Genomic DNA, 144,179 nt, shown 5'->3' with positions numbered 1-144,179 from the left:
TAAAGTATTTCTTAGATGTAGGTTTTACTAACCGGCTTGGTGGTTCAGTGGTCGTGCCTGCAGGACAGTCCTCTCACTGTTGCGATAGTCGCAGGTTTCTGCTGTGGAATATATGGAAATTTATTAAAATTTTGATTATTTATAAGTCAAAAGTGGAAAATTAGACAAGGAAAATTATCCCAGTAACTCCAGTAACATGGCTGAGTAAGATTTTATGTCTTTTAAGTTTATCACTCGTCAGGCGGTAGGTAATTTAGAGGGCCGTTAAGTAATAGATCCAGTCCAGATAAGCCCTAGTTGGTAAAAAGGAGACTCTAACATATAACAGAAAAACAAATTAAAAGCATTATGTAATATTTAATTATTATTAATATATTTATATAGAAAATAATATATTTTATTAATCAAAATATCTATATATATATCTTAAATATAAGGAATATTTTAAATGTTAATATTGTTGAAATGTTAATAAATAAGTATTGCTGCAAAATTCTATCAATATGATCAATTACATTTTGCATATTCCATGTTATTAACAATGGTAATTTAAAGTAGTAAAGTTATAATAACTTTTTAATACAAAACCAATTTATATTTGAAAAATATATAATATATGTATATTCGCAAATTGTTTAGAAATATTTTTAGTAAACATCTATATGGCATGATCTAATAGCCAATAAAAGATTCTTTGAAACATGTCTCGCTTATGGAAATTTGGCGAAATTATATTATAATGTTAGAGAAAAAGTAGTTTCGGTTTTTCCTAATAGATAACTTTAAAATAAAGAGATAGCATTGTGGCGACCGCCACGACCTTTTGGGCCACCACGAATTCACCAACAAGAAGTACAATGGTTGGCAACGCCGGTGGATTGGTACCATGCAGTTCCAGGCTATAAAAGACCATTACGACGACGTCTCGTTCTCTTTTCTTTTCTCCATCCCCTTGTAATAGTACCACTTTCGCAGCGCTACCGTACTTCCTCTACCTAACCTAATATTCTGTCAATTCTCCCGTCGACAACATGTATAATTTAATATTAAAATAAACAGTATTTCTTCAACCAATGTTTTCAGTTCTCGTGCAAATTCGTTCCAAAAATAGTAGTGAGTGTTCTGACAAATAATCGCAGCATTTCAGATATTAATAAGAAAAGAATTTCAAAAACACAGCCTTGACAGTGGTCGAAGTGACAGAATGGTCCTTCTACTGTTGCGATAGTCGAGGGTTGCAATCCTACTCAAGCATGGTCGTAAATTTATGTTTGGGCAAAAGGCAAGAGTGCAAAATCCGACAAGGAAGGGTTGAATTGTCTTCAGGGGTTATCTCTAAGTTGGCCTCACCTGTCGATAATCTTAAACACGAGAGAGATTGTCCGGAACCCACGCTAAATAATAGATCTAATCCAGATAAATCCTATTTGGTAAAAAGGGAAACTCTAAAATATATAAAAATTATACAAACAATTTAAGTAATAAAATTATCTATTTATAAGAGGTTAAGATATTAACGTTTATTTTTTAGATTTTATATATAAGGAATATTATAAATGTTAATAATTTTAAATCAATGTTTATACGTAACTAGTCCTAATAGATCTTAAGGGGATATTCTAGTTTAGAAATTTGAAAATATCGATTTAACAATATGTCTTTAAGAGGTTTTTTCAAAATTAAAATTATTTTCGACGAATCTAAAGTGCGGTTTGTACAAAAACTTAGACAGATTTTTTTCGTAACTACTTTTTTTGAGACACTTAATGGGATATCTCAAATTATACTATTAACCGAATTACTTAAAATTCTGTCAAAAATTTATTGTTTTTAATTTCTAGATTAGAATATTCCAGAAAGTTTCGGTAAAGACACGCGCACTCTAAATGTCGCATGGCTGAAATAACTATATCACCAAAAATAATTAAAATCTAAAAAATGTTAAGGCCATATTCTTAAAGAATAAAAAAAATAGATTTTTTAAAAATTCTAGACTAGTATTCTGCATTAATAGAAATAACAAGAAACTTGAAAGCCACAAATATCAGCTATGTTTTTTTAACAGAAATTTCAATGATTTAATAAACAATGTAATCAAACCAATATAGAGATTCCTTTACTGTGGAATTTATTTTCACAAGAACAGTTGAATACCCCGCTCCAGTAACGCTTTTTCTTCGATGCCCATAAATTAACACCATCTCCAATTAGGAATTAGTGCGTGAAATCCCAATTTTAATAAGCATTGAAAACTTCCCCGTTATTATTTTCCAGAAGATTTCTAAAGGACCTTCCGGTGTTCGGGCCCATTCTTCGGCGCTGGCGGTTAGAAAAAATTTATTGGGAAAGTTCGCCGAGTTACTGGCCCGTGTAGGGCTTGATAAAATGGCAACGCGGAAAGGGGTCGTTAAGTTGCATGTTACAATTGTTCTCGAGCAGAAGAAGAAGTAGTAGCAAAAATATAAAGATGAGGTGGTTTGCGGTGCGTAAAGTGCGCTTTGGCGGAAAGGGTGGATGAGGATCGGTGCTTTCGCTTGGTTTAATTTTGTACATTTTATTACAGTCCCTAATTGTGGATGTTTGAAATTTTATAATGAAAGGTTTTCGAGTTGATTTTTAATCAAACAATATTACAGAAATTATTATGTTGATATATTAAAACTGAATTTTATTCTAACAACATATTTCCCAAAAAACAGATGTTACTATAGATACCATGAAAAAATTAAGGATTAAAGAATTAATAAAAGAAGAAAGGAAGGGAACTAGTAATAGTCTGTTCTTCAGTAGTAATATAATTCTGTTTTATGTATGTTTTAGTCTGGCGTAAAGTTAATCTATTTTGTTCTTGTATGTTAATATACTCTATCTTCTATATTTTAATCGGCTTATCGAAAATTATGCGTCCCTTTTTAAGGAAAACGGGTGCACCTCAAGGCGTTTTTGGTACCCGATTAAAGCTTATACTGAGGAAGTATTTGTAAGTAAAAAATGTTCTAGGAAATAAATTTTAGTAAAACAAAATATGCGAAAACAACTAGGAATAACCGTCAGATCGATAGCACAAAACATATAAACAAATATTTTAGGTTATATTTTCATTTGACATGGCCGACAGGCTGCTAGCTCCAACTCTTGTTATTCAAGCTCCAAACATATTTTAAATGATTCGTCGTTTTTGTTGTACGTAAAGCAACCACGGACGCGTAATTTTTGTAATCAAAATCTGGCAGCGCTGCTCAGCAGAATACCGGCAGATCATTTGTAGGACAAAGCCCTAAACTTTATATTTAAAACGATATAAAAACGGAAAATGAATGTGTTGAAACATAAATAAACGAATTTATTTTTTGTTTAGCTGTGTTGATTGGTTGGTTATTCCCCTGTTTTTGGTACTGAGTTATGGTAAGTTATAACAAAAGACAATTAAGTACTAGGAATTTTTAAATTTTTTGTATAAAAAAACAAATTAATCTATCAGCAATCCATATCCGAAAATATCGTTCTAATTAACAATATTCGAGAATAACATTGTCTGTCCTCTTTGTTTAAAAGTTATTTAGATTTTCGCAAGCAGCTTTTGATTTAATTTGAAGTCTAGTGAACACAAAACAGCTAAGAAAAATTGTTCTTGCGTAATAACTGATAATAATTGATATGGTTCTGGAGACATAGCATTACATTGTACTAGAGATACTTCTAAAAGTAATTAAAATTTCTGTAAATTTTATTGGTATTAACTTCTAATTCATTTCGATTTTCATTAGTAAATGCATTTCCTAACAAAGCACTAGCCGAATGTTGGTAAAAATTATGTTAATTTGTTGGCACCGACAGTTAAATTGAATATTCCACAAAATTTTAAAAATTATAAAATAGCTTCGTAAAATTTCAATTCCTTATTTATTAATGAGCTATTATTTCCCACGTGTGACTTAGTACAAAGTCGAATACAGTAGATAAACGAAAGCCATAGATGACAAATTTTAAAGATGATTGACATAAAATACATAAAATAATAGCTTGAAATAATTACATTTGCTGACAGCTGTTATTTTAATTTATTTTAAAGATGACACTGCAATAAATAAGCAAAGTATTATGAAATTTTATATAAACATTTAGGAATCATAGGAAGGAATTATTGTGTATTTATTGTTCTTCGATATATATATTCGGTGAGAAATATGGATAAAAGATAAAGATTATATGAGCTCTTATATGAAGTATTCATTAATAATAATTAAGGTATATATTAAGATATTATGATATATAGATAACGAGTAATGTAATAAGATATGTCCTTTTATTCATTGAACCGTAAGTAACTTCTTGAAAAGTAAATAGTTCATTTGATGATGTGCATACATTCCTTTAATATACATATCTAAGTTGTAAACAGATACATTACGTAATTGTGTTCGTAATTATTTTAATATACGTGCTAAAGTCAAATATCAATTCAATCAATAATAATTTGTTGATTATTAATTTTGTTAATTTAAAGAAGGTTAGTGAGAGTTCTTAAAATAATGCATATATTTTAATATGTTTTAATGTAATAATATATATATATATATATATATATATATATATATATATATCTATATATATCTTCAATTACTATTATATATCAATTATATATCTGATCTTATGTTGAATAAATTCTTAAAACAAATTTTATGTGATTGATACGTGATCATTAGATACTCAATAATTCAGTGGTACAAAATGGAAAACAGTTATTATATGAGGAGAAATGTTAAACAATTGTTGATATGGATATATGAATGCAACTTTTTAAATTTATTATTATGTTATTACTAGTCGTTGCCTGCTGACTTAAATTTGTCCCTACAGTGACTTAACTAGGTACTTATCTAGGAAAACCCATTAACCCTTACTTAGTTTCTAATAAAACAAAACAAAGTTAGTGTTAGTAATATTTTTAATGATTTTAGTATTTAATACACTTCGCTATGCAATTACACAAAATTACACGGGTATGATTCTCTTAAGTGCCGAGTTCCCCAGTTCAGTGTTATACAAAAAGTGCAACAGTTTAACGTTAACATGGCAGTCGATTCTTTCCTGAGGTCTTGCTATGAATCCTTTAATTTCCTCTATTATTGTTAGAATCCGAAAGCCTCGGTATAAATAATTGTTCCTATAGTATTTGAGGGCATCCACAATACTTTTCAGGGCATTATGTTGAAGTATTTGTATTATGTTAATGTTAACTTACTATGTACGGACAAATTAGATTTTCTTCCAAATAACTAATATATTTTTGTGCATTTCAATTCCAGTTCTGTTTTTATTTCTTTTTTTAATATGATCTCTCCAACGAAGTTTGGCAGTTGTGTTATTTATATTCATAAGCATACGAATAGTTTGGTCTCAGTTGAATTTAATATGCACTGATACTCTGGTTAAATTTTATTCTCCATGTCTCGGTCTATTTATTTATATTTTTATTATATACACCTAATACACCACACACTATTGCACCTAATACATAGAAAATAAATTAGTTATCCTTTGAGTATTGTTATAGAAGAGATAATTATGGCACTGATTTCTGATACAAATATAATATAACTGTTTATTATATATTTTTGCTTCCTTAAGGATAACAGAACACTTTAATAATATCCCTATATATATATATATATATATATATATATATATATATTATATTAAATAAAAACTATGAAAACTTGTAACAATATTTCCATTATCAATAAGTGGACTAAATATATAGCTTTGGATATCTACAGTTAAATTTAGTTTAACACTCCTATAAAAGTAATTCCATGGATTTAGATCATTTGATAAATATGTGAGAAAATACTGGTGATTGTAACATATACATTATTGATTTTTACATTTAGCGGATCGGATTTCAGTTAAATCTTAATACCTTGTTTTGAAACAAAATTGTTGAACTCATCAATAAAACGGATACCAACATTCATTCGCGATGTTCCGTCCGATTGCACTCGACTAAGCCCATTATTGTTATGTTTATTAATACGACGGATTTGCATAGATTTTTTTATATCCCAGATCGGAAGTGGAGTTCACCCCCCAATTGCCCCGGGATAATACCGGGAACTGGGGTAGTGACGCCACGCGAAAGGAAATTAAGCATGCATGCGAGGGGGTCATTGGAGCGAACCTCACTTCACCTCTACTCCGCTGGTAAATGTGGCGTGATGCTTAAGAACCTTCGACCTGCTGGTATTTCATCAAAATCGACACGGTTCGATGAGTCCGCGAAACTTTTTTAATAAATGTCGACTTCCCCCAGAACCGCTAAACCATTTAGGATGCTATTAATACAATATCATAATTTGATTGGTATTTGCTTATGAAAAATATTACATTATTACAATTATATTCATACTGCTTCTGAAAATAATTATTATTAATCTGTTTTATCATTTTTCATAATTGAGAGAGTGGAAATTAATCTATACAAATAAAAATTAATCGTGGAAAAGTATATACGACCATTACTTCGGAAGGACGGCCTCGGTGGAAATTGTAAAATTATTTTTTGTCGTGTTCGTTATTGTCAGGACCAGGTTTGTACATAAAAAGTTAAACATTTACGGATTTTTTTTACATTTAAATCTAATAATATGAAGACAGTGGCACAGGCAGTTGGCATTGGCACACCTGTAACCATATTTGCAACATTAAATTAAATATTTTAAAATTAAATAATAACAAACTTCAGGTAACCTTTCATGATCTCCCACATCAAGTTTCCGAACAGGAAGGTTTGATGCTCGTATTTCAGGCCGACCGGACGATTATGGACCCAAATGTGGAAGATTGCTTCTTAACCAAGATGCAATTCTTAATTATAATTTTAATAGAAAGCCTTTAATTACAATCTCCATCGATCATTGAATTGTAGTACACAATATGTATATATAATCTATTCAAAATAGCAGTGAACTTATGTGATCTGAATTGATGAAGACCAAAACGTCGCAATGTTGCCGCATTACCTCTTAGTTTTAGTTCAGTTTAACTAGTGGTATCCCCTTGGAGGTCCAATCGACCTATTTAACCATTGTATTTCAAAATAATGTTTTTTACTTGCCTTAGAGAGCATATTTACCTTTTTACGTTTAGTTCTTGTTTCCTTCGATGGTTTGTTTACCTGTCAAGTCATCTTGATATCAGTGTATTTTTTATTTCTTTTGATACTACCTGGGTACACCATTCTTGATAAAATTGATCACTGAATTCTGCCTGATGCATTTACCATATCTACAAAACAGTTAGTATTCATCCTCTCCTCATATATTCTAATCTAGTGCTCATGTTTAGTTTTGAAATTACAATCATATATATGCACATACATCTTTCATACCCGACAATACTATTTTCTACAGTTATACTCAGTTATTACTTAGTTATTAATTAATTGTGTGCATACCTTTATTTGTTTCCACTCTCATCACTCTGTCTTGGGAATATACAGCATTGCATAGCACTATCACATATCCTGAAAGATTCTTTTAGTCACTGTCACTTTCAGAGTCACTGTCCAGGTCAATTACTGAACTGTTAATTTCCCATATGTCTAAAACATGTTCCCGATTCCACTGTTTATCAATTTTTTCCTCTGTATGTCTTATCGAGTTCATCTAAACCCAAGGTGTTATGGTCGACAATGCTTCCTTCCACATATCCAAAGATTTCTTGGAATATCCTCCGATCAGCATATCTATTATAATAATTCTTTGCTAGCCCCCATATCAGCTCGATTGGATTGTATATATAGTAATAGGGAGGAAGTCGTAATACTTTGTGACCATAGTGTTCAGTCGCCTGGTCTACTGTGTATCATTTTTCGGGATTATTTCTAAAAAAAATACATTGCAAAAAAACGCAACGTAGAAATATGAAGAAACATACGTAGAACAAAGGATCTCTCTCGATATAAAAGTAATACTTTTGTTTAAAATTTACATTTAATTTTCAGTGCGTTCAAAGTTTACATTTATTTTACTGTGGCTTTAAAATTAAGGATTTTGTTAATGTCTTATGCTTAAATTCCACAATTATATTTTATCCTGTGCTCAGCAGAGTGGGCTTCTATAAGCCAGTATAACTAACTGCAAACTATAGGAATGAAGGGCTACCTTTTATTCATTCCCTTCAATTATTCGATTCACCATTATTTTACGATTAGGTGGAGATGTTTCTTTTTCAAATTATTTAAGGTACAACTAGTATAGACTGTGTCCTAGCCTGTACATAAGTTTTTTCCAGGTTTTCAAGTATTTATACGCCAAATTGCTTTATACGAAATCATCAGTAAATAGTTATTGAAAATATGCAATATTTCCGATTTTATTACCATTTCTTTTTTAATGACTTAAAAATTTAGTTAATATCGTAGCCATTTTGAACATTGAATCCTGTTTAATTTCTTCATTTTCATTCCTTATATCTTCCCCTTTAAAAATCTTGTTACCTATTGCAATCGCTTGTCATGTCTTGCTAGATATCTTCACGTAATAATGTTGAAAATTGATTTAATATGGGAGCTCCTCCTGTAGGATATTATTTTCAAATATTGTTCTTATTTTTACGCCCCCAATATTCACAATAATCCTTAATTTTTTTAGTATCCGTTTAATTTTGTTAAATTGAAATCTATACAGTAAAAACTATTGTTAAAAAATATATTAATGCCCATTATTTTTAATTTTTATATAAATTATATATATTTTAAAGTCTCCTTTTACAAACTATGGGTTTACTTGGATTGGGCCTAAAGTTTAACCTGGACTCCGAACGACGGTCCTATTAAGCCTACCGACTGGCAAGTGACCAACTTTAGAAATCATTCCAGAAGACATCCGGTCTTACCCAGCCTGGTTACTGACGTGACTGGGATCATTTTCCTTGTAGGATTTTACACTCTTGCCTAGAAAATTCGCAAATTTTAAACAATCACAAACATAAATTTACGATCATGCCTCAGCAGGATTCGAACCCGTGGATATCGCAACAGTAGGAGGACCGTCCCATCGCTTTTACTACTGCACCACCAAGCCGGCTTATATCCAATACTGAAACAGGTTCTAATGCTAACCTAATATGAAGTATATTTTAATAATAAACTAACCTAATAATTATTGTTAAAGAAATGTCTGTTGGATGTCTTCTGGAAAATATATTTATGATTTATATGTATTCATTATTCAAACATAAAATAACACAAAATTCAAAAGAAATCAAATAAAAAATAATAACTTGACGCCAGATATTAAAATCCAATTACCTTTAAAATGAAACTAAACCATATAAATAATAATTTACAAAATAATATATAGTTAAATATTAAATCAGGATATTATATTGGCTACTACGGGTAGAAATGTTTCACGTTAATATTAATTGAAAAATATGAAACAAAAAATGAGGAACATAAAGAAATAAACAATGTAGGCTCGATAGGCAGAATGCCTTGGTACGTAATGGTTGGTAAAAATGAAAAGTTTTTAGTTTCATTCACCAAAGTTTTCCTTTGTCAGAAATATCGGCAATAACTCTTTATTAAAATAAAAAATATCCCGATGTCTATGAAAAAGAAAATGGAAATGATCCGCCTGGAATGGGGAATATAATGACGAAACTGTTATCGTAAACTTTGAAAAGATCGCCGCAATCGTTCATGCAAAATAATCTACGAAACAAAAGTCTCCCAGAGTCTTTTTTTCCTGTTTTCTCTCCGTTAAAACAAAAAGTGATTTAAGAAAAACTTCGAGAGAAACTTTTTATTGCCCTATCATTTCCCTTTTCGGTCTCGACATCGAGCATCTTGATAAATTTTGCGAGAATATGAAAAAAAAGAACGACTACCGATTTACATAATGCATAGTGCGAAATGAGGTATTATTTGGCGAGTTTGTATGTGATGCCTTCTCATTCCGCTTGAGATGGGTTTCCATTATGGAGAGGGAGGATTCCTTGATCCCTCCTACCAGATAATCTATGGTAGCGTATCTGTTGCATTTTCAGGTACATTGGATATGAAGCAAGATAAATTTTGATATATGCGGAATTAAATGAAATTCGGTATGTTTTTCTTATTTTTGAATCGGCAAGATAAATTTGTAGAGAGAAAATATATGCTGGGGAATATGTTGAGATAAAATATTTTAAAAATTTTATTCAAATATATTTTGAGATTTTTTAAAATTTATTACTATATTATAACACTTAGTGCATTTCACTGCAGAACTACGCAATATTACACAATTTGGTTCTTTTGAACCTGTATTCAGTTCACTCATAGGTGTTTTGGTGTTTACATGGGAGTGGAATTTTTCCTCATATCTTTTTACGAATCTACTAATTTCCTCTATGACAATTGGAATCCGAAGGTCTCAGTATAAGTACTTGTTCCTGTAGTATCCGAATCATCTACAATACTTTTCAGGACTTTAATATGAAGCACCTGTGTTATATTTATATTACTTCCCTCAAAATATCCCCATAACTGTATTCTGTAGGTCCATGTAGCTTATGGTATCTGCTTATACAGCAGCAACTTATGTACGGATAATTTAGATTTTCTTCCAAATAACTAATACGATGTTTTCTATCAATTATTTGATTTATTTTTTCCAAGGTACTTATCATTTTTTGTTTTATAGGATAATAGTAGTATACATTTTAATTGACATATGAATAGTTTGCTTGTAGATAAATTCAATATGTACTCTATATCTTTCTCTCTCCCCCTCTTTGGTTTCACTGATATGTATTATTACTTGTTGCAGTTTAAAAATGCTAAATTAAATGTTTTAAAAATTTTTTGTTCTGTTTAGTCGCATAACATACCATGGTCACATGGCCATCTGTCACCTTTGGCTGAATAATTAACAACAGGTTAAACGGACGACGCCATAATGGATATGTTCTTAATACCTCTTATTCATATCTTAAAAACTATTTACAGATGTTTGTTCTTAAAGAAATTTCAAACAATTATGGTAATATTGAACAAAATTCTGAATCAAGCCTGAACAAGCACTTGACGAATATAAGTTTTTTTTTAAAAATTGCGTGCTTTTAACAATTCCTTAGTTTACTGGATGGTTATCTAAAAATTATGGTGGATAAGAAATTAATTAGAAAAGTGATTAATTCAATTAAACTAAAGTTCAATTCGATATTGAGAGTTTAACCCTTTTAACGTGGCCTAATGAATAAAATATCAGGTGTGTAGTTATTTATTGATGTTTTAGTCTAGTGTATAGTTATTTTAGTTAATTGGAAGAAAAAGCGCCATTGGTCCAGACTACTGTAATATGTTAATTAATATTTGCAATATTTTGATTATAGTTTGAATGCTTAAACTAAAGAACCTAACTGGTTTGTCAATAGGTGTACTATCTATATTTAATATTTATTAGGAAGGTTAGGTTAAAAGTTAGGTTACCGATATGTTATTTTCATTAATATTTGTCGGATTTTACAGTGCTGTCTAGAAATATAAAATGCATCCATGCTCCCCGAGATTCGAACCCGCCACTATTGGATTAGTAGAAGGATTGTCTTGTCGCCTTAACTACTGCGTCTCCAATCCGACACTACTATTTTTGGTTTAATTAATTTTTGGTTCAATCTATAACCAGCGCTAGTAGAGAGTTTATATTTATCAACCAATCAAAATTTTGAATATTCTTCAATAAATTTCCCGACGGTTGACAGTCGGCCGCAGTCATTCTGGCCTGATAGCTCACAGATATGTTCAAACCATTGTCTTGAAAATTGTTTCTGAAATATGCAATGACTGTTGCATCTTGAACGAATAACTTCATTTCTAATAAGATATTGGAGAGAAACATGGATGCATTTGCTTTAAACATCGTATTTGAAAGACCTCAAGCTTAGAAATGCCAGACTGTTACAGTGTCCAAGTTTCTGAGCCATGCAGAAGGATTGGCGAGATAAGCATTCGAAAAAATTCATTTTAGTCTGGGTTATAATATTTTCTTCATCCGCATGCACCATCTTAAAGAAGTAAAAACTCCTTACAATACCTTTAAATACTTAAAGCCAACATACTAAAAAACTACAACTGCAACCCGTCATTTGTTGATAATTTGTTTTTTTTTAAATTCTTAAATCATATAGCTCTGCAGTGCACAAACTATGTCATAAAGAAATTAAAAAAGAAAAAATAAATTTTTAGAAAATCATTAATTTATGTGTTGAATGATCGAACGAATTAATTTTTTATCTCTGAGTATATTTCAATATGTATCAAACTCAAATTTATTGCACATTATTATATGAATATTTATGTAGGATATTTAAAACTAGCTTAAGATCTTATAATACATTGTTGCATGACAAAAGTGTGTAGAGCTATCTCTATTGATATAGTGAAATAATAATTACCGTATTCTCAACAAATTGTTAAATAATTGAACTAATTACACTTTGTGATAATGCAAGAAATAACAGTCTTTTGTGTGTCCAAAACGTCTACTATATAGTCTTGATTTCCGTTTCAGTTGGTTTTTAGTTGGATATATTAGTAAAAACATATTATAGTTTTGTATACAAGTATTTTAATTTTAGCTCGGCTAATTTTTTTCACATGCTCCTGAATTAAAACTCCTTTCCGACGTATAACCTCATTATAGCGCGAAAAACCGGAATTATTTCTGTAACCGTATTAAAGAAAAATTATAATTACTAAAAAAACATAACTGTCAAAAAAAAGTATTTAGTAGCGGAAATATGAATATAAAAAAGAAATACTATATAATAAGTTTTCCTTTGTATTTACGCACGTTTGCTCTCTAATGTAATTGTTAATACCACACGAAGACCAGAAAAAATTTAGTAAAATTTGACGCATGCATATCGCATTGGCAATTCCGAAGGGTTGGTAGTTATTCACGCGTCTCCAGCGTCGATTCAAATCGAATTTATATGTCCCGGCGTGGTCAAGCGGGAGCAACTCTTGGGAGAACGAGGAACCGAATCGATTTATTCAGTTCCCGTTTTAAATATTTGATTTCGGTCACCCTCCCTGCCACGTAGACAATGCTGGGGTGCGAAATTTACGTATATCGTTTTGTAATTACCTTTTCGTTGAAAGAGACTTAATTAACATTACACAAGCTATTAATTTTATGTATTTTTATGGTAAGATAAACGCTCAACTCTTTATGTGTCATGTGAGAATTCATACATTTAATCTATTATAGTATCTTTTTTGTGATCATTTGAAATGTGTTATATGAATTTAAATTTGCCTTTTGGCCAAAATAATTAATGCTTGATAATACTAAATATTTTTGAAAAAATCCCTGGACTCATTAGTAATTTTGAGACTAAAATGAGTATAATTTCAAACATTTTAATGCATATTCTTTATTTATTACTTTGTACATTAAATAATATGATAGTATTTACAATACGACTCAATACTCAAATTACTTAAAACAAGCTCTTCATATTGTATCAATGCTAAGTTATACCTTAATATAATATTTTCAGTATAAAAAGTACAAATGAATTAGTGTCCAACCACGAATTATCTAGTATATCCAGCGGATCCAAAAGACGTTGTCCTGTCCGGACATTGGCTTTTTGATTGGATGGAAAAATTAATTTCGAATAGATCAATTAAAAAAAAACAAATGCTATAAAATGATCACAATAACATCCAGTTAGTGATTTTGTTATGATATGTTCTTACAATCGAGAAATGTTTAAATTCTGGCACTCTAACCCAGCGCCACCTACCGGGCTCGTTTATGAATTTAAATCGTTCTCGAATCCGTATAAACACGCACAAACAAATTAATCAAAATATATCCAACTGATTATGAGTTCAGTGACACACCCAGACAGAAGAATTATATATATATATATATATAAATATATATATATATATATATATATATATATATATATAAATATATATATATATATATATATATATATATATATATATAAATATATATATATATATATATATATATATAAATATATATATATATATATATATATATATATATTTAAATAAGTTATTTAATTACGAAACATACCAAAACTGATTTGGTATGCTTCGTAATTAACTAACTAATTTAACTATCAACTAAACAACTGTCATATATATTTATAAATATATTATAAATATATATATATATATATATATATATATATATATATATATATATATAAATATATATATATATATATATATATATATATATATATAAATATATATATATATATATATATATATATATATAAATATATATATATATATATATATATATAAATATATATATATATATATATATATATATATATATATAAATATATATATATATATATATATATATATATATATATATATATATATATAAATATATATATATATATATATATATATATATATATATATATAAATATATATATATATATATATATATATATATATATATTTATATATATATATATATATATATATATATATATATATATATTTATAATATATTTATAAATATATATGACAGTTTTTTAGTTAATATTTAAATTAGTTATTTAATTACGAAACATACCAAAACTGATTTGGATATGGCCCTGTTGTTTCTCACACCTAAAATTTTTATATTCTCGACATATACATTTATAGAACATTATTATATGAACATGAATATATGATATATAAAAATAGCATGAGATCTTATAACACAACCCTGGTTGTTCGAAAATAAGGTGTGTTTAGGACTATCTCTATTGATATGTATTGTATGCGTTTTCAATTAGTTTTACTAATTTGAATTAGAGATAATGTAAGAAACAAATGTCTTTTGTGTAGCCATAACGTCTACTACTATATAGTCTTGATTTCAGACTCAATGGGTTTTTATTTGCACATAAGTTCAAAGCCGGTATGATTTTATCTTTTGTTGGTAATATAATAGAAACCGAAAATTAATAGAAATAAATGTAAGCTCCTTTAATGCTATTAGCTGTGGTTTGGTTCAGTCTATTATTTTATCACTAGCTGCTTGCAGTTTTTAGATTCTTTTTGCATATGGTTTTACAGATTCATAATTGTACAACATATGTGAATGTAGCCATCCTAAGTCTACCCCATTTAGGTATATATTGATATAGAGCAGATATAGTATAGAATCCAGGACACTAACTTGAGATAATCTTGTAATAATCTTCGGAATATCCGCCATTTTGCTTGATTCTGAACGACATGTTGATGTCAATATAGGATGCTAATATTTCTACGTACTATTTTGAAAACATTTAATTTAGTTTAGGTTGAGTTTTGCTCGGTCCTGCACGGTTTGAGAAAACTGCAGAAGGCCTTTGATTTTCTTCCAACGAATGTTTGATTTTGTCCATTATTCGATGGTTCTGATCGATTGGCAAGTGCTTTCCTTTTAATCCAAACTGGTAGTTTGGCATTATTATGTTTTCATCAAAAAGAGGGACAAAATGTTTAAAAGAGGCTTAATAATGTAAGATATAATATTATTCAGTTGCTGGCCAAGCTTTGATAACGAATATAAATATTATATATAGTTCAATAAGAAGAAATAATTGCTTCTTTAATTGACTTACACTATACTATAATTCATTTAAAATTAAACTTTTCTGAAAATCGATAAAGCTGTTTTTGGCAATTTGCCTATTTTGTTTCTATTGTTGTATAATGAATACATCTTAAATAATATTGCCTTTTTTGTAAAAACAACAAATATAAACTCGTTTGTTTCATAAAACTATATGTTTTAATAAATACAAATCTTATGTAAGAAAATCTCAAACAAAACAAGTTGAGAAACATAGACCATAATCTAAATGAACATTAGCATAATAATCTCCATTAAGCAATTCCGCAGGTTTATTAGGTAGAAACGGTAGAATCTTTAGATAATACAACTTTTACGTGAATTAAAGATACCTCGGGGAGGAAGCTTAAACAGAACGATGTACTCCCAGGGCAAATTTCGTGGAATTAACGACAACGACGTGAAATATCATGTGAGAAACTTCTGCAAATTGAAAATTTCGATGAAACAATGGAAAATAGTGTCTCGCCTGGGGAAATTATCTATTTGCTAATGAAGCCGTACAGCGGATAAATCAGAAAACGGTAATAAAAAGGTTTTAAGTTGTCAAGGAATGATGGGTAAATAATCGAGAAAAATGTTTTTTATGATTAATAATTTCATTAGATTTTTTGTTTTGTTTGCTTTTTGTTATAGTTTAAGTATATGAGAAATATGTTAAGACAAATTTTTGTTAAAATATTCAACAAAATTGCTTATTTTATTTGTATATTTTATATTTTGATTATGTAATAACACATTTTTTTATTAATTAAATCTTACATTCGATATGAATAGTACAATCTCATTTCACAAATTAATTTGTTACTACTGTTCTGTTGTACTTACCTTAATATACAAGCAAGGCGTGTACAGGATTAATACATCAGTATGTGTCTCCCAAATTAAAATAACTAATTATAACTCTAATAACTATTCTACTTAAGCTAAAGTTAAGAATACACTTATACACTAAACTAGTTCATGTAGTTTGGTTCACTTCAATCATCTAATTTCTTGCATGTTGTCCAGTGGCTGTATTGTTTAGCGACGTTACTGTGACTTAGAAACCTTGTTTCATGTTTTAGGGCGAAATCTTGGATCAGTTCGTCTATTCATTTGATTCCGAGATCATGGTGCAGCTCTTCGTTGGTTACGTAGCGATAAGCATTGGTAATTAATCGTAGAACTTTGTTTTGGGTGCGCTGGATTGCTAGTTGGTTTCATGTTTTGAAACACACACCATATTTGCACCCCATAACCCCAAACAGGCTTTATGATTGACCGAAAAAACAATCTCTTTGATTTTAGATCAAATTTTGTGTATTTTGTGTCTAGCGAGTACAGTTGCTTGATTTTGAATCTATTTTGATCTGCTTTTTGTCTCACATGATGTTTCTGGTTTAACCTACCATTGAAATATATTCCAAGGTATTAAGCTGATCCTGCCTGAGGAATCGAGCATCAGTCAAATGATATAATTAAGTTTTTGCCGCAACGCAATTAATATGGAGAAATGTGGAGCTATTGAGCTGTATTTTCCAGGCCCTAGTCCACTTGTAGATCTTGTTGACCGCTACTGATACATGTTCTATAGCTTTAGACAGATACATATTTTGCCATTTTAACTGTGTCGTCAGCAAATGTTCTAAGTATTATTTCTTTTGTTGTTGGGATATCTGCAGTATAGATCAACAACATTCATTTATTTTTTGTTTTTTAACGAATAATAACCGCAGCAAGATTCGGTGCTACTTGTCGGCAAATTAAACTCTTAGATTACAAGACTACTTCTGGGCCCTATATCTCAGTATTATAATTCCTTGGTTTATAAAACCTTACATTTTCTTAATAGAATAAAATATATTTCCTTTATGTTCCCGACAACGGGCATTTCAGATAATTATATAACTGTTATGTTAAAGCCCTAGTATCAGGAGCATCCAATTTCAGCAATTTTATTTTTTATCTATTTATTTATATTATTTATTTTATAATACTTTATTCCAATAGAGTATTCATAATTCCTAAAGAGAAAAGTTAGCGTACAAATTTCTCTAAAAAATATTTTTCTTCTATCTAATCTAGATAATATCTGTAAATGCTATGAGGAGATCGGTCGCAAATGCAAAAATTTTTACAAAAAAAGTTTACTATACTTCCAGCCTATTGACATTGAATACCTGGAATATTTTATTGTAATGGTGCCTGTGGTTAATAGCGCTAATAAATATCTGGAAATAGCTATCGAGGTCATAGAGGGCTTTATTGCTATAGTAATCAAAGATAGAAAGCAAATAGTTCCGTCTATATTGCTTCGAATAGTTTGATAAAGTTTTAATGACAAAATGAGTTCATGTTCTTGACGGAATATGTGATTTTGTCACATTATTTTCATCGGAACCGAATTACGACGAGAAATTTGATTTCGATCGCGTGTCACAGTAAAATAACATGCTACAGAGAAACGTACGGAACGATTTGAAACACCCCACTTCCAATTTGCACCGTACTCAACATAATGATACCTTTCACTTTTCGATATCCATATCGTTTTCAATCCTGACAAAAACACTATCCCATTATGTGTATTAAAGAAAAAAATTGTACATCTCACGAAGGCGACTGACATTTAATCCCTAAAATAAAACTTTATAATGGAATTGACGGCGGACCAACGATAGGGATCTATTGCAGATGGTTTTAATTATATGGTATTTAAAATGCCTATTAAAATGTACGTAAAATGTTTGTTTCTATACTTCGCACGTCAACATTGTCACAGATGGTATGAATGTTAATATCATATTTTTCAGCAATTATTTTCAATATAGTTAAATGAAAATTCATATTGCTTTTTAATCTCGTAAGATAACAATTGGTCGATTTCCTTCTCTTCAATACTTCAAAACATAAAGTATATAAAAATATTTAAAAAATAAAGGACAATTTAAAGCATGTTTGGTATTATTTTGGTAAAAATAATTCCACTAATATTCTATATTACAACACTCTTACAATTTACAATTACAATTACATTTACATATAATTGCAATAGTCTCGTCTTCGAATCATACTGGGTTTTGGTCATAAATTTATGTTCGTGTTTGTCAATAACCCGTTCAATATGTAATTTAAATTCATGACGTCAAAGCGTCGCAATATTGCCGCATCAACATTGAGATTTAATTCATTTTGGCCTTGATATATACCAAAAATTGAATGTAAATGAAATACTGAAACAAAAATTATGTTATCAAACATGATTATACTACAACTAATTCATACATTATCGAAGGACTTAAACTTCTAATTATGGGGTCACAATGGTTTGTAGGTTAGGGTAGTTATTATATTAACAGTGAACTCTTTTCCACACCACCTATGAGATAGATCTCTAATAGCACTTTTTAATGTAGTGGTATCCCCTGGAGCCCTAATATACCTGATTATCAATTGTATATCCAAGTTATATATTCTACTTTCGTTATAGAGTATATTTACCATTTAGGCATAGGTTTTGTTTCCTTCGTTACAGTGTTACTTTGTCAAGTCATTTTTATATCACTGTATTTCTCCTTATAATCTTCTGTTACTATCTGTGTACGTTTTGTGCACATGTAGTGTGTACTACATTCCTCAAACAGCTTCATATCACTAAGTTCTCTAGAGGTACTTTCCACACTAACAGTTTGCTCTGAAATGTTGGTACAAATGGCTTAGGCATTTTCGCAAGAGTAATAATAAGCAGTGATTCGAAATTTATCAAAACAAGCTGTTTCCGCAATATTTTCCGTTAATTTGTTAAGTTTTCCTGTAATTATTATCAGTAAAATTTTGAAGAATTTTGCACACATTTGACAATCGAACGACTTTTGTAGTCTGAATCGGTTACGTGGTCGAATGTATTAGACTATGTTAGAATAAAATGAGAAAGAAAATGGTGATTTGAAGATAATGACGCGAGTTCACTGCTATTTTGAATTGACTGTAATAGTGATTTTCTAAAAGGCTAGAGTGTAAACTTCGGCAATATGATTTCTAGTTGCGCCAGTAACAAGACTGGGTAAGACAGGACCTCTTTTGGGATTATCTAAGATCATCATTAAGGGTACTTAAGAACCTCTAGCTATAATTAATAAACATATAATTAAGAAACATAATGTTTCGGGAATTACTTGGTACAACATGGAAATGTCTGGTACAACCAGCGCAGTTTAGGCTGTGAGATCACCAAAAGCGGTGTGAAGTTGTTGTAAACTAACATAGTTTACATAAATTTGGACACAAGCCTGGAGTTCTTAGTGTACTACCACAAAAGCCCGATCAAAGTAGCTCAGTTGCTCGGCCATCGACTGTTGCGAGTTTTGTTGAACTTCGAAAACCGTTGTATGAAAATCTGGGTAAAAGCAGTGCTATTCAGAAGGTAATAAAAGGCAAACTGGCGTACCCAGATAGAGCCCATACTCACAAACAATTTTACTACAATTGTTCTCTGTCCAGACGGGATCCTCGTATATCCTAGTGGTCGCTATTATCTGAAGAATATTGCGCAACTGATTCTGGTTCTGGTTATTCAAAATACAAGACGATGCGGTGCATCTATGTTAAGTTGAAAGATGTGATTAATGAAATGTTTATAAATAGGAGATTGAGTTAATATAGTATATAATATAGTAATTAATACATATATATATATATATATATATATATATATATATATATATATAATATAATATAAAAATAATTTTAATATAACGTGGTAATTCGAACCTACAAAAAAATAAGCTGGTTGGTTTACGAATTCTCAATCAGTACAAAATTATTGAATTGGCCATACTATATAATATATAATATATAATATATAATAATACTATATAATATATAATAATACTATATAATATGTATGTATAAAGAAAATAATACCGTATAACGTTAATACTCCACAACGTGGTAGAACTCTATTAAATACGTGCCGTTTTGTGCTATCCCGGACTGCTTTTTAAATATGCCCCTGGATCCAGATAGTGCGCGAAACGCCAGAGCTAATAATTTATGTCGCCTAAGAATGTCTGCGATTTTATTTTGACTATTTCGAAAAGTTTTCGATTCGAAGAAGCTCGAAATAAAATACAATCCGTTTGCTGAACTAGAATTTATAACTATTTTACTCAGTCTGACGCCCCTTAAGATATATTTGGCGTTAGGTCGATAGCCTAATTAGAACCTTGATTGATTTTATATTAGGAAGATACGTATACGTTTGTATTTGTGCTCATGTTGGCATAACACTATTTTTTATTCGGGAAGAATTATTCAGACTATTCTAAGCAATCTTGATGTTTATTAATTAATATAAAATTAGGGGAAAATAATTCATTTTTCTCTTAAGAGATAGGTTTTAAGCCATTGCTATAGGGTGTCTTAAATTTATCGAGTCTATAGCCCATTCTAGATATATACGTAACGTCGTTCATTTACTATCACAATTTACTTCGTTTGTGGCGGTGAAGGTTAAACAGCTTTATAGTTATGAAGGAAAAAACGTCGTGTGTAAAACGCAGGGAAGCTATTGACAGTTTTGTAAAGCCCGTATTGACGGCAAGGAAGATGATGCTAAGTATTAGGTTGGTTTACAAATATGTTGTTTATAACTAGTTGCTCAAACCTGATATTTAAATAAAAAACAAACAAAAAATATGACAATAAAAAAATGACCAGATTTTAATAATTGAAAAATAGTTATTTATTATGATGACATCGCTAGATCAAGCGTTTATGTTATTAAGTGACTCATTCAGAACTGAAGGAGATTAGGATTAGAGTCGTTTGATCACATTTATTTCTCAGTGATCTCCTTTATAAAATACTATTTTAATTAATTTGTCTTATTCTAAAGCTTATTCTAAAGCTTATTCTAAAGTCTACATATGTCCAGTAATCAGATCGGATCGGTGGCACTTCACTGTAACTTCGCATATGTAGTTGATTAGCTGATTAGAGTACATTAGGATGCACTGACATTCTCTTGAAGTACTTCAAAGAAACACGTTGAATTAAACACGTTATTGGTTCTAGAGGAATATCGCGTTGTATCACTTCATTTGAAACATAGTACAGAACATCGACATTGCATGCAACACTTTATTTTAGAACCGTTGTTTGATGGATACATTAGACTTACTAGAGTTTCCCCATAGTTTGATTCCATATGACCAAATAAGCTTGATTATACATTTATACAATAATATCTTGTTACCTAATGATAACTTGGATTTGCGGTCGATAAGAAACTACATTTGGTAGAGTTTAAGTCCAATTATTTCTGTATCAGTAAAACTATCTTAATGGTATAAAACTGGCTTCAAAAGGCTTGTAAAACTTATATTCAATTGTTTATATAGTGAGGGAATTATGGGTTTTCCAGAAAACTGACAAAAAATCAAACTCTTAAAAAGCAACAAAATTGTATCGTACCTAATGTGCATTTAAACTTCTACTTGGACTTATATGACTACATATCAAATTAATTAATATAGCTATCATATATGCGGAACCTGAATACTCGTCATTACATAAAGTAATTACATTTGTTTTTCAAATAAGTGCGTTACTTATTTACTGTTGGATCCTGATAATTTCGGGGTCTTATAGTCTAATTGTTCTAAGCTTTATAGCTTATAATATGATAGAATGATGAAATGAAAATGATAGAATTTTTTCCAAACTATTCGTTTTTGTTTAGTCCTTTCTTGATATAAACAAAATATATTGTATGCCTGCTGTACTAATTGGGCATAGCTTATAGTACTTTCGGTTTTGTTTTTAATTCAACAGCCTGAAACAACCTTTCTTGCAATATTTAAATTTTGAAACCTCTTTCTCGTTTATTTATTTTATATTTTGTCAAGCCTAACCAACAATGTTTTCAATGGAGATTATCTTAATTAAGTGACAAATCGATATTACACATTATTTAGAGAATAATGGAAGTATATAGTAAAATATAAGTAAATGAGATATTTATTAGGAGCTGCAATTTGTTTCCACTAGCAAATATTTAATGTAATCTTCATTCAATCGTCTCGGATATTAACATTACTTTAACATCATAACTAAACGAAGAAAACATATCATAACACTTTATATTTTCAATGAGTTATTAGTTGGAAAACACGCAAAAAGGAAACGAATAAAGGTATTAGTCAAATTTCTAGATTAAATAAAACAGACTGACTATGATTACTATTGACTGGATGGAACACGTGTAGGAGATGTTAGTTTGGTTTTGTCCACCAATAGCCGCTATTTTTCCATCTAAAAATAAATATGTATCTTTTGAGGCTATTCACGAATCGAACCATTTTTAATATCTTCATTGAAGTGAAGACAGGTCATGACTCATATGTCGGGACAAGTAGTAATCAGAAGAAGCAAGGTCTGAATAATACAGATAGATATTTGCTCAATAAATTACGCAGTTATTTTATTAAGTATTACAATGGATAGCCCAAGTAAAAGTACAGCCCGCATAAGGAAAAATTGGAATAAAGAAACAATAATTGAAAATAAGGAACGCTTATTAGCTATATAGTTATAGAATAGGTGATTTGATAAATGTTTCAATCAAACTAGAATAAAAAAGGTACTGGCCCTGTTGGGAATTGAATCATCGACCTTCGCGTGTGAGCTCAACGTTCCAACCATTACACCTGATATAGTTATTGCTTGAAAAGCAAACTGTTTGACTTTTTTCCATTGAACTACTTTCGGTTTTTCGCCACATCAGTTCAGCAATAACATTATACACCAATATCTGATTATTTTAGATAAAAAATATGTGAAGCGTGCCTTTGAAATTTGAGGTTTTCCCTTGGTTTCGCTCACTTCCCCTCATCAGATCCTTATTTGGTTCCAATGGGACCTCCTAGGAAGTGCACTCTTTCGCACCACAAAAAAAAGAATTTTGAAAATCGGTCCATAATTGACAAAGAAATCGGCGAACATACATTAAAAACTATATACAGCCGAACATAAAACTGGAAGTCGGTTAATAAATCACTCTATAGAAAAATGAAAATCGTTTTTCACTATTTACCAAGGGTATATTTAAAAATGTTATTATATAGTATTAAATAGTTTAGAATATATCATATAATTCAAATAATTCAGGGAACATATTTTAGACCAAAAAAGCAAGTGGTTTTGAAGAATGTATTAAGGCCTCAATAAATGTTATAGTATGGCAGCTTTTCTTGTAGGTGTATAAGTCTTTAAATTTGTTGAATTTTTGAGATTATATCATTAATAAACTCTAGCAGTGCACAAATATCAGTAGAATTATCAGGTTTTCCGATTTATGGGTTCATCTTCTAGAGACTTTTTTTGCATTGATTGCATTACTTTTAAAATTAATAGATTTTTAATTAATTATATCTTAATTTATAACTATTGTTCAGTTGTACTTGCATCAAAATACAAGCAAGAACGAAATTGTGGGATAAAAACACATCAGTATTTATTTTCGTAACTAAAATTAAATGAGACTATTTTAGAAAGTTCATTTGGTTTGGTTCGCTTTAATCTGATTTTCTGCGACTGGTCCAATAGCTGTATTCCTTCTACGTTGCTAAAATTTAGTAGCCTTATTTCATTTTTAAGGAGAAATCTTCTCATCGTTGGATTATAAGTTGGTCTGATGCAACCCTATAATTGATCCCCCAATTCTCTGGTAACAATTTACTTATTTTCAATCTCCAATTACATACCCTTCCAAAAGCTTGTAAGACGCCTAAAAATATTGCAGGGCAGTATTCTTTTTCTACAAATGCCTTTAACCGCCGTTACTCTAGGTACTTTCCCGATTGTTGAGTGGTGATTTCGAAATCAAAACTAGAAATCTGGTATGTTTATGGCAAAATATTGGTTTCATATGTTTTAATCTTTTTCTCAAATAATTTGGATATCACGGGTTCCTGGAACGTTCTTTAGTTTCAGACGGTCACTAAAATATGTATGTCAACATGATAAATTGCTTCTTGTGGTAGTTCCTTCAATAATTTAAGTGATAATGTTTCATCAATTCCAGGAGATTTTTAGGATTGAGCCTCTTATCACTTTCCATGGCACCTTCCACTTGACAAAACAAGCTTTATAGTTATTATGGGCTGATAAGAAAGTGTTGTATCTATTGTGAACTTATTGCAGTTTTTTCATCGTTGTGACGAACTCTTTCATTTTGATCATTTTTATAGGCGGCACTCGAAAATCAAATGCTAATTTTAAATCGTCATCGTCAAACTACCTTTGCTGATATTTCAAGTCTTGCATAATAAAATCGCTTCTTTATATTTTTGCATCTAAACATTAATATGATGCAAAATATATATTTTATACACTTATATTTTCGGCAAATTTATTAGAGTAAGAAAATTCATCTTTTACTAGCATTTGCATTTTTGTCTTGTATGCGATATTTTCTATGATATCTTTTCAATTTTGGTATATTTTAATTACAGTATATATTAATACTTGTATGTTTTAAATGTATATTTTCAGTACCACACCATAATTTTCCGTTATGTTAAGAGGGTTTCATAATAATAAAGGTAAAGTTATAATCGAATCACACTAATATGTATTGAAGTATACTTATTTGGAAGAATTTTTACATATATTTGGAACAGATCTTGTTAACAATGGCCAAACATTTTGTTTTTATAAGGCCATCGCAGTTAAATAACAATTGACTCGGAAATCGGAAATAATCTACGCGATCCGATACAACGGCATCCCCGAGGGAATCCTCGATGACTTTCAACTTTCTATTAAAGGCAGAAAAACTCTAGGACCCGACCACAATAACATTAGTTCCAAATCACCTGATATGATTGTGCGGCTTTGACAGATTGGACGTGGGGGACCTGAGTGGAAATCGGTCATTAACGCTACCAAGAAAATGTTCCATTACTTTGGAGAGCGCTCGAAACTCGACAATCATCATTACAATCGTATTGTTCGCAAAGTCTTGCTGATTGGACTTGCCAGAATGTGGAACAATAGGATACGAGGACGGATTTGTCATGTCTAGCCTTCGTTTCAGACGGAAATGTAACAATTTGAATTTCAGCATTCTTGAGACTAGAGCTGTCTCTGTCTTATAAGCCCTTTCGGCATTAAAAGATTTTAAAACATTTATTATAGCGTAATTTTAGTTTCTAAAGCTTTTGCGTAACATTAGGCCTATAAATGAGCTTTAAAGGATTTTTTTATGAAAAATATTGTGATATGATATTTGGAATCCATCTAAAAATAAATATATATCTTTTGAGGCTATTCACGAATCGAACCATTTTTAATATCTTCATTGAAGTGAAGACAGGTCATGACTCATATGTCGGGACAAGTAGTAATCAGAAGAAGCAAGGTCTGGATAATACAGCAGGTGGATATAGCACCCTTTTTAAAATTTGCAACTTTGTTTTAACCGCTTCTAAAACCTTAAAAGGTTGAGCATTGTCCTGCTGAAGAATAACATTGTTGTGTCTCTGCTCGTATTCCGACCGTTTTCGGGAAGTGCTCAGCCAAAACGCATCTCCATTGATTATTTCATCGAGTAATACCTTCAAATCTTCGTCTTTTAATTGTTTATGCTGTTCAGAATCACCTTTCTCTTTGAAACTCGTCCGAATATTAATTATTCACATATTGAAATCGACGGAGCATGGTTGCCATAAGCTTGACACATTATTCAATACCCTTCAACCACTTTTTTCTTCAAACTAAAGTATAAAAGTAAAACTTAAGAAGACTATCTGTTGTAAATACAACAAATACTATAAGGGGATCACAATAAAATCCAATTAGTACATTTATTGTTATATGTTCTTATGATAGAAAATATTTTATGATGAAATGTTTTGCTTAAAAATCCTAGAACTCTAACGCAGCGCACTTACCGGACTCAGGACCGGAGAGGCTTAGTGCGGTTTTGACTTTTGAAATTTAAATTGAAAAATCAATTGATTCATTACTAATATTATTGCTACTATAATTTTTGGATTTAAAAATAGTCAATAAAATGTTCAGAAGTATCTTCTGTATATATATATATATATATATATATATATATATATATATATATATATATATATATATATATATATATATATATATATATATATATTTAGTCTGACAATCCTGATTTGAATCGAGAATTAATCCTGCAGTAATAAAATTATGTCTTAAGTAATGTGCAATGTTCATGAAATCGCATATTATCTATATCCATATTTTGCAGCAATAACTTGTCATGATAGTAGGCACCATTAATTGTTATTCCTTGACAAATCATGACAACTTCAATCAGAACTTAAACAGCGCCTCATTTTGGATACATTTTTCTCTCCGGTTTCACAACCCAATGTTATTGAGTCACTGTCTATATCCAGAATTGCGTAGTTGGAATGAGCTGTAGATAGCTTCTTGAAAAGTGTAATTATTGACTATGGTACCGAATTAAAGCTGCTGAGGTGTCAGAATAAATCTGTTTCGAACTACTTCAATGTTGTGCGCCTAACGGTATGTTGGACGACAATTACCGACGACGACATATTCTATTAACCCAAAGTTAGGTTAGTATCTTCACAGTTACGTTCTTCTTTCCTATGGTGATTTTTGAACTATTAAGGATTGCGCTTTAAAAATCTTAAATTAAATTGCAACACTCGTTTTAGATAAAAGTAGCAAAATAACTGATCAATCATAAATATTATCACTGAAATATAATAAAATAAATGTTCATATATACATATAAAATAAGAATGCATTTTGAAACAAATCGATTTATCAATCCTTGGTATTACAGATATGGAGAGCAATATTTAATGATAATACTAATAATGGATTCATGAAAGGCACACAGTCGATTATAGCTAGAATAATATCGACAGCGTGGAGTCGATTTGTTTGTTGGTATTGGAAAGACTAAGAAGTATCCAGAGACGGAAGAACATCTACTTTCCATTCAAAACCAAGTGATTATAACAGGGAACTACGAGGGGGGATCAAATGCAAACGGTAATTTTACTATTTATCTTAGCACGTAATTCCGATCTATATATTTCGATGCTCGAATGTTCTTTGAGGAGGAGGGAAACCGATGTGGTAGCAGCTGTACTCGGTTCATCATAAAATGTTTAACCAATGAAGTGAAATCATCCGAAATTTTCACTCGTTTGAAGGCACAGTTTGGGGGTGCTACACTGTCTCAGAGTCGAGGGTATACGTAGGTCAGATAATTCAGGGATACGTGTCAAAAAGAAAACCGTGATCGATTTCCACAAAAAAATCTCACAAATGACCACATTCGTGTTGTTTGACAGCTTATTGAAAGTGATCGCCGGTTAAGGACTTAAAAATTTTATCAAAATTAGGTATCAGCTATGGAAGTGTTCAATCCATCATTACTAATCAACTTGACTTTAGAAAAATTAGTGCTCGGTGGGTTCCTAGGTTGTTGACCTAAAATCAAAAACAGGTTAGGTTGGAAACCCTCCACCACCCTCCTTATAGAACTGACTTGTCACCTTGTGTTTATATTTTGTTTGTGCCTTTAAGAGAATCACTTAGAGGCAAATTATTTCAAACAATGAAGACGTAGAGGAGAATGAGCGTAATTGGTTGAAACTCGCCATCAAAATTTTTACGAGGAAGGAATACTCAAGCTTCAAAATCAGTGGCAAAAGTGTATAGAGAATGGAAGTGACTACATTAAAAAATTATTAAATGTTTAGTTTGTGTCTATTATTCATCAAGAAATTTGTTTTACAAAATTACCGTTTATATTTGATCCCCCCTCATATTTCGAATATATAGTATAGATGCTCTGGTTAATGATGAAAAATGCTGGTGGAAAAAAGATATAACTCCGCCTACCAAAAAAGTTCTCTACCGTCAACACGTACTAAAATATAACTTGGAGAACTACGAACTTAAAACATGTTGGGACCGTACTAAACAGTATATAGACCAACGAGTCAACCACAATAGACCAGAAATTATAGTGGCTGCTAAGGAAGAATAACCCTAATACTAATTGTTATTGCTATTCCAAATATCAGCAGCCTACTAAAATTTAGAAAAATATCAAAATAAGAAATAGTAAATAGTAGCAAATAAAGGATATCAGCATTATTCTAATCATTTTATAAACATGTTTAATTCCTAGAAATAATGTAGAAAAAATGTCTGTTGGTGGAAACTCCAAAACTCTGAGTAAAGATATTTGTCAGTATCGGAGTACCATTCCTTTTGATAACTGATACTGTCTTTTGGATAAATCTGTAATAATAATAAGATATGCAGTTAAAAATCTGGTTATTAATAAAGTAAAATGCGGGGATGAATGGGATACTGAAACTATACAACATATTTTACTAGTTAAAGTAATTCACTTAATGATAAAGTGGAATTGGAGAATTGGAAAAACTTCATGTTATTAATATACAAGAGCCTAAATTAGAAAAACAAACAGAGACTAAGCGCAGGCCTTTTTGCTGATAAATGAGTTAAATCTACACGATATGTATGGATATACAAAATCATGCAGAATGCGGTTTTATTACCGACTTTGAGAATTGTCCAAAAAATTTTAAAAGCTTCAAGAAATTTTCGAAAAAACCAGGAGTCGAAAATCTAGCTGATATTTGCAAATAACCTAGGAGATATAAGTCTTTTTATTTCTAAAACCTGGAATATATAAATGAAAGAGTGAATAAGCATAAAAGGTCAAATCTATTAAAATTAAAAAATATATGTGAAGCATACTATATAATAAAGTTATATATAATAAAGTTTAATCTATATATCAAGCTATATATCAAAATATATAATAATTTTAAAGTCTTATTTTATATATATAATAAATAGTGGTGTAATTTAAATAAAAAGAGATTACTGAATAACTCGATAATAACAATATTTGATGACAGTAAATTTATATAAAGAAAAATTACTTTTAATGGCAATTAAAAGTCCAGAAGTATTTCGATTCGTTTTTTAATTACCGTTTAATAGAGATTGATGAAAATTCCCTTGAAACGTCGGAATACTTTCCAGAAAACTCCTGGAAGCTTTCGCCTCTTCTCGTTAACTGGCGAATGAATGGTCGATAATTAAGATTTCTGAGTTTAACAAACGATTTGTAAGGATGGGCAGGAACAGGGATGGACTTTAACAGTTCTGATGTTTGGTAGACAGAATATAGCGTTTTCAAATAATAAAAACGATGTTTTTATTTAATAGATTAATTGAATTAGTAATAAAATGAAACTCAATCAAAAAAATATTATGCATAACCGTTCATAAGATTCATTTTCCCTTTTTTTATAAGTAATTTTATAGAGTGACCCATAAAATGTCAATTCTCTTACGTTATCTTTTTTGAGTTGCTCATCCTTTTTGTCAAATGGGATATATAAGATAAAATTATCATATTAAACTTCTCAGCAATGTTGAATCTGATAGTCAACTTTTGAAATATTATTCTTTTAATGTTTATATATCGACCTTTCGAAGATGGAAATATGTATTGTATCATTGTTATTTCTAGATTTCTTTATATTATATGAATTAGTAGTAGTTACTAAGCGTGTTGATTCTAATATACAATATTTATAATGTGGATTTTTTTAAATACGAAGCACTATATTATTATTAATGCCTAATATAAAAAATATTTCATTAACTACATATAACATTAGATATGCTTATATAATCTTAATTTACAATTAATTTATTACTACAGCTTGTACACTCTTCTAACACAAGCAAAACGAGTACGGTATTAATACACCAATATGTACTTCCTAAATTAAAATAAAACTAATCTACTAAAACTACTTAAGCTAAAGTTAAAAATATACTTATACAATAAAGAAGTTCGTGTGGTTTGATTCGCGTAATCTTCTGATTTCCTGCGTGTTGTCCAGTAGCTGTATTGCTTCTACGTCGCTGTGATTATTACCTTATTTCATGTTTTAAAGCGAAATGTTGGATCACTTATCTTGAATCACGTATCTATTTGATTTCGAGATCATCGTGCAGCTCTTCGTTAGTTACATAGGGGTAAGGTATGGTAATTAATTGTAAAACTTTGTTTTGGGTACGTTGGTTTACTAGCTGATTTGATGTTTTAGAGCAACCCCATATTCGCACCCGATAGGTCCAAATTGGCTTTATGATTGACTGAAAAACCAATCTCTTTGATTTTAAGTCAAGTTGATAGTATCTTCCGACTAACTAGTATAATTGCTTGACTTTGAGTCTTATCTGCTCTGCCTTTTGTCCAACGTGATGATTCTGTTTTATCTGATCATCGAGATATATTCCGAGGTATTTGGCTGATTCTGCTTGAGGAATCGCACATCCGTCAAGTGATATAATTAGGGTTTTTTCATTTCACCGCAACGCAAACTTAACATGGACAGCTTTGGAGCTATTAAGCTGTATTTTCCAGTCTCTAGTCCATTTGTAGATTTTATTGACATCTACTTGTACTTTTTCTACAGCCTTAGGCAGATATACATCTTTTACCATTACAACTGTGTCGTCGGCAAATGTTTCAAGTACTGTTTCTTTTGTTGTAGGGATATCAGCAGTATAGAACAGATATAGAAGTGTTCCAAGACACTATCCTGTGGAACTAGATTCGCATGAATTCGAAAAGATATGATTCCAAAAGTAGACAGTAATTCTGCGGTAGCAATTTGCTCATTTTGTATATTAATCCCAAATGCTACACCTGGTCAAAAACGTGTGAGAAGTCCAGGAATATTGCAGAACAGTTTTTCTTTTCTTCGAATGCCTTTTCAATAACCGTTTGTACTCTGTGTATTTGATTGATTGTCGGGTGGTGATTTCAACATCCAAACTGAAAATCTGGTACTTCTATAAAGGGTTTAGTATGTTTTAACAGCACTTTCTCAAATAATGTTATTATCGCAGGTAGCAGCGAAATAGGCCTCTAAGATCCAACTTGTCTCAACTATAAAAATAGTGTTAGCGATTCTTGGAGAATAACGTGTTTCATAATAACTGTCATATTAAAACTGTTCAATTTAAAGTTAATTCTAACATTCACTTTCTACAAATCATATTATTAAGTGCTGGCATTTATGTTCATTTTTCCCTTTAAAAAAGCATTTGGTGAAAAGTATTCGTTAAAAATATATTAATTAAAATATTTTCAATCATTTTCTATATCTCTTTCATCTTTCTGGTCGCATGGCGATACTATGATGAAAGAACTAGGTGGTTTTGGTACCGATTATTGACCGACACTGGTATTTTGATCTCTCTTGTCATAGATCTCTAAAAAGATACTAATCAGAAAATGTGTGCCCGGTGAGTATACCCGGTGCGCCAGAACTTCACAACTTTGATTTTGTTCAAATAACATCAGTAGGCATCTGCAATAACAGTGGCGATCAGTTTAGTCTGCTCTTAATCCACTGCAACTTGCTTATCCCCCTGACAGTAAGTTTTGATGATCATTAATATTCCGATTTTATGTCGAAGTTCTTTGTGTTTTCTTTTTTATATTGACAAGCTGTAAAATCATGATGTTTCATGATTTTTAATCAATTGGTGTGGTATATATTTTTCTTCCTTTTGGATCTTTCTCATCGCATGTAAACCTTTTTGATAGTTGCTAAATCAACTGTTAAACTGTCTGAAAATTGTCATTTCTAAGTCGTTGAAACTCAAAATTAGAATTAGGATAGGGACGGAGCAGCGTCACCAAAATTGTTTGATAGACTTCGGCAGCAGAGTTCTTAAAATCAAATAACAAAAGTAATAGCGAAAATATAATTTTGTTTCATAATTAGCATCCGTAGATTTTGAATAATACTAAATAAAAAAAATTATTTCCTATAATGTTCAGAAATGTTAAAATCGCCGAATTTAACATTTAGGTTAGGTTGTTTAACAGTTGTTTATATTGATACTTCGTATTTTCGCCAATAATCAAAATACATGTACCTACCTATTATATAAGAAATGTTAAGCTTGTTCACAGTTTGCTAGGTTCATAAAACTATAACATTAATAATAAAAGATTAACATATAACAACTACAGAGAAACTGCGCACATAAAACTTGTTTTTACATTTCTTGGAGCCATTTTCACCGATTGTTTGATTCAAGCGTGTGTGTACCTCTCATAATGGATGTTGTAGTTCCAGATTTTCAAGAACAAACTTCATTTTTAAGTGAATAATTATTTATTGAGTTTAACAAATCTAAACCACATTTATACTTCTTGAAGCAAAGTTATCTAACTTGCATTTTGCCTTATATGAAAGGAAAAGCAGCGGGTAGGTTTTTACACTGTTAATACTTTTATTATTAGTGCAGGACGAATTCGCCTAATAATAGATTGCAACTATGACAGAGATGATTCTCTCGTTATCTCGACAACTTTCTCTTATAAATTTAACAACATACTGGATGAAAATATCAAATACTTCCGTTAGTCTAAGTGTTGTATATGCAGGAGTTATTTTATATATTTGTTAAGAGAAAAACAATGGGGCCGCAAACCAGCATCTAGCTATTTGCATGACCACGTGACCAAATATTGGACTGCTGTAAAATACAAATTGTTAATTTAAATTAGATTTTTTTATCGAGTTTTTACCTAGACAGCGATTAAAATAGTAAATACATTTTTTTACTAAGTAATATAACAAGGTATGAATAATTTAATTTTCTTATTATATTTTTCTTGAAATTATTATTCGAAATTATATGTGAATTTCGGAATATCCTCGAAAAATTCCATGAGAATTGTTTAGATACCGACCTGTTTTACGATAATTAGGATGAATTAGTATGTGGTAAATGGCGGTGACGTTCCCAGATCACTTCACTAATAAAATAGGTGTTTCTGACGGCTTAGCGGCTGTCGAAGTGAGAATTTTTTTTTGTATCCAACAGTGACAAACTTTTAATTGCTCGCTGGGGAGGAAAATGTCTTGTTAGGGAATAATGGGATGCTAGCTGCTCCGGTTATAAGTTAGTAAGGGTCAAAGAAAATTATTTCCGCTAATGGACGCGTTGTGATTTTCTTTCGTATTGCTTAAATATAATTTAATCGAAAATTGTTAAATAAAACCAAAAAATATATTTATTAGTCAAAATAAGTTTTGTCAAATTTGGGTCATATTTGATACTTGTCGATAAATTTTATTGTATTTATTGAAAAATTAGCTCATTTGGACATTTCGTGATGATTAGTGTCTATGAATGTTAATTATGAATTCTTGTTAATTTTTAATATTATAGTTTTAAAATATACGTGGAGAAAAATTGCACATCAATCTATATGCAATTTACGAAATGTGAATGGCTTAATAATGAAATATTCTTATCTTAATTAGAGCTACTGCTACTCTAGAACATTTGGTACTTAATTTTAAAAATTATCAGAAAAGAATCGTTATTTTTTTGAAGAAATAATGTAAAATATCGATCAAGAAAAATATCAATAGCTATATCGACAAAAAATATAAATATTTTCTCTCGTGTTATCATTCTTGGGATATTTATTGATTTCTATTGTCTATGTGTTACCAAAATCAACCCGTTGTGAAGTAATTCTGGCATATTCTTGCCTTCATACGCTTATTCTTGTGTTGGTTTATCCGATATAGATATATTTACAGTTTTGATAGGAAATTCTGTATACTCTTCGGCCATTCAGCTTGACCTTGGTTTTTATCGTTGGGAGAATTGTACTAATCCTTTTTTTCTATGCAGAATGTTGACTCAGTTTCCTGTTCTAAGGATTGCTGATTTTGGCTATGGTACTTTTTATATATTACATGCAAGTTCTTTCTAATGGTTTTGCTTTTTTTTCTTGTTGTTTCATTTTGTGCTCTTTGTTTTATCTGTTTCTATGAGTAACAATTCCCTCAACGATTGCTTTTTCTACTCTTTTTATTGCTTTTTTGTTTCATTTGTGAATCCGATAGCCTGTCTGATCATATTATCGTATGGTACCTAACTGTGCTTTTGTTGTTTATGCAGAAAGACATCCAAGATTACGAGTACGTTTTCTCTATAAACTTCCATTGTGACAATATTATGAGAGTATCGCCTATTTATTTAAGGTTAATTATATGAAAAGTTTGTAGCTTGTTATATATATTAAATTATAGGACTTTTATAATCCGATTCGCTATAATAGGGAATACAGGTGGATCCATAAGTGCTCCTAGCGTTTGTTTGTCATAGTTATCTTTCAATTTGAGTACGTCGCAAGCTTCAGTCGATGTTTTGTTGGTTTGTGGTCTGCTCCGATATGTTTGAACTTCTTTTGTACGTTATTTATCGTCTCTTCTATAGGTACATTGGTGTGTGGTAGAACTACTACGCCCAAAAGCTGTTTTAGTAACCTAGTAGGCATATGCCCTAGTAACACAATGATATTATTTATGTGCTCAATGGCGTCGTTTGGATTTTCGAAGAAAGATGTTTGCGCATAGGGTTGTAGCTGTTGAGTTTATTTCCTGGGGAATTTCCTGGTATTAAAAATGGACACTTTTTTAACTTGCGTAACTCAGATGTTATATATCTTGGTCATTTAATAGGTTTCAACAATTGCCAAACATTCCTGACTCAGTAACTTAAATGAACATATTATGAACACAATGCAGTACTGGGCATTTTATGGTAGACTGGCAACTGCTTTCATGTAAATAATACTAAGCGTATGTATTTCTCAGTTTACTTGCTTTTAAGTGTTCAGGGATATATTTCAATGTATTATACGCGTAGATCTTCGACAGCTAAATATATATATATATATATATATATATATATATATATATATACTGTATGGCTTCCGTATAAATAAAAACAAAGCCTGCATTACGTTCCCTTGTGCCATTATATTAAAAGGAATTTTTACGAGAGCTTTTTGCGTTTTTATTAGAGTTCTATCGGCCCATAAACCGACAAGACAAATGACCAATTAAATCAAGATTGCGAAGACAGTAAAAGGAAAGCGGAAGTGACAGACATCGGGGGTTATAATGTATATTCGGGACGATATGACGCGTTGACATGTGATAGCCGAGATTTTAATTTATCTACGTCATAGACTGGTCATGGGTCGTTTCATATAATCTTGATTGCTCGCATTTTTTACGTGTTCCACGTCAGGCCGACCTCAGTTCTGCGTTTTACGATCGGAATTCCGTTTAGATTAGTTTTGTTTTTGGAAGTTTTATGACGTTCCTATCTTATCTTGTCAGATAAATTGAAACACAACTTCGACAAATCGATTCAATCCATGTAGGAATAAAATAATATGTTATTGTTTAATTTTTTATAGTTTTTATTCATAAAACATTTACGGTATATCTTTACAATATTTACAATACCTTTAGAATAACTTGTAGCATGTTGTTTTATTAATTTTCAGCATTTTACTTATTGTTGATATAAGCAGAGTATTAATTATTTTAATAGTCCTTTTCAAACTTGCTATATTTATCAATAAAAGATTCTTTGCTGACTTTTATGTTTATTACTTATTTATACTATAGCCACAGTTTTCTATATTCAATATTGATAATCAAACCTTCATTAACATAATATATCATTCGGCTACTTCATCAGGAAAATTATAACTCAATTAAATTTTAATTGATATTCGTGAATTATATTATTGATATTATATAATTATCATATTCTTTGAGTATCGCCTATGTGTTTCAAAACTGAGCAATATAAAATTGATATAATAAATTAAATAATTAACAGGAACCAGATTAATTATCAAGAAAAGATGACCGGTTGACGTTGGATTGGCAATCGTTTCGCAGTTACTCGAAGCGTTTCTTGGCGCAGTTAAGTGGAGTTCTGGTGCTCAGCGACTCCTAGCCATAAACTATTCCAAGCAAGAAATATTAATAAATTAAATTACCGCCTCTCTAAATTTCCCATAACTTCTGCGAAGGAACTAAAACAAATAATAATGTTTGCATTTGAAAAGTGGCAGAAATCATTATGATTCTCACAGCCGAAAAAAAGTCGCGGTCTACGATATTATCATCTCTAATCTCACAAATTCTTGAAAAACTCTACATCAATAAGCCTAATACTGTAATTGAAAATAGCAATATTATTCCTGAACATCAATTTGAAACAAAATAAACACAGATATAAATGCTAAAAGATATGCAGCCACCTGCATTCTTGGATATAACTCTATCTTTTCTTCTATATCCGCAAGTTCATTTTCTGAAATCCAGATAGACTTGCAGAAAACAGATAGAGAGTTATACACATAGACACTACGTTCAATACATTCAGGTATTCCAGGTAGTGTACTAACTTCAATATTGTGTCTCCTCTATTCTGCTGATCTATTGACTAGAAAAATCACTACTGTGGAAATATACGAATTAATATGCCCGATTATCTTAGCATCTCACGACGATCAAATTATAGCATCAAGGGGACTTCAAACGCACCTTAATAAAATTCAACTCTGTCTGAAAATTTGGTGTATTAAGCCAACAAAACTGTGGCTTTGGTCTTTTTTTTCAGAAAGGAAGTATTTGGATATATAAGAATGGAATTAGGGCAGCAATATTGTCTGTGCAGTCTTTCTAATAAGCCACCGCTTCTTTCTGTTAAGCCCTGAATATTTTATCACTCATATGCATCTCACAGATGGATATTTTACTGTGACACAAAATAACGAATAAGTAGAATACTCACGAACCTTAAGTAAAAATATTTTTATCAACAATGTTATTTACTCCAACACAAAAAAGGTTTAACTTCTATACATTTGTATCAAATTAACTAAATTAATTGTAACATTTGGCTAAATAAAATGCCCAAATTGTAATTTTGAGACTCATTTTAACAATATTATAGAAATCTTATAAGCAGGTGCAACTACAATGCTTCGTCAAGTACTTTATAATATCTGTATCTAGACATGTTTTAACATATCAAGTTTTTTTCCTATGATTTTCCTTTCGTAATCTAACCATAATGGGATTTGATTGATTCTTATTGAAGGCTTGAATTTAATTAATATTTCTCTTTGCATTTTGAAAATACATTGCAAGGAGTAAAAACAATGTGATTGTTCAGTAACGTCAGTTGGAAGCCCAAGTTCTTCTGTCTAGTTAGCATTCGAATCTTGTATAAACAAATATATAGAGTTCATGCACACTTATATGACTGAACTAGTCACACTATATTCAATAGAATTTTACATATTATTTGGTGACCCAAATAGGAACAAAATTATTAAAAACTTATATATACAATAAAAAATCAAATGGGGTCTAACATCAAATATTATCAACAGTGTTATTTACTTCCATATTACGTTAGTTACACTTTAGACATAATTAAAATACTTAAAATAGTAAATTCTTCTAATGTAGACCTGTACTTATATAAACCGTCCAGTGGGACCAAAACAACTACGTCACGCGCATATTCGGAGCGTTTTAACGCGCATTTAATAATTTCATTACTTTAAACACAATTTTTCTCTCAAATCGATATTTTTGCATAAAAAACTTTTATTTCGCGTAAAGTAAACATGTAGAATTATCATAAAGTGGTATTTCAAAAATAGTCTATAAATACTTAACTGAATTCACCTGTATATCCAAAGCGCAAAACCGATTAAGCCGAATTATCTAAATAAAAATAATATCTGGAACGAATGGCCGTTTTTCCACCGAGCGACCTAAACAAAAAACACGTCGCATTCGGAGCTTAAATATTTTCCTGAAAGTAATGGCTGCGAAGCTCCACTAGATTTATATAGAGATTGGGGACCGTTTTAAGTTTTAAAATGTGCCATAAAACGTTAAGACTGCGGATAAATTTTCCATAAACATAAAGTTATTCGCATATCTCTCGATTTCCCTCTGTGTGCTTTCGTAATTTTTATTGCGGCGACAGGGTTGTAGGAGTATTTTGTTGTATATGAACGAATTATAGCCGATATAACGCGCTGGATGTTACGTAAATATGGCAGTAAAAGAAAGCGACATATGCGGAATTATATATACTCTATATAAGTTTTAATGTATAGGAATGAAAATATCCTGTTTTCATGTTAAAAGTTTTTGTTACTTTCGAGATGGACAAGTGTCAAATAAAAATGTATAAATTAAAAATATATTGTATCATGTTTTAAAACATTTCTTTGTAAAGGATACATTTTCATATGATTCTAGCTTATCGTATAATAAAATAATGAACTGAGATGAAATTTAATGAGTTACTAGCGTAGTACTGAGTTGGTGTTGAGCATAATTTTCATAATAAAAATCAAATAGTTCACGTAATTGGTGCAGTGGTTAAGGCCGGTCCTCTTGTTGCGATAACCGTAAGTTCAAATCCTGCATGGATGAACATTTGTGAAACGATAATGTTATTATAAATAAACTGAAATTAAATAATTATACGGCAATAATTTTTTGTAGACCCTGTAGACAACATTTCAGATAAAACAAATATGAAATATTGATATATATTTATTGTATACATTTATATAAGCTGATTGTATTTAAAGTTTAAGGTAATTATTTAATATTTTTTAAAGACATTTTCAAGTTTTATAGGTATAGCCATTGCGGCTATAATTTATTATCAACATAAATATGTATTTTTGACGATAACGTGACTGATACGGCACCAGTTTATATAATTTTTCCCGGAACCATAAAGCTGTTTTATTTTGAATTAATTTTTCTTAACACAACTCACTCAACATATTTATCATAAAAGAAGATAAGTTGGATTGGCTATCATTCTGTAACTACTAGAAGCTTTCCTTCACATATTTTAGTGGACTGCGAGTAAAAGTAACTTAGTAAGTAAATTACCGATTGTAATATAGCCAAAGCTGAATGCTACCAAAAGCACACAAAGTTGGATTTAGGAAACATCCATGCTAGCAATAAAATGTTGTTATATAAGTTAAAAGTTTTAAAACTCTGCATGTTTCAGATATTTAATAATTCAAAACTAATATTGTGCCGATTATTTTGTTCTAAATTTCTAGATTCATTTTAAGGTTCTAAATTAAAGGTAGACATATTTAAAATTCTTCTTCTTCGTAAATTATTTAAATAATTAATATTCTTATGACAGGTAAATAAATATATTACGCTCCCTCTATTTCATATATTTTAAATAGAATTTTTATATAATTCAACTAAATAATTATAATTTAACATTCACTAACGTATTTGCTATAACGCTTAAGAAATAGAATTACCATAGAAATAGAAACATTAAATATACTCTAACTTTTTGAACGAATTAGCTGTACAATAGTTAAATATTTAAATTTACTTAAATAAAATAAATGCGTTTTTAGAATGGTATATTTTACATATTATTAAATTTCACGCAAACTTATACCTTATTATACCTTATCCTTATCAGGAGAGATATTCAACACTGTTGGAATTGTGGATGTAAAATATATTCTTCAAACTAAAATAAAATAAAGTAACGAAATTGGGTATACAATAGTGTAGGTTAGAGATACCTCTTAGAATTAACAACTTATATCCGATAAAAATGAGTATGACATAAACATCAGGGTAAAATTTATAGTCCTTTTCGTAAAATTATATATTATTACAAGGGAAAAAGTGAACGTCCAATATGTCCAATGAATAGTCCAGTAATTAAATGCTATGAAATATGACTAAATATTGTTATAATTACGGTGATAAGTGTGTCGGTGATTCATTAATCAGATTTCCTAACCTAACCTCCTGTCAGATTTCACTAACCATAAGTATATAATGTTTTGATTTGATACATATGTAATTTTATTCTACTGATATTAACCTTAAAATTACACAAGTTACATTCTGTCAACATAAAAGAGTCGATTTCTCTTCAAACTAGTATTTAATGATATCATGAAGTTGTTTAATCGCCACGGCTACTTTCAGTGTAAAATGTTAGATATTTAACGCTGTAAACAAATTCCATACAAGTCTATTGATTAATTAGTTCGAATCTCGGCAAACATTTCAAAGGTATCCTTAATCAACTCGTGTTTCTAACCCCAGACCTCTCGTACAAAAGAGAACAGACCAGTCGATAGCTTTACAACGTACGGAAACAAAATACATCAAAGGTTACCATAACGCTGATTACCAAAAAGCAACGTCGAATGCGTAGTGGACAATGGGCAGCTAATTTGTGCCGAGGGTACAGTCTAAGCTTAGCGGAGGTACTTAATTGTATAGCAGTCATTATTAGAATAGACCCAATGTCCCTATATGTGGAGATTTTTAAACTTGATATAATATAAAACGCGACCAGGTAAAAGGGAGATATAAAAGACGGGTTTCCATAGGGATACTGAATGTGGTTGGTTCGGCCTACAATCGAAAAGTTCGGTTCAAGTGATCTTTTCAACAGTTTCATTCAATTCTGATATTCGATAATGATTACAAAACTTATTAAGCGAAGATAACCTTAGTATAAAATATACACATGTATGCACTTATAACTAAATTAAAAATTGTATTAACTCTGCTTTATCAAAATGTTGCTTTTTGAAATTAAGTCTACGATTGTTATACTATAATGGAGGTAAATCAAAAGATTATTTTTTAAACATTTCTGGTAAAATTATTTTCTATATATTACTACAAAAACTAATTAGAGACAACGTATTAAATAAAAATGCGGTTTGCAACAAAATCTTATATTTCCACATTGAGGAAAATCAGTTTATGTCCGGAAATCTTAAAGGCTTAAAGGTAACTTCAACTTATAAATTGATGATAAAATCGTCAGTAAATTTATTTATCGTCGTTGATATAAAAAGTGAAAACACAAATTTAAATTTGGATCAGATCGATTCAAAGAAGTGTTGTGGTTGGCTACAAGTAAGCTTAAAATATTTTTTTATATAGTTCTCTTAGATCTTCAACAATCTGCCCGTGGGCAATAAGTATTATTATATAATTTCCGCTATATAATATAACTATCCTGACATGTAGAAGATCGCTTCAGTAAGTAATCTGTACAACTTATGGTCTAAATTTTATTCTAGATACTTTCCTAAGTTATTTTAAAGACTATTCAAACTTATTCTAGAGATTATTAAATCTCATTCTGTGTCTATTAATCAGTTCGTATGGTAGTTTGCGTTTGAGCCTATGGACTCCACTGTCATTTTACACGTTAAACTATGTTAGTGAATCCCAATGGCAAGTGCATTGGAATGCACTAATAGTCTTTCAGAGTACTTCGCACTAACACTTCGAATCACACTCGTTATGGGTTCTAAGGGGATATCGCGCTGAATCAATTTATTGGAGACGTAACATGGGGCATCGACGATGATTTGCAATACTTTATTCTGGAACCTCTTGAACCATTTAATATTTTGTTTGGTTAATAGTATTAGTAATACTAGTGATGGCCCGGTGGTCGAAATTAGACCACAATTTATTAAGTCAGTCAATGTTTCCCACATAACAGATTAAAAGGAACAATTTAAAAATATTTTGTTTAAAGCTTGTTTTCACAGTATCTACAATATAAGACCAGGAATGTATTTGAAATAGCACATTAATTAAAATAATAAATATCTGTATGAAATATTTAAACAACTATTTCAAAACCTAAGACTCACTAACCATTTTCAAATGGAATTTAATTAAATATAATTGCCAAGAGTCAATAATCAACAAAGTATTAATGGGTTTAAAGTACTACACCACCGAACATTATAACAAAATATCATAAGTAAGATTATTTTCAGAACTGTAACAACTTCAGAATCTCAAATACACTATATGTGATTTTTTAGTAATTTTTGTATAGGTGGAAATTATTACAAGTGAAGTGATAAAAATTACAAATCTAATTTATGGACATCAGTTGCTAATCAATGTTATAGATTGCTAAAACCAATTGAGATCATAAGAACGGAGGGTTCAAGTTATTGAATCGTGCATTGAAAGGAATATATAGTATATTCAAAACAGCATTGAATACACGTCATCCGACAATGACGTCAAAACGTCGCAATGTTGCAGCATCAATTCTGAGTTTAAGTTCATTTTGGCATTGATATACAACAAAATTCTAATATAAATAAAATACAAAATACAAAATTATAATATTAAAATAAAAATACTGTAATAAAATATTTTATTTTAACATTACAGTATATCTAATGCATATATTATCAAATGACTTAAAACTACAAATAATTTATAATTAATTTATATATTAAATTATTTAATTTATTGTTTTATTATATTTACCTTGATTTTTTCCCATACCACCTATGAGCAATAGTTCCAGGCGCATTTAGTTATATCTTCTGGAGGCGTAATTAACAATTATATATCCAAGTAATATGTTTTACTTTCATTAAAGACCTTTTACGCTTAGTTCTTATTTCCTTCGATACAGTGTTTCCTTGTAAAATTATTTTGATATCCCTGTATTTTTCTTTACTTTGTTGTACAAAACAGTTAGTATTCTGCCTCTCCTTACACAGTTTAACCAAATGCTTATGTATATGAGCATTTGGTTAAACTTTAGGGTGTGAACCATTACACACATATTTGAGCACATAAAACTATCACACTCTACAATAAAATTTCCCACAGTTATCATTGTTAGCATTTGTTCACAATTCCATCATTTGTCAATTTCTTCTTTAATGGGTCTGATCGAATTCATCGAAACCGAAAGTGCTATTAACCATTCCTGTTTGCAGCATGAAGAACAATATATCTACAGTGAATTATTAATAAAAGTTATGGATAATAAAACCTAATCAATATTTTCAACCTATTCCAGTAACTTTTGTTGTATTAACACTATTTTTATTATAATCTTGCTATGAATGACCATTGATTATATTCGTCTCCTGAAATATTCATGTGTCATTTAAATACACATATTTAAATAATAAATCTTCCTTTATTTTATTATATGGTTTTAAGGATGCTCTACATCCCTCAAAGGGTTGCATATCTCAGAAACTTTTATGGATACTTTTCAGATTAAGAGTTTCCTCTGAAATAATTCTATTAAATTAAATTTATGTTCAAAAAACTAGTCACTGTTTTTATACACGTTATATATTTGATCTCTGATAGAGCTAACATCAAGAGGATCTTGATTCGTCACTCCCTTAGAAAAAGGATGGTATCTTTTCGGTGAATCTAAAATTATATTTTTCATTTTCTGAGGTATTTTAGTGACTGTCCATACTTACCTCTTAAATAATTTTACTGGTAATTTTTACTCCGTTATCGCGTTCGTCTTCGAAGTATCTGATCAGAAACACAATCTGTTATGACTGGCTTCGGCATTTTGAATCAGAGTAATAATTAGCAGCGAATTAAAATTTTATCAAAACAATTAAATCGCTCAGATAACGTTTGCCGTTTTATAACCACAGAATAACTATTACTGCTTTTGTAACTTTAAAAGTAAATTGTTTGTATCTCGTGGTTTATAACCTGTAGTTACTGTAATTAATATTTTGAAGAATTGTTCAGACGTTTGACATTCGGACGATTTTGTCAGGCTGATTCGGTTAGGTGTTCGACCTTGCCAGACAGCACTCTATCTCTTGATGAAAAGGGAAGGAAAAATTGTCTAACTCTAATACGAATTTTCAATTTGTGACAGGCACATACTAATGACGTGAGTGTACTGTTGCGTTGAAGAGACTATAGAAGGGAAAGCTCTACCTTGTTGTATAAATGTATAAAATACATTGTTTCCTTGAGACGATGTGCCATTTCTTTGTGAAGGTAGCAAACAGTGTATATACAATGTGTATATACTATAATGGAGGTAAATGAAAAGATTATTTTTTAGACATTTCTGGTAAAGTTATTTTCTATATATTACTACAAAAACTAATTAGAGACAACGTATTAAATAAAAATGCGGTTTTCAACAAAATCTTATATTTCTACATTGAGGAAAATCAGTTCATGTCTGGAAATCTTAAAGGCTTAAAGGTAACTTCCACTTATAAATTGATGATAAAATCGTCAGTAAATTTATTTATGTTGTTGATATAAAAAGTAATCTCTCTAAAGTATCTCTTGTTGAATAGAATTAAATGGGAAGGAAAAATTGTCTAACTCTAAAACGAATTTTCAATTTGTGACAGGCACATACTAATGACGTGAGTGTACCGTTGCGTTGAAGAGACTATAGAAGGGAAAGCTCTACCTTGTTGTATAAATGTATAAAATACATTGTTTCCTTGAGACGATGTGCCATTTCTTTATGAAGGTAGCAAACAGTGTATATACAATGTGTATATACTATAATAGAGGTAAATGAAAAGATTATTTTTTAGACATTTCTGGTAAAGTTATTTTCTATATATTACTACAAAAACTAATTAGAGACAACGTATTAAATAAAAATGCGGTTTGCAACAAAATCTTATATTTCCACATTGAGGAAAATCAGTTTATGTCTGGAAATCTTAAAGGCTTAAAGGTAACTTCCACTTATAAATTGATGATAAAATCGTCAGTAAATTTATTTATGTTGTTGATATAAAAAGTAATCTCTCTAAAGTATCTCTTGTTGAATAGAATTAAATGGGAAGGAAAAATTGTCTAACTCTAAAACGAATTTTCAATTTGTAACAGGCACATACTAATGACGTGAGTGTACCGTTGCGTTGAAGAGACTATAGAAGGGAAAGCTCTACCTTGTTGTATAAATGTATAAAATACATTGTTTCCTTGAGACGATGTGCCATTTCTTTATGAAGGTAGCAAACAGTGTATATACAATGTGTATATACTATAATGGAGGTAAATGAAAAGATTATTTTTTAGACATTTCTGGTAAAGTTATTTTCTATATATTACTACAAAAACTAATTAGAGACAACGTATTAAATAAAAATGCGGTTTGCAACAAAATCTTATATTTCCACATTGAGGAAAATCAGTTTATGTCTGGAAATCTTAAAGGCTTAAAGGTAACTTCCACTTATAAATTGATGATAAAATCGTCAGTAAATTTATTTATGTTGTTGATATAAAAAGTAATCTCTCTAAAGTATCTCTTGTTGAATAGAATTAAATGGGAAGGAAAAATTGTCTAACTCTAAAACGAATTTTCAATTTGTAACAGGCACATACTAATGACGTGAGTGTACCGTTGCGTTGAAGAGACTATAGAAGGGAAAGCTCTACCTTGTTGTATAAATGTATAAAATACATTGTTTCCTTGAGACGATGTGCCATTTATTTATGAAGGTAGCAAACAGTGTATATACAATGTGTATATACTATAATGGAGGTAAATGAAAAGATTATTTTTTAGACATTTCTGGTAAAGTTATTTTCTATATATTACTACAAAAACTAATTAGAGACAACGTATTAAATAAAAATGCGGTTTGCAACAAAATCTTATATTTCCACATTGAGGAAAATCAGTTTATGTCTGGAAATCTTAAAGGCTTAAAGGTAACTTCCACTTATAAATTGATGATAAAATCGTCAGTAAATTTATTTATGTTGTTGATATAAAAAGTAATCTCTCTAAAGTATCTCTTGTTGAATAGAATTAAATGGGAAGGAAAAATTGTCTAACTCTAAAACGAATTTTCAATTTGTAAAAGGCACGTACTAATGACGTGAGTGTACCGTTGCGTTGAAGAGACTATAGAAGGGAAAGCTCTACCTTGTTGTATAAATGTATAAAATACATTGTTTCCTTGAGACGATGTGCCATTTCTTTATGAAGGTAGCAAACAGTGTATATACAATGTGTATATACTATAATAGAGGTAAATGAAAAGATTATTTTTTAGGCATTTCTGGTAAAGTTATTTTCTATATATTACTACAAAAACTAATTAGAGACAACGTATTAAATAAAAATGCGGTTTGCAACAAAATCTTATATTTCCACATTGAGGAAAATCAGTTTATGTCTGGAAATCTTAAAGGCTTAAAGGTAACTTCCACTTATAAATTGATGATAAAATCGTCAGTAAATTTATTTATGTTGTTGATATAAAAAGTAATCTCTCTAAAGTATCTCTTGTTGAATAGAATTAAATGGGAAGGAAAAATTGTCTAACTCTAAAACGAATTTTCAATTTGTGACAGGCACATACTAATGACGTGAGTGTACCGTTGCGTTGAAGAGACTATAGAAGGGAAAGCTCTACCTTGTTGTATAAATGTATAAAATACATTGTTTCCTTGAGACGATGTGCCATTTCTTTATGAAGGTAGCAAACAGTGTATATACAATGTGTATATACTATAATAGAGGTAAATGAAAAGATTATTTTTTAGACATTTCTGGTAAAGTTATTTTCTATATATTACTACAAAAACTAATTAGAGACAAAGTATTAAATAAAAATGCGGTTTTCAACAAAATCTTATATTTCCACATTGAGGAAAATCAGTTCATGTCTGGAAATCTTAAAGGCTTAAAGGTAACTTCCACTTATAAATTGATGATAAAATCGTCAGTAAATTTATTTATGTTGTTGATATAAAAAGTAATCTCTCTAAAGTATCTCTTGTTGAATAAAATTAAATGGGAAGGAAAAATTTTCTAACACTGAAACGAATTTTCAATTTGTGACAGGCACATACTAATGACGTGAGTGTACTGTTGCGTTGAAGAGACTATAGAAGGGAAAGCTCTACCTTGTTGTATAAATGTATAAAATACATTGTTTCCTTGAGACGATGTGCCATTTCTTTGTGAAGGTAGCAAACAGTGTATATACAATGTGTATATACTATAATGGAGGTAAATGAAAAGATTATTTTTTAGACATTTCTGGTAAAGTTATTTTCTATATATTACTACAAAAACTAATTAGAGACAACGTATTAAATAAAAATGCGGTTTGCAACAAAATCTTATATTTCCACATTGAGGAAAATCAGTTTATGTCTGGAAAACTTAAAGGCTTAAGGGTAACTTCCACTTATAAATTGATGATAATATCGTCAGTAAATTTATTTATGTTGTTGATATAAAAAGTAATCTCTCTAAAGTATCTCTTGTTGAATAGAATTAAATGGGAAGGAAAAATTGTCTAACTCTAAAACGAATTTTCAATTTGTGACAGGCACATACTAATGACGTGAGTGTACCGTTGCGTTGAAGAGACTATAGAAGGGAAAGCTCTACCTTGTTGTATAAATGTATAAAATACATTGTTTCCTTGAGACGATGTGCCATTTCTTTATGAAGGTAGCAAACAGTGTATATACAATGTGTATATACTATAATGGAGGTAAATGAAAAGATTATTTTTTAGACATTTCTGGTAAAGTTATTTTCTATATATTACTACAAAAACTAATTAGAGACAACGTATTAAATAAAAATGCGGTTTGCAACAAAATCTTATATTTCCACATTGAGGAAAATCAGTTTATGTCTGGAAATCTTAAAGGCTTAAAGGTAACTTCCACTTGTAAATTGATGATAAAATCGTCAGTAAATTTATTTATTTTGTTGATATAAAAAGTAATCTCTCTAAAGTATCTCTTGTTGAATAGAATTAAATGGGAAGGAAAAATTGTCTAACTCTAAAACGAATTTTCAATTTGTGACAGGCACATACTAATGACGTGAGTGTACCGTTGCGTTGAAGAGACTATAGAAGGGAAAGCCCTACCTTGTTGTATAAATGTATAAAATACATTGTTTCCTTGAGACGATGTGCCATTTCTTTATGAAGGTAGCAAACAGTGTATATACAATGTGTATATACTATAATGGAGGTAAATGAAAAGATTATTTTTTAGACATTTCTGGTAAAGTTATTTTCTATATATTACTACAAAAACTAATTAGAGACAACGTATTAAATAAAAATGCGGTTTGCAACAAAATCTTATATTTCCACATTGAGGAAAATCAGTTTATGTCTGGAAATCTTAAAGGCTTAAAGGTAACTTCCACTTATAAATTGATGATAAAATCGTCAGTAAATTTATTTATGTTGTTGATATAAAAAGTAATCTCTCTAAAGTATCTCTTGTTGAATAGAATTAAATGGGAAGGAAAAATTGTCTAACTCTAAAACGAATTTTCAATTTGTGACAGGCACATACTAATGACGTGGGTGTACCGTTGCGTTGAAGAGACTATAGAAGGGAAAGCTCTACCTTGTTGTATAAATGTATAAAATACATTGTTTCCTTGAGACGATGTGCCATTTCTTTATGAAGGTAGCAAACAGTGTATATACAATGTGTATATACTATAATGGAGGTAAATGAAAAGATTATTTTTTAGACATTTCTGGTAAAGTTATTTTCTATATATTACTACAAAAACTAATTAGAGACAACGTATTAAATAAAAATGCGGTTTGCAACAAAATCTTATATTTCCACATTGAGGAAAATCAGTTTATGTCTGGAAATCTTAAAGGCTTAAAGGTAACTTCCACTTATAAATTGATGATAAAATCGTCAGTAAATTTATTTATTTTGTTGATATAAAAAGTAATCTCTCTAAAGTATCTCTTGTTGAATAGAATTAAATGGGAAGGAAAAATTGTCTAACTCTAAAACGAATTTTCAATTTGTGACAGGCACATACTAATGACGTGAGTGTACCGTTGCGTTGAAGAGACTATAGAAGGGAAAGCTCTACCTTGTTGTATAAATGTATAAAATACATTGTTTCCTTGAGACGATGTGCCATTTCTTTATGAAGGTAGCAAACAGTGTATATACAATGTGTATATACTATAATGGAGGTAAATGAAAAGATTATTTTTTAGACATCTCTGGTAAAGTTATTTTCTATATATTACTACAAAAACTAATTAGAGACAACGTATTAAATAAAAATGCGGTTTGCAACAAAATCTTATATTTCCACATTGAGGAAAATCAGTTTATGTCTGGAAATCTTAAAGGCTTAAAGGTAACTTCCACTTATAAATTGATGATAAAATCGTCAGTAAATTTATTTATGTTGTTGATATAAAAAGTAATCTCTCTAAAGTATCTCTTGTTGAATAGAATTAAATGGGAAGGAAAAATTGTCTAACTCTAAAACGAATTTTCAATTTGTGACAGGTACATACTAATGACGTGAGTGTACTGTTGCGTTGAAGAGACTATAGAAGGGAAAGCTCTACCTTGTTGTATAAATGTATAAAATACATTGTTTCCTTGAGACGATGTGCCATTTCTTTATGAAGGTAGCAAACAGTGTATATACAATGTGTATATACTATAATGGAGGTAAATGAAAAGATTATTTTTTAGACATCTCTGGTAAAGTTATTTTCTATATATTACTACAAAAACTAATTAGAGACAACGTATTAAATAAAAATGCGGTTTGCAACAAAATCTTATATTTGCACATTGAGGAAAATCAGTTTATGTCTGGAAATCTTAAAGGCTTAAAGGTAACTTCCACTTATAAATTGATGATAAAATCGTCAATAAATTTATTTATGTTGTTGATATAAAAAGTAATCTCTCTAAAGTATCTCTTGTTGAATAGAATTAAATGGGAAGGAAAAATTGTCTAACTCTAAAACGAATTTTCAAATTGTGACAGGCACATACTAATGACGTGAGTGTACCGTTGCGTTGAAGAGACTATAGAAGGGAAAGCTCTACCTTGTTGTATAAATGTATAAAATACATTGTTTCCTTGAGACGATGTGCCATTTCTTTGTGAAGGTAGCAAACAGTGTATATACAATGTGTATATACTATAATGGAGGTAAATGAAATGATTATTTTTTTAACATTTCTGGTAAAGTTATTTTCTATATATTACTACAAAAACTAATTAGAGACAAAGTATTAAATAAAAATGCGGTTTTCAACAAAATCTTATATTTCCACATTGAGGAAAATCAGTTCATGTCTGGAAATCTTAAAGGCTTAAAGGTAACTTCCACTTATAAATTGATGATAAAATCGTCAGTAAATTTATTTATGTTGTTGATATAAAAAGTAATCTCTCTAAAGTATCTCTTGTTGAATAAAATTAAATGGGAAGGAAAAATTTTCTAACACTGAAACGAATTTTCAATTTGTGACAGGCACATACTAATGACGTGAGTGTACTGTTGCGTTGAAGAGACTATAGAAGGGAAAGCTCTACCTTGTTGTATAAATGTATAAAATACATTGTTTCCTTGAGACGATGTGCCATTTCTTTGTGAAGGTAGCAAACAGTGTATATACAATGTGTATATACTATAATGGAGGTAAATGAAATGATTATTTTTTTAACATTTCTGGTAAAGTTATTTTCTATATATTACTACAAAAACTAATTAGAGACAAAGTATTAAATAAAAATGCGGTTTTCAACAAAATCTTATATTTCCACATTGAGGAAAATCAGTTCATGTCTGGAAATCTTAAAGGCTTAAAGGTAACTTCCACTTATAAATTGATGATAAAATCGTCAGTAAATTTATTTATGTTGTTGATATAAAAATTAATCTCTCTAAAATATCTCTTGTTGAATAAAATTAAATGGGAAGGAAAAATTTTCTAACACTGAAACGAATTTTCAATTTGTGACAGGCACATTCTAATGACATTAGTGTACTGCTGCGTTGAAGAGACTATAGAAGGGAAAGCTCTACCTTGTTGTATAAATGTATAAATACATTGTTTCCTTGAGACGATGTGCCATTTCTTTGTGAAGGTAGCAAACAGTGTATATACAATGTGTATATACTATAATGGAGGTAAATGAAATGATTATTTTTTTAACATTTCTGGTAAAGTTATTTTCTATATATTACTACAAAAACTAATTAGAGACAAAGTATTAAATAAAAATGCGGTTTGCAACAAAATCTTATATTTCCACATTGAGGAAAATCAGTTTATGTCTGGAAATCTTAAAGGCTTAAAGGTAACTCCACTTATAAATTGATGATAAAATCGTCAGTAAATTTATTTATGTTGTTGATATAAAAAGTAATCTCTCTAAAGTATCTCTTGTTGAATAGAATTAAATGGGAAGGAAAAATTGTCTAACTCTAAAACGAATTTTCAATTTGTGACAGGCACATACTAATGACGTGAGTGTACCGTTGTGTTGAAGAGACTATAGAAGGGAAAGCTCTACCTTGTTGTATAAATGTATAAAATACATTGTTTCCTTGAGACGATGTGCCATTTCTTTATGAAGGTAGCAAACAGTGTATATACAATGTGTATATACTATAATGGAGGTAAATGAAAAGATTATTTTTTAGACATTTCTGGTAAAGTTATTTTCTATATATTACTACAAAAACTAATTAGAGACAACGTATTAAATAAAAATGCGGTTTGCAACAAAATCTTATATTTCCACATTGAGGAAAATCAGTTTATGTCTGGAAATCTTAAAGGCTTAAAGGTAACTTCCACTTATAAATTGATGATAAAATCGTCAGTAAATTTATTTATGTTGTTGATATAAAAAGTAATCTCTCTAAAGTATCTCTTGTTGAATAGAATTAAATGGGAAGGAAAAATTGTCTAACTCTAAAACGAATTTTCAATTTGTGACAGGCACATACTAATGACGTGAGTGTACCGTTGCGTTGAAGAGACTATAGAAGGGAAAGCTCTACCTTGTTGTATAAATGTATAAATACATTGTTTCCTTGAGACGATGTGCCATTTCTTTATGAAGGTAGCAAACAGTGTATATACAATGTGTATATACTATAATGGAGGTAAATGAAAAGATTATTTTTTAGACATTTCTGGTAAAGTTATTTTCTATATATTACTACAAAAACTAATTAGAGACAACGTATTAAATAAAAATGCGGTTTGCAACAAAATCTTATATTTCCACATTGAGGAAAATCAGTTTATGTCTGGAAATCTTAAAGGCTTAAAGGTAACTCCACTTATAAATTGATGATAAAATCGTCAGTAAATTTATTTATGTTGTTGATATAAAAATTAATCTCTCTAAAATATCTCTTGTTGAATAAAATTAAATGGGAAGGAAAAATTTTCTAACACTGAAACGAATTTTCAATTTGTGACAGGCACATTCTAATGACGTGAGTGTACTGCTGCGTTGAAGAGACTATAGAAGGGAAAGCTCTACCTTGTTGTATAAATGTATAAAATACATTGTTTCCTTGAGACGATGTGCCATTTCTTTGTGAAGGAAGCAAACAGTGTATATACAAGGAATTGCTTTATCAAAATGTTGCTTTTTGAAATTAGGTCTACGATTGTTATACTATAACGGAGGTAAATGAAAAGATTATTTTTTAAACATTTCTGGTAAACTTGTTTTCTATATATTACTACAAAAACTAATTAGAGACAACGTATTAAATAAAAATGCGGTTTGCAACAAAATCTTATATTTCCACATTGAGGAAAATCAGTTTATGTCTGGAAATCTTAAAGGCTTAAAGGTAACTTCCACTTATAAATTGATGATAAAATCGTCAGTAAATTTATTTATGTTGTTGATATAAAAAGTAATTTATCTAAAGTATCTCTTGTTGAATAGAATTAAATGGGAAGGAAAAATTGTCTAACTCTAAAACGAATTTTCAATTTGTGACAGGCACATACTAATGACGTGAGTGTACTGTTGCGTTGAAGAGACTATAGAAGGGAAAGCTCTACCTTGTTGTATAAATGTATAAATACATTGTTTCCTTGAGACGATGTGCCATTTCTTTGTGAAGGAACCAAACAGTGTATATACAAGGAATTGCTTTATTAAAATGTTGCTTTTTGAAATTAGGTCTACGATTGTTATACTATAACGGAGGTAAATGAAAAGATTGTTTTTTAAACATTTCTGGTAAACTTGTTTTCTATGTATTACTACAAAAACTAATCAGAGACAACGTATTAAATAAAAATGCGGTTTGCAACAAAATCTTATATTTCCACATTGAGGAAAATCAGTTTATGTCTGGAAATCTTAAAGGCTTAAAGGTAACTTCCACTTATAAATTGATGATAAAATCGTCAGTAAATTTATTTATGTTGTTGATATAAAAAGTAATTTATCTAAAGTATCTCTTGTTGAATAGAATTAAATGGGAAGGAAAAATTGTCTAACTCTAAAACGAATTTTCAATTTGTGACAGGCACATACTAATGACGTGAGTGTACTGTTGCGTTGAAGAGACTATAGAAGGGAAAGCTCTACCTTGTTGTATAAATGTATAAATACATTGTTTCCTTGAGACGATGTGCCATTTCTTTGTGAAGGAACCAAACAGTGTATATACAAGGAATTGCTTTATTAAAATGTTGCTTTTTGAAATTAGGTCTACGATTGTTATACTATAACGGAGGTAAATGAAAAGATTATTTTTTAAACATTTCTGGTAAACTTGTTTTCTATATATTACTACAAAAACTAATTAGAGACAACGTATTAAATAAAAATGCGGTTTGCAACAAAATCTTATATTTCCACATTGAGGAAAATCAGTTTATGTCTGGAAATCTTAAAGGCTTAAAGGTAACTTCCACTTATAAATTGATGATAAAATCGTCAGTTAATTTATTTATGTTGATGATATAAAAAGTAATCTCTCTAAAGTATCTCTTGTTGAATAGAATTAAATGGGAAGGAAAAATTGTCTAACTCTAAAACGAATTTTCAATTTGTGACAGGCACATACTAATGACGTGAGTGTACCGTTGCGTTGAAGAGACTATAGAAGGGAAAGCTCTACCTTGTTGTATAAATGTATAAAATACATTGTTTCCTTGAGACGATGTGCCATTTCTTTGTGAAGGTAGCAAACAGTGTATATACAAGGAATTGTTTGAATGTGGGGTTTGTCTTTTATTCCTTTGAATTATTATTAGTATTATTATTTATTATTAGAATATTAGAAGTAGAAACCACCAATTGACAAAAAAATCAAAGGTATACTTGAAATTATTTTGTAATTTAAGCATTTAAAAGCATTTAGTGAGACAAATAGGTATAATATATATTAATGAAAATATATTTTTTATTCCAATCATTGATTCATTTTCTAATTTCATTTCGAAAGCATGCGCTAGCCAAACCATGATCTGTGAACCTGTTCAATTGATAATCAGAAGATACCATGTTTGATAAGAACGCTGATTGAGGAAGAACTTCCTATTCAAGCAAGAACAGTGTATCTATCCTTCACAAATCTTTCAATCTCAAGTCGAGTGTTGTCATTTAAATGGATGACCTTGCGTGTGATCATTGCTGTTGCTTTTCTTTTTTAGAACAATCCGTCATACAATTGATTGATGCCGGTATAAATGTGCCCTAACAGTTTCATTCTATGTTTTAGCAGCTCGTAATATTCCATATTGTCATTACAATTTTACTCATAGATATTGCTGATTAAAATATATGCAAGCATCTAGTATTACATAGAGGAAAACGAAAAGCAGGAAGACGAAAAGAAAGCTACCCTATCAATATAAATTTGAAAAATTAATACATGGTTTTGTATCGTTTTAATTAATTTTTTTCCACTCTGAGATTTCTTTAGCGAAAACCAAACGATTTTCATAAGCTTCATATTGTCAAGATAATAATATAATAACAAAAAAGGAATAAAAATTATTTGTTTTATTCAAATTGACAAAACAATACTTTTCCGAATCAGAGTTTACTACATCTGAAACTGAAACCAACTCACTCACTGCGTAGGCCAAAAGATAGCAATATTAAAAAACCAACAATTTCTCTAACGGAGATTAAAGGCAGAGGCAAGAAACCCCGCGCATATGAATGCAAACCAACTTTTTTAATATGTCTTGAAACGGATCTTGTATAAAAACCAACGCACACACAAACACGTGCACACTTGGGGGAGTGGGAGTGAATGTCACCGGAGTTGGGAGTCGACATCAAAGGAAACCAAACGGCGAAAATAGGGACGTCCAGAAAGAAATATTGCGTGATAAACAGGCCCTTTTTCGAGGTGAAAAAGATATGGGATATCGGGAGAAAGTTCATTCGTTTGAACTTTTTTTGGAGATTTTGTCGCGCGCGGTGGCATATTCAAAAGCGTTTGATCGTATTAGAATAAGTGAAAGTTCGGACTTTGATGTGGAACTACTAGAGGGAAAATGCGTGCTTCTGAGATATTCTCCTAAGAAATAACGGCATTGTTATTGTAGTGTAGATGATTTAACGCTGTTATAGACGGTTTTGAATTCTCCTTTGCTTTTATGCAGAACAGTGTGGCCAAAGCTTTGATCATATTTCTATCGGACAGATTTTTTGTTTAAACTGGGACACACAGGAAATATACGAAAGAAATATTTTAATATGTACTTCAAGTTACGTTAAATCTCTAGCTGTTTTAAACAAAATTTGTTTAAGTTTTTTATATTTTTTTTTTATTATTACTCTTCGTGAGTCCACAATCTGCCCTATTGGCAATAAGTATTTCTTCTGTTTATATTATATATACATGGCATGTAGAAAATCACTTCATTAAGCAATCTTCTGTATAAAATATTATCTTAATTAATTAGTCTTATTCTAATGCTTATTCTAAACTCTACATATGTCCAGTAATCAGATCAAATGGTGTTAAACGTTTTAGTCTACGCACTTCACTATCACGTCGCATATTTAGCTGATTAGCGAGTACATTGGGATGCACTGACACTCTTTCGAAGTACTTCACACAAACACGTTGGATTACACTCGTTATAGGTTCTAGAGGAATATCGCGTTGTATCACTTTATTTGAAATATAGTCCGGAGCATCAACAATGGCACGCAACACCTTATTTTGGAACCGTTGAATGATGGATATATTGGATTTGCTAGCGGTACCCCATAGTTGAATTCCATATGTCCAAATGGGCTTGAGTATAGACTCATACAGCAATACCTTGTTATCTAATGATAATTTGTATTTGCGCCCAATGAGCCAATACATTTGATATAATTTTAGTCCTAGTTGTTTCCGTTTAGAGAGTATGTGCTTCTTCCAGGTTAGGCGTCGATCTAAATGCATACCAAGATATTTAACATGGTCTGCTTGGGGGAGTTGGCGATGATTGATATTTACTGGTGGACATGTTCTTCTACGCAGGGTAAACGTTATATGCGTGGATTTTGATTCATTGGCTTTAATGTGCCATGTCTTCAACCATAATTGTATTTGCTCCAGGTGGGTTTGTAGGTTTATTGATGCTGTGACTGGATCTTCATGGGATGCTAAGATTGCTGTATCGTCTGCATATGTTGCCACAGTAGTTATTTTTGTGGTGGGCAGATCAGCCATATACAGAAGATACAGTACTGGACCCAGTACACTACCTTGCGGAACTCCTGAATATATGGGATTTAATTCGGTATGTTCATCGCCTTGATTTACAATAAAATGTCTGTCAGTGAGATACGATTTTAGTAGCTGATAGTCCGGATGAGGGAGAAGTTTCTTTAGTTTAACCTGCAAGCCCGTATGCCATACTTTGTCAAAAGCCTGAGATATGTCTAGGAAAGCAGCCGAACAATATCTTTTGGCATTTAGGTCAGCGTTTATTTGGTTTACAAGTCTATGCACTTGTTCTATAGTCCCATGCTTATTGCGAAAGCCAAACTGATGTTCTGGAATAATTTTTCTTTTTTCTATTATATAGTTTAGTTTTTTTATGTATAACTTCTCGAAAACTTTCGAGATTATTGGTAAAAAACTTATAGGTCGGTAGGAGGTCACATCTTCTGGTATTTTTCCTGGTTTAAGTATCATTAATATTTTAGCTACTTTCCAGATACTAGGGAAGTAATTAATTCGTAGCATAGCATTAAATATATATGTTAATAGTTTTATAGCCTTTTCTGATAGTTCTTTTAAAATTTTGCCAGTAATTAAGTCATAACCAGGAGTTTTTTTAATATTAATCTCTCTCATTATTGTATGTTTAACTTTTTTGACCGTTAATTTCTCGTGCGGTAAATCCATTTGAAATGGCGAATCTAGAAAGCTAGTAATTTTATTTTCGTCATCTTTATGTAGCTGAGACTGGAAAGGTTTAAAAATATTTTTTAAGTGTTTTGAGAAAATGTCGGCCTTCTCTTTATTGCTTCTCGCCCAATTATTTTCGCTTGTTTTAATAGGTGGGTTATGCTGCTGGGATCTCCTAAGCTTTTTTGTTGCTTTCCACAACGAATAGTCTGTAGCCTCAGTTGATGTCAAGTTTTCTAGGTATTCTTGAATGCCTTGGTTCTGTTCGATTTGGATTAGATCTCTCAGCTCTTTTATGGCCCTATTAAATTTTCTTTTATTCTCTTCAGTCCTTTGCTGTTGCCAATTTCGTCGTAACCTTCTTTTTTCTGCTATCTTTTTCTGTATTGTACATGATATATGTGTATTTTTTCTTGGAAATGTTTCAATGTTGGGAGTCGCGGAATATGCTGCCTCCTGTATATTTTTTGTAAGATTTATTGCTGCTATTTCTATATCCATTTCAGTTTGTAACGGTAAGTTTAGAGAGATATTTTGGTCTAAGTTTTCTCTAAATGAGGGCCAGTTAGTTCTATTATTGCACAGAGAAGGGGGTTTATCTTTGATGGTAATTTTTGAAGAAATTGTTACTATTATTGGTGAATGATCAGAAGACAGGTCGAAACATGATTCTGCCTGACACTTTTTTGGATCAATATTTTTTGTAATACAGAAATCTATTGTATCTGGTTTTTTATTTCTGTCTGAAGGCCAATATGTTGGTTCACCAGTAGAGATATGTTGTAAGTTATCTATCCTTATGGCTTTGAGCAGTTCTCTACCTTTTGAGGTTATTATTCTTGAACCCCACATTAAATGTTTTGCATTATAATCTCCTCCTGTTATAAATCTATTATCTAGCGTACGGAAGAATTCTTGAAATTGTTCTGCCTTGTTGTTATGTTTGGGTGGGCAATAAATCGCAGAAATTGTTAATGGTCCATGGGCTTCCTCTATGGTTATACTGGTGGCTTGCAGGTAGTCTTTGCGGAATTTTTCTTTTTCGAAATGCTTTATATCATCTCGAATTATTATGGCTGTACCTCCATGTGCTTTATCATCAGGGTGATTTGTATGATAAAGCTTATATTTAGGAACTTTCAAATAATTTTTGTCCGTAAAGTGTGTTTCGGAAACCATCATAACGTCAATATTTTGTTCAATTACGAACATTTTTAGTTCCCTGGCATGTTGTTGGAGCCCATTGGCATTCCAGACGGCGATTTTGTAGCTATTGGTTTCAGGCATTAGGCAAGTTTGCTTACGACGGTTGTGAGTAGACCAAGCATCGTACTCATTTGATCCATTAGTTTGGCCATCATATTTTCTAATCTTGAGATGTTGCTAGTTTCAGTAGGTTGAGATATTGTCTCTCGTTTTTGTGCTGAACCATTTTCAACTATTTGGGCATAAGTTGTGTCTGGTTGACTTGTTCTGGTGGGTAGTGGTAGATTGGTAGTAGTGGATTGTTTTTGTTGATGCCTTTTTTCCCTTAAGGCAGGATAGAGTTTCTGCTGTAGTTGCTTGTGAACTTCGCAACCCTTGTAGTTCGCTGGATGATTTCCGTTACAGTTGACACATTTCACTTTTTCATCGCGAACTTTACGAGTACAATCTCCTGTCTTATGTTCTCCTGCACATTTTACGCATCTATATGATTTGCGACAGTAAGTCTTTGTGTGCCCGTGCGCTTGACACCTTGTGCATTGTGGTATAATTCTTTTTATATGTGGTGGTTCGCATTTAATAATATTATTTTCCAATTTGGTGATTTCATACACCGCCTTATTGTTTCCATTAGGTTTTATGTCTATATAAAACATAGGCAGAGGTTTTTTTGTCGTGTGATGTTGTATATTGTGAATATTTACGACCTCGTGGCCTTTTTCAGCTAGTGCTACCTTGATGGTGTTAAAGTCCGTCCCGTGATGTAATCCTTTTAATACGAATTTAAATGTTCTCTCGGATTTTGGCCTGAATGTATGGTATTGGGTGTTTCTTTCATCTAATTCTTTTATAAGAACTTTAAAGTGATCCGCTTCGAACAATTGGATTTTAATTGTTTCATAGCTCACTGTTTTAATTGTGTAGTTCGTAGTAATGGTTTTTAATAAATCATGGATGTTTTTTATTATTCCTACCTTATAGACTGTTATTGGTGGTGGTTTGGGAACAACTTTTTCAGGGCTTGGTTGTATGTTCTCTTCAATTTCTTCCGACAGGTTGCTAAAACTGTTTTTTGTCTCTATCGGTTTCTGCAACCAATAGTCACTGATTCTTGTTTGTTTCCTCGCGATTTCTTCTTCTGGACTTCTCAATCGTTTTTTGTTAACGACTGTAGTCCATTCTGATGGTGGAGTTTGCGTTATTGCTGTTTGTTCTAATCTTATATCAAAGTGTGCAGGTGATTTGGTTGAATCGCTATTGTTTGCCATTTTTTAATTTTTAATATTTTATTTAATTTACTTCCAGAGGATAAAAAAAATAAAATAAATACATTGTTTATTTCACGCACTTCATTTTTCACTTACATTATTTTAGCACTAGTTTTTTACTATAAATACAATAAATGAATTTCAAAAGGACTGTTGTAAAATAAGATGAAATTATTTTAAACACTAATAAAAATGAGATGCAGTCCTTTTGTCTGGTCACGTAAACACGTATTTACTACACTTTAGGTCCACTGAGAGACGGATAGCCGCATCTGTTATGCGTTTTTAACACTCAATTAAATAACCGTAATAAAATACTGGGTTTTTTTAAAGAAAGGTATCTTTTTATAGCTTGGACCGTATTGAAAATACGTCTTCACCCTACGAAGGTTGGAACTCAAGTTTTTTATATGAATACATTTATAGACCCTATAATTTAAGCGTGATATATTATTTTTTGATATTTGTGTGTGGTTTCTAGGTAATTGAAATTATTTTGTTTCCGTTACAGCAAATCATTTAAAGTCCTGACTGGAACTCTTTATGTTAACATTAAAGTTGTGAGGAGCTTAAATTGCTAAAAAGTATCAATTTCTATATTATTTATTGTATGGATTAGGGCCACCGCAAAAAATATCAATACTTCGATATATCGATATTTTTTTTAAATATCGATATATCGATATATCGGGTGAAAAAATATTGATTTTTTTGTAATAAGTATAACAAATATCTATATTTTACAAAAAAATATATCGATATTTTAGAAAAAAGTATATTGATATTTTACAAAAAATATTTGGATATTTCGAAGGAAGTTTTTAATTTATTCTGAAAAAATATCGGCTACAAAAATATCAATATATCGATATAACATCATGTTAGACAAAAAGCACAACACATTAGAACCAAAATTAAACAACTATATTGGTTAGTCGGAAGATATTCTCAACTTGATCTAAAGTCAAAGAAGTTGATTTTTAAGACAATTATAAAGTCAATTTGGATCTATGTGGTGCAAATATGGAGTTGCACAAAAAACTCAAATCAACTAATCATCCAACGCTGTCAAAACAAGGTTCTTCGATTGATTACCAATACTAATACTTAGAGCTACGTAACCAACGAAGAACTGCACGATCAACTGGAAATCAAATTGCTTTGCGAAGTTATTCAAAATTTTGCCTTGAAACACGAAAGTAGATTACTAAATCATACTAACGTGGAAGCAATACAACTGCTGGACAGCGTGCAGGATGTCAGGAGATTAAAGCGAACCAAACTATACGAACTTATATAAAGTATGTAACTTTAGTGTAAACTATAGCTATAAGTTAATATAATTTTATAATTGAGGAATACATATTGATGTGTTTCTTCGCACTCGTCTTGCTTGTGAATTAATCCAAGTACAAATAAAATGTAGTAATACATTAATTTATAATTAAGATTGTACTAAGTGTATCTAATAAAGATAAAAATATATCGATATATTGAGCAAAACAATATCGGCCAAAAATTTCGATATTTTTTTTCAGAAAATATCAATATATCGATATTTTTTCTGCATCCCTACTATGGATGGAAAACTAACAGCAGAGGCGTAACAAGTATGTCAAACAGTAGTAGTAGTTATGTCATTTTATAAAATCTAAGTTTTATAGCTACTACTGTGTTAACTATTAGATATGTTTCATGGAAGAGACATTTTCGGAGGCTCTAACGCTTTTTTGTAAGACTTATTGGTCGGTTTTATAGTTTGTAATTTAACAATCGGGGACTTTGCACATTTATTTAAAGAAAAGTGAAGACCTTTTATAATTCTTCCTTCACTAGTCGATATATTACTGCAAATTGTGCAGCAAGACGTTATGGTAGCATATTGGGCATGCTTTTTTTAAGTATTGTTGATTTCCTTTCAGGTCAAGTTCCTTTTATGAACTTTTCGGTGGGACTTTAATTGAGACTGGTAGTTTAATTAACCTACATACGAGAGGCAACTTAGTTAAATTCAAATTGGTTCGCTAGGTTTGACATAACCATTTTAGATGGTGATCGAAATGATGTATGTAAATTTTTGTAGCTACAGAATGAGAGCTCATTCAATCAGTAAATGGGTATAGCTCCGGGTACTAATTGGTAGTTAAAAATAAATCACCGCCTCTGACTTGGAATAAGTGGTTTTCCAAGTATGAATATATATGAAATTTACAAGGGCATACCAAATTTTCCAACCTCAAATCAGGCCCAAGAAAACCTATTTCGCCTACTAAAGCTCATAGTCTGGTAAACCGGGGCCGAATTACAATTTGCTTATCTTGAATAGTGTTTTGAAATTTTGTAGTTTTACACTACTTATTTTTCGACATTATAGAGAATTTCTCTTCCAGTGATTTTTAAATAATACGGGCTTAAAAGGCGGATTGAACGATAGTTGGAAAGAGGTTATTTCTATACCTGTCTAGAGTCACAAACGACATAACCAGATAGAGGGAAAGTTTCGCAACCTGAAGATTAAATTAGTGATATTTGTTAGCTCGGCAGGCTTCTTATGGGGAAAGCTTCAAACTCGGGTGCTCTCTGGACCAGGTGTCACTGATGACATCTTGATTCTTGTTATCTGGAATTTTATTGACATTGTACTTGCACCTGCAGACATCGCTTTCAAAAAATAAGTGTGAACTTTGATGATATGTCATTTTTATGATTATTTTGTAATTATATGATATATTATATGTTACTTAGAATCAAGAAATCAAATAATTTATAAGCAAGGATATGGCCTATCTATTTGAATATGTTTATATTGGTTTGGTTTGGTGTGTACTATTATATAACATATTCTTACAATTAAAAATAAATTAATACAAAATAAAAAAAAACATTTGTCTGTTTAATCTGCATTATGATCTCTGATATTTTCATTTTTTTTCCTTAGAAAGTTTTATTTTTAAGTATACATTTATTTTTAGATTCTTATATTATATATGCTCCCGGATGTATTTTTTTATGAAATATATGTTAAATCATTTTCGCTGTATTCTAGCAAGTTGGTAACTTATGAATTACTGAACTAGAAGCTGAGGTCCATAGTTATGACATCAGGACAGAAAAAATATTTAAATCAGGTTTAAAGATGAACTTTAAGGATCTTAATTATCATTATATTTCAATATAATTTACTCCAACTATTCAATGTCAGTTTAGATTATTTTGTTACTCCATTTACCTTTTTATTTAATATTTATATATTAATTTTTATTAATAATTATTCTGCTGATAATCTATTGTTCTACATGTTTTTAAATTAATCTATATATTTCAAAATTATATTTATTTTTAGATTATTACTTAAATAAGAGTATATTGCTGATTATTAATTTAAATAACATTGACTTATATTTTAATTAATATATTTATTTTCTTTTTTACAAAGGACAAAAAGAAGGGACAACAAAAAACAATTACTGGAAATATCACATTTTTCCGAAAATATTTAATATTTCGGATGGACATTCGGTGTCATATTTCATAGGACACGTCCTCACCCTTCACGGGTTCGGTTCAATATTTAATGCATACCGAAAAGTAAGAGATTAAAAAATATTTTCCCCTTTTTTTCTGACCCATATAGCAAAGCTTTTAAAATATTTTTGTTTGCCGAATCGTAAATCCATCTGGAGAGTGTTTTATATTTATTAAAAAGCGTTTTTCTCACACCCATAGACGTAGTGCGGAATATATATATATATATATATATATATATATATATATATATGGCATGGAAAACGAATTGTTCGTTCGGGATTTTGTCTGAAGCTGTTTAAAGCATGTAAAATCGCTTATTCGACAAGTTTGGATGTCCTCGATATTCCAAAGACATCCTTTTGTAATCGGCACCAAAGGTGGAAAGAGTAGCCAGTTCAACCAAAATGACAGGACCAATCTACAAATTAGCCCTTACGTAATCTGGCAAAAGAAAAATAAATTAAAGCTGGATATTAATCTAAATTGATATCAGGTCAAAATATAAAATTTTACAACGAATAACCAAACTTTAGTTAAAGTTATAGTAGATGTCCAAAAACCATAGATCGAAGCAGTTAGCATGATAGGTCCAGCCCAGATTAACAGTAGTTTTTAAGAAGGAAATAAATAATATAAATAGAACTTACAACATTTCTGATTATATTGAGAATATACTATTTTTCTTTACCTATATACCTTCTTACACAGAGACCGAGCGAGAAAGAGAACGAATGGAGAATTTCACAGTCTAGTTAAAGTGACCCCCCTTGCACTACACTGTCTACCCCAAATTACAGAAAAAAGCATTACCAGAACAACAAAAGTGGAATTTATGATTTCCCCATCCCACACGCCTTATATTTTTAAAAGCTTATAAATCAAAACACCATGGACTATGGCCAGGATTAACTCCCCATTATTCAAAGAACCTCAACGGCGTTAGTCGTTTGCAATATTAAACGGTTTCGCCAAAAATCGCTTCGCTAATTAGAATCCATCCTGAGTGCGTTCATCTTCCCAAGGGAGATTTCCGTGGAATTAAGTTATTTTTGTCAAAATTTTAATCTGTTTTATTTACTATTATATTTTCAAAATTCATTTAAGTCGTATGTAGATTTTAGAGCTTATTTACTGTTTTTACTTTACTTTGTTTTATTTTTGTTACTGACTAAAGAAAAAATGTGACAATAAAAGAGAATAAAGAATATTTACATTTGGATAATGTACCGCTTCGCAATATATACAACAGATAATTTGTTGAGCTAAATACATTTGTATGAGATCAGACTACTACTTGGCCTGGCCCACGAACTGTAGTCCGCCACTGACGAATTTAGAGACCATTCTGGAAGGCATCCGGTATTACCCAGCTTGATTACTGGCGTGACTTCAAAGATTAATCTTTTTAGGATATTTTACGTCTCCCGATGACAAATTACAACTACACTCACAGACATATTATGTTATCTTTTGTAATTTATGACTTTAGATTTTATTTTTACTCTGTATTGAATTAAATAACATTTTGGTCAAATATCCCCATTTATAAGAAACGATAAGAACGAGTTTTAAAAATTTAGTATAGCGTAGGAATAATGATGTTAGATTTTAAAAGTGGCGACGACCCTGACCCTTATAGTAATATGGGTAAACTAGTAGTTAAAGCCATCATAAACAATTAAATGTATGTAATTTTGCTTAAATTGAAGACATTCTTGACCGATTGACTTGATATCAACTATCTTTTTTTGTATTAGTAATGCTTGTAATATAAAATTTTAGTATTGGTTGCAAACCTAGCTCAAATTTTCTGAGAACGGTTTTAAATGGTTAAAATAAAAGTCCGCGATTTATATTCAATTTTATTCTGGTGAACCTAGAAATCCCTGAAATGAAAATTTCAGAAAAAAATTTATGGCATGATTTTTCTTGTGAACATAAATCCATTTCATTTTCAAATACCTAAATAAGTAAAATAGGTAAAAGTTAATTAAAAAAATTTACTAATTGCCTTTACTTTTTCTGTCACAGTTAGGTTTGTTCTTCGAATCAGATGTTATTGAATTGTACAATTCTGTTTAAAATAAAAATACAATATTATACATATTCTAATATAAAATATTCTGTACAATAATCATATATTCTAATAGCCATAGGGATATAGAATAATTAATATGAAAATTTTATTTTAACTCTTGTTTATTATAAGAAACTCAATACTATTTTCAGTAAACATGCTTTATGCTTTATGACTTGTTATCTCGCAATAAATTACTTCCACGACTCATAAGTATTAGTTAATTGAGTAGTTATATCCGAATTTTCGTTTTTGGATCCAGCGATTTAAAACTAGTGAATTTGATATCACATTTAACTGCAAGACTTATTATACGAAAACCTAGCTTAAACTCACAAAGAACCTTCAGGCAGCTTAACAGTTGATGAATAAACTGTTTCCTGTTGTCAATCAAAAAAACATGCGATGAAAAAATCTACGAGGGGGAAGAATGGCTACCATTCCAATTAATAATACCCACTACTATTGTCTATCACAAAATGCCATTTCGAATTGCTCTATTGCTTGGTAAATAGAGGCTTTTTTGTGATGTATTGTTGCTGGCGATGGAATACGAATCCACTATGATAACTCAAGCGCAAAAATAACGACGTTTTGTTGTAAAAAATATCAGCAAGCAGAAAGCAGACAGTTTCGAAATATCGACAAAGTGCAAAATTGGACCGTTGAATAGATCGCTACTAAACCAACATTATTCTTTCTACACGATGTAAAAATGTTGTATGAAATGAATGATAATATTTGATTAATATACATCGTACATTTTTGATTAGTTTTGGTATTAAAGCATATTTAAAAACATATATTTTAAAAGGGGTTCCTTTCTTACAAGCAAAACTACTGTCAAATTGTGCAAATTGTGCAAAACCACAATTGTGTACTAAATATTTAAATCAATATGTTTAATAATTAGTTATTATTATATATATATATGTGTACTAAATATTTAAATCAATATGTTTAATAATTAGTTATTATTATATATATATATATATATATATATATATATATATATATATATATATATATATATATATATATATATATATATATATATAAATATATAATTAATATTTTGAACGGTATGGTATGTGATGGATGATTTAGTATCAAATAATTAATAATACTAATTTGAAAAAGTAATTTATTTCTATAAAAATTAATTATTTCAACAAGAGCCTACACAACATAAAATACACCAAATTATTGCAAAATTTAAATAATATAATTTTACAAGTAAAGTTATACGTTACAAAAAGAAAATCCGATATATTCCGAACAAAAGATTCGATGCAAGAAAAAGGATATATAAAGGACAATGAGAGAATATCCAGTGTTCCAATCGTCGGCGGGGTTTTTTTGTTCCTGTCGCGAAAGCACTTGTAGAGACACTTTAAAGAACCCCAACCGATTTTCTCATCTTGAATTTATTTCCTGGAGTGGACAACAAACTTTCGGATAACTACCCTTGAAACCGCATTGAGAGCCGACCAGAAAGTTCAGTCTTTCTGGAGTCATCGGGCCCTCGAAATCGTTGGAAATGTTGTAAATGGACGGACAATTTTCCAAGAGAATGCATCGTCCAGTTTCGTGGTCGGGCGTGGTGCATTTGTCTGAAATCCAACAAACAACTTCATTAGACTTAGGTTAACACAATTTATGTTCTGAAAAGCTGCAACGCGTGTTTTGGAAGTTTATTTTACATTATATTTGTTACTTGAAATTATAAACTAATAAAGTTATAATAATGAAAATATATTTATTAATGAAAAATTTTCATATTTTTTATTTTTGTTATAATATTGTAAGCTAAATATTGCGTATTCGATAATAAAATAGTTAACAGTTCTAACATAATTAATAGTTATAAAGGCGATAATTATTGGACGGTTAACACAAGGTAGTCTCCACACGAGGGTTGATATTTATATTTAAAGCCCTGGCAATTCTCATACACAACATAATAGTTATAAAGATATTTATTGGAAGATTAGTAACACTGTAGCCCTTAAAGCCTTGGCAATACTAAGTACTTGGTTCTTGGTTGTTGTTGGTTGTAAGTACTTGTTGGTACTAAGTTGCCTCGAACAGACGTTTACAAATGAAAATTTCATCTTTATAACCATAGCCTTCTCAAAAAGTTTTGAAATTTGAACACAACTTGTGCTGGCTATAGTGATTTGAAAACTTTGTCTCTGAGGAAAAATGTAGTTAACATTTTCAAGCTATGATTTTTTATAACGTAGATTATCAACACAAGAGTGCATCAGTCGATTTAACAAATGGCCTAATGCATAGATGGAGCTAGTTTTATTACATTCACCAATTTTTCAGTTAGTATTAACCTTCAAAAGAAAGCTGTTAAATTTTCATGATATTATACACATATATTTATGAGTTATTATGCTAAGAGTGATAGTAATTTTGTTATTGATCGTAGAGACATTGATGATGCAGAACGCAGTGAAACAAATAGGGTGATAACAGCAAATAAAAAAATCCACAAAATAGTTTTAAATGATCAAAAAGTGAATATGCGTGAGTTAGCATCGTAAAAATATCAAAGTACGTGTTGGTTTTCTATTACATGAGCATTTGACTATGATAAAGCTCTATACAAAGTGGGTGCCGCCTTTGCTCATTATTGCCCAAAAACAAAAATTTGTTGATGATCATGAGAATTGGAATTTTTGGATCGATATGTGACAATGATCAAAACGATCATCATCTGAATGAATAGAAACTGGTGATAGGCTTATTTTGAAGGAAAATATAACTCGTTCTACAAAAGCGGTATTGAAATATTACAGCGGTGCTGGAATGATTGTATGTATGGCTCTTCATGGAACTTACCTTGATGAATAAGGCCAACTTTAAAATAAAACATGTTTTATTTTTTACGTACAGGACATATGTTACTTCGACTTTTGGCAATGAAGACCAATCCTTGGCCAATCTGAAGCGTTGGTATAGTGAATTTAATCTTGATCCAAGGTTTCTGAGAGGCGAAAGTTATAGAGAACACAAACCAATAAATATTGATGCTGTACACGAAAAGATATTACAAGATCGCCATGTGACTTAGCGTGATATTGATTATCCTTGAGCATTAGTATGACGAATAATAAGGTATTGCAGCTATAAAATCTATTTGTTCACGTTGGACCTGTGTAATATGAGAAAAGATGAAAAAGATGTCTCGCATCAATTGGTACAAAGGAACACTGAACAATACAAATATCTGAACAAGAAATCCGGTAAAAATGACTCATACGCGACGCATGTGGAAACAAATTATTGCATATATTTTCAAAATAACTGGACGTGTGGTAACCAGACCATTAGCAACATGGTACACGATAATTTGTTTAATAGTAGTGCTTCCTGAAATATTAATATAATAAAGTGGCAATGAAGGATCATTCTTCATCATGACAATGCAAGCTTTTTTGCTCTCTCTTACACATTGACTGGACCGATCACCTGATTACCCAAAAGGTCTAATTGATAGTTCGTCCATTGCACGGGCCTGATTTGGCACCAAATTGCAAAATTATTCACGCATATCAAAAGAAAATTACATGGCCAATGTACAATTTAAGTCGTTTTCATTAATAAATTATTATATATTCTTTAGCAAGCCCAACATATAAATCATAATCCTCGCACTTAGTGTAAAAAAGAAAAACAAGAAATATAGGCATCTTATTGGACATTTCAAAATGTTAATAACAAATTTTTCATCTTTAGAAATAATCTTGTTTAGTTTTGAATTATCGTCTTTTAATTTTTTTAATTGTTATTGAAATACATGTTGAATAAATACGTATGAACCCTCACTGTAAAATCATGTGAAATTGAAAATGTAATAGATAACAGTGGAAAGTCACAGTCACAAAATTCAAAGGAATAAACAACCTAGTCACGCCAGTAACCAGTCTGGGTAAGACCGTATGTCTTCTGGGATGATAATTAAGTTGGACACAGGCCAGTCGGTAGGTGAATGGACCATGGTTCGCAGCCCACATTAATGTAGGTCGGGTACAGAAAAACCCTCGTTGGTAAAAAGGAGATTTTAAAATATTAAAAAAAAAATTTAAAAGACACTCTAGAAATTGAGATTCTGATTTAACTGAGATTTAACAATAGTAGATAAAAATTTCTTTTATCTTCATATAATTATTAATTTATCTCATAATATCGCAAATCATTCAAGTTTAATAAAATGAATTAAAGCATTATATATTTTAAATGTCTAAAGTATAAAATGTAAAGTAAGTGCAACAAAATAACTGTTACATATTGTATTGTACTTACCTGAAATTACTTTAGTTGTAACTAAAAAAACACTAGCACTAATAATTAACAGGATAACTGCAGAATTTATTGGAAACATTTTCATACGTTAAAACCCAATTGCGTTTTTATTACAATATTGTTTACTAATAACAATCCGTGAAACAGCACGTACATGAGATTTCTTAATAAGCCGTAGAGGACCTATCAATACAGTTGGCCTTGCTAACGGTAGTTCCATAATAACACAAGGAGACCATCATAAATCGATTTACACAGTGTCTTAAAAATATGTCTGTATTAGGCAATAATGATACGGTACTAAAATAACTTTAAACAGTTAAATTTTAGACAATTTGATTGAGTTGAAATGCAAGTCGATAGCAACTTCATTATTATGAATTCGATTTCTTTTTGTGAATAAGGAAAAAGTGACTGTTTAGTAAAAATGTTCTTAGCAGGAACGCAATCAATTTATTGGTAACACGACAACGACAGACTGTATGCTGTAAAATATGTATAAAAATGGTTAAATGAGACGACCTTCTTACTACCTAACAGGTTAATTGAAAAGTCCCCGGCCTACCATAGTAAAACACATTTTCTGGCAAAATTAGTTTTTTTTATTCAACATTTAAGGGTGATAAACTGATTATAGCGACCCTCTAACTTTTCGATACGTTTTTATAGTAGAATTTGTCCTTTGCTTCAATTTTTTTTTATTACTCATCGTGAGTCCACAATCTGCCCTATTGGCAATAAGTATTTCTTCTGTTTATATTATATATACATGGCATGTAGAAAATCACTTCATTAAGCAATCTTCTGTATAAAATATTATCTTAATTAATTAGTCTTATTCTAATGCTTATTCTAAACTCTACATATGTCCAGTTATCAGATCAGGTGGTGTTAAACGTTTTAGTCTACGCACTTCACTATCACGTCGCATATTTAGCTGGTTAGCGAGTACATTGGGATGCACTGACACTCTTAGTACTCGAAGTACTTCACACAAACACGTTGGATTACACTCGTTATAGGTTCTAGAGGAATATCGCGTTGTATCACTTTATTTGAAATATAGTACGGAGCATCAACAATGGCACGCAACACCTTATTTTGGAACCGTTTATATTAGATTTGCTAGCGGTACCCCATAGTTGAATTCCTTATGTCCAAATGGGCTTGAGTATAGACTCATACAGCAATACCTTGTTATCTAATGATAACTTGGATTTGCGCCCAATGAGCCAATACATTTGATATAATTTTAGACCTAGTTGTTTCCGTTTAGAGAGTATGTGCTTCTTCCAGGTTAGGCGGCGATCTAAATGCATACCAAGATATTTAACATGCTCTGCTTGGGGGAGTTGACGATGATTGATATTTACTGGTGGACATGTTCTTCTACGCAGGGTAAACGTAATATGCGTGGATTTTGATTCATTGGCTTTAATGCGCCATGTCTTCAACCATAATTGTATTTGCTCCAGGTGTGTTTGTAGGTTTATTGATGCTGTGACTGGATCTTCATGGGATGCTGAGATTGCTCTATCGTCTGCATATGTTGCCCCAGTAGTTATTTTTGTGGTGGGCAGATCAGCCGTATACAGAAGATACAGTACTGGACCCAGTACACTACCTTGCGGAACTCCTGAATATATGGGATTTAATTCGGTATGTTCATCGCCTTGATTTACAATAAAATGTCTGTCAGTGAGATACGATTTTAGTAGCTGATAGTCCGGATGAGGGAGAAGTTTCTTTAGTTTAACCTGCAAGCCCGTATGCCATACTTTGTCAAAAGCCTGAGATATGTCTAGGAAAACAGCCGAACAATATCTTTTGGCATTTAGGTCAGCGTTTATTTGGTTTACAAGTCTATGCACTTGTTCTATAGTCCCATGCTTATTGCGAAAGCCAAACTGATGTTCTGGAATAATTTTTCTTTTTTCTATTATATAGTTTAGCTTTTTATGTATAATTTCTCGAAAACTTTCGAGATTATCGGTAATAAACTTATAGGTCGGTAGGAGGTCACATCTTCTGGTATTTTTCCTGGTTTAAGTATCATTAATATTTTAGCTACTTTCCAGATACTAGGGAAGTAATTAATTCGTAGCATAGCATTAAATATATATGTTAATAGTTTTATAGCCTTTTTCTGATAGTTCTTTTAAAATTTTGCCAGTAATTAAGTTATAACCAGGAGCTTTTTTAATATTAATCTCTCTCATTATTGTATGTTTAACTTTTTTGACCGTTAATTTCTCGTGTGGTAAATCCATTTGAAATGGCTAATCTAGAAAGCTAGTAATTTTATTTTCGTCATCTTTATGTAGCTGAGAATGGAAAGGTTTAAAAACATTTTTTAAGTGTTTTGAGAAAATGTCGGCCTTCTCTTTATTGCTTCTCGCCCAATTATTTTCGCTTGTTTTAATAGGTGGGTTATGCTGCTGGGATCTCCTAAGCTTTTTTGTTGCTTTCCACAAAGAATAGTCTGTAGCCTCAGTTGATGTCAAGTTTTCTAGGTATTCTTGAATGCCTTGGTTTTGTTCAATTTGGATTAGATCTCTCAGCTCTTTTATGGCCCTATTAAATTTTCTTTTATTCTCTTCAGTCCTTTGCTGTTGCCAATTTCGTCGTAACTTTCTTTTTTCTGCTATCTTTTTCTGTATTGTACATGATATATGTGTATTTTTTCTTGGAAATGTTTCAATGTTGGGAGTCGCGGAATATGCTGCCTCCTGTATATTTTTTGTAAGACTTATTGCTGCTATTTCTATATCCATTTCAGTTTGTAACGGTAAGTTTAGAGAGATATTTTGGTCTAAGTTTTCTCTAAATGAGGGCCAGTTAGTTCTATTATTGCACAGAGAAGGGGGTTTATCTTTGATGGTAATTTTTGAAGAAATTGTTACTATTATTGGTGAATGATCAGAAGACACGATGAATCATGGTCGAAACATGATGCTTCAAAATAAGCCTCAATTTCGTCTATCATCTCTTTATTCGACGAAAATTTCTTCCGAGCTATTATTTTTTGAGATCTAGAACAGTAAATAGTCGCTGGGGGCAGGTCTGGAGATGGATGGAAATGGAGTGGAAGCAATTCGAAGCCCAATTCATGGATTTTTGACACGGTGTATTGTCGTGGTGAAGCAGTACTTTCTTTTTCTTCAAATGCGGCATTTTTCGGCGATTTCGTCGTTCAAACGATCTAATAACGCTATACAATAGTCGTTGTTAATGGTCCTTCCTTATCCATGGTAGTCAATGAGAATGATTCCATGCTCATCCCAGAATACAGACGCCAAAACCTTGCCAGCCGACTGTTACCTTTTCCCACGCTTTCGAGTAGGTTCATCTGTGAAGTCCGATCGGATGACTGTCGATTCATCCATTGTCACATATCGACGCAAAAACTAGGGTTTATTACGCTTGATCATCTTCAAATACTGCTTCGAATCATCAACTCGTCGTTGTTTTGGGTCAAAAGTGAGCTTGCGCGGCACCCACTTTGCACAGAGCTTTCTCATACCCAAATATTCGTGAATGATATAGTGTACACGTTCACTTGTCTGCTGTTTTATTCAGTTTTAATTTACAGTCATTCAAAATTATTTTGTGGATTTTTTAATTGTTTTCGTCGGTAACAACCTCTTTCGGGCGTCCACTGCGTTCACCGTCTTCGGTGCTCATTTCACCACGTCTAAGCTTAGCTTATCAATCATTGACGGTTTATTTTCTAAGTTTTTGCTTCAACTGTATTTTTTCCCTTCAAAAAGCAATATTTTATAAACACGTGAAATTCTGTTTTATCCATTTCTTTCACAATAACAAAAGTTGCTTCACTCAAAATTCACAAACTAATGATCCGACAGCTGTCAAATTTATACACGCATCTTTTGAGGCTTAGGGCTAACTAAAAAACATATGGATTTGATTCTAGTAGCGCCATCTATGTGTCAGTGCGGGGACTTTTCAATTGACCTGTTATTTCGAGTGATAGCGCGTGACCGATCTAACTAGCATTTCATATTATATGAAAATACTGAAACTTGGAGGAATTTGTGAATATCAAGAGTTAAAACGTTTTCTTGATGTCATAACCATATACTATCAGAAAGATTAGAAAACGTAGTGGTAAGGTTTTAACTATATTTCGGATAAAACATAAAGCTTTTTTTTTGAAAATTTATACTCAATTATCGATATCAAAAATTACAAAATTGAACAAATTTGTTCTTCAAATATTATTATACAATTAGAAATTGTATTAAGCACAGCTAATGTAAAACGTAAATAACTAAATGTTTTAATTAATATTCTGGGATGTGAAATGTAAATATTTTAATAATTATTGTATTTTGTATTCAAAGTAACTAAAAAAACAATAAAACATTTCAAAAATCTCTCTAATAATAAGATATAAATACTATATTCAAATAACTCTTGTTAACCATTTTGAATCTCTTAGTACTACAAAAAGAGTATTAAAATCATAAAAGAATCTTAACAAGTTCTATCTTGCTACGGAGATTATCGTTCTGGATTAATTAATAATTGATGTATATATGCCATGCCACATCATAATTACGTCAAACTCCTGTACTTTTCAGTAACTTAATTTTTAAAATGATTTTAATATGTGCAAACTTATATATCTTCCGACAAAATCTATCGCTATCTCATCCAGCTTCATTAAGTGAGTGAAGGGTATCCAATTAATTGAAAAAAATATAACGTTACATTTATCAATTTTTAAACAATAACATCATTCAGTGCCATATTAATCGCATTATCATCATCATCACTCCATAGACGACGCTTGGAAGAGTGCCTACTTCTCAACCAATACAATGCTGTTTTCACTAAAAAAATCTGTGAAAATTCGTTGATATTTCATTCGACAAACATATTCAAACCAACGTAATCTCCGTCTCTGAGTTTATTATTCAAATGTGCACTGTAATTACACATGCAGTGCAATCTCGTAAAGAAATATGAAGAGTTTGCCTTGAAAGATCTCAAGCACTTACACTTACTTTTTTCTTCACACACCATCTTAAAGAAGCAATATCTCAGTTCAGCAGTAGATGCTACTTTCTTCTTCAAACTTTCCTGAAAACAAAAGTTTGTTAGTTAGTTTAATGATAATTTTTACCTTGTTATTTAGTTAAATATTTTTTGAAAGCTATTTCTGTCTGAAAATGTTTTGATATAGTGTTAGTTGTCGGCTGAAAACTTAAACTATAACATAAAGATGATATATCCATTTGTGTCTATATAGTAAAATCTGTACCTGCAGAAATATCTATTTATTAAAAACAATATGAATTGTAATGACAATAAATCAATTTAATGTGAATTAAGTTGGTATAAATGTCTTAATGACACGGAAAGTCACAATTTTCCGAAATACAGACATTTTTCTAGTTAACAAAATGACGCTGTCATCAAGAAATTAGGATATGTGTACTTCAATTTATTATGGCGACAAATAATCTTATGGCTACCGATTCCACAACAAGCATACCAATAAATGAACATTCAGACAGTTCTAACTGGTCTTCGGATCTAGAAAGTAACAAAAAGGGACTACCCAAGATAATCGTAAGCAAGTTGCCTACCACCTCGGACGTGAAAACAACTAATTCAGCGGAAACTTCGAAGAAACGTAAGAAAGTGGTGTCGGTCTGTCTGCTTCATTGTAGATACGATGTGATACGAAAGGTAGCACAAAAATATGGTTACAAGGAAGTTGGAGAAGGTGAAAACTGGAATCTATACTGGACGGACTTGTCGATAACAGTGGAAAGATGCAAGGACATGAAAAGGTTTCAGAAAATCAATCATTTCCCAGGCATGTTGGAAATTTGTCGAAAAGATCTTCTGGCTCGAAATTTGAATCGAATGCAGCGTCTTTTCCCGAGGGATTATAACTTTTTCCCCAAGACCTGGTGTTTCCCGGCTGATTTAGGTGAAGCGATGACCTATGCCAAACTGCGCAAGAACAAAACGTTCATTCTGAAACCGGACGCAGGTAGTCAAGGAAGGGGTATTATCTTGACCAAATCTCTGAAGGAAGTGAGACCTTGTGATAGAGGTATCTGTCAGGTATATATATCGAAACCCTTTTTGATTGATGGCTACAAGTTCGACTTAAGGGTCTACACTTTAATTACCAGTTGCGATCCTCTTCGGATTTACATTTATCAGGAGGGTTTGGTAAGATTTGCGACTAGCCAGTATAAGGAACCAAATGGCGTTAACATCTCAAATGTTTTCATGCACCTAACCAACTATGCCGTGAATAAACACAGCAGAACATATAATCAGGATCTTGACGGCACTGGCAGTAAGAGGAGGTTGTCCTGGTTCAATAACTATATGAGGAGCATAAAGTGCGACATGGAGGCCCTCTGGTATCGTATCGATGATGTCATTATCAAAACGATTTTAAGCGCTTACCCAGTCCTAAAGCATAGTTACGCCGCTTGTTTTCCTAACCATGATGTATTCCCAGCTTGTTGTGAACTGTTAGGTATCGACATAATGCTGGATAAACGGATGAACCCGCTTGTTCTGGAAGTAAACCATTCACCGAGTTTCCATACTGACACAGCATTGGATTCCGAAATAAAAGAAAATTTATTGAGCGATATGTTTTCCATGATGAACTTGGAAAAATGTAACAAACGGAGAATAATGAGGGAGGATCGAAAAAGAATTCGAGAACGCCTTCTTCGCGGACATAAAGACTATCAAACTATAGGCGATATGAAGTGTTTCACGGAATATTTTAAAAACGAAGTCGCCAATAAAGGTAATTTTCGTTTGGTGTATCCATCGTCCAATTCTGACCAGCTCTATGGGAAATACTTTGATCAAGGTCAGAATACTCTTTATTGTGACACAGCCGCTAGCAGGGCTAGAGAAGCGGCTCAGAATGCTCTACGAGACGAGATGCAACTCAGGGCCAAACTAGAAGCTGCGAAACGAGTTTCTCCTCTAGCAAAATCCGAATCTTATGCACGCTCCCAATCCACAAGCCGATCGGTATCTAGGAACAGAAAAGTCTCGCCAAATACCACCACGTATTTGAATCCAAAACCCACCAATTGTCGTAATTCGTTCGAACCCCAGCAGATAATCGAGTCGGAGGAAAAAGAACGCCTAAAGGCAATGGCCCAAAGAGATTATTTGTTGAGGAGTCACGGTATACTGGAGGTAATATATTTCTCGATGAAAAAGAATCGCGTGCTGAGACCGCAAGATGATCGAAAATATGCCATCTTCGAGAAACTGCGCAATGCCAGTCAACTGATCAACAAACATAATGAAGGGGCTCCCGCTATTTCTGATATGTTGGAAGGAATTAGGGAATTGAGTAATCGTGGTGCTGGAGAGGTGGTAACGGAGAAAAAACATACCACGGAGATTGTTAGCGAATCTGTCATTTCACCGGTGAAGAAGGAGATAATAAAAGAATGGGCGTTATTGAACAAGCCTCAGAATTTACATGCCATCTACACGGAAGTTGATGCCAGAGGAAACCTAAGGTATTCAAAATATGGATCTTCGTTCAAGTTATAATGACGTGTATTCAAGCATTTTTCAATAAAATTCATATATTAAATATCAAAATATTTTTTGCATCTCTTCGTATTATACCTCAAATTAATTAATTAATATAAATAAGCTTATCTTCAACTCCAAACATCATATTTTTGCTCATATTATTAATTTATGTGGATCAGTGCGGCCTTTAATATTCCACTCCATAAGGGCACACTTTACAATAACAATTTGTTATGCCTTCATTGGACATACAACATAACAACTTTACCATTTTTAATGTTGTTAATTAACGTATGAAATGCATAGTCTTAAAGAAGCTAATTATCACTGCAAATCTACATATATAACGTTAAAATAAAATGCCAATTAATTTATTTTATAGCACACATTTAGTCATTTAGGATTTTGAGTAAATGGGGTGAAAGTGCAGGTGCGCACTATAAAAATTGAAAAATTTTAATTATAGAAAACACTTTTATAAAATTTTTGGCAAAAAGCTATAAAGGGTGGAAAGTCTTTTATGCCTGTAAGTGGTTAAACATTTCCTTAACGGATTGATTGCTGCAAAAGAAGGCTATTTTTCTGCCGCTAGTTTTAATAATGGGAGAACTTCTTAGCAGTCCTGAACGAATGTTTTGAGAGGACGATGTTTAACAGATCTGGAAGGAACTTCTGCAAAAAGGGATCTCAACTTATTAGTGCCATAGCGATGAGAATTTTATTTGAGAATGCTCAGAAGACTATACAAAATTATTTCTTTCTTTGGAGTGAATATCTGGTTTACATGATTCTATGATTGATGGTGATGAATATGTTGACAAATAAGTAATTTACTCCTGTTTGTTCATGAAGCAATTGCTTTTAGCTGGCTATAACCATATAAACCAGAGTGCATCTAAATATTCTAATTAAAAAAAGCAAAAAGTTGGTTGCTGCTGTGATGTTGTGATAGTCGCGGGTTTAAATCCTGCTAGAACACGGTCGAAAATTTATGTATGTGACTGTTTATAGTGATGATTGTCCAAGAATCAAGATTCCTGTAGAATTTTGCAACCAGGAAAACGATCCAAATAACGAGAGTAACCAGACTGGGTAAGACCGGATGTCTTCTGGGATGATCTCTAAGTAAGCTACTCGCCAGTCGTGCCAAGAGAACCGTGGGTTGGAGCCCACGTTAAGCAGGTCATTAAGCGTTAAGGTCCAGTCCAGATAAACCCTAGTTGATAAAAACATACTCTATTATATTATAAACACATAGAGTATAACAAAAAACACAAAAATGTAACTGCTAGGCACTAGATTTTTATATTAATGATGCTTTTTATTATATCTATTGTGTTTAAACATATTGATAATATAATATATTATCATCAATATATTAAAATAGACAATAATACAAATACATATTAATTTAAAAGTTAAAAAAGTGTTATAAGATGCACATATTTTAGAATACTTTATTTTTATATAATCAGCATTAAAAGTAAAAGAAGTGAAAGTAAAATTTATTAAATTGACTTATTCAAGCTATTTTAGATTAATTTTAATTATTTATCCGACCTAATTGGAATATTATTTAATTTATATTGTATAAAATAAGACACTTCATATTCAAAAACATTTAATAGAAATAGTAAAATATTATGCTACATCTTTATATAATGTACATAATTTCAATTTTTACTAATTTATATTATTATAAATCCAAATTTATAAAATATCTATGTAGTATAAAGTATTAATAAAAAGACGTTCATAGCCTTCGATAGCTCAGTTGGTAGAGCGGTGGACTGTAGTGGTTTAGATTGCGTTGATATCCATAGGTCGCTGGTTCAAATCCGGCTCGAAGGAAATTTTTTTTAAATATAAATATTGATAATATACTTAAAATTAATAACTTCTGAATTAAATTTTTATTGTTTAAAATATGACCATCTTCGAGTCAAAATTATTGATAAAAATAAATATTATGATAACAGTTCAAAAACATTGTTATTACAATGTACAAAGCGAGCGGATGATTCCTTATCCTTAAGATCTGTTTTTGTGTAAAATCCAACAAGAAACAATCCAAACCATACCTTCATTAATTATTAGAAGAATACTAGAAAATCGTCTAACTTTTCGACATCAAATAGATTCAGCGATGAAAATGTTCTTTGATAACTATACTTTGAAAGCCACTTTTTTAGCATTTTTGAATAATTGTAGTTCTTAACAATTAATTAGCTGTTGTTTAAATACCACCAAACGCGTCACAATATTTTTTGTATTACTTTATAGATTGTTCACTTTTAAAATTAGTAAAAAGAATATATATTTTACTTATATTTCTTTATTCCTCCTATAGGTGACGTAATAAGGCCACAGTTATATTTCCTCGACAACAGAACATTCCCTAACTTTCGAAAGCGGAGTTCCTCAGCTTTCTGTGCTTGGTCCTACCCTATTCACCAGCACCATAGACTCCCAATTTAAATTTACAGGTACTGGATTACGCTATAAACTTTTCGCAGATGACATATTAAATTGTTGTTCAGTTCATTTTCTCAAATAAGGTGACAGACTTGAGAACTACAGACTGACCTCTCTCGATTTTCTATCTGATCCTTAACTCCCGCGATCTAAATCAACATCTCTCTATTTTTGCCTAAGACGCAACTGTCGCAATAGATCCATCAAGCAGATGTCACACCCACTATTAAAAAGTGTATTAACTGTACTGACAACAAACTCTTTCAGATTAAGTCAGATTTCTTTATGAAACGTATTCATTACGTATTCATTAATTATCAGGTCTCAGGCCATTATAGCCAATCGACTCAGACTTGGCCATTTTTAGTTCACCTAATAAACATAGATAATCCGCCTCATGGCGATTCTTATGTACATTCGCCAACATCTGCCTACCGTCTTTATCGAATGTACTCACTTAATCCCAATTATGTCTAACTATGATTTGACAGACTATAGAGACGCTTTTACTGGAGACAATGCGGACAGATTAGTAAGCTTTCTGTGGAAAATAAACTATACCCACAAAATTTGACAATTTTGAAATTACATATAGTAACTACAATGCTTAGTACCAAGTTGCCTGAGTATTCGCTGTGTTAATGTTCTAATATCCTTCCTCTTAATACCCACTATTTATTTGTACAATACGCACTCAGGAGATTAAATTGATTCTGAGGCATAGGATGCTAAAGTGGTTTACCCAAACAATGTGACCCATTTATTGTCTTTGTTGGTTTTATATGTTTAAATATAGTTTCATTATATTTTACATTTTTACTTATATTTTATATTTTTACAATTTTTTAATATGCATTTTATATAACTTTGTATAATTTATTATTTACGTGTATATACTTTTTTTAAATATATTTTAAAGCCCCCTTTTACCAACTATGGGTTTATCTCGACTGGACCTACAGTTTAACGTGGGCTCCGAACCACAGTCCTCAGCATTAAGCCTACAGACTGGCGAGTGACCAACTTTAGAAATCATCCCAAAAGACATCCGGTCTTACCTAGCCTGGTTACTGGCGTAACTGGGATCATTTTCCTTGTCGGATTTTACACTCTTGCCTAGGACAATCACAAACACAAATTTACGATTATGCCCCAACAGGATTCGAACCCGCGGCTGTCGCAACATTGGGAGGACCATCCTATCGCCTTTACCACTGGACCACCAAGCCGGCTATATATAGTTTTTACATTCTATTTAATTTTTAATAATCGTTTTTTAATTTGAATTGTTTATACTTGTTTTCTTTTTCTGTTTTGTATTTTAATTATTCATCAGTCATTTATTGTAATCATAATTTACTTTTACTCATACACCCTATTCTTACAGTGAAGTGATCAAATGTATTATAATTCCTTATACACTTTTTTTATCAGACAATAAATAACCAACAATACAACAAATATAACAAGGCAATAAATACTGTTGAAGGATAAGAAATAATTGGAATGGAATTCTTGTGTACAAGAATAAATAGGATTGGCACTTATTGACCACGATCTGAAAATGCGTTTTTATTACGTAGAGTACTATTTTTGGAATATTTTTATACTTCCATCTTCAACGTCGAAGGTTCAAGCCTATGTAACAATAACAATTAGAACAAGTAGATAGTAACATCAAATAGTCAATCATTGACGTTACTAAGTAGAAACAAAAGGGAGATCATTTTTAAAACTAATAAATTAAAATTTTTGGTTACTGTTAGAATAGAACATAGAATAGAATGTAAGTGTTATATGTCAATGTAAAAAGTACTCTTACATAGTTTTACCATTTCCTCTTTTGATAATCATTGTTTAATCACTCAATAATATTGGTAATAAATACAGTTTTTCAAAAATCAGATAATATATTGTAAATATACTATTATATAGCAAATGAAGAACTCAGTACGTGTACGATAATCAAAAACAACCTTGAACCGAAATTGTTTTGAAAAGGGCGTTTCCCACCAAAATGTATTTGTCAGCCAAATTCTGGTGCAAAATGCAGCCGGCGCCTAAATCGCATGCCCTTCAGGACCCTTCCTGCAAATACTGCCCTCCCCTCTTCGCCCTACACCCCCTCCTAGTCCATGGTGCAAGTTCAAGGTCGATACGTTTATTGATTACCGGATGGGGAGGAAATGCCACGTTGGTGGGGGTATAAACAGAGTGGCACAAATAATGCGGGAAGCGAATAAAAACACTGTACTTTTGTATTTTGTAAAAATAGTTCATTCTGTATTTGTTGCGTATGATAATCACAGTCTTATAAGGAGGTCGTCGGTTTGGATACAGGTCCCAGTGCTATGAAGTTACGGTATTGTGGATCCAACCGACATACTCTGACACTTTTGTGTAAACGCCGTAGCGACCAACTAGCCCACAACCCAAACCAAATGACACGATTCCTTCAATGGACCATCGGGGTATTGGTTCTGGTGATAATCGCATCAGAGGAGCTCCACTGTCACCTGGAATTAAAAATTAAATTCATTTATTCCTATTCATAAAGCAAAAAGGTGATGTTAACTAATATAAACTGAAAATATAATTAATATTCCTCTTAGAGAAAGAAAATTGGCCAAAAAGTATATCCTAAACTTTTGTTTTCTGTTTATTCTTACACTAGAGCAACAACAGTTTTTTTTATATATAAGGTACTCCAATTTCTTGTCGCTTGTATCTATTTTATATGCTCCAAATTTCAATGAATTTATAAGTCCCCTGATAAAATTTAATTCTATTTTCTACATATACTGAATCTTCATTATTAAATTTCCTGTATTTTCAGTGTTTGTCGAATAATGTTCCATTATAATTATTTAATATTATTATAGTTTCAAGTATCGATTTTGATATCGTTATATAATTTTTCTGTCTGTGTGTATGTAATTGAATTTCTCCTAAATGATTGGACCAATTTTTATGTGTATTTAACATAGAAATTTAATTTAACATTGAAAATGTTAAATATAGTTTTGATTTCAACTGACGTATATCTATGAGAATGACATTTACATAGTAAACGCCGCAATAATGGCATTTGGTATATGTAGAATAAATTAAATGATATATTACGTTAATATATTATTCGTAATATTAAAAGTAAACAGTGCTGTCTTCGATAAGTCTTAAACTATATAAATATAAACTTAAACTGAACTTCATGGGATATAATGTTTGTTACATTATGCAGTTCATGTTAGTTTACAGCAATATATTGAACAATAAAAGTAACATTGTCAACATGTGGTAATTTTTTCCAAAAGTTAAAGTTCGTTTAAGTGGTTACTGACATTTATTTGTTGTGTATTTATTAAAACAATATGCTACGTCTTGGAAAACGAGTAGAAAATATTGGCCGACATACACATAGTCCGTAATTATCAGTTAAGTAGAAGAAGAGAAGAATCTTTGATAGATAAGGTAAATTTAAGAGATTAGGTTGCAAACACACGTGTAAATTAAAATCAAGAGCAATACAGGAACGTTTTCGAGTTACGTTCGAATATGATACCAAAATATAGAAGAAAAATGTAAACATTGTCATGCATTTAAGTGTGAAGTTGAAGCGGTCGATATTTTCTGCACGTCAGGAAATATTTCACTTCCATTATTAAGTATGCCACCAGAACATTTAAGGAATCAAATTAATCACGCTGTTCAATCACATCAAGCGGATTGAAGAGTGAGAAACTGTGGCAAAGTTCGAGATGTTTTTTCAAAATCATAATCAATTGGTCCAGTTGTCAACACCGATCAACACGACAACTACGTTACTATCATTCAATCAGACAAAATATTTGATAATAATATAGTATTTGATTTTAATATTTTTCTGTGAAATCAAATGTTCATTGACCACTGCATTTTATTATTAAAATAGCCCTGTTAATATTCTAAAATTAATATTCTAATATTAATATTCTAAATTATTACATTATTACGCTGATATAATTACAGTGACAGTTTATTATTTACATCGCTATAATTAATTCATTAATTATTTCTGCTCTTAGTAATTAATGTAATAAATAAAACTTGAATTTATAATCATATTAGTTATATAACAATGATAATGCATATAGAATATTAATTAATCGAATAAATATTATAAAGTTATTGCTGAAATTAACTTAATTAATAATTTATTTTCTTGTATTAGGGAAAAAAACTTAATCAATATCATTTCATTTCCACTTTTTAAAGTATTGTTTTGAGTATTTATTTAGAGAATTTGTAAAGTAGCTTCCGAATAAAGCAAACGTAATTCTTATACAACTAATGATTCTTTAAAATATGTACTTAGGATACGGAAAAGAGACGATATTATAATGATACTTAACCCGAAAAATGCCAAATAAAATCTCAATCACCTTATTGTCGGTAATTTCCATGTTCTAAGGAAAAAAAAACTACTTAAAAACTGAAGCCACTAATAGAGTATAATAATGGCAGCACATCAATTTGGTTTTAAAGAAATATGAAAGAAAATAAATACTGATGGAACTTTTTTTTTTTTTTTTTTTTTTATTACTCTTCGTGAGTCCACAATCTGCCCTATTGGCAATAAGTATTTCTTATGTCTATATTATATATACATGGGACGTAGAAAATCACTTCATTAAGCAATCTTCTGTATAAAATATTATCTTAATTAATTAGTCTTATTCTAATGCTCATTCTAAACTCTACATATGTCCAGTAATCAGATCAGGTGGTGTTAAACGTTTTAGTCTACGCACTTCACTATCACGTCGCATATTTAGCTGATTAGCGAGTACATTGGGATGCACTGACACTCTTTCGAAGTACTTCGCACAAACACGTTGCATAACCCTCGTTATAGGTTCTAGAGGAATATCGCGTTGTATCACTTTATTTGAAATATAGTTCGGAGCATCAACAATGGCACGCAACACCTTATTTTGGAACCGTTGAATGATGGATATATTAGATTTGCTAGCGGTACCCCATAGTTGAATTCCATATGTCCAAATGGGCTTGAGTATAGACTCATACAGCAATACCTTGTTATCTAATGATAACTTGGATTTGCGCCCAATGAGCCAATAAATTTGATATAATTTTAGTCCTAGTTGTTTCCGTTTAGAGAGTATGTGCTTCTTCCAGGTTAGGCGTCGATCTAAGTGCATACCAAGATATTTAACATGATCTGCTTGGGGAAGTTGACGATGATTGATATTTACTGGTGGACATGTTCTTCTACGCAGGGTAAACGTTATATGCGTGGATTTTGATTCATTGGCTTTAATGCGCCATGTCTTCAACCATAATTGTATTTGCTCCAGGTGGCTTTGTAGGTTTATTGATGCTGTGACTGGATCTTCATGGGATGCTAAGATTGCTGTATCGTCTGCATATGTTGCCACAGTAGTTATTTTTGTGGTGGGCAGATCAGCCGTATACAGAAGATACAGTACTGGACCCAGTACACTACCTTGCGGAACTCCTGAATATATGGGATTTAATTCGGTATGTTCATCGCCTTGATTTACAATAAAATGTCTGTCAGTGAGATACGATTTTAGTAGCTGATAGTCCGGATGAGGGAGAAGTTTCTTTAGTTTAACCTGCAAGCCCGTATGCCATACTTTGTCAAAAGCCTGAGATATGTCTAGGAAAGCAGCCGAACAATATCTTTTGGCATTTAGGTCAGCGTTTATTTGGTTTACAAGTCTATGCACTTGTTCTATAGTCCCATGCTTATTGCGAAAGCCAAACTGATGTTCTGGAATAATTTTTCTTTTTTCTATTATATAGTTTAGTTTTTTTATGTATAATTTCTCGAAAACTTTCGAGATTATTGGTAATAAACTTATAGGTCGGTAGGAGGTCACATCTTCTGGTATTTTTCCTGGTTTAAGTATCATTAATATTTTAGCTACTTTCCAGATACTAGGGAAGTAATTAATTCGTAGCATAGCATTGAATATATATGTTAATAGTTTTATAGCCTTTTCTGATAGTTCTTTTAAAATTTTGCCAGTAATTAAGTCATAACCAGGAGCTTTTTTAATATTAATCTCTCTCATTATTGTATGTTTAACTTTTTTGACCGTTAATTTCTCATGCGGTAAATCCATTTGAAATGGCGAATCTAGAAAGCTAGTAATTTTATTTTCGTCATCCTTATGTAGCTGAGACTGGAAAGGTTTAAAAACATTTTTTAGGTGTTTTGAGAAAATGTCGGCCTTCTCTTTATTGCTTCTCGCCCAATTATTTTCGCTTGTTTTAATAGGTGGATTATGCTGCTGGGATCTCCTAAGCTTTTTTGTTGCTTTCCACAACGAATAGTCTGTAGTCTCAGTTGATGTCAAGTTTTCTAGGTATTCTTGAATGCCTTGGTTCTGTTCGATTTGGATTAGATCTCTTAGCTCTTTTATGGCCCTATTAAATTTTCTTTTATTCTCTTCAGTCCTTTGCTGTTGCCAATTTCGTCGTAACTTTCTTTTTTCTGCTATCTTTTTCTGTATTGTACATGATATATGTGTATTTTTTCTTGGAAATGTTTCACTGTTGGGAGTCGCGGAATATGCTGACTCCTGTATATTTCTTGTAAGATTTATTGCTGCTATTTCTATATCCATTTCAGTTTGTAACGGTAAATTTAGAGAGATATTTTGGTCTAAGTTTTCTCTAAATGAGGGCCAGTTAGTTCTATTATTGCATAGAGAAGGGGGTTTATCTTTGATGGTAATTTTTGAAGAAATTGTTACTATTATTGGTGAATGATCAGAAGACAGGTCGAAGCATGATTCTGCCTGACACTTTTTTGGATCAATATTTTTTGTAATACAGAAATCTATTGTATCTGGTTTTTTATTTCTGTCAGAAGGCCAATATGTTGGTTCACCAGTAGAGATATGTTGTAAGTTATCTTTCCTTATGGCTTTGAGCAGTTCTCTACCTTTTGAGGTTATTATTCTTGAACCCCACATTAAATGTTTTGCATTATAATCTCCTCCTGCTATAAATCTATTACCTAGCGTACTGAAGAATTCTTGAAATTGTTCTGCCTTGTTGTTATGTTTGGGTGGGCAATAAATCGCAGAAATTGTTAATGGTCCATGGGCTTCCTCTATGGTTATACTGGTGGCTTGCAGGTAGTCTTTGCGGAATTTTTCTTTTTCGAAATGCTTTATATCATCTCGAATTATTATGGCTGTACCTCCATGTGCTTTATCATCAGGGTGATTTGTATGATAAAGCTTATATTTAGGAACTTTCAGATAATTCTTGTCCGTAAAGTGTGTTTCGGAAACCATCATAACGTCAATATTTTGTTCATTTACGAACATTTTTAATTCCCTGGCGTGTTGTTGGAGCCCATTGGCATTCCAGACGGCGATTTTGTAGCTATTGGTTTCAGGCATTAGGCAAGTTTGCTGACGACGGTTGTGAGTAGACCAAGCATCGTACTCATTTGATCCATTAGTTTGGCCATCATATTTTCTAATCTTGAGATGTTGCTAGTTTCAGTAGGTTGAGATATTGTCTCTCGTTTTTGTGCTGAACCATTTTCAACTATTTGGGCATAAGTTATGTCTGGTTGACTTGTTCTGGTGGGTAGTGGTAGATTGGTAGTAGTGGATTGTTTTTGTTGATGCCTTTTTTCCCTTAAGGCAGGATAGAGTTTCTGCTGTAGTTGCTTGTGAACTGCGCAACCCTTGTAGTTCGCTGGATGATTTCCATTACAGTTAACACATTTCACTTTTTCATCGCGAACTTTACGAGTACAATCTCCTGTCTTATGTTCTCCTGCACATTTTACGCATCTATATGATTTGCGACAGTAAGTCTTTGTGTGCCCGTGCGCTTGACACCTTGTGCATTGTGGTATAATTCTCTTTATATGTGGTGGTTCGCATTTAATAATATTATTTTCCAATTTGGTGATTTCATACACCGCCTTATTATTTCCATTAGGTTTTATGTCTATATAAAACATAGGCAGAGGTTTTTTTGTCGTGTGATGTCGTATATTGTGAATATTTACGACCTCGTGGCCTTTTTCAGCTAGTGCTACCTTGATGGTGTTAAAGTCCGTCCCGTGATGTAATCCTTTTAATACGAATTTAAATGTTCTCTCGGATTTTGGCCTGAATGTATGGTATTGGGTGTTTCTTTCATCTAATTCTTTTATAAGAACTTTAAAGTGATCCGCTTCGAACAATTGGATTTTAATTGTTTCATAGCTCACTGTTTTAACTGTGTAGTTTGTAGTAATGGTTTTCAATAAGTCATGGATGTTTTTTATTATTCCTACCTTATAGACTGTTATTGGTGGTGGTTTGGGAACAACTTTTTCAGGGCTTGGTTGTATGTTCTCTTCAATTTCTTCCGACAGGTTGCTAAAACTGTTTTTTGTCTCTATCGGTTTCTGCAACCAATAGTCACTGATTCTTGTTTGTTTCCTCGCGATTTCTTCTTCTGGACTTCTCAATCGTTTTTTGTTAATGACTGTAGTCCATTCTGATGGTGGAGTTTGCGTTATTGCTGTTTGTTCTAATCTTATATCAAAGTGTGCAGGTGATTTGGTTGAATCGCTATGGTTTGCCATTTTTTAATTTTTAATATTTTATTTAATTTACTTCCAGAGGATAAAAAAAATAAAATAAATACATTGTTTATTTCACGCACTTCATTTTTCACTTACGTTATTTTAGCACTAGTTTTTTACTATAAATACTATAAATGAATTTCAAAAGGACTGTTGTAAAATAAGATGAAATAATTTTAAACACTAATAAAAATGAGATGCAGTCCTTTTGTCTGGTCACGTAAACACGTATTCACTACACTTTAGGTCCACTGAGAGACGGATAGCCGCGTCTGTTATGCGTTTTTAACACTCAATTAAATAACCGTAATAAAATACTGGGTTTTTTTTAAAGAAAGGTATCTTTTTATAGCTTGGACCGTATTGAAAATACGTCTTCACCCTACGAAGGTTGGAACTGAACTGTGATGGAACTAAGATAATATTAATCATCAAACAAGTATTGTTCAGTTTTTTAAGCATTGTTAAATATTTAACAATATCACTGAACTGTTCAATATATATATTATTCGGCTTAACGCAAATTTTTCCACCTTTCTTGAAAAAAACGGGGGCACTTGTAGGCGTGAAATTTGGCACGGTTAAAGATTATATCGATGAAGATAATAAGGAGGGAGATTTGTAATATTTTTGTGTAATATACATTACAAATAAATATATTCCAATTAACCGAAAATGCTAAAATCAAGCAACATGGAATAGCCATCAGATCGGTGACACAAAATATATAAACAAACCCAGCGGGTAGCCGTGCGAGTTAAGCTCGTCGGCAATAACGTACTAGGATCAAATCTCACTGAGGCTAAAATCAGACAGCATGACAGATTTTATGAATGTTATATTTCTTCGTATAAATGTTAGCTAGATATATTTCTCCCAATAAATTGCTTCAATTTAATTTCAAATAGCCAAGAGAGAGTTTATTTTATTAAAAAAAATGAAAAACTGATATCAAAATAAAAATGAAAATATTGTTTTTAATAAGATCATGTTTAATTATGATAATTTAGTAAAAAATTCTTACCATTACAGGAATCCTTTCGAGCTTCTCCACCAGCGCAAAACTGTCCCTTCTTGATTTTTAATATGTTCCTGAAAACTAGGGAACATTCCGACGTCGCTACTACTGGTAAGTCGACCTTCTGTTTTGTTGTCGCTACCTGGGTGTAACTTTTAAGTCCCCATCCAGCCACTGTCAATTTATCGCCGGGGAATATATAACTGTTCGCTAGAGGTAGGCAAATCGGACTGATCATGTCTAAAAAAATATTTCACTTTACTTGTTATACATATTCGTTCGATTAAGTTTCATGTAATTTTGAGAGGCACCAAGCATTTATTAAAAGTATAACTAAATCTTAGATCTCATTTAATAATTCATCTTTCATAAAAACATAAGCAAAATTTTATGTGCATATATATTTCTTATGAAGCAAATACACATTCGAGTTCCACTTTCCCCGCAAGATTATCAAAATTAATTTGTGCCTCAATTAATCACTATGGATAGGATTTCACTATATGTGAATCAAAATAAGAAGCAACATTTAATGTAACCAAGATACTATTTAGAAAACACCCAAAAAGGTTTTAAGGTTAAGTTTTTAGAATGAAATGACAATAATAATGAGTTCCTTATTGTGGTAACCTTTTGGACTAACAGGATGTAAAAATGGGCCAAAAAAGAGCCGGTTTTTTTTTTTATCAAAATGAAGCTTCTACTTCCATCGATCAAAATGCTTATTGATTTGTTCTGTTATATAATAACTAGAGTATCTTTCATCATGCGGAGATTAAACAGAAAACACTGGACTGGATTTCGAGTTGCCGTCATAAAAGTTTTAACAAATACATGACAACATTTTCTCTGCAATTGTCTACTTAAACATGCTATCAAGAAGAAAAATATACGAACAATAAACAATATTAGAATATCAGAAGTTACTACGTCTATATATTTATCATTGCAGGAGATTTCAACACCTAATAAGGATTCAGATTAATTACTACAAAAGAAAGAAAGTTCTACCAACAATCAACCAACCCAACTTTACCCAACAGTATCAACTATTAAGCCAACATATTCACCGACGGTTAAATAAATAAAATCTCAGAATTAATTGATTTCTTCAGGGTATGAAAGGTGCTTCTAAATTATATAAAAAAGAAGGATATTTCTCATTATTAAAAGAAATAGGCACAAGGTTAACCAAAAAGCAAACTGATTTATAACCAATATGCAAATTTTTAAATTCAACTTGAATAAACTATTAAATTATTATGTCTGTTAATAAATGAAGATCAACATAATTGTGAAATAGAGCTGACAATTGTTATTCATTCAAAAAAACCACATAGGTAAAAATATCCTTAGTATTATTTCGCAGTATAAGTAATAATTATCTTAGATAAATTGAACTGACAGTTAACATTATCCTTTGGAGAGCAATCTGTAGCGACCTTGAGGCATGTCGAATTTTACATCGTGGAATAACGGTCTACAAAATACCCAGAAATATAATTACAGATGTTGAACACGGGCGGGGTGCCAGCAGAGCCAACTAGAACCCGATAACGAATAGCTGGCAACCCCGAGACGTTTGTCTGGGATGTTATTGAAGGGTATTTCCATTCATTCAGTACTCGAATATCGTTTGGTTTAGACGTGCCACCATCGACTGCCCAAGTCTCGTTAACAGGTAACACCACTGCCATCCGTTTTATCATTTGTATTTTTATATTTTTATATTTATTCAATAAATAACGGTCACATAATGTAAACACCACTGTTTCAATTTCGTTTTACCTCCATTCACCGAGCCACATCATTTACCCTAAAAACCAAACATTTATAATATACCTCGAAATTAATTTCCAACTATATGGGGTTAAAAACACTAATATCAAGAAAGAAAATAATTTATTTGTCGTGGTGGTAGTAAAGACTGGTAGAAAGAGAAAAAGAAAGGCACGAGGGACTAAAGTATAAATTAAATAATATGTTGACTAGAGAGATTGCAAAATTTTTATATTTCGGATGGAGCATTGAAGGTTAAACATGAACGTGTAAATTCGAAATTAAAGTAAGTAAAACAGGATAGTGTGTTGGGACAGGTCTTTTTTTGTGCTACTGCGTCTTAACATACTGCTATAACGAACTGTAGATAAAGGTCCCGAAAAAGCAGCAATAAAATTGCAAACGCCAGTAAACAAATTTATTGCTGAACCATACAATGAAGCATCAAAATGGAATGAGACTAAAGCTATCCTTCTCATTTTTACAAATAAAAGAAATGTGAGAAGTAGTTTGGTAAAAAAGTAAAAAGTAGAAAAAATAACAGTCCAAAGTCCAAAGTAATTTGGACATGAAACTACCTTGGAAGGCCGTTGTGAAAAAAAACGAAGAGCTTAATGTTAAATTTTAAAAAATGTATTGCCAATTTGGAAAACATACAATAAAACACTGGTACAGTATGGGATTGTGCGAATTTAGACCTAATTCAGTAGTTTTAGAACGAAGTATTTAGGACCATTAGTAAGACCTAGCGGTACTTCAGAAACAATTATATCTATAGTCTATCCAAAGTTTTTTGTACATAGGTCATCAAAATGTTTAATGTATTGCCTGCCGCAATTTGTAAATTCGTTTTAGAATCAGACAATATTTTCCTTTTCGTTTAAATCTAGTCAAAAAGAGACAAAATGCTGTCGGATAGGTTCGAACGTGTAACCGAACTAGCCTGTCAAAGTCGTCCGGTTATCAAACGTATGCAAAATTCCTCCAAATGATAGCGATAAGAGGTTATAAACCGGCAAACGTTATTTTAATGCTTTGCTTGTTTTGATAAATTTCAAATTGCTTTTTATTATTACTCTGATTGAAAATTCCGAAGCCAGACAGAACAGATTGCGTCTGATGGAGGCCCCCTCTTGCCAGTAAAATTCCTTAGAGAGCTAAGCATTTATACTGTTAAATATTAATTGCTGCGAAAATTATTGAAAACATTTTTTAGCGTGTTGCAGCTGCACTGAATATTAGTATGGACACGTTTACTGAAATATCTCAAAAAATTAAAAATATGATTTTGAATTCACCGAAAACAAACTGTCCTCATACGAAGGGGGTGACAAATGAAGATCAGCTTGATCTTAGCTCTATCAAATATTAAATATATGAAATGTATAAAAACAGTGAGTAGTTTTTCAATACAAACATAATTTAATACAATTATTTCAAAGGAAACTGTTAGTCTGAAAAGTATCGAAGATGTCATATGGAACTTCTGGATATTGCTTCTAAGAAAAATGTATACAGGTATTAAAAGAACAAACAAAGGATAAATACAGGGATATTAAAATGACTTTACAAGGAAACACTGTACCGAAGAAGAGTAAAATATATTACTTGGATATATATTTGTTAATTAGGTGGATTAGACATCCAGGGGATACCACTACAAAAGCGCCTAGAACTCTAACCCATAGGTGGTACGGAAAAGAGTTCAGTGTAAATAAAATCAAACACAACACTAACCTACAAACTATTATAATTGTGTACTTTTATAATTGTAGTTTTATAAGTTTTTCGCTAATATATGAATTAAATTTACTATAATGTTAAAATAAAATATATTTGATAACAGTATTTTTGATTACTTATTTTATTTAGATTAGAATTTTGTTGTATGTTAAAGCCAAACTGAACTAAAACTCAGAGTTGATACGGCAACATTGCGACGTTTTGACGTCATAAATTTTGATGACGTATCTACAAAATAACTTTGGATATACTATATAAGAACTTGGAAATGGATACCTTCATCCAGCCCATTAAAAGATTTGCCAGGAGTCAGAACAAGAACAGAGACTTCTTCATTCAACCAGATCTGACAAGACGACTGAAAAGGGCCAAAATTTTTGAAACTTTGTAGTGTAGTATTAATTCAAAAACAGAACATAGTGCTAGTATATGCGTTAATATTAATGTAAACCACAACAGTGCTTTTAAAATGACATTTTTCAATTATAGATCCGTTTCGTTATTTCACCTTAACTGTATAATATTTTTATATGCTTGATGCTGATTAAACTTTGCATTATAAATAATTACTATACAATATTTACCATTGAACTGCACTTCTTCATTTAGTCTGATTAAACCTATATCGTTCTGTTTTGTTGCTACGCTATATTTAGGGTGAGGATAAACTGAATGAATACCATAATTTCTCTTCCATGGGTTGCAAACCTTTAAATTATCGCCCCCTTGACAATTTTTATCGGAACTGCCTACGTCCCATTCTCCCAAACGTACGTTTATTCTGAAAATAAAATTCGATTAATTGATTGTTTAAAGTGTACAAAAATCTTAAACACATTTTAAATATAATCATCAATAATATTCATTTATTTTGCATATGTTTTAATAAATTTATTATTTTGTCTGAGTAGTGGTGTGTGAAGTAGCTGGCTAGTAGGACGGTGTTGCGACAGTCGAGGGTTGTAATCCTGCTGGGGCCTGGATGTACTTTATATTTGTGAGTATAACTCTAAATGTTTTTTAGGCAACAGGGTAAAATCTGATAAGGAATAACCATCCCAGTCACGTCAGTAACCAGGTTAGGAAGACCGAATGTCTTCTAGGGTAGTAAGTAAGTTTTCAATCCATCATTTCACCAAACGAATGGAAACATTTTATGAAAAAATTTAAAAAATAATTTATATTGTCTATTCTTCATCTACTTTTACAAAATTAAAATAAAGATTATTAAACCTGTAAGGTAATTGATGTTATGAAATTTATATATAATGGCCGATTCTTCCCAAACTTCCGATCTGTTAATCGGAGACATCAGTAAAAGTCAGTGGTTGAGCGATAGCGGTTTATGTCTTCTAACATGTTTATATTAAATATAATTACGTAATCTCTATAATTTATATTTATTTTAAACTGCTATAGATTTTATTATTTGATATCAAACGATATATACATGAAACTTAGTTACCAACATTGTCTGAGTACCATTTATTTAGCATATGTTATCATTCAATAGGAACCTAGCTGTATATGACACTAATCTTATATATTAGGTGTGTGAAAAAGTTTTTACTATTTTTTGTTAGGAACGTATGTAATTTTGAATAACAATCCGTTTTTTTTCTCAAATTTTAGCATTTTATTAACACATTCTATTTTTTGAATCCGTACTGTACAGGTTCTAATTTCATGGTGGTTTCTTTCAGATGCAAATTATCTCCCTGAGAGCATCAATAGAATTATTTTATGTTAGTTTTTCCAAGGCATCAGGTTTTGGTATGGCTGTTTTTGCCTTGCACCGAGTACCGTATATCTGTTTTTTATCAGCCCTGGTAAAATACTACAAAAATTACTTACTTTATGGTGCTGAAGCAACATTTCAGTTATGTGATTTCGGCGCTCAACATCTTTCGGTTTTAATTCATGTGAAAACATTTCATTATTTTATAGGTTCTTCTTATATTTACAATATTTATCCAGTTACATCGACAATTCTACATCTAGCATCACGTTAGACAAAAAGCAAAACACATTAGAACCAAAATAAAACAACAATATTGGTTAGTCGGAAGATACTCTCAACTTGTTCTAAAATCGAAGAGGTTGATCTATAATACAATTATAAAGCCAATTTGGACCTATGGAGTGCAAATATGGGGTTGCACTAAAAATTCAAATCAACTAGTCATACAACGCTGTCAAAACAAGGTTCTTCGATTGATTACCAATGCCTATCGCTATGTAGCCAATGAAGAACTGCACGATGTCCTGGAAATCAAATGGATTTGCGAAGTTATACAAGATTTCGCCTTGAAACACGAAAGAAGATTACTAAATCATATTAACGTGGAAGCAATACAACTGCTGGACAGCGCGCAGGATGTCAGGAGATTGAAGCGAACAAAACCATACGAACTTATATAAAGTGTATACATTTAGTGTAAACTATAGCTATAAGTTAATAATTAATAAATAATTATAATTTTATAATTGAGGAATACATACTGATGTATTTTCACACTCGTCTTGCTAGTTAATTAATCCAAGTACATAGGAAAAGAAAACCAGAAGAGGTTTTCCAAACTTAAAACCACTCAGTTACAATGTTTGCGAGATCATACCGCCCATCAGTATAACAAAAGTCTTTTTTTTAAATAAAGATGTGGTATTTATATGCTCTAAATATGGCAAATGTACTAAATTATTGTTATCATAAGCAGGTGGTTTGTAGCAATATGGAATCAATTATGCCTGTCATTATTGGATTTGTTTTTTTTGTTGTTGTTGAAATGTTAATTTACTTACAGATCTGCGTCTCTGGTTATCAAACAATGGGCAGCTGTTAAGACATAACGGGAAGATATTAGAGATCCATCACACAAGAACTTCTTTGATCCATATTGATTATACTCTAGCAGAGCTAACCATGGAAAGTCAGTAGATTCAGAGTCGATTCCACCAAAAATCCTAGTTATCACCTAAAATCATATACTTATAAATAATACGTTTATATTTTAATTCTATTAATTCCTTGGTTTATATTCATTAGTTTATTTAATCATGTTTATTTGTTTATGATTATAAGGTTATATTTCTATAGTAACTAACATTTAAATAACATTTGCGAATATATTATGTAAGTATGTCAATGCAAGTTCGGTCATGCATATTATGAATATTTTTATAGTCTGCCTTCTTGAAAAATTAATCATTTTTTGTTATATCAAATTAGTTTACCATATATTTATATTTTTGTCAAAAGTTATTTTTATATTTTTGTTGTAAAAATTGTTATATATATGTAGCGGTTAATATCGCTGCTATTACTTTCAATGATGACCTGTTGTATCTAATCTCTATCTATATGTACTGTATGAAGATATTTATAGGAGTTCTGTAAGAAAATATACACAATCTAATTATTATGTCTACCTAGCTTTCAATTTCCAACAATGTAATAGACAATAAACATCATATATATATATATATATATATATATATATATATATATATATATATATATATATATACATATTATATATATATATATATATATATATTATATATATATATATATATATATATATATATATATATATATATATATATATATATATATATCAAATAACTGGAGCAAAATGGATTAACTGTAAGTATAAGATGTTGGTATAGCAGACTGAAGATAAAAAGTATGGGCCATATATTAAAGATTCGAGTTCTAACATTTTCAAACTTGTTTTTAGACAAATATAAGGAATAGATAAACATTAGAATTCAAAGACTTAGAAAGACAACCGATCGAAATAGAGTTAGCGAACTTGTGCGGTAAATATTTTTAATATATTGTCTTTTGATAGATCAAATAAGACATTTCATAAAATAGAATTAAGATTTTGCCATTCACCTTTTTGTTTGAGATGATTAAATTTAAATAATGTTTACCTGTAATCCACAACTTTCTGGTATTAGGCTGTTTCTCACAAAGTTAGCATTGGCAATATCATCTGGCGTTTTGTCATAATCCACTTTGGTTCCACAGCATACCAAATACGTTTCGTTGTAGCCGCATTTCGATTCTCTGATATAGTTGATTTGCTCTGTACTGACCGTTTTTTCAGCGATTATTTTGGTAAATATATGACATCGACTAATTGGAATGCAAACAGCTTCTTCTCCGTTTGGTGTAAGGCACGACTGTTCCGAAACTGAAATAAAACTATACTGATAATAGCATAGCTCATTTAAGCATACTATAAGTTATTTAAATACTAATAATTTGGAGAATATGCGGGGTTAACATGGCAAGGATATAAATTATATTGAAGGGTAGTAAAGGATTTATTCTACGATGATTATACAATCTGTCATATCTCGAAATACATTAAATTATTGGTTCTCGATTATTAGATGTGTCTTTGACGAAATCAGCTGAACTATTTATTGTAACACCGGCGCCAAAGTTCACAATAGTTCTTTTTCTGAATCATGTGACCCTGTTTCAAAGCAATAAGCCACTGTCCATTTACTAGAGCAGCAAGCCCTTTACAGCTCGTTTATATGTTGAGCAAGCCTTCTCTGATACTTTTTGCTATGATTTATAATTTCCTGCTATACTGTCTACACACTAACATCCGTATACATATTTGCTACTCGTTTTTTGAGGAATATTGAGTATATTCTCTATATCCAAATGGGCTTGATGATGGATTTGAATACCATCATTTTGCTCTCGTTGCTTGAATGGGAGTATCAACCCATTAGCCAAGGTAGACTACGGAGTCTATTGTCAAGTAGTTTCCACTTGGTTCGGATCTGCTTCTGTCAAGTTAACCTACGATCCAAGTAAAGGTCCAAATATCTTAAATGTTCTTCCTGCATGATATTTTCATTTCATAATTTTACTGACGGGTAAGTTTTTCTCCTCAGAGTATAGTTGACAGGTGCGGGACTTGGTTGGGTTTGCCTTTATTCTCCATTGGTTAAACCATTTCTGGATTTTGTTTAGTTGGTATTGGAGTTGGAAATAAGCAGTTTTTGTATCTCACTACTTGGAAGGACAGCAGTGAAAGGTACAACACCGGTCCTAGCACGCTGCCCTGTAGGATACCCGAAAGTTTCGTAGAAAGCAGAATATTTGTCATTTTGCTTGATCATGAAGCTTCTTTGATTGACATAGAATGAGAGTATATAATAAGAGAGCTGCGTCGACAAGATCGTAGCCAGGTGATTTTTCTTCCTTGAGATTTCTTATCTCTCATAATCTCTTTAGGGTACACGCTCTTCAAAGGGTCACTGGCAGAGATGATTTTAGCTATTAATAAACCTAATCGGACTCCAAGAACGGTTGAAACTCAGTACTCAGATATTCAGCTAAAATACTGGCCTTTTTATTATTTGATCTTGTCCAGCTTCCTATGTTGTCCCTAATGGGCAATTTTTGAGCTTTAGGCTTCTTTTTCATTCTTGTTGCTTTCCACAAAGAACAATGTATGTCTACTCTGGGTGCACAATAACAATAGCGTATATGATTATAACCAAATAAAAAACTTCACATTTGATTACGAAACACATGATTTTCCATTTATTAAACGCCTTGGGAGTAATTCCAGAAGAAAGGCCTTTTTAAAACCTAATGATAGGAAAAACTGGGACTTTTGCATCGCATAGTTATTGAGAATGAAAACTGGATCTACTATAATAAACCTAAGTAGAAAAATCAACGACAAAGCCAATTAATCATGTCGTAAAAGTAGGCAAAGCTTCGTTCAGCAAAAATTCAGAAAATCATTAAAGGAATATATGAGGACACACAATTTAATTCTTAGTACAAGCTGTATAGGCGGGATATTGACCATGCAAAACTTTTTGGTCGTTTATTTTTCACAAAAGCAATTGGTATTGCGACTAATGTCTAAACTTGTGATGTAATGTGGTTGCATTATCAGTGTTTCATTTACATTCTAGGTAAATGATTGAAATGGTAATATTATTTATGTTATGCAGTCGATTAAATAACTCGCCACTTGTTATCGTTAAAATAAAAGAATTTTAAAGTAAATAGAAGATTGATTATTTTAATAAGTATCAAATAAAATATAATTATCAAAAATAATCACTTATAACAATATAAATAAATCCAACTGGGAAAAATATCTTGACATTACATTTGTAATTAACGGTGATGACCACACATATTCTTTATTAATATTCATGACATTTATGATTCTTATAAATTATACACACCAGCAGGTAAATTAAATATCAAATATATTTTAAATTAATTTTCATAGAAGGAAAGACTTTTTAAGGTGAGAATTGGTTAGTAAATATAAAGAAATTAAACATTGTAAAAAGCGTGTTTTTGCAAAATATGTGTAAATAATTATGATATCTGACTCATAACTTCGAATTTTTTTTATTGATCAACTTTATTCAAAGCTAAAACAATTACCAAGTTTATAAGAATCAGTCATTAACGATTCAAACATTTTAAAACTGTGAATTGTAATTATTGGCGTGTTACATTTCGCTATATTATTCCCGAAAGGGAAAAAAATGCAAAGAAGCCCATTCAAAATCTTTGTGGTGTTTACAGCGAAAGTAATTTATTCATTTTGATCATTTTTGTCGTATAAATTTAGATGTTAAGTATTAACCTTGCTCTGACCAATCGTTGTGAAATTTGATGAAATTTTTAAATAATCAATATACAAAACAACACAAGTTATTAATGCCTATGAGGTTAATAATCCGTAATGTTTTCTAGTCAAAATGGAGATATACATTGTAAACTCCCTATATATCATGTTAAATAAAATGCAAAACACATTAAAACCAAAATAAAACAAATATATTGGTTAGTCGGAAAATACTCTCAACTTGATCTAAAATCAAAGAGGTTGATTTTAAGACAATTATAAAGCCAGTTTGGACCTATGGGGTGCAAATATGTGGTTGCACTAAAAATTCAAATCAACTAGTCATCCAACACTGTCAAAACAATGTTCTTAGATTGATTACCAATGCCTATCGCTACGTAATCAACGAAAAACTGCACGATGACCCGGAGATCAAATGGATTTGCGAAGTTATCCAAAATTTCGCCTTGAAACACGAAAGAAGAGTACTAAATCATACTAACGCGGAAGTAATACAACTGCAAGATGTCAGGAGATTGAAGCGAACCAAACCAAACGAACTTATATAAAGTGAAGGTATACACATAGTGTAAACTATAGCTATAAGTTGTTAAAATTTTTTAATTAAGGAATACATATTGTATTTTTTGCACTCATCTTGCATGTGAACTTATCCAAGTACAAGTGAAATGTAGTAATAAATTAATTTATAATTAAGATTGTACTAATCGTATTTAATAAAGATGTTATAAAAAAATTGTCTTTGAGATAACGAAATTCAAAAGGCCAAATAAAAAAGTGTTACGCGTTAAACTTTTGCGGATTTTGTATTTAGGGTGTGAAGGAAATCGAAAAATTTTGAAAGTCCAAAAGCCGTTAAGTGGCTGACTTTTTTATAATTAAATAATATAATCAGTAATTATTGATCTATAGACTGAAGGGCAAACCACTGTTGACTGTTATGATATAAGAGAATAATAAAGGTTGTTGTTCTTTAGAGGAAATACTAATAACTAAATTTATCTGGACGAAGTATAGAAAAATGAACGAAAATATTATGGAATGATACAAATATTATTTATTAGTACACTAGGTATTAGTACACTATGCTAAAATATTGCAGTTCTTTTTAAGATAATTATTTTATATACTAGAGGTAAACGTAAGTGTTATTATTTGTGATTTGACTGTAATATTGTAGAATTCTTTCCTTAATTAATTTATCTTAGATATCGTCAGTAAATGCTCAAAGTATCAGCCAAATAATGCAAGTTTTAAATATATCCATTACATATTGAGCCATTTACAGTTATAAAACGATACATAGTGCAAATTAGAGCTGTTAATTGTGTTCTTTAAAATATTTCCTTAAAATTTTAATTTCCTAAGTACTACAGGAAATATGTAACACTAAAAGACTATGTTACTAAAAGATATGTAGCATAAGCTAACAACAAACTGGTATATTTTCGTAGTCGACTACGTCAATGTATACACCATATAGGATATTTCCGTACTTAAAGGAGTAGATCTAATTTAGGGAAAATTGGCAATGATGCTCTTTTACAAAATAATTTATATATTAATCGTATAATTTATAATTAATATTATTCTTTGAGATTATTTTTGTGAAAATTGTGCTTCTCTTTTTGGAAGGAACGAAGGCATCTAGAATCGTAAAATTTGCCACGGTTAAAATTCATATCAAGAAAGAAATTTTAGGCCTAACGTGTTTGTGTAGAATTTGCTGCAAATAAAAAAATTTCAATAAAAAGAAATACGCTCAAATCAATCAAATTAAGGTCTGATAAAAAATAATATGGTTCTGGAGACATAATAAATGTCTGATTTGAAGACATTTCTATAAATTTTAGTGGTATCAAATTCTTATTCATTTCAGGTTTCATTGATATTTATTAATAAAGCATTTACCTAATATTGCAAATAATAAATACGTTAATTTGTACATCGAAATTTAAATTGAATGTTGCAAAGAATATTAAAAATTATAAAGTAGTTTTCAGAATTTTAATTCTTCATATGTTCGTGAGCTTTAGCCCCCATATGGGACACAAACGTGGTAATAAAATGGCTAAATAAAAGCCATAGAAAGAAAATTAAAGATGAGCTACCTCCAAGAGCGAGATTGAAAAAAGGAATAATAAGCCAAGGATGATGCAATTTTATTTGAAAATTTAGGTAAAAAAAAATTTCTTTTAATAAGCCTGGTGGATTTGTTGTTTTTGAAAACTATATTCTAAGTGAGAAATATGGATAAAAGATAAAGACTATATGAATACATAAATGAAGTAATGAAAATATGCAGCTGTAGCAGTAGTAAAATGAAACCAATTACATAATTTGCATAGTTGAACATATAGGACAAATAGAAGAAATTATAAATTGTTAACAAAAATCTCTAAAACATTTTAAAGCATTGGTGAATATTAGATACCATTCAATATGTTAGTGAGTGTTAGTTCTTGAGATAGTTTCCATATCATTTAATATACATACATTTGTTAATTCAATTATGTTGTATATTAACTACATTTCTGATCTTATATTGAAAATACCGTGAAAACAAGTTTTAGTAACATAACATAACAACATTTTTAAATTATTCCCTTGACTGTATTCGACCACAGGGCGATAATAATTATTACTTTAATGGGCTACGGCCGAATTTCGACTGAATAATCGCATATCAGTAGGCAGAAAAATTATTCCTATAACATTCACATAGTTCCACGTAACATTTTATGAAAAGTAAATGTACAAAAATTGACAAGTATGTAATTGTTATCTAGTCTATAATAAAATACACTTTTAAATGGCAGATTTTAGCGTGAAATTTTACAATGGGAATAATGAAATACCTTATTAGCAACATTAGTGAAGTCGAGTGGCCAACTTAGAGACCATTCCATAAGATCTCCAGGCTAGCTATTGGAAATACTTGGATGGATGCTCTTTAGTATGGTTTTACACACTTTTGTCTATAGGCATTAATGTTTACAAACACACTATTAACTTTAATAGTCATACCCCGATCATAAATCTTAGCAATAGAAGGCCTATCTTACCTATCCCCCTCTTTACAAAGATATAAATAAAACCGAATGAAACAGTCCATGAAATAAAAAGAAACTAAATGTTATAAATATAATTTCAAGAGTTGAATTGTTTTAATATATAATTGTTAACACTATCAGGACAACTTCCCAATACCATACCGCAGGAATGATTTAAACATATTAATATTATTATAAATATAGTAATGCTATATATAAAAATCGCTATTTACCTGGAATGTTATTCACTTGTGCATTAACGGTACTACTTGTTGTTAATTGAGGTGTCGTAACGTACACTGGTGTGGTACGAGCAGTTGTCGTTGTGGTACTGGTGGAGACGCTGTCATCCTCAACATCACCTCTAAAATTCGTAAATACTTGTGTTGTTTTTTGTTCACAACAGTATAACTTAGAACCATCCAAGTCTATACCACAAAGCCTTTCAGTGCTTATAGTTGAGCCACCAGGAATAACACATAGTTCTTCTTTCATACAGTTCCCTGCGGTGCCTTGTGCTGTTGTACAAGGCCTTTGTTGTGCTAAAATAAAATAATGGCCTTAGCATTTTTAAATTTTAGAAAATGTAATCCTATCAGATATATTTATAGGTTATAACACATTATATCAACACAAATAGGATATATTAGTGCAGATTCAAGGTACTATGTAGGGCATAATACCTCATCTGTTTGCTTTTGCTTTGCAACCCTTTCTAGCACAAAGCCCTAATACATTTAATTTGGATATCATCAACTCTCTCACGTTTGTGAGGATTATTATCAAATGTAATATATGCACTGAAATAAAAATGGTCATTACAGAAACATATATGCGATAATGTGATAAGTTTGGGATGTATGACTGGGAGCTTATGTCATATGAAAATACTTGAAAATGAGCTAACAAATTATTGGATAACCTAAGCAAAAATTTTTTTTTAAATATAAAAAACGAATTTAGTTTAGTGATATTAACACATGGGCTAAAAGTCCTGGGCCAAACACATAATTGCTGCTTGTTCAGTTGCACTTATCTCTTTTTCCAGTTAGTACTAAATTTCAAAAGAGAGCTTTTAAAATCTCATGATATTCTATTCATACGTTTATGAGTTATTGTGCTAACAGTGACACTACTTTTGTTATTATCAAAACAATGGATCAAAAACAATTTCGTATTTTAATTTTACAGTGCTTCTTGATGGGAAAAAATACCGTTCAAGCGAAGCAATAGCTTGAAAAGTCCTATGAGGATTCCACTCCATCAGAAACAGTAATATAACGTTGCAGACGCTGCTGACTTCAAATGTGTAAAAAAGTGTTGGTTTTATATTGCATGAGTATTTGACTATGAAAAAGCTAATGACTCTGGGCAGTGTATGACCATGTTTAAACATAACAAATCCGATTTTTTGCCTCGATTTGTGGCAATTTATGAAACATGGATCCATCGCTTCGGTCCGGAATCGAAACAATCGTCATTTAAGTAATAAAAAGATACATTTTTCTGCAAAAGTGGCATTGAAATATTAGAGCGACGCTGGAATGATTGTGTGGCTCTTGATGAATAAAGCCAATTTTGAAAGAAATCTTTTTTTACGCTTTGTTATTCAATCCTTACATTACATTCTTATATTAACACATTAAAGAATGCTACTAATATGTAATATTATATAATATGATATTTTACGGAATCTAATATCATGTGTCATGATCAATATACTAGTAAAATCCCATAATTATTTGAATTTCGGTATTTGGTTAGTTTGGGGATTTTTTTACGTTACTTCTATAAGATATGTTGAAAATCTTATGTTAAATATATTAAAGGCCATGGGACTTTACATATCTTATTCAATTTATCTCCAAATATGACGGGTTTCAAATATTTCTAGGGTGTTCATTAAGTTCATAGATTATCTATACATTAATAGTGTAACTAAAAAGCTGAAAAGGTGAATACATTCAGATGTTACTTTAAAATTAATAAAATCACAAGACAAGAAAATGTTAGCCTTAATTTTAGGAACGCAACGGGAATTTTAATTAGTAGTTAATACCTTTTTGGAATTTGGATGCAAACATTTTGTAAAAAAAAGACTCAGTAATTAAAGACAAGTTTGCAGAAGCAATAAATTATTTTATATCACGCAAATAAAATGACGCAACTGACCACACAGTTTCACACTTGAAGTACGAATGGTGATTTTACTCCCTCTGACCTCTGGCTCTTCTAACACCTCAATTTTTTTTTTAATATTTGGTAGACCCCGACTTGACATTTGAGCAATATTGTACTAAAATTGTATTTATTTAGGCTTAATTTCTGTGAACATATTGAACGTTGGATGTTCAATATGTAACACGTGCAGAGTCAGTACATTTATTTTCTGATTTATCATTTTCAGAGATGATTTTAAAATTCAAATAAATTAAATTTGTTCACGGATGGCAGAATGAAAGGTAATTGTGTCATTACACATTTATATGATTACTACTTAGGTATAAAAATAAGTTTTAAGATTCGACACTGAAGAAACACTGGAATCGGTTTAGAACAGGCACTAGAAATAACAACATACAGATAAATTACGAAAACAATGCTATGAAAATATATTTTGATATTTCAGAAAAGATAATAAGTGAATAATTGAATTGAACAATAAATAAGTGAATATATATATGTATATATATATATATATATATATATATATATATATTTATTTATATATAAATATTTTTTTATTTTTTTTTATATATAAATTAGAGCAATTCTGCATTAAATATATAGAGTTATTTTATCTTAATGAGAATGGATTGATGTTGACCAAATACATGTTGAACATTTAAACATTATATTTTAAAGAATAATCTGGCGTTAACGTATCGCTCCTGACCATTTTGTTGACTTTTTATGTATGTTTGAATACAGTCAAGGTTGATCGTGATTGATATAATGATTTTACATAAATAATATATGTTACAAGGTTATATATATATAATATGAAGTACAGTAAATTAGTCCTGCTAAAGAGAAGAATTTTGTCTTTTTTGGAATGGCTACCTTAAACAACAGATAATTTCAATGATAGTTAAATCTTTACTTACCATAGTTAAGTTTAATAAACGACAAAACACAAACAAACAACGATACCCACTGCATACCAGCTAGAGTGGTGGTTAATGTCCAAGCTCAGAAAACACACTAAAAGTTTATTTTTAAAATCATTAATTTTGCCAGTGAGTTCGCACAGGAAGAGTCCCCGTAAAAGTAAGAATGGCTTAGGTCAGTGCCGTAAAAATACGGTTTCATCTCGCGTAATGACGTCAAATTCGTAGAAAAAGAGTCGCCGAAAATTGAGTACCACAAAATCGAAGCGGATTTATATAGAAAAGATTATCGATTTACGTTCATCATCGTATTCGGATTTTTTGCTCAAGTGAGAGTATGCGCTGTGTAGTGTTTGATTTCTCGATAGATCATGTTATGCGGCACTTCTAATTTTATGAGCTCGTTGGTAATTATTCATTCTGGTTTTTCCAAGGCTTTAGCTGATAAATGAGTGGCAATTTAATTTGATGACAATCCATGCGTTTTGGTTGATAGTGTGGCGGCGAAATAATTTAAAGTTTAAATAAGTTTGTTATATCGTTGCATTAAAAATATTTCTTCAAATTAGGGATTCCCAAGCTAAGCCATACCCTATGTCTAACTCATAGACGAACTCGTTGACCTCTAGAAAACTAGCCGATAAACTATATTATATATAAAACAATTTGGATTTCCCATATATATTAAAACTTTCAATGTTAAACTAATAACAAGTCTTTGCAAAATGCAATATAAAATATTAATATAAAATATCTTCTTAAGGAAACTATAAAATTTATGATTTGGTTAGCGAATAATTAGAGCTTAAACCACTTCATATTCTTTACATAATCGAATATTATACGTTAATAATTTGAGGAATTTGAAATTTAAAACGGATGCCAATTAAAAAAACAAGATAACACGTGTCAACGCTTTGGTAATATTTTTAAGTAAACAACATTTCACTTGGGTTTTTCACTGAGATGAATATGATTGTTATTATACATGACTATCAAATTCTTGTTGTAAATGATCTTATCGTGCATTGGATTTTCTTTATATAATGATTAGTGTTATTTTCCGTTAATTTTAAATCCGTCATTGGATGCTCTGGGATCTGGGACTTTTTAATACTGCATTTTTTATAAATGTATCTTAAAATAAAATAAAAACCTGCCAAGTAACACTAAATCGTAAAATGTTTTAATATTAAACTATTACTTAACTAAGTTAAAATATTTTAATGATGGTTTTCTCTTGCAGATATACAGTATTGTATCACAAATATCGCTTGGTTTCATCCTACTGGATTTTTCCTTGCAGGTCTATTCCCTTAAAGTATGTAGACCTTGTATCTAAACCATTGTTTAAATTAAGCTGGATCTATGTCTATCAATCTATGATTCGTGTAAATATAAGATGCTCAATACATGAGCCTATTTTGTTAAAAAGGAATTTGTTAATGTCTTGCCTTATTTTAATCAATTTCATCATCCTTATTTCAAACTCTATAATTAAGCTGAATGTGATATAGGATAAGTAGCATTAATAGTTCTATGGATAATTTCTAAAATCTATATGTAAAACTGTTAAACTAGTCCAGCATAGCATACTTTTAATTTGAGTTGTATTACATTTAAGCTGTAAAAAAATAATTACTTATTTCTTCGAATAAACTCTCAAAAAACCATTAAATTGACTTTTACGTCTAAAATTAATATTAAACAAAACAAAAATGAACTGTTTGTTGTTTTTCTGAATAAGCCTTTTAACAAGCCAACTGAAGAGTCGAAGAAACTTAGCTTTTTTTATTCAACATAATTCCCTTCAAGAATGATACTCTGATTATAGCTAACCTTCAACTTTTCGATACCATTTTGGTAGTACGATTTGTCCTGTGCTTCAAAATAGGCCTCAATTTCGGCGATCACCTCTTCATTCGACGAAAATTTCTCCCAGCGAGCATTCTTTTGAGATCTGAGAACAGAAAATAGGAAATAGTCGCCAGATCTGGAGAATACGGTTAATGAGGAAGCAATTCGAAGCCCAATTCATGGATTTTTGCCATCGTTTTCACTGACTTGTGACACGGTGCATTGTCTTGGTGAAGCAGCACTTTCTATTTCTTCAACTGCAGCTGTTTTTCGTCGATTACGTACTTCAAACGGTCCAATTACGCTATATAATAGTCTCCGTTGATGGTCCTTCCTTTTTCAAGGTAGTCAATGAAAATTATTCAATGCGCATCCCCACACAGACGCCATAACCTTGCCAGCCGACTATTGTGTTTTCCCACACTTTGGAGCAGGTTCATTATGTGAAAGTATAGCCCTTATAAAAAAAAATAGGAACAGGAATTGAAAATAAGGAATGTTTTAGGCACTGGGGCCCTCTATCTAGTCTAGGTGATTTGACAAATATTCAAACCAATCTAGAAAAAAGGAAGTTGTTGCTCTGGTGGGAATCGAACTTCCAACCTGCGCGCGTTAGCTTAATGTTCTAACTTTTACATCATAGAAACAGTTGCCTACGATGTTTCTACGACTTCTCATATGATATGGTTAGCGTTTAAAAAGCAAATTAAATGGCTTTTACACTGAACTAGTTCCGATTTTTCGTCACATCAGTTCAGCAATAACATTATACACAAATATCTGATTATTTTTGATAAAACTTATGTGAAAAAATTGTACGTGTCTTTGAAATTATAGATTTTCCTTCAATTTCCGCTCCCTTTCCTCCATATGATCCTAACTTCGTTCCAATGGGACCACCTCGGAAGGGCACTCTTTCGAATAAAGAAATAATTTTGAAAATTGGTCCACAATTGACGGAGAAATCGGCGAACATACATTAAAAAAATATACAGCCGAACATAGAACCTCCTCCTTTTTTGAAGTCCTTTAAAAATAACAGTTTTTCGAATAGTACTATTGTGTCATTCGGTTTATATAAATGTATAAATTTATAACAATTGCAATTTCGACATTCATTTTTGTTTTTGTTCTTCTAGAAACATATTTTGTTGCTGCTCCATCCTATTCGGTTTTAGTTTGGACGTAAAAGTGCTGATTTCAATACCAATGACAAAATAAGCTTGGATGACTCAAATAATTCGAAAACAATGAATATTTCATTCTATCCACTTGATAAATCCAACTTTAACCTTCAAGGAAATTCCAGATAACTTGGCAGTATGAACTGTTTTCGAACATTTAATCTGACGAATAATTTGGATACCCAAAAGGAGGTAAAATTGCTACTACATTAATTATTATTATTTACTTATTTCGAGTTGTTTCAATATTGCGCTTTTATTGTTTTCCAGATAAAGAGGGTGAGTTTTCTGCAGTATCGCTTCTATGAACTGACGATTAAAGGTGGATATACGCCGAAGACATATAAAAATATATCGCTGTCAAACCAATATCAGCCTTTCCACATAGTATATATGTTGCTAGAAATATGGGTAAATATTGTAGGAAATGATGGAAAGAACTTCAATTAAAATAAATTGTATTAATTTTTCTCAGTAAATGCCCTTTAAAGAGAAAAAATTATCAAAATATATGCGAGCACCTAATTAAACAATTTATTTTCTCTAACTTTTCGATAATATTTTTATAGTACGATTTGTCCTTTGCTGCAAAATAGGCCTCAGTTTCGGCGATCACCTTTTCATTCGACGAACATTTCTTCCCAGCGAGTATTCTCTCGAGATCTGAGAACAGGTAATACTTGCTGGGGGTCCGATCTAGAGAATACGGTGGATGCATGGATATTTGCCATCGTTTTCACTGACTTGTAACACGGTGCATTGCCTTGGTGAAGCAGCATTTTTTTTTCTTCAAATGTGGCCGTTTTTCGCCGATTTTATAGTTCAAACGGTCCAATAACGCTATGTAATAGTTGCTGTTGATGGTCCTTCCTTTTTCAAGGTAGTTAATGAAAAGTATACCAGCACATCCCAAAATACATACGCCATAACATTGCCAGCCCACTGTTACCTTTTCCCACGTTTTGGAGCGGGTTCACCGTGTACAGTCCACTCGAATTAATGTCGATTGGACTTCGGAGTAAAATAATGGAGCCATGTTTCATCCATTGTCACACGCAAAAACTCGGGCTTATTACGCTTGATCATCTTCAAACACTTCTCCGAATCACCATCTGGTTGTTTTTGGTCAAAAGTGAGCTCGCGCGGAAGCCACTTTGCACAGAGCTTTCTCATACCCAAATATTCATGAATGATATGATGTACACGTTCAGTTGATATCTTTAGAATCTTTGATATTTCATTCAATTTCAATTTACGGTCATTCAAAATCAGTTTGTGGATTTTTTAAATGTTTTTGTCGGTAACAACCTCAATGAATCCTTGATGGTTGATTTTCCTGGGGCAGTGTCCGGAAACTCATTATCAAGCCAAGTTTTTGCTTCAAATATTTTTTTTCCCTTCAAAAAGCAATATTACATACGCAAGGGAAATTCCTTTTTATCCATTTTTTTCACAATAACAAAAGTTGCTTCACTCAAAATGCTGGATTACAGCAAACTAATGAGTATGGCCTCATGGTCCACTTTTTGAAGCAGTCAACTTTGGTATTCCCGAAGATCTTGTAACACCGATACATTCATAGTTAGAAAACCCATCATTCCGAGACAAAGTCGGTGATTCGTTTTCGACTAGGACAGTCACCAAGTCTAGAGTTCTATAGGGTTCCCCGCTCATTCCGGAATTGTTTAATATTTACCTGGCCGATTCTGCCAAAGTTGAATCAATAAATTCCCCTTTATATGCGGATGACGCTATCATATTTCTATGTTCTCGATTATTAGCTATTCAAAAATATATATACGATATTTTTTATTAAGAAGTAGAGAATGTTTAAGTTATAGTTTAGCATACTTTCATTTAAAAATGATTATATTTTGTCCAGTCACTATTACCATTAAAAACTACTTCAAAATAATCTTATATCCAAGAAAATTGTGTTCTAACTAATAATGCGTGCGAGGAATTTATTACTAAGGTGATAATTATTCTTGGAAACAATTATGTACGATGGATGAACTCGGACTGAAGGACATATTTTTAACGTGTTTGCTACTATTTTATAAATTATAATATTCTTAACGTCACTAAATTTTTTCACGACATTTAGAAACCCAATATACATATAATTTTCCTTTATATGTAAAATGTTCAGGTTGAAATATTAAACTATAACTGTTGTTCTATTTGGTGTTATTTAACTAACCAAGATAAATTCTTAATCGTTTCTGAAATACAATTTTAAATAAAGCACCAAAGCAGTGGTACTTTTACTTTCTTCTCTAATAATAATTATTTTAATGTTGCACTAAAAGTTATATTTTGTATAACACGTAACATTAATAAAATAGTGTTTTAATGGTTTCTAGTTAATTACAATTTAAATAAATATTAGTTTACAGATATATATATATATATATGTATATATGTATATATATATATATATATATATATATATATAAATCTACAACTTTACATTATGGTAATAAGAAAACTACAAATTTTATATATTATACTACCTTTTTAGTCTAATTTCTACATTATTAAACGTCAATTTTAGTACAATTTATTTAGTAAATAATAATAATTTATACTCCATCAAATATAATTCTAATGTTGTGTTAAGAATTTTTTTCTGGGTAATTTTGGTTCACTATTTTAAAATGAAGAAAGGTGAAAATACTTAATGGTAATTTAAAATTACAATTATCTTATTTATAGTGCATTATACTTGTTTGTTAATGTAGACTTTCAACAAAAAGTTGTTTTATATTAAACACATTTTCTTATGGAATTCTAGACATATTTCTGACCGATACACTGATTACATGTTCTACTCCATAAATGTACGGCTTCAATTCCTGCACAAGTTGGATATTTTTGGCCTAAACATCAAAACTTACCCACACATTTTCCCATAAAATCTATGGATATGGATACCATATAGGAGATAAAATAATTTAAATCTTTCTTGTACTGTACGACGTTTTTTTAGATCCGATCATTCGGAATAAACATGGTGCGAAAATTCTCTATATTTAATCATATTACTAGCTTTGATGGAAGATTATCGACCATAAAGTGAACACTACGTTCACTCAATTCACAATAAACATAATAAAAACATATCTTGTCAGAACTATATCTTTTTTTTGGAAATAAATATACATTCTGATGATTTTCAAGAAGATTGCCAAATATAATGATCTGCTATTATAAATCTCTCCAGTTACAGCACTAGTTCAAGTACTTAGAATCAGTAATACAGGAGAAGAAAGTGGCATCTATTGCTGAAGTAACAAGCCGAATCATCCAACATGCGGGAATTTTTCTCTAGGATGGCGAGTGTGAAAGAGAGGAAACGTTACAATCTAGACTAAAATCACCTTTTTTAATTGTTATTTACTAATCCTTCTGTATAGGTCCGAGACTTGGATATTATTAGTCTGACAGCTATAAAATTAAGGTCTTTTAACAAGTGATTCTCTACAAGTCATGTGTATATAATATAAACATAACAAATACTTATTGCCTTCTGGGCAAATTGTGGAACTACTAAGAGTTAAAAGAAACTTAAAGCTCTATACACAAAAGTGCCGATTTTTTGAAAAGTATGAGTATACGAATGCAATGTAGACAGTCAATGAATTTCAGTGGTATATATAAAGAAATTCGTTGGAATTCTTAGCAAATATTGAAAGCTAGGGACATTCAATTCATTGATACTTTATTTTTAATTTTTTACCAAAATGGACAGATAAATACTGGAGTTGTGGAATAATCTATTTAGTGGAATCACAAGGGAATGCATTAGGGACCGATGGACAACACTTTACAATTTTATTTAGACAAACTATTTTTTATTAACAAAGTTAACTCCCACAGCTAGCATAAATTAGAGTTGTAGTTTTCTCACCAAAATGTGCTGCTTAATTTTAAGTATCAGCATCATTTTCAATGTTCATCAGTAACTAATACCAGACAATATTGTTGTACTAATCGATATTTTGTTTAAAAACCATTACTAATATATGACCATTTAAAGTCAAATGCCTGAATAATTATATAATATCATATTTATAAATTTTATTTTTATGGTCCGTAGAAAAACCTGTTTGATAATGTAAATTTAGGATTAAACATCGTGGAATGAATCTAGTAGAGCATTTGATATTTTTCAACATATATTTAAAAAAGAATAAAGATGATATATAGTTTTATACAAAAAGGGGCAATTAATCTTTGACCTAATATGGTATTTTGAATCTTTCTTATCCTGTTGCTTATATATAACATAAACCCAGATTTCCTACTAAATTCAGATAAAGTAGGTTTTTCCATATTTGCGACGTTTATGCGGTTTCAAGTTATCTCGAGATAAGAATTTTTAAGCGATATCAAGAAATAAAAGAAATTTGTCTATTAATTCCAGATTGAAAATAATTACTAACAAAACGTAATAATATTACCAGATTTTTTATTTCTCTTAGTTCTTTTTAAAACAAATCAATGCATATAAAATTATATTAAATCATCACACGCTATTATAAAATAAAATCGTTTCTTCATCAGGCACGTACAGTCTTGTGAATCCATGGCAAATATTGAGATACTTTGGTGTAAACTCCCGGCCAGCCCGCAGTACCACATCGATTTCCAAACGATACAATTCCCTCGATGTACCAATGGGTGCTGTCATTTTTAGCTACCCGCATCAAAGGTCCTCCACTGTCACCTACAAAATGAAAATATAATTATTATCACACTGGTTGTGTAAATGGATTAATAATTGTACTTTTATTTCTGCAGTCTTATCTAGGCTGCCAAATATATATAATTACTGTTGGCTAGTATTTCTGGATATTGGGCTTACAATTTCATATAAATAATTTGGGTATCGAAATGAATACCTTGTATTTCCATACTGCAAAAAAGTATTTCTAACATCAGTGTGTAATAAGGGAGAGGAACATAATTAAAAATGATGCAGTAACAACTGTCGAACAAAACAAACATTTTTACATAAAGGGAAACATTGGATGAACTCTAAAATGAGTGCAACCTTCGTCCTTTAAGATGAATACACGAATAAAGTTGAATTTAAAAGAATCTTAAATAAGAGTCTTATTAAGTAATATGATCATGGAGACAATTAATGGGCAATATTTGTTCTCTCTATTAGTAGTTATCTTATAATACTTAGGTTACAGTAAGTTATTAAATATAATTATTTGAAGTATCTTGCAAAATATCTCTGAAACTTTATATATTTTCCCGGCTGTTTTAAAAGCTGATATCTGTGGACAACATCCTGTAAATACTGTGGTATCAGTAACCAATACCAGACAATATTACTGTACTAATAGATATTTTAGTTACAGTTTTACGATTTTACTTTTCAATAACTATGTTTGATATTGAATTCTAAGATAATAGTATCTATTTGTATGTATTCAGTAATTGTTCCTCCTTTTTAAACGACTTTAAAAAAGAAGGGGTTTTATGCTCGACTATATTTTTTTTAATGTATGTTCGCCGATTTCTCCCTCAACTGTAAACCGATTTTTAAAACTCTTTTTTTATTCGAAAGAGTGCACTTCCGATGTCCCGTTAGAGCCAAATCAGGATCTAATGGCGGAGTCTGGCGAAATCGAGGAAAATCATCAAATTTCAAAGGCACGTACAACGAAACAGATGAATATGTTCCTTCAACTTCATGCTAATCTAAATGCCTATTTTGCAAGCAAAAATTATTTAACGGCACCAGGAATCTATTATTAATTCGTTTTTGTTTGAAGCTCTCTCTAGACTATTTTATTTATTGACAAAAGGATGTTCAAAACCAAATTTAACGAGCATTATCATTCAAATATTATCAGCAAATGGCAATCTTGTTTTAAATGATTAAATGTGTACAACATTCCAAGCAAAAGCAATACAATAAGAAACATAATAATTAAACGTTGCTTAGTCTAGTGGATGAAAAAAATACATAGGATTGCATTATTATATATAGTAAATTCAAATATTGTATTTTTGAGTATATTCAGGATATATAATTTTTTAATTTAGTTTTTTGCTTTATAATATTTAAGACTACAAACAATGCAAAATAAGCAAAAACAAACAACAATGTACAATTAGAAAATAAGTTAATAACTATCAGATTAGATATTGTTTTTGATGTATCTTGAAATTGTTTTACACTAGTATTTAAATAACATATTTTATTAAAGTTCTATTTGTTTATTTCCCCCTGTAGTGAAGAAACCCGCTTGGAGCGCACTTGAGTGATTTGGATGAACAAAACTTGGCTATAAGATTATATAGGAAATGGCGTTATAATTGTGTTTATTCTACGGAATGAATCATACCGCTGAGAAGCAAATGGCTGAAAACACAACTACATTTGCACCTACCTGTACATGAGTCCTTTCCATCTTGACCACCTGCACATATTTGTCCATTACCCAGTCTAATATTGTATGTATTGAATAACTGATCGCACGATGAATGATCAAATAATGGCACTGCTAATTTCAGTTTTATATTGCTGTTTCTACCATATTCAGTTTTTCCCCAACCTGACACAATCAATTTTTCACCAGTATTGGATTTTTCGTCACGGGCCGGTAAACATATCGGATATATATAATCTAAAACCCGAAAAGGTAGGTAGGTAATTGATGTAATGATATATATAGGGATACTAGGTAACGCAAAAACAGTTAACTAAAATTTTTATTTACCGCTGTATTTAACTGATTGTGCTAATCTCACGAGAGCAATATCGTTGGCCTTGTTTTGGTCTTCTGGGTTATAGCTAGGGTATGGTATGGTTTCCTCTACCGCTACGTTAACTTCTGGTTCATTACAGATCGAAATACCTTTAACTGTTTGACAGTCCTGATTTGGACTGTTCGTATCCCATTCACCAAGACGTATATTTATCCTAAAAAATTAATTTACTATGTGGTTTATGTATAATTAAAATATAACTGTAATTACTAAGGTTTGCGCTACATTATACTACTAATTGTACTTGATGAGTAAAATTTTGCTATTTCCATAAATTTCAATAATGATTATTGAAATAAATAATGGTATTAGAAAAATTCAGGATACAAACATATCTTTTCACAATCTTAATGAGTAACGTCCTCAGTTACTATTGTGCTTTATGAAAGTGCATTCGTAATAGTAACACTTTCTGTTACTTAATAATTCCTGTAATCGGCAGGAGCTATAATAGTACAACGACCAGAGTATGTATAGTACAATGTGTTATATCTTTCTTTTATTATTATATATGCTATATTATATTGAAGATTAAGGTGGTGGTGAGATTAATTATGCTATGAATAAAATACTTTATATCAAGAAGAGTATCAGAAGATAGAGATCAGTATCTACTTATGAAATAATAAAACTAGTCAACCGCCTCAGGAGCTTTTGCTTCTCTAAGATGAGGAAATATTGCAAACAACACTAAACTTCAACTCTTTCAAACCCTTATACTATCAATCAAAATAGGTCGTGCCTGACATATCTGAGTTCAAATACTTAAGACACATTCTGTTTCTACCGCAGGTCTTAGGTCACAGCAATTTCAGAAAGAATTATCGACTCAAGGGATTTTTACCTTTGCGTCGGTATGTTCTTAGTTTACCATTCTAATTTTTTTGTTTAATTGTTATTATAATCCCTTTGTTTGAATTCTTGTGTAATCTTATGTAACAAGTTTAAAGACCAGTGGGAGCTTAATTTAATATGTAATGTTAATATAATAAATATTTATATAATATAATAGCAAATATTTATTTAACAAAATTATAACAATATTAGCGCAATGGTGACAAAAATTTGTATATACTGATATAATTGATTATCCAAACTTGGTGTTAGAAGTTCCTCTATTACTATTGCTGTTGTTATTAATTACAATCAAAATTTGATGATTGAGTGAAGAAGTTGCAAATTACTAGATTTTATCGATTTCCATTAAAAATTTATGATGAATATGCTGGCAAAACGAGTTAGTTTTAGAAGTTTTCATTTCTAACATATATAGGTGATACAGAACATAGATCAGACATTTAAAAGTGAAATCTTAGAATTTAAAAGTGAATATATGATTGGAGTTATAAAAAGCGTAAGATATGGGAATTGACGCATTTGGGTAACACTGAACGAAAAATACTGAAAAACAACTCCCAAAATCAGTTTGTTGATTTCCGTTCTGTAATAGAAAAGTCACCATTTTAAAAAGTGGATATAGATTTCGAAAATAAAGCAATATATTTTCAGATTGCAACTTGTCTTCAATTTTCTTTACCACATTAATTAGTTAGCACGTAGCTGTAATTTAAGTCCTTATTTTATGGTATTACTCCAACGATTCATAAACTACAAATGGAATATAGAAGCTATTCTAGGAAAATAATCACAAAAACCATTAAATACTACACATTTTGATTAAAATAATATACTATTGTCACGCCAGCTATTTAACTGAAATTGTTTTGCAATTTTTAATTTTCAATATAATCAGAAATTACACTTACTTGAATAAGGCAATTGAATAATAAATATAGATGTAGATCATAACAAATATAAAAAGAATGCAAAACAATATATTATACAAATGTTCTACTTACAATTGTCCAACTTTCTCCAAAACTGTGCCGGTTACACAATGGGCAGCTGTTAAAACGTATCGAGGATTAATTAGACTACCTCCGCAGGATAATTTCTTTTGTCCATTTCTTCCCTGATACTGGAAAATAGCCATCCATGGAAATTCGTCTAAAGCTGTCGTTTCTCCATGAAATATACGAGAATACGCCTGAAAGAATGAATCAAGCATAATTAATTGATGTATTTTTATAACCACTTCAATAATATATATATATATATATATATATATATATATATATATATATATATATATATATATATTAATAATATTAATAATATCATTAATTTCTAAGTGATTAATTCAATTTCTAATTAATTTTTAAGTGATTAATAATATTAATAATATCATTAATTTCTAAGTGATTAATTCAATTTCTAATTAATTTTTAAGTGATCTTCTATGTAAAATATAGTATTCTAATTGTTGATCGAAAGCCTATATACGACTATTAATCAGATAGGATAGAAGTAAATATTTTAGTTTACACAGTTTTTACTCACATTTAGCTAATTAACAAGTCTACTGGAGTACACTGACACTCTATTGAATTACTTAACGCTCTGAATTACACTAGAAAGACCCGCTGTATCATTTCATCAGTACCTAGCACATTGTATGGGAATAAATTTGATAGGTTTAAGTGATAAGATGTTATTGATTTTTACAACAATAAATTGTTATTTAAGATTACATATACACCTATAAGTTGCTTTCGTTTAACAAGTATGTACTTCTTCCAAGTTAGACATCGGTCTAGATTTAATCCATTATATTTAGCACATTCCGCCTGGGGAAGTTAGTAATTATTAATATTCACTGGTAGCCAACCTTTTAGACACATTTTTATTTCATTAAGGCATGTTTGAAATCTCCAAGATGTTATCATTGGGTACTGATGAAATGATAAGATTGCCATGTTATCTGCATATTTTGCTGCCGTAGTAATTTTTGTTATCGGTAAATTAACCAAAAATACAGTAGATCTAATATTAGACATAGTACACTTTGTGTAACTCTTTTATGTACTGCATACAGTATGTTCACCATCTTGTTATATAGTAAGCTGTCTATTTGTAAGTTAATATTGCAGTAATTGAAAGTGCGCATGTAAGGAAGATGACTTTTTAGTTTAAGTTACATCCATGTGGGCCCTATTTTATCAAAAGCCTGAGATATACCCAAGACTGCAGCCATATCTATTTGGTCTACCTGTCTGTATAATTGTTCTATAATTCCGTGCTTATTACGAAATTCAGTTAATATTCATGAATAATATTCCTATTTTCAATTATTGTAAATCAATAAACCTCTTGATTCATACTTTCTCAAAAGCTTTTAGGATTACAAGTAATACATTTATTACCATATAGGCCAATAGAAGATAACTTTGCCTGTTTTTTTTTAATCGGGTTTGACAATAATAATGATTTCAGCCACTTTGCAAAAGTTAGGAATGTTCATTCGAAATATTACATTAAATATAATTATTAGTATTATTAAATATTGAATATAAGTATTATTAATTTTATGCACTCTGGTAATGTTAATAGTTTAACTTCTTTCGCAATATCTTTTCCATTTCAAATCCGAATCTTGCGAATGAATGTTATTTTCTTCATCTGTTCCATCACAGACTAGAAGGTTTTAAAAACATTATTAAATTATTAGAGAAAGTTTCAGCCTTTTTTATTGTTTCTAGCCCAATTATTATCATTATTTTAAACTGGTGTAATATGTTGTCTCAATTGGCATCAGATTTTTCAAGTATTCTTGAATTTTTTAGGTTTTTTCATTAATAACCAGGTCTTTTAAATTAAAGTGTTAGATTTTCTTTTGTTTTATTTGGTTATTCTCTGTTGCCAATCCGTTGGCTTCCATTTTCCTGTAATTTTCCGCTGAATTTTGGCTCATATGTGGTTTTTTCTTTGAGGTATTTTGCTCTTAGAAGACATATGCTGTAGCCTCTATGATATTTGTATGTTCATTGGAGCTTCTTCAGTAACTGTTTCTATTTTTAAAGGCGAATTAGAAAATACTTTGAATGATCAGAGAGTTACTAATTAATATACACTTTAACAAATAATAACACTAACGTAATTTTATTTTTATAAGTACGCTAATATATTAAAGGAAAGTTAGGAATTATATGTAATTGGCTGATAGACACGTGTTCACTAGGCCGAAACTTAGAAGGTTATTGTATTTAAATGACCTAGATGTTTATATTCATTGACTCAAAATTTGGTTGCAAGTAAATTTATGTCAAAAATAGCATTGATTAATTATAAAACCTCACATTATATGGTATTTCTAAATCGAAAATACCAGCGAAAGTGTATGTATCAAAACAAAAGCTGGCTGTTATTAACAATATAAAAAATTAATAGTTAAGTGATTTAGGCACAATAGTATATAATAGTTTAATGACCTTATGTCCTAGATGAATAGTTTACATAAATTTTTATTGTTGATTTAATATAGGTTAATATGTTAACTTTAACTAGCACGAAAAATATCTAGTGATGTGTCAATAATAAAGTAGACTAATTGGTGGTTAATTGGTATTTAAACTATTTAAAAACATGATTTAAATATTCTCTAACAATATCACTTAATTAATAATTATAATATAAACAACACTAGGCTGTCAATAATATAATTCAATTTATTTTATTTCACCCTCTTTTTTATCAACTATGGCTTATTTGAACCTGTTGCGTTATACGAAGGTCACTATTTATATTTCGGGACTAGGAAAAAACAAATAGTTAAGCTGCGAATATATTTTTATTGTCTTTCAAAGTCACGATGATCGATACATTTTTGCATACGCTTAAACCAATTTTCAAAGTATTTATTCCATTCTGAATGAGGTTTCTTCGAAACATAATTTTTGAACCCTTCAGTAGCGTCTTCGGGCGATGAAAGTCGTTGACCACGCAGTTTATCCTTCACGGATGGGAACAAAAAGAAGTCATTGGGTGCCAAATCAGGGCTGTACAGCGGATAGCCCATCAATTAGATGTTTTGAGTGCTCAAATAGTCTCTTCTTTGAGCCGATGCGTGAGAGCTCGCATTTTTATGATGAAGAATAATCCGGCGTCTCTTGTTTGTTTTCCTTATTTCACCGAAGACTTCTGACAAACAAATAGTTGTGTACCAATCAGAATTTACTGTTCTACGATATTCTAGAGTCACTGTTGCAATATGACCAATTTCCGGAAGATACAATCCACAATTTTCTTTGAAGTGCTTCGTGCGCGAACAATTTTTGTTGGATTTGGTTCATCTTGGAACAACCATACTGCTGCATACTTTCGGGCTTATACGAATATATCCATGATTTGTACAAGTACCGCGATTGAATTTCAGCCTTTTTTGAGCGATTGTCAAATTGTCTGGGATCCAACGTAAACATAACTTTCGCACAGCTGAGTGTTCATGTAAAAGCGCACATGTGCTGGTGGAATTAATGCTTATGGACGCCTCAATCTCACAATAGGTGACATGATGACATTGCTTAATCATTTTGCACACAGCATCGATGGTTTCTGGCACAACTGCCGATTCTGGACAACCTTCACGAAACTCGTCGGACAGCGAACTACGACCACGATTGAATTCACTAAAACAGCGATACACGGTGATTTTTAATGGAGCTTCATCGCCAAAAGTCCAATTAAGTTGAGTGATGCACTCTTGTTGTGATAATCCACATCGAAAATCGTAAAACATCATCGCACGAAAATGTTCACCATTCAGTTCCATTTTTTGCCGAGACCAAACTTTCAATTCAATATAAAATAAACAGATAGCGTCCGTGCGACAAAATATCCTGAGTACGTATATCGTCAAAAATGTCAAACTTTGTAATGGAACCGTCAGATAGCCTCACATGACAACAGTGTTGCCAATTCCCGAAATATAAATAGTGACCCTCGTGTAGGCTTCAAATCTCGGATTACTTTGGCATTAAGTTGTTGAATGAACAGTGATAAACTAGTCAAATTTATTTATTTATATTAATTATAGACTCATGTTTTTTAGAGTCAGCATCTAAATTTGATGAAAATATTAGAGCACATAACATTTTACAGTATATAAACTGAAACAAATAAATTATACATTCATAAAGAAAAAAGGACCAATTAATTTGATATGTAAAATTACAAACAAATTTAATAGCGATGTAGAGTAACATATGAATAAAAAATTAAAGATATACTTACTACTTAGGAGGTTTAAGTAGGCTTTTAGCTCTAATGTGAGTTAAAGTTTTCAAAAAATAATTAAATAAAAAATAAGAACAAGGACAAAGGCCAATATACCAAAATAGCCAGAGACTTTGGGACCTACAATTGCCTTTTGAAAGTAACAAATAAGCGTTGTTGGAATTATAGTTACATTTCCCCTTAAACTTTATTAGAGTACTCCCATATTAGAGGTTCTGTTTTATGTTGTCAGTATATCTACTACATTAGGCTAGTACACTTTTCCTGAAGACGTTAGCAAAATTGGGTGAAAGGTGGAAAAGCCGCTACACTCCTTGCAACTTATTGTTTTCAAGAGATCTTTTATTTAGTTATGCTGGATGAGCCGATTTAAAATTAAGGTTCTTTCTTCAGAAAACTTGTTAACTAAGATTCGCTGGAATTGCTAGTCAAATAGTCGCGGTAGGTAACGCGTTCAATACCACTAATTATTGAGAAGATATCCAAAATAAGACTAGAATTTTTTACCTATCAATGAGATTTACTGTGAAGATTCTAATTGCTAGTGACCGATTATAGGGCTGTTTTTTGCACCAACTGTTCAGCCCCCGAATACTGTCAACTATGTCCATTTTAGAGCCTTTCACACAAAAAATTGCATTCACTGATATTATGTAATCACTTTTCAATCGAAAAAGATGTAACTTACACACACTGATGTGTATTGTTTTTCAAATGTGTACTGATTATTACATCTTAACAAAATACCTCTCTTTTTAATATGATATGTGGATTATTGACTAGTCATTAATCAATCAATTGATAGGTGTGAAAGGTGTAAAAACTACTGAGTACTATAGAATATAAATTATTATACAGATTTTTAACACAATCTCAAGTGGGTGAATGTAAAACGAATTAAAATTAACAGGAATAATTCAGGACATTTTCCAGAAACCAAATCTTGAAATCGTGTAATCACTAAATTACAGTAGACTATCTAAAATTGCTAAAGTAGATTGTACTATGTCAGTGTTATGTACATTTTGTAGAACATTGGCTCAATTTTAAAGTATAATGCTAACTTAACCAGTATTTTTTAAGAAATTTTTAAAGAACATTTATTTTTATTCGACATCAAAAACTAATATAACATATATGTAATATTGTAAATTAAAATAAACTAAAAAAAATTAAAATTGTAAACTAAAATAACTTGCGAGGTTAGGAAGCTGAAATTTATTCAAAATCCACCTATTGTTATTTGTAACATATATATTTTATAAATAGACTTTTTAAAATCTGACATAATATTTTATTAATACAAAAGTACCAAAACAAATGCGCCGAGCAGTCCTTTTTTTGTTCTTTGATGCTTAATTATCGATGTAAATTTGTGTAAATATGTTTACATATACAACTTTTACGAAGACAAATGCTGCTATAATATATTCAGAATAGGTATTCATGAACTGACGATATGAAACCAGACATTACCTGAATGCCACATTTATCTCTACTGGGAATTAAGCTGTTGGGTTCGTAGGTGCCATCGCCGTTGTCGTATGGGGTTATTGTTTCCGTGAGACTGGATCCACAACAAACCAGTACGCTACCAGAAGCAAAACCGCATCTAAAAAAGGTATACAAATATTTATATTTTATCAATATTAATATTTAACATTCATATATGCAAAATAGTTTTGCAAATTTCATCGATAAATGAAACGATGAACCAGTTATGAAGAAGTAAAGATGATTTGTACGTATAGCTTAATACGGTCACTACAGAGGCAAACCAAGTATGGTGTTACCTGTTCTTGCCGTTTTAAAATAGTTGTGGCAATAGTGTGAATATTTTCTTTAAAATTCTGTATTATCAAAAAATTTCAGAAAGCTCAGTGCACAATAGAACGTTAACAAGGATTTGTGGTTTATGGGTAAGGCTAGGGCCTACCACTGTAACCCAGAATAAATTAAAGTTTTTGAGGTTATGTGTACATGATATTTTGGCCTGAACCAGGGTTGAGGTTCAAAAATTTAGAAGAAAGATACGTATTGGACACGAATTAACAGTTTTTTGTCAGTTCTTAATATGACTTAATATAAAGATAATAAACCTCGTGAAATATCGAGGTATAAGTCCTATCAATTACCAGAAAAGTGTTTATGAAGATCATTCAAATGGGACTTTAAAGACCTCGTGAAGATACAAGCTGAGAAGAGCAAGTTTATGAAGGAACTTATTAGATGCCTTTTTATTTATTTTCATTTTGATTTCGACTTTGGCTTTTTGGCATTTGCCCTCACTTTTGAACGACTTTGGAAGCTAAAGATATTCCCCTAAAAATTAATGAACTTCTTTAGGCAACTTACGATAGTTCAATTAGCTTTATTATGTCGTCTCTCCACGACAGATCACCTTGTATTATAATTCTCAACTGGAATCTTCTAGAAGAAGCTAAATCCGTCTTTTTCGAGCACTTGTCAGTCCGGCACTTGGGTACTGGTACAATCCGACATTGCTCCAGGTCTTCCAAATGCGATGCTTAAGGCAAATTTTAAATGTACTTTGAAGGAACAAATTCAGAGACATAAAATGCGAAGGTTTAATTTGTCTCTGATAAAAGGTAAATTAATTCCTCACAGACTTCTCTGGAGAAATGGATATTTTTGGTAGATATGTAACGATAAGTGGTAGATTAAATTGGAAATATCACGTTACACAAAAAGCAAAATACACCAGAACCAAAATAAACAATTATACTGGTTAGTCGGAAGATACTCTCAACTTTATCTAAAATCAAAGAGGTTGATCTATAATACAATTATAAAGCCAATTTGGACTTATGGGATGCAAATATGAGGTTGCACTAAAAATTCAAACCAACAAAGTTCTTCGATTGATTACCAACGCCTATCGCTACGTAACCAACAAAGAACTGAAGGATGATCAAATGGATTTGTGGTTATCCCAGATTTGGCCTTGAAACACGAAAGAAGATTACTAAATCATACTAACGTGGAAGCAATACAACTGCTGGACACCTCGCGCAGGACGTCAGAAGATCGAAGCGAACAAAACCATACAAACTTATATAAAGTGTATACCTTTAGTGTAAACTATAGCTATAAGTTATTATAATTTTATAATTGAGGAATACATGTTGATATATTTTCTCGCATTCGTCTTGCTTGTGAATTAATCCAAGTACATAGGAAAAGTAGTAATAAATTAATTGTAAATTAAGATTTTACTAAGCGTATCTAATAAAGATGTTATAAAAAAATGTAAAGTAAGTTCCACAAAAAAGAAGAATCATAGAATGCGATCTTAAAAATATAGTATATAAAGTCTATCATTGCTCGAGGCCAGAAGAGTTGCGGCCGATCCGATGGAAAAATTGATAGAATCAGCAACTATAAGAAAGAAATAAAGACGCTATTCTTAAATATCAAGGTTTTATTGAAAATTATTACTAATACTTCCATGTTAGTGTAACTAACATACATAAAAGTTTTAAGCGAAATATCTTTTAAACGACTAAACGAAACGGCAACAATATACCATAATATGACGGACCAATCTGCCATGCACGACGGATTGTTCGCAAAGTGCGTGCGGCTAGGCCTCCCAGAAGACCTAACCGCTCTCATCAAGTCCTATCTCTCGGACAGATCTTTCCAGGTCAAGATCAGGGCGTCACTTTCCAGTCGTAAACAAATCGATGCTGGCGTACCTCAAGGTTCCCCGCTGGCCCCAGCCTTATTTAATCTCTTTATTTCAGATATGCACCGCGTCACCGCTAAGCTCTCCCCCTTTTCCAGGCTGAAACGACCTCATCCGTCGCTACAGTCATAACTTTTGCCCCCATACAACAGTACCCAGTTGTGTGTTAACTCAGGTTCGCGAATCAATAGAATCGCCGGGCCCTCGTGCCCAATAACGGCTGCCCGATCAGCGGGTGCCATATCCCCAAATTTAATGCAGTAGCAGTAGTGATCCACAGGGGTCAACTGTGAGGCGGTTTCGGTTTAGTGTATTGGTAAGCCCAGAGGCAGTCTCACATAACCCGGTCCAACTTGTCACTCCAGGGCAAGTCTCCGCGACCAGGTATGCGTCATACATTCCACCGCCTGGTTTTTAGGCCAGAACAAAAAAAACCAATCTGCCATGATACCTTTCTTTGATCATTATTAGATCCTAATAGATACGCTCTCGACATTCTTCACTCAAAATTTCGTAGATTCCGAGTAAATCAATTCAGATAATTGTAGAGAAATTTAACAAACCTTTATGAGGGCATATTCTTGAAGGATTTATTCCTAAACACGGGGAAAAAAAGTCGATTTTTCAATGCATTTTTTAACATTTCTAGTCCATTATTTCCTATCCATTTCATTTTATTATCTAATATTTTCAATTATTTATTTTCCTATTTTAATCTATTCACTTTAATTTCTTTTGTTACTCCGCATAGGATATATCCTAATTATACAACAAGAAACTATGCTGTAGTGTATCCTATATCTCTAATTATCCTACGTTCAATAAAATGTTTATCTATAAAGAAATATTTGATTATATAAGTCACAGTGACCTCCATAAAATAGTATTTTGATGGTCTCAAGATTTTCAAATGTCATTGTCAAATTAAAAGTTTTGGGGGACTGTACTGTAAACAAAATCCCCAAAAACTGCACCGCCAAAAAAAAAACATCAAAACTACGTGCCCTTATTGGAAAATACTATAAGGTAAATTCTATAAGGTAGTTTATTAAATAAACACGTGTTTTTATAACTTTTCTATAGCATCATATATTATATAAATACCTTGTAATACAAGGTAATATTCATTGTCATCGAGAATTGCTTTATATTAAGCTATGAATCAATGTAACGCTATTTAAATTATGTTCTCAGAAAGTCAATGTAAGTCTTTTTTTAATTTAATAAATAAATATTTTACTCAGTATATGTTCTTATATGAATTTTTTAGATATTATAATTGAATATCAGTATTGTTATAGTGTCGTTTATTTGTATCAATAATGTAGTATATGTTTATAATTATAATTTTTTTAAATAATACTAAATTAACGTATCCTAATACCTAACGCTACTAATCCTTGTTCAAATTGTTCTTTCATTCTCAAACCATTCCTCCTTGTAGATAAACTATGCATCTATTACCATAGATTTTGAAAAATCGAGCTGATCCTTCAATTAACTTGTCAGATCAACTTGATTTAATTGAATATGTAGTGATAAGAAAGAATGCTTAATACTCTAGTTTTAAATAGTTTACTCTTTAATATGGTACCTTCAAAATTTAATTTATGTTTTGCAAGCAAAACATCGAAGATCAAAGCGACCGTCGACATTAGTTAGATTATTTTGAAATGTGCGTTGCATACACAATCATTTATACAGATGGATCGAAAAGGGGGAAATATGTTGGGAATTCTTATATTTGCCATCTGAATTAAGCCCTTACCCTTAATGTTGTTCTTAGAAGACGAAACAGGATTACTGAATGATCACGATTGTAGATTAAATAACATATCCATCACCTGTTTACGAATATTGCAGAGTAAGACACAATGCAACTATTACAATCACATACAAAATAAACCGCCGGCTTCGTTGGCGCAGTGGTTAATACGATAGGAAAGTCCTCCTACTCTTGCGATAGTCGCGGGTTCAAATCCTACTGGGGCATGGATGTACTTTATATTTGCGCTTATAATTGTAAATATCTTTAAAGGCAACAATGGATAATCTGACAAGGAATAACCATCCCAGTCACGCCAGTATCCAGGCTGGGTAAGACCGAATGTCTTCTGGGATGATCTCTAAGTTGGTCACTGGCCAGTTGGTAGGCTTAATGCCAAGGACCGTAGTTCGAGGCCCACGTCAAACTGTCCACGTAGTCCAAATAAAACCTGGTTGGTGAAAACGTAAAAACTTTTACAAAACATATTAAAAAAATTTCCGATATAATAATTAAATTAATCAATTAATGTATATGTTAAGAACCGTGTATTTAGCTGCGCTAGATACATTTTCAGTCAATAAAATGACTCCTAATGTGTGATAAGAATAATATTAATTAGTGGATTTTCTTGATGGTAAACTCGTTCCTGCGTAAAATTTTGATTATCGAAGTACTGAAACCGCTTTTTGTTGTTGTCCTGAAAACATTTATTTTCACGGCAATCACGTCAATTAGCTGGTTAATAGATGTAAATAATTAGTTTTTATACGTCATGATATTAACATTCATTCGATTACTGCATATTATTAACTCAGTTTTGTATAATATTCCCACCCCATAAATTAATTAATTCATGTCTATGAACGCTAAAATGTTAATTTTTTTTCATTTTCATTCATATTTTTTAATATTATTTTATCAAAAAAATGTTCGATAGTTAGTCAAGCACGACCTTTATATACTGTTATTGAATTTCCATGACTAACAGGTGGAGACAGAAGCTTATTTAATATTCAATGTTGTAGTATTTCATGTGAAACAAAGAACCGATGTTGAACTGGGCTTCAGATTTACTAAAAATTTGGATTCAGCATAATCAATGGGTTTGGTTTAAAAAATTGTGTAATAATTAATGTTTTGCTCATCAGTGATGCCCACATTGTTATACAATAGAAATATTTGATGTGCTACCAATAGCTATGAACACTAAATTATTATATTGAAATAAGCGTCAAATAAATGGAGATGGGATAATCAGACATAAGACAAAGCATAAGACGCAAGAAACATTTTAAAGATGGCTATATACTCCATCCCGCATCATACAATCAGCAAACAAACACGTTAAATTAAATGGTTTTGACATTTTACTACATACAACAACAGTTTTACATTTTTTAGATTTAAAAACAGCCTGCATATCCGAAAAAGTCCCAAAGTAATGAATGGCAAGACTTATTGGAGGAAAACTTTCAAAAAGAGTACACAGCTTACCAGTTACATTAGCTTTTGCATTTGACATTTGCATTAGCATTTGGGGCATGGAAAAACCTTTATAACTGACCATTGGCTAGAAGAGAAGGTGATTGGCAAATGCAGTATATTTTGGATGTAGGCGTGACATACATGTCATCTTAAATAGTTCGACCCGAGGTGTGCTAATTCTGTTTCATTGTTTCACTCTTTCGTTAAAACTTAGAATTTGCGATAATTCGTGAAGTCATGGTCGAGAAATCTAGATAAAAAGACGCATATAAGGGATCGCCTTGGTTCACTTAAATTCTAATTAGTGCCATAAAATTAAGTAGTGTAAAGTGCTTCAATAGTTCGCAAGAAAGTATAGCTGATGAGATCGTCAGCTGTGAGCAACCAGGACGGAAAGTGAATTAGCAACAAATAAAAGGGCTCCAACGGCAATTCGCTATGCGAGATAACGAAGAAGTAGCAGACAAATAGAGAACTAGTTAGTTAGATTGTTAGCTAGTTTTATTTTTAATAATGACCACCATATTAGTAGTTAGGGAAAACCGTTTTGAATCGGTTCGTATAGAGCCCTTTTACTATTGGCCAAATAAAAAAGAAGATATTTCTGTAGTGTTTGATTGGCGATGAAAAGTGGTCAAAAGTCTTCACAAAAAGTCATGGCTTAGTCCAGGAGGACCATCAACATCGCCAATGAGACAAAATATGAATGCCCATAAGGTATTGCTGTGCACATGATGAGATCGGCATGTATACTGTATAACGTGAACCGAATTATATTGTTATTGTAGATGTTTACCAACGTCTGAATCAAAAGACGCAAAGATGTCGTCTTTTATTACAAGTACAATATCGTTATAAAAATTGTGATACTTAGATTATTGAACTCAAATGAGAAGTTCTGTTGCCTGCAGAATAGTAGCCTGACATTGCGTATTCTAATTAGGTAATTACTACTTTTTCATATTGATGCAGGTATGACTTAACCGTTTTAAAATTCTGAAAAAACGTAAAAATGGTTCGACGGTTGGAGGGCTGCCAAACCAACATTCGTTTTTTCGACACAATATCGTTATATTGCCAGAATATTGGAAAAATTGGAAGAAAGTTATGAAAAATATTTTGACTAATACGTATTAGACCAATTTAATTTTTTTAATTGTCTTAGCAGCCTCTCTTCTTCCGCAATATGCTTTACTTCATTTGGAATAATTAAAAAGTGCCTCAGTATGTTTCCAAACTCAAAAAAAGAGTTCAATACTATTGTTATTAAATGTATGCAATGCAATTAGTATTTTTAATAAAGAAACATCGATAACTTTATGTTATATTCTACATTTTTATATATTTCATTTTTACAAACGGGATTTTCAGATTCAACAATTAATGAATATATTTCCCATAATAACTTAGTTTTGTATTCCGGTAAAAAGCATATATCACAGCGCTTCATCTTTAATTCATGAGGAAATATCTTATTTCAAGTTATTTTCTCATTACTGTGAGAATACCGAGACATGTTTTTGCGATGTATTTGTTTTCGAATTATTATTCATTCCGAGGATGCTTACTGTGATTGCCGAAGGAAATTCAACTGCTCAGGTGTTTTGGAAGGTTGACGCAGTAGAATCAGTAAGGAATTACATTTTCTTATGTCAACGCATTTGGCTGATTCTCCTTTTGGTGTTTTGCAGAAGCTTCCAGGTATTTCTGAAATAAAAAAAATCCATGAATATATTGATTTAAATTAAATACTGCTATTTCTATATTTTGAAGCCATTTTTGGTATTTTAATGTCCAGTTATTTATTTAATAGTACCGGAGCCAAAATACAATAAGAATTGTGGAGTCTATTATAAACATCATATATTAATAAGTGTAAAAATGTAATTAAGTACAGGAAAAATATGAAAGCACTTGGTGTACAGTCTCCTTATAAAATAAATTAAAGTAGCATGGCTTCATTAATATTGTGAACCAATCACATGTATATTAACTGTAAAAATATACCGGGATTGCAGAAAAGAGCAACAAGTGTTTTTCACGATTAGAATATCCTCATCAATAATTTAATCATTAATTCAATAATTGGTGAACCTAAGCGAACCTGGCGAATAACCAAGAAATGACGTGAATGATAAAATCAGTAAAATAGAATTCTACCAAACACACAATATAAAAACAATATTCGTGTTTACACTGATTCTAAAAATTACTGTCACTTATTCGGTTCGACTAAAATCAGATGTCAACCTCTAGTCTAGTATTATTAGAGAGTCTACAGATTTACAAGTGACCAAAATGTTTCCTATTATAATTTATTTTGAAGACTACTTATTTCATATGCATCATACCTCACATTAATTTATATGCATAATACTCTTGTGTCCACTAAGAAAACTTCATTTTTTGACATTGTTTCCATTACGGATAGACCAAATCATGTTTCATTTATAATTTCTTTAATAAATGCTTTTCAATTTCGTTTATCGATGGCTGCTCGGAGGAACCCAAAAATAACCCATAACAACTACGCCTAGGTATGTAATATTAACAACAACAAAAAAACAAAAAGGATTTACCACAGGCATGATTTTTCATCTATCTATATAAATATATCACCCTACTCCTAGATTTGGATTCTACCAAATTATAATATCAATAAACCCTAACTATTCCAAATCAAGGTTTTCTAAACACTTGAGATAATTTTTATATACTAAATAATTTCTATATTTTCGAACATATATTATGTACATCATATACCGTATATTATATACTCACAAACATATACTAAAATACCAATTAACTGATGAAGTTGGCATAATATATGCGTAATAATAAATAATCAGGAACTACCTAATATATAAGAAGATTCATATATGCATAATCATTATAATTTATATAATTCTCAGTAAAACCACTTAAATATTTAGATGTAATATTTTGTGGTTAGAACCAATGTATGAAATTCCATCATGATATTATACAGAAATTTACTAAACTATATATATATATATATATATATATATATATATATATATATATATATATATATATATATATATATATATATATATATTATATTATATTATTATGACATGTTATGTTATGTCAAAATTATGTTATAATTTTCATAATGACATAATATGAAACATAAAACTACAATAAATTTGTCATATTTTTAATATGCTTAAAAAAAGGCTAGCTTTATTAAAGTTTTTAATCAGTGTAGTAAAAGTAACCATGAAAATAGTTGTTTTCGTATGAAAATTAGCGCTTTTTTAAATATATTTGAGTTATTAATTTTTAGTGAAATATGCGCCGTTTTGTTTGACAATTTGTTGCTAATTTTAAGATAACAGTATGAATTTGGACGGTCGATTTTCATAAACCTCTCTTGGGGGAAATTTTCAGCAGTATCATAGTTCGAAGTCAACAGGAACACGTATTAATCGCTTGTTGCCGTCTGCTGGCTGGATTCTCACCACCAAGCTGGAGATTCTAGCGAGTCGCTATTGATGTGTGTGGCCAGTCATTGTCCTGTTGAGACCCAAATCTAGTTTTAGGTATCACAATTTTCCGCTTCTGCACGATTATTTCCTTTGGGCGATTAATTTGCTCATAGTACAGGTTTTAATTAATAATTTTGTCTTAGATAAGCAGCCTATAATGAATTATTCCTTGAAAACCAAACCAAATGTACATCAGAATTTACTAGACCATCAATCTTTACGCCCCGTTTGCTCCAGCTCAACGGTTCAAGCATAAATTTGGTCCATAATTTCTTTTTGGTTTAACTCTTGCGGCATCTATACATCCAGGTTCTTTTTGTATACAACCTTTTGAAAATGTTTACAAACGGTTTTTAGGCAATGTTTTTCTTCTGGGCCAGACTCGGCCAAATATAGTGTACGTGCTCTTTGGTGGTATCAATTTCTGATATTAGTTCAAATAAAAATTATAATTTACAAAACTGTTAATAAGATTTTTAGTACAAAATATCAGTTCACTAATACCATACTATAGATATTTCAGATTAGATACTTATAGCTTCAGATACAAAGAATTAAAGCAATTTATTGGAAAAAATAATGGATTCCTTTTTAGTAGAGATAATATTTAAAATATTAAACATTTTTCATTTCATATTTTAAATAATTTACATCTAAATTTATTATAGTTTGTTTTGCTAATTTAAATCAATTATATCAATGCATCAAAACGTATAAAAACACCTTTTGTAAAAATCAAATATATATTGATTTAACTATGGTAGATCCATGACCAAAATGACCATCCATTCAAAATGACACTGACAAGGTCATTGACCAGAACAACCAATAATTACCTTATAATTAAGAAAAATAAAATAATTAGAGAATTTTAAAAGTTCTTAGAACAAATAATGCGAAAACACACTAACAATACATGGGATAATAACAAATAATTTATTATATCATATATAGGTTATAGTCAAGGTAGAATTATTAGCTGCTTAACTTTTTCTACTTCTGACAACAGATACTGATTCATAACAAACCAAGGATATCGGACATTTCAGAGAATTTCGATAAAGAATTAGTTTCTAATGAGTTATTCCAATTTGGTTATTCTATGGAAGTTATATAATAATACTTAAGCGAAATTATATTAATGAATATGTAATTAACATATAATCGACTTCCATAAATAGATACCTGTAGATTAAAATGTATAATTAATTCCGAAAATATTTATGGTATAGATTTTGTTTTAAGTATTCGTAGTTTTAATGAAATTGACATGCTTATATGACCTCAACCTTTAGGAAACTGAAAAGTAATAAAATATTGTCGGCGTTAAGTATTTTATAAAAATACCAAATATAATAATATATATTATATATATAATATATAATAATAAAAATAATACATATATAATATACATATATAATACATATAATATATATATATTACATATAATTATGTCATATTAGAGATACAAACTGGAACCTGCTATTTTTCAAAACCTGGTGTAATGGTAAGTGGAAGCTCAAAAATGCAATGGAAAATTTAATATGCCAATGCAAAACACTTATTCACAATTCTTCATCATTTTTCAAATCAGATATAACGTAATATACGTTTAAGTGAATGAAAATGACCAGTTTTGAGTCCAAAAAGTTCCATTTGCGGAAAGTTTTACAATTTGAATTTAATTGCGCGTAGAACAATAATAAAGACATATAGAAATGTGTGTATTGGTTCCAGAGATACTAATCAGGTGATTTCCAAGTGGAAGAAAAAGAGCATTCCTGTATAGCAAAGCAGCTTGAAAACGAGGAATATCTGAACGAAGATTTTCACCAAACTTAGTAATAACTCGACCACTCTTTCTAAGTTACTCAGAAGGCCCTTGATCTATAACCATTATCTTTCGCTTTGGGAAAGGCTTTGGGAAAGGCTTTGGGAAAATTTTAGAAAGAAGACCATTAGATGATATATGAACTAAAGCCTACAGACGTTTTATCATATAGAAACTGCCTCAATGACAGAAAACAAGCGTAGTTACTGCAGACTAACAGTTAATTCACCATAACAAGTGCCCGCATATGACTCAAAAGGTTAACATTTAGTTTGAAACGCTAAAAGAGACAATCTCCCCAATCTCTCCTACACTTCATATATTGTTCCTTCTTGTTATCATCTTCATTCTGGTTATTAGCACATGGTCTGACTGAATATCAGTCATTATTTTAAAGATGTAGAAATTGGGAAGATTCTTGGATCGCCTCCAAAGAAGACTAATTTTATGTGGTGGTTGTGGACAGTGGTGAACAGTTTTCCCGCATAATATATATATATATATATATATATATATATATATATATATATATAATAATTTGTGTGTAATAAAGTATTAAAATTGGAAGAATAATTTTGGTATGTAATTGGTACGCCTAATATAATTATTATACTTCATTCTGCAAATTGAATGCAAACTGAATGTTGAACTAGCCACTTCGCTGCATCATTAACACTTCGAAGAAATCTTACAACCAAGAATTTTGTATTATATCATTTTTAAAATGTAATGTTACTGACAGCGACTAAGATACCCCCAACTCATTTTGGGAGATACAAATATGGACTTCATGCTTACTACTATAATGTTGGAATATTAGCATTTCGAAACTAGAATTCTTTATAATCGCTGTAACTTATAATGGGTGCGTTGCCCTGGTGGAGAATTATATTTTAGTTCTCACTCTAATCTAAATCGCCTTCCTAGTAGCTAATTGAGGTGTAAAACTCCTGACAATTAATAGCGTTCACTTACTGCGACTGATACAAAATGTTAACTCCAAGAACTCGACCAATCCTCATTTATATTAATTATGTCTTAAATTATGATAATAACAGGACAAGTCATCGGAACCACTACATTTATTACTTTTACACAGAATAAAAACACGGATTACTAATTCTTCTTTTTTTAATATATATATATATATATATATATATATATATATATATATATATGTTTTTTTTCATATTTTCAATTTAATATGTGAATTTAAACGTCTTTAAAATATTATTTGTAAATGTCTATGATATTTTTAAACAGAAACTTATGCTACTAGATCTTTGTCACTTTTCTTATTATGATTGCCATTGAAACTAAATCGTTCATCAATACACATAATCATGGGTATTTTCCAGTATTCTATCTTAAAACAGTTAATTTTATCAGAGAGGAATATATAGAGGCTTGTTTTCTTCTTTAAAATGCATCGCCTTCTGTTAATATGATTACAAATCAGATGTACACCACCAATAAATATGATTGCCACATCGTCGGATGTTGTGGCATCTAATAATTAAAACGAGGTGCATTTTGTACGACACCATCATCAGACAACTCGTCTCTCTTTAATGAGCTTTTTCCATACCTGGTTTTTCATCAGGTTTTTAAATTATAAATTTTGATAATAGCTGTCTTAAGTATAATTTTATACTTCTTAATTAAAAAAAAAACGTGTAGTTACTGTTTTCTATAGTACGTACTATAGCAAGTGGTTATAAAGAATAAACAGTTATTTCAGTTTAATACCGTATCTCGTTTATTTTTTTATATTGTTGATTTCACATACAAACACTACATAATCTACTAGTGATAATTGGTTATAGAATAATTTCATATGCACGCTCAGCAATTAATTGATGTTGGCTGTTAAGATATGCTAAAAAGAAATTAAAAAGGAAAAAATAAAAAGAAAAAATTAAAAAGAAAGCAGATCTTTGTATGGGGCTAAGAAACTGGGGTGGTTGCTTGGACGACAATCGGATTTATCTATCCACTATAAATCACTGTTGTATTAAAAAAATTAATCTAGTGAGGAAATGATATTGCAAAAAGAAATCAAATATCAAAATGATCCAAACTTAACAAAACAAAGTTCTTCGCAGTATTGTTAACGTCCCATGATATATTATAAATGAAGAATTTCACATAGATTTAAAGGTACTAACGTCAGCGAAGAAAGTAAATAGTTTGCAAAGAGCTCCAAGAAGGATTGAGTAAACAACTGTGGGCAACATTAGACTTACACGTTGAGATTGAAGGGAGAAAATACTTTGAACTGGCCTAGTTAAATCGTGTATGAAACTGTATGAAAACATCAGTGGAAACATCTATAAATTCATCAAATGCTAATTCTGTTTATGTCTGAAATCTAAGATCTGGACTTTAAGAGAAATATGAAGAAAAAATTACTAGATAATTGTAGTTAATAACTAGTTGTAATATGGGTGACATGTGTTTTTTAAGTAAAAAAAAACTTTTCACATAATATCCTAAGAAATTTTCATTATTTTGTGGTTTTTCAAATAAAATCAAATCCAAATAAAATGTTTTCAAAAGTAGCCGAGTTCTTGAAAGTATCGCTTTCAGTGTCGCAAGATTTTAAACTTAGTATCCTCTGATTGAGTAACAGTTCCTTGTTTCCATCATTCACATATTTTTATTAATGGTATATATTCTATTTCCAACAACTTATTACAATACTGTTCTCAATTCATCCATTAAATTTAAAAATTCCTTTATACCATTTGTCACCTCTAAAATACAATAAAAGCTACATAATTATAAATAAAACTTTATGATATTTGATATACATGTGCATTACAAACGTTTCATATCATTAGTATGATATATCAATGATATTTCTATGAATGGCATATGTTCAGTTTGCTAAAACTTGCAGTGCAGTATTGTACATAATAATAAATAAAATTTATAGATGATGTTTGTATATGTATTTTAGATATACTACGATGACATATTACATAAAACCATTGACTGTAAATGCCTTAAAAGTAATCCGCACTTCTAATACAACAAATGAACATATATTTTGCATTAAGCGACACACTACGTTTCTTTTCATGTATTTATTTAGCCAAACCTTTAGAATATTAGCATAACTGCTTGAGTTCATTGTTTTTCCCAACACTGTACTGTTAACTTCTAGCGCACCATTGATTTAGTTTCTTGCTCAGTTGTACAGTTTGTCATCATTTAATAGAAAGATAAAAGCATCATACATAGTCAAGGTAAATAAACATCAGTAAATTATAGGTACTATCAAGCAAACAATTATTATATCAATTATATTAAGCAACGATTCTCTGGTAGAATGATACATAAAATTTATTATGTGAAATTTCATGTTAGTATAAATGTTTTCTTATTTATATACATATTGCGTTATTTAAAGAGTTATATACCATACTGTGAAGGAAATGTACATCATCGGGAATTTTAATTATTAACATAAACACAGCCTTCGAAGACTTTTATATCAAATCGAAAGTAGCATTCTGATAACGGGATTATTTATATTGGTGCTACTAGATGTAACTTGTTCTTAGAGAATTTGTAAATATGGAAAAGATGTCTTCACTTATGATTGTTTTTACTTGAACGTTAAGTTTATACATTTCAATACTTCTATTTCGAAATTCTTACTCTAATAAATATGCAAATTCCACTTGGGAGGAATTCAAATGGTCGAAAAAATATAGTGAATATTCCAGATTTTCCAAGCCCACAATATTATAAAACTTTTATGAAAATGTTGTATGCAAAATGGATGTTGTCTTTAAGCAGATTGAAACAAAGCCATTTATATGTAGATGCCAAATTATAATCTTTGATCTACCTATTACCGCATTTGAGCAATGAAATCAAGAAAATTTTTGAAGTTTTATTGAAGCTATGAACAACTTCAAATATTTAGTATTTTTGCTAATTGTATGTAGGCTGAATGATTGTATATGATGTAAATTTGGAACTACTGAAAACAAAGATAATGGAAAGGAACATCGAATATCATATAAAGAAAGCGCTTATTGCATCCCATCGTGACTGAAATTTAAAAAAATCGAGATAATATGCAATAAAGATTATAGTAAAAGCCAGGAGATAAGTAATCACTTTGACTTTGGTCCTTTTTGCTCTGCAGTCTGTCAGTTACAAATTATTACTGATTAAAATTGATGCTCTTTTGTTGTACAATTTTCTAATGACTTTTTAAAAGACTTAACTTTTCTCTAAAACTTTTTTTTAACTTATTTTACTTCGAAAATCGTATTCCACATACCATATTCATCAAATATTGATTCTGCCAATTATCATTTCTTCAGAAAAGTGGTTTTTTCTACGTGGTAATATTCGAGTTACCAAAAAGAAGATATTTTATTGACTTAAAATACTTGTTAATATTCCGGAAATGTAACTGCTATTATGCAATGTATCAATATCCTATATGTGAAATATCTTATTAAATACAATGGAACACATTTTAGAACAATCTCTATAATTCGTTTTCAATTTTTATTTTCACATTCTGTTTACTATCATTAACAGTTGAAATTAATATTATAAATATTAAGTTAGTTCAAATATTATCGATTATCTTTTGATATATACACTAGAATTTATTAAAAAAGCAAAAGCCTTTTAGTCTAATTTGCGTTGCTTGATGTTATCTTAAATATTCATTTTAAATATTGTATTTTTAGCGATATATTTTCTAACAAGGCACTTAATCAAGCCTGAACGATATGGATATTAAGAGAACTTACATTCCCATAGTTATTCCATATGAATTCGTCGAGAGACGCAACGTAATTTATGTTTGGGCTAATTTGCATTCAACGTGTAGTTTATATTAAACCAGTATTGTAAAAAAAATAAAATGTATTCAAAAAAAAGTATAATTTAAGAACCGAGCTATTATGCTTTTACGGCTATTGTTTAGACCGGATTGTAACAGGGAAATTAAAATATTAAGAAAACAGCAATTTACTTAATAATATATAGAGTTTATAAATGACATCGTGATTTTCTATTTAGGAATTGCCATCAAAATAGGTAAAATATATTTTGATAATCTATAAACTAAAAGTATACATTAACAAATTTGTAATCCCTACTTATTTTTTTGATGTTATTGAAAATACCGTGTACTGTACGTATGCTGTATAAAAATATATCAGACATTTGAAATAAAAAACTTATAATCACAACTAAGTGATAATAAGTCTCCAATCTGACTTGGAAATAAACAAAATAACCTCTAACAAACATAAACCGAATGATAGATGACCTCATACGGATTTGTAAATAATAAATAGACAAATACTTACGAGCCTTAACGCTTATCAATAAATGTCCTAGTAATGACAGCAGGAGGAACTTCATTGTTCAAACAGATAATCACGACCCGAAACTGAAGCACCTTCGCATTTGTTTGTACCGCACTGTGAGAGAGAAAGACAGGTTTTTAAGGTTTCTTTATTTTTCTTGGCGATCGAGTGTTTAACAGTCCGGTAATTCCTGTATCGAGTGCGAACGTCGGACCAACGCATCTACTGAAGCTAAACGTTGTTTTGCACTGAACCTCACACTATAAACCTTGGTTATCAGTCGCCGAGAAGTTGGTGTACAAGAGGTCATTTGATTATCTGACACTTTGACATATTCCATTATTGCACTGTTTATGATGTGTTAATTGGAATTGTTATTTATTAGAATTAATACAAAATAATATAATGTATTATATCTAGGTTAACTCAATATATGAGAAACAAATATAAACAAACTAATCATAATTCAATTTCAAACATTACTAATATGTTATGTCTGAGGTCACTAAAATGGAGCATAAAATATGTTAGGTGCAGTAAAAGAAATCAATTATTTTTGGAATATATTGCAGGTTTTATTTGACATTCTTAAAATGATCAGATTTACTTCAAATATACGTCGTTTTTCTCGCAAACTTGCCACTTTGGCGTTAGTTCCATTTTATCTCTCTCAATAATTCATAGAATGCAATCATCCCCGTTTCAATGATAAGTTTTGTTGTTCTAAACTACCTGAGGGCGCGCCGGGCGGCTCATTTACTACAGGGGGAAATTAAATAATAGAATTTAATTTGAAAACTAGTTTGCCCTTTGCAATCCTTTTCACTTTTTTCATCCACCAGGGCAAGCAACACCTAATTATTTCTCTTATTACATTGCCTTTGCTCAGGATGTATACAATTAATAATTTATAAAAAGACTGCTGACACTAACTAAATGAGAATGCTCGTTCGATTTGGTTTCGTACATTATTTTGCCAATAAATAAAAATATAGAAATAGTTTCATAATCAAAGTAATTAAAACGGGTTCCTGGCACAGTTAAATAAAATTTAAATAATATAACATAATAATGGAATCATAAAAATATATATAACAACTCTTGCTTGCAATATTACCATATATATACTTAGTTCTTAAAGTTTCTGCTATTCTGATAGAAACAGATTTTCTTATCAGCATGAACTTTTGTTTTCAAACCTCTCAATTTACTTAAAAAAGGTATTATATTGGTACTTATTTCCCTTTGATTTAAGATTTTAATCTGAGTAGAGTTTTCAATAGGTTAAGAGAAATGATCTGTGAATATACTTATATTATGTATTTCAATTTATTATTGACATAGCAATTAGAAATTCATAGAAGGAGGAGATCATGGAAGATTTGCTGAAATTTATCGTTGGTTATTTTTAAAAATTCTTTCTGCACTGGAGCAGAATCCTTTGGAAAATAATTAATTTTATTTAAACCTTCGCGTCCTGGAAAAACAGCACTCTTATTATGATTTTGCATTTAAACAAATACATCATAACATAATTTCCTTCATATTATACACAAAATGAAAAAAAGAAATATAATCTGTCATAAACATTATTTTCTATTATTTAATTAATATATTGTTACTAGTCGTTTCCGCCTAACCTACAATTTGTCTTTATGATAACTTAAATCTAGGTATATAATTAGGAGGACCCATCGGCCCTACCTCAATCTCTAATGATATAATGTTTATACATGTCACTGCTGAATTTTTAATATATGCACCTCACTACAAAACATTACACAAGATCAGATGGTTTGATTATTTTGAGTCTTTGTCCTGTTCTGGTGGTATCCAATAGTTGTAATATTTCAATATTCGTGTGAGAATGGAGTCTTTCCTCATGCCCCCTTGCAATTATCTTGATTTCTTGACTAACTGTGGGTATCTGAAAGTCTCGATGTAGATAATCAGTCCTATAGTATTTGGGTGCACCCACAATACCTCCCAGGACTTTGTTCTGAAAAATTTGTATTTGATTTATGTTACTCTTTGCAGAACATCCCCATGATTGAACTGCGTATGTCCATATAAGTTTCAATATCTGCTTATATAATAACAATTTATTATGTACTGATAATTGTGATTTTCTTCCAATTAGCCAGTACATTTTCCTATATTTCAATTCCAGTTCTTTTCTTTTTTTCTTTATATGTTCCTTCCAGCGAAGTTTTGCATCGAGATTCATTCCGAGATATTTAGCTATTTGTTGCTATGTGGAATGATAGTATTATTTAATGTTATGGGTGCTTGTACGGTCTATTTATAGGTGAACTGCATATGTACACATTTACTTTCATTAATTCTTATTTTGCAAGCTTGTGTCCAATTATTTATATTGTCACTTGCCTGTTGTAATTTTCGTGTGGCTTCTTCACTATTGTCTCCGACACCTATAATCGCAGTAGCATCAGCAAATGTAGCCATCCTAATATTTTCCATTTGTGGTATATCACAAGTGTAGAGTAGATAAAGCATTGGTCCCAGTACACTTACTTGTGGTACACCTGCTTTAGCTTCTTTATTGTAGAGTAAGCTTCTTCTTGTTTGACTCAAAACATTCTGGTTGTAATGTATGATTTTAATAGTTCGGTGTGTTGTTTTGGTAGCATTTTCTGCAGTTTATGAATAAGGCCTCCATGCCAAACCTTATCGAAGGCTTGTGCTACATCTAAAAATATAGCTGAGCATACATTTTGACTTTCGTAGGCTTTTTCAATAATATCTGTTATTCTGTGGATCTGGTCAATTGTTGAGTGCTTGTTAATAAACCCAAACTGATATGTTGGTATTAGGTTTTTTCTCTCTATGATCAGTTTTATTCTTTCCAAAAGTTTTTCAAAAACCTTAGATATTACTGGTAGCAGTGATATAGGTCTATAGGCTTTTATTTCGTTTGCTGACTTCCCAGGTTTTGGGATCATTATAATTTCCGCCATCTTTTCGCCATCCAAATGTCTGGAACATGTTTTAATCTAAATGCTGTATTGATCAAGTTGGTTAGTTTTATAATTCCCTTTTTTGGCAGTTTTTGCAGTAATTATCCTGTTATTAAATCGTAGCCTGGTGACTTCCAGACGTTAATGTCAGTTTTAATAACTTTGTTTAACTGTTTCGGCGTGACTAATTTAATGATCGAATTTTCAGCTTATATGTCCGGCAAATTATGTTCAATATTAGTTTCGTTTGGTTTGAAAGTTTTTTCTAGATATTCAGCAAATGCTTCTGCTTTTTGGTCACGATTGTCACGATTTCGCTAGATTTGCTACTTAAATTACCCATTTACTATTTGCTATATATTTGCTACCCTATTACTGAATCTCAAAGAATAAAAATGTAATAATAAGGTTACTACTGAACGAATATATCTGGAAGGACTGTATCAGTGTGCAGAGAATAGACAAGATAATATCAATCCCATGCAATATAGTATGTAAATAATGCGACGCCTATATATTGCTCAATTTACACGTCAAACCTTATAGGTTATATTTCCGTTTATTATATTTTGATCTGCGACGTTTAAAATAAGCGATTTGTAGAATATCTCATCTCTCAGGAATGAAAACTGCAAAAAAAATGGCAACAAAAGAGAACACCTGAAAATAAATATAGGTTAAGAAATATTGATACTCAAAATGAATCGATAAATAACTATTTGTGAAATTTAATGAATGACAAAAAATTAGACCTTAGACTGGACCTTAGAAATTAGACTGGAAGGACACTAAAAACCCAAAGCGATCAAATTTGTACTCTCCACCCATAAGGGACCTAGGCGGAAATTGGACACACAATTAAAATGCTGAACTTGAATGAAGGTTAAACTTGGTTAAAGTAATATCCAAAGTTATAAGAAGTGACACAATACAAAGAAAGCACAAGGATATGACTTAATAACTAAACCTATTAAGAAGGGCAATTATAAAATTCACCAAACTTATTAATACTGCATTTCGATCAAATAAATGTCCCAAACTTTTGTTAAACAGGTTAAAATAATTCATAGATAGCAAAAATATATACCTGCACATCAATGTCATGTAGGATGTTTAGAGTTAACAAAATGAAAATTAGTCGTTAATAACAGAATTACATCTTAGCTACATTTGTGGATGAACTTGCGATACTTCCTATTGGAAACAATAGTGAAGAAATAACAAGAAAGCAACACACAAGTAAAAATATAAGTGGAGCCAGACACAGAGAATAAAAGTCAACGACAGTATATTAAAACATATTTATTTCATTTACAACCAAACTGTTCATATATCAATAAGTATGAATAATACTATGATCATATGCAGTAACAATATTTGAATCACTTTTGACGCAAGACTTCGTTGAAAGGAATACATCAAAATGAAAAGAAAAGAACTCGAATTGAAATTCAAAAAAAATGTATTGGTTTTTTGGAAG

General features: G+C 30.8%; 4 protein-coding genes and 1 non-coding gene across 5 annotated transcripts; 2 read left to right on the top strand and 3 right to left on the bottom strand.

Annotated features, from left to right (window-relative positions):
• Window positions 1–67,025: 67,025 nt before the first annotated feature.
• Window positions 67,026–70,249, bottom strand: LOC143191300 (phenoloxidase-activating enzyme 1). Its single transcript, XM_076396221.1, has 2 exons — window positions 70,072–70,249; window positions 67,026–67,367 (listed from the first exon to the last, which is right to left on the bottom strand). Exons 1-2 carry the CDS (start codon window positions 70,154–70,156, stop codon window positions 67,171–67,173), a joined length of 282 nt encoding a protein of 93 aa, XP_076252336.1. The 5' UTR covers window positions 70,157–70,249; the 3' UTR covers window positions 67,026–67,170.
• A 5,224-nt stretch (window positions 70,250–75,473) lies between these two features.
• On the top strand, window positions 75,474–77,680 carry LOC143191704 (tubulin polyglutamylase TTLL13). Its single transcript, XM_076397066.1, has one exon. The coding sequence runs from the start codon at window positions 75,547–75,549 to the stop codon at window positions 77,650–77,652; it is 2,106 nt and encodes a 701-aa protein (XP_076253181.1). The 5' UTR covers window positions 75,474–75,546; the 3' UTR covers window positions 77,653–77,680.
• A 1,716-nt stretch (window positions 77,681–79,396) lies between these two features.
• On the top strand, window positions 79,397–79,488 carry TRNAY-GUA (transfer RNA tyrosine (anticodon GUA)). Its single transcript is given in 2 exon segments — window positions 79,397–79,433; window positions 79,453–79,488. It is a non-coding gene; the product is annotated as a tRNA-Tyr (tRNA).
• A 2,878-nt stretch (window positions 79,489–82,366) lies between these two features.
• On the bottom strand, window positions 82,367–106,396 carry LOC143191297 (phenoloxidase-activating factor 1). The gene is made up of 7 exons (XM_076396218.1): window positions 106,098–106,396; window positions 103,224–103,532; window positions 97,221–97,483; window positions 96,084–96,256; window positions 93,866–94,062; window positions 89,766–89,999; window positions 82,367–82,628 (listed from the first exon to the last, which is right to left on the bottom strand). The coding sequence occupies exons 1-7, from the start codon at window positions 106,150–106,152 to the stop codon at window positions 82,462–82,464; spliced, it is 1,398 nt and encodes a 465-aa protein (XP_076252333.1). The 5' UTR covers window positions 106,153–106,396; the 3' UTR covers window positions 82,367–82,461.
• Window positions 106,397–113,598: 7,202 nt separating this feature from the next.
• On the bottom strand, window positions 113,599–139,972 carry LOC143191299 (serine protease 7). The gene is made up of 7 exons (XM_076396220.1): window positions 139,722–139,972; window positions 130,599–130,737; window positions 123,545–123,680; window positions 117,796–117,983; window positions 115,888–116,090; window positions 115,558–115,794; window positions 113,599–113,873 (listed from the first exon to the last, which is right to left on the bottom strand). The coding sequence occupies exons 1-7, from the start codon at window positions 139,774–139,776 to the stop codon at window positions 113,707–113,709; spliced, it is 1,125 nt and encodes a 374-aa protein (XP_076252335.1). The 5' UTR covers window positions 139,777–139,972; the 3' UTR covers window positions 113,599–113,706.
• Between the last annotated feature and the right edge of the window lie 4,207 nt (window positions 139,973–144,179).

This window comes from Rhynchophorus ferrugineus, unplaced genomic scaffold, assembly GCF_030347505.1.
Source record: "Rhynchophorus ferrugineus isolate W39M unplaced genomic scaffold, kcgeb_rfMv2 rfM2, whole genome shotgun sequence".
Lineage (NCBI taxonomy): Eukaryota > Metazoa > Arthropoda > Insecta > Coleoptera > Curculionidae > Rhynchophorus > Rhynchophorus ferrugineus.
This window is presented reverse-complemented; position numbering and strand designations above follow the sequence as displayed.

What these genes read in the sequence shown, in the direction of transcription:
- LOC143191300 (XM_076396221.1), bottom strand. Translation starts at nt 70,156, where the DNA reads ATGAAAATGTTTCCAATAAATTCTGCAGTTATCCTGTTAATTATTAGT. An exon ending in TACAACTAAAGTAATTTCAG is followed by an intron (nt 67,368 to 70,071) that starts GTAAGTACAATA and finishes GTTGGATTTCAG; the next exon opens with ACAAATGCACCACGCCCGAC.
- LOC143191704 (XM_076397066.1), top strand. Translation starts at nt 75,547, where the DNA reads ATGGCGACAAATAATCTTATGGCTACCGATTCCACAACAAGCATACCA.
- LOC143191297 (XM_076396218.1), bottom strand. Translation starts at nt 106,152, where the DNA reads ATGCAGTGGGTATCGTTGTTTGTTTGTGTTTTGTCGTTTATTAAACTT. An exon ending in CAGAAAGTTGTGGATTACAG is followed by an intron (nt 96,257 to 97,220) that starts GTAAACATTATT and finishes ATATGATTTTAG; the next exon opens with GTGATAACTAGGATTTTTGG. An exon ending in ATAACCAGAGACGCAGATCT is followed by an intron (nt 94,063 to 96,083) that starts GTAAGTAAATTA and finishes TTTTATTTTCAG; the next exon opens with AATAAACGTACGTTTGGGAG.
- LOC143191299 (XM_076396220.1), bottom strand. Translation starts at nt 139,776, where the DNA reads ATGAAGTTCCTCCTGCTGTCATTACTAGGACATTTATTGATAAGCGTT. An exon ending in ATTGATAAGCGTTAAGGCTC is followed by an intron (nt 130,738 to 139,721) that starts GTAAGTATTTGT and finishes TTTTTATTTCAG; the next exon opens with AAATACCTGGAAGCTTCTGC. An exon ending in ACAATCAGTTAAATACAGCG is followed by an intron (nt 115,795 to 115,887) that starts GTAAATAAAAAT and finishes TTCGGGTTTTAG; the next exon opens with ATTATATATATCCGATATGT.